The sequence below is a fragment of the Poecilia formosa genome, unplaced genomic scaffold (genome assembly GCF_000485575.1).
Source record: "Poecilia formosa unplaced genomic scaffold, Poecilia_formosa-5.1.2 Scaffold39, whole genome shotgun sequence".
Lineage (NCBI taxonomy): Eukaryota > Metazoa > Chordata > Actinopteri > Cyprinodontiformes > Poeciliidae > Poecilia > Poecilia formosa.
This window is the reverse complement of record NW_006799978.1, coordinates 802,672-924,029: the sequence shown is the minus strand read 5'-3', so window position 1 is coordinate 924,029 and position 121,358 is coordinate 802,672. Positions and strand designations below refer to the sequence as shown.

Here is a 121,358-nt window from a genome sequence, read left to right as displayed (position 1 = left end):
CCATGTATATTCAGCTCCTTCCATCTACCTTTCAACTCTATTCAACTTCCCTGTTCCTGCTGAAGAAACCCAAAATGATTTTTTTCTCATCTTTCTTCCTTTCTCCTTGGCTCTGCATGATGTCTTCCATAAATACCAAACTTGTAGAGCAAAAAATTAAAACCATTACTTCCATTCCACTGTAGAACCATGTGCCACATGCAGTGTGTTGGGCTACAATTCAAAAACTAAGTAAAATACATTGGAGTTTGTGGCTGTGATGTAAACAAATCTCTCACTGCTCAACCAAATAATCCCAAAGGTCAACAGCTCAGCAGGAGACACAAACCTTTAATTTATGCTTAAACTGGGTGGATACACTACTATGAGTCCACATCTTCAAATAAACACAACAAACATATAACCGTATGATGTTTTTATCTTTAAATTGCCATTGCACACAATTCTCAGTTCTCCAGAATTTATGTTCTATTGCAGTTTGGCATTATTTAATAAAAGTGTTTATATAAATTAAAGAATAAGTAATAAAAAAAATCTAAAGAAAACTTTAGCCCACATGACTTTGAGATAAATTACGTATTTTATGGGTGTATTGAATGAGTTTACAGAAAGACTGCACCACATTATTTTCCACTGTTCTTCCTACTACTGGATTATACCTCAGCTGGAGATCAATGGTAAATCATTTATTTACCTTTACTGGAGCACATTTAGGTTCTGTACAGGTTATAAAATACTAAAGAGACTTCTAGATAAAATGCTAGAAAGTAAACATAGGGCACACAGAACTGATTCTTTTGAAATTAAATCTACCAACTCAGTTTATAATGTACCCCCTGGTGTTAAAGTGGCTCTGTGACTCATGTTGCAACAGTTCTTCCTTCATCAGTCATCACATGAACACCGGGAGCATCATGCAGGGCCTTCTGGTATTTTGCCTTGCATTGCTTTTTTCACTGTGATCTCCAGAAGACTCCAGTCAAGTCGATATTAAGTGAATAGTAAGGTTAGCTTTGTCTTTACCCTGCTGGCTTATTGACTCACCTGTCAATACCACTGCAGGCAAAATCTATAAGACCTCCGAATGTTAGCTCAACATTTTTTTGTATGTTCCATGTCTGTACATGGCTTTAAATGTCTTTCAAAATAGTTAAATGAGATGTAATGCTTCACCTCACAGCATGATGTTCATTACCTAATGCTCAGATCCCAACACATATTATTCATCTTTGACAGCTTGAACACTTTGCATAAAGCACACACTCTTAAACACACAGATGGAGCCCCCTCTCTCTGAGGACACACACTGATGTAATGCATTACCTGAGTAGAAACAGCTAACCTTGTTCAAGCTGAGTATACACCAAAACTTCACTGCATCTAAACTAAATCCCTTTCCTGGACCCTCTGTAGAGATATTTCAGTTTCAGTTTTGGCTCCATGTTGGTTTAGTAAATAATGAGAGTATGTAGTGTAAATCTGACCTGTAAATGACTGAAAACCATTGCTCAACTATTTTTTTACATTACAATACAATAAACTAACATTCTGGGAACAAACTGTTCCGCTGCTCAAATGCGTAGAAGCTGCATACAAAAGTCACCTTGCAAGCTACACTTTATCATAAGCCACACATAAGCATGCACATTCAGGGCGTATGAGTAATGAACAACCTTAATAACACCTCCAAGTTTTCCTCTTGTTCTCTCTGCTGGCTGTTTAAATTCACATCCCCCTTTAACGTCTCTCTAATCTGATTACTGCTGGGCTAATGGCTCTCCTTCTGCTCCTCCCAGACGCTCTGCCCAGACCTCAGAAAACACACACAGAGGCAAACAAACCAACACTGGCTGTTCGGGGCGAATGCTGGTGCAGAGACGGTACATCTGCAAAGTAAGGCCGAGGGAAAAGAGCTGAGGGATAGAGAAAATAAAAGAAGTTGGTGTTTATATGCATATGGGTGAGTGTTTCTAGGGGTGAGGAGGGAGACGGGGAGTAGACCAGGAGCATCTCACTCCGAAAGCCTCTCCCTTCACTCTCCCTTTCTCTGCCTCCCCCCTCCCTTTAGCAAATCTATAGGGAGGGAAGGCAGAGACAGGTGCATTTCTCCACAAATTGAGTTAGCCAAGACATGCCACATCCAATTGGACTAAATTGATGTGAGAGTTTGTGATGTCTGCCGTGGGTATTACAGCAAAGGTCAGTGTGCCGAGACAATGACATCAATCTGGTCCACGTGGCCGAGTGCTGGGCCCCCACCAGCCCCGTGATTCAGATGCAAACCTGCAAACACAAGCAGAGGGATGGAGAGGGGCGGGATGAATGCTGATTGCAAACTGGTGGGCATTTTGTGATTGCATTTAAACGGACAATGAACGAGATTTCCACGCCGTCTGAATGACAGGACACATGCCCACCAGATATGAAATTATGACAAAAAAGGTGTCTTCCACAAAAATGTATGATTTAGCTGTGGCTACAACGTAGCTTACCACCATTAGCAGGTTAATGCATCGGTGAATGTAGCGCCCCTGGGCTACATAAAACATTATACAATTTATATATAAAAACAAACTGACATAATGTTTTGCTATAAGAAGTGAAAGCAAAAAATACGGTGAGGTGACGGTCCTCTGTTTTTTGCCATTACTCTTAACTGTATCACTTTTTTAACATTTCTTTTGCAGTTATGTTTAGACTTTTAATAATCTTTTTTGTTTAGAAGTTGTAAAAACATATTAAAAACTGATGACATTATATTAGAATGCCAAACTTGGACATTAACGGATAACACAACAGTTTACCCACAACACAAAAAATGGGTGTTATTGCTGATTGCAGTTCAAATGTTTGTTAATAAAATATTTTCTTTATGACCAGGTATAGAAAGTGAAGAGAAATGTCTAAGAGCAATACCAAACAAACTGGCACTCATGAAGGCCTTTAAAAGCTCTGTGAAGAGCCCAGTTTGTGACAAAAAAGTTCATCAAAACAGCAGGGTTCTGGCTGTGTTCAGGGAGACATCATTTTCTGCTTTGGTTCTGACTTGCATAAATAAGTTTGGCTTATACCCTGGACAACTAAACGCACACATGAATGGTCCCTGTTTCCTAATTTTGATCCATCAGGCAGCGATCCAACAAAAAGTCCTTCTCCAAATTCTTACCATATTCAAGTTTTCTTAAGTTTCTAGCTCAGTGCCTGTCTACTGCTTTAGGAGTTCCCAGACAGTTTGCACCTTTAGCTTCATGGCTTCATCACAGCTGGAGTCCACCAGTTGCCATTAGTGCAACAACAATCTTCAGGCCACTGTTACTGAAAGCCATATCTACTTTAATATTGTATGTGTTTAATTTCACCCGAAAGATGAAAAACTCTCCATGTACTCAAATGAATACCTAAAAAAGTATCTTTTCTTGTTCATTATGTTGCAGGTGCTTCATATGGTTTTATTTTGTCTTATGCTTCTCTTTAACATACATACTTACCTACTAGCTGCATCCAACTATTATCCAATTCTTGTCATGTCTTCTTGTTTCTTTAACTTTGGGATGTTACTCATATACAGGCCGACATCATTGCCAGTTCCTCCAGTGTTATTCAGCTTATGAACACATTCTGCCGATCAATTTCATATCTAACACAAGAGTAGTGGTATTTTAAGGTTACTTTGATTTAACTCTCAGAAAATCCAATATAAACTTCATCAGACTGTCACCTCTGCAGAGCCCTGCACACCCAGATTTCAGGGGCATGGCTTTCATCACACCTTTATTCAGAAAGCCATTTTCTCTATCGCATTAGCTTTATTGCTCCTTTTATGGTTCCCTCTGCCTTCTCGCTGGTGCTCTATATGAGCCCAGGGCTATTGGTTTTCATTGGGACGCTTCTCAGTCTGGACCAGGACCAGGCCGGGCCGATCAGCTTCCCCTGATGACAGTTCCTATGAAATTTATATGAACAGCTGAGTCCAACTCTTGACTTCACAAACTCACTCTCAGTGGAAACTGACACCTGAAACACTAATGTAACAGGAAGATAAACAGTTTTTGTAATTTGTTTATGCATTTTTCCAAATGTCCCAAGTTAAAGATGGCAATTAGACATTTCAGCCAAGCTCAACTTAATAACATGTCCTGTTGAGTGACACAAAAGTTTGCAGATACACATCCGGAGTTTTTGAAAACAAACTAAGCCTGGTTTTCAAGAAATTCACTAATTTCAAAGTAAACAACAATCCAATCTGAACTGATTAGGGATATCATCTGGCTTCTTCAACAAAGTTTCCTGGAACACACGGGATCCAGGAAGGAGGTGCAATTCATCGCCTGGAATCCCAGACCAGAGATTTGTCTGAGAGGCAATTTACTGCCATTTTCTAGGGGGGCTGTGGCCTGATGCATAAACATTGTTCCTAATATGCCAATTCATCATCAAGCAGCTGGGGGATTCTGGGTGTGTTCTGATCAAATTTGCACCCAGCGATGATGAGGGGCGTGTTAGTTTTGCTGCAGAAAAGTGCAGATCCAGCTATTTGTCACGTCAAGCTTCCACAGGGGAGGCAGAGGAGGGATGATGCACGGCATAGAAACGATATAGAACAGAAGCTCAGAGAGGCGCCATCTATTTTCAGGCAGCTAAGACTACTGGCATCATATTTTAACCACTTGACTTCTCTTTCTCCCAGAGCGAGCAATATATGGTCTCATACAAACATTCAGTATTAGAGGACAAAGTCCTACAAGGAATTAAAAAGCTGGGTGTAATTTTACAGTCACTTCTGATATTGAGGTTATTGTCAGTTGTACTTCTGTTGATAAATCAATGATTTTTTTCTTAAGAATCAGTGACTGTCATGATCTGTAACATTTTGGGTTTTTATGTATTCCTACGTTTGCTTTTCTTTTAGCATTTTTCTGTTTTGTTAGTGATAGTTTTATGTGTTCCTGATTTAATCCATACCTTACCTCAGTGCCTTAGCTCCCTGCACTTTGCAACAGTATCTCTCTCATGGGCTCATTAATACACCTGTCATAAGAATCTGACATGGTTCACGTGTGCAAAAACTGCTACATTTGGGTCACCTTTGAATGCAGTGTGAATGTAGTCTAAATGATGCCGGACACCTGGGTTGCATGCGGAGGAAAACAATATTTCGCAGGGACCTTACACACAAATGGAGAAATGTAGCACAGCATAGCATATCATCCACGAAAAACTTCTTACTACAAATAGGTCTTCAAAACTTGACTAGTCACAATCTTAGAATTTTGTAGTTTGATGGGAGATGATGTCATATTGAATTGCTAATAAAAAAAATCCCAAAACATCAGATTAATTTTTGAAAAGCAGATTTAGAAAAAAACTTCTCGAAGTAGCAAAAAAAATAATAAAAGCTTTGACACAGGCATTCAGACAAACCTTTTTGAGCAAACCAATTGATGAGATCATATGCTATTCATGAAATCTCAGGACACCACCTGTGCAGAATAAGAGCTTATCTGAACATCCTGAAAGGACATTTAAAAGGAACATAAATGAAAACAGTTCAGAAAGGTCAAATCTCAGCTGTTTATGTGCACTACATCATATTGGTGGTATAACTCTGACAATATTAATTTGATTTTAGCCACTTGAGTGAAAAAAGACAGCTGTAACTAGTGATACAATATTTCTGGCTTAAAAATTCACTACCAGAAAGCAAGTAATTAAAAACCAATTAATCAGTAAAAAACATAAATAAATTAATAATTGTAAGAAAAATTTTTATTTAATATTTACTTTCTGTGTTAGCCCCTGTTGCCCCCCAGTTGTGTGTCATCACAGTCAAAGGTTGCTACCCATATCAGACACATACAGATCAATTTATATTAAAGATGATAAAGTTTTATTTGCTCAACAAGTCAATGATCCCAAACACAGTGTATCAAAAAAGCAAAGACAAGTTAGTGATTTGATTCTGGGGACACAGAGAAATCTCACACAGGATTAGAGTCGTCATCAAAGTTCACTGATTAATTGAAAATCTGAAAAATACAAAAATGATTGCATCAGGTGCAGGCCTCAGTCAAAATCCCCTGGGAAAACAGTTGCAAATGGTAAATAAAGAAATGGTGGCTTTGTGTTTAGTTACTGTTCACATGTATTGATTTGATCCAGAACACGGAATCTGTCTCATCCGGCTCTGTGGGTCACCATCATCCTTCAGAGCCCAGACAACGCCTTCTGGGAACAGGAAGTGAATCAGTGGACAGACCCACTCTGATAGCTCCCATCTGGCTGTTCTTTAAGACTTCCATCCAATCAAATTAGGTTTGATTGATCAACAAGCTCTGCCATTGGGTGGTGGTCATGGCAATATAATTCACCCTCCGCTGTCAATATAGATAGCTGTTCTTTGGAAGACCAATGACAAAAGGATGAACATAAAATTCAAGAGTTTGCATTCCTTGTCTAGTATGCATCTCAGAATGTTCAGGTTGTTTCTGCTGAGGAGGAAAATCCCAAATTAAAGATGAAAGATTCTGTTGGTTGTTTTCATCTGGAATGGAGCTGGAGCAGAACAAATGTGTCAATGCATGATCCAAAAGAATGACAAAATTTAATTTTTAACATCAGAAAACAACCTAAGACAACATACTGACCAACTAGTGCATGCATCGCATGTTTTATCTGTTCATTCATCCCACAAGTGTAAGAAGAAAAATCCCAAAGTCTAAGTTAATTCTGTGTTATTATGGTTTCCAAACTATGACTGGTGGTTCTAGAATTAAGTAATAAAAGTCATGTTGGAAGTAAATTCTCCAGACAAAGTATAAAAATAAAATAGAAGTTTGTGGAAAGGAGATTAAATAAACATCATAAAAACATTAACTAAAGGAAAATAAAATTTGACATTAGCAATAAAAAACAGCAAATGGATTAGATTTGGAATTGTTTATTAACTTGTTTGCTTTACTTACTGCAGATCAGCCTCACCGAATCCTGCAAATCAAACATTTAAAAAGTAAAACTATTAGGAAACCAGTAATCTATAAAAGACAGACTGAAAGTTTTCTGGTATGTCCATAAACTCCCAGGTGAACCTGAGGAGGAGGCTTGACTCCCAACACCTGTGTGGGCAGGTGAATGATGTTGAAATGCTTCACAAAATATTTGTCATAACTATTTTTTTGTAGGTATTTTCCCTCCAGATATAAATTCAACTTTTCTAATACTATTAAATTAGCATTGTTACATCACCCTCTATTCCCAGTTAACCCCGTGTGTCACTGATAAGTTAATTAACGGCTCTGACATCTCATTTGTATAAGAAACAATATATTTGAGAAGCCCTGTTGTTGGCTCTCATTGGGTCCCCCTCCCCTTTTTGACTATATGGAAATCATAATTCATATGAGCTGCCTGATGGTGTATGCAGATGGAGGCTGCAGGCAAAACAGTTTAATGCGCGGCCACGTGTTCAGTCATAACACAAGTGAGGAATATGAAACTGGGAGAGAAAGGAGGAACCACGAGGCGAGGCAAATTAGCAGCTTTAGAAATTGATAGCAGGTGTTTACATGCGGCATTTTTGCATATTATTATATGGAAGCAGGAGGGGTGTAATAAACATCACAAAGCCTTGTATCATAATCGATATAATACACAATGACCTTGACGTTGCATGATGGATTGGGGGACACGGACTACTGTAATTGCATCCCATCTCCTTCCTTCCTTTACTTCTTCTCTTTGTCCAACCCTTTTTCACGTTTTTTGTCGTAAAACAGCGCTGCGTCGTGCTCTGTGCGCTGCCTCGTCGCCTGCTGCTGAGATCACCATTAATCGCTTAATTCCAGTAAACCTACGTGCGCACAAAGGGCCGCTGTCTTCCCCTTAATGCATGTGTGATTAAGCTTCTGGGCAGGCCACACGGCATTATTAGCCAGCAGGTCCTTGTATAGAGGGCCAAATGCCTTCAGGGGGCCCGAGGGTGGTGTGTGTGTGTGGGGTGGCAGTGGAGGCAAGTTAATGACACTGACCCTCACTTCCCCAACAGCTATTCAATTCAACAATAATAACGGGTCACGCATCTGATTTATGGGGTTGGGGATAATAATTGTCAACTGCTAATGTCGGGGTGGGTGCGGAGAGGGGGGTAGGGGAGTAATGCCAGTGGACTATGCTAAATAAAATATGCTTTGACCCCACTGGGGGTGAAATGCAGAAAAAAAAATGACAGATGATGTTTCAGTCACCCCTTCCTCTCAAAGCTTGTTGCAGCCAAACGGAGTCCAAACCCACAATGCTTCGCTGTTTGTGTGATCTGAAACCTTCAGAGAGAACCCGCAGCCAGGCTCTCAGCCGGCAGCCTCATGGCCTGCATCGCTCCACCCCACCGCCCTGCTCCGCTGCAATAAATTAATAACAACCAAACAATGTGTCGCGGAGAGGCGGATTCGATTACTAAGTTTATTTACAGGGAAAATCTCATGAAGGCCATTGACCACCGTTAAACAGCGCGGGATGAAACGATGACAAGAGCCCCGATAAGAATTTAATTCCATCTCATTTCAGACGATTTTATGAATCAAATTCTTGAACACTGGCAAGAGATTTAATGATCGCATCTTAGCGAAATCTTATTTCAGAAGCGGTCGATGGCATTTCTCTGCGTTAATGTCGACTTAGAGGTTGGAGTAATTTAGTAATTGATTCCTTGCCTGGCTCTCGCTCGTGCCAAGGCCGCGTTAGAGGGTAATATGTTTCCTAATCTTATCCCCCGGAATAAGATTTTTATGTTAATCCGCTGGCTGGTCTCTTGGTCACTCGGGAAGCGCAGATAAAGGCTCGGAGGGGCCGATGAGGCCAGGAGAGACGAGCCGGGCTCTCCAGGAACTGGCTGCAACATCTGGAAGACAGTGGCACGCATTACTGCAGAATAAAAGAACATTATTACACACGATAGACATCTAAAGGCAGGGTAACTTTAATTGACAAGCAAGTGTTTTGCAGGGGAAAAGGAACAGATGCACAGACTTGCACATAGACAATAAATAAATAAAGTAAATGTGATGTTTAGGAATCAGATAAAAAGACAGAAACAGTGAAGACAAAACTAAAACATATAGCCTACATATATAATTCACTAAGATTAAAAATTATTTTAATCAACCAATAAATTTGTTTTTGATCGGAAATGAAACAGGTATTTTTCAAAGGACAGCGAAGTGACGTATTTGCTGACATTACAGCAGTCATCTAAGCAGTATTTTACATGTTTTCATTGATATTTAATTATTTAACTTTGGTGATGAGCTTCAGGCCTTGGAGGTTGGGAGTCCTAATCTTTAGCTTCCTCCACAGAGTTTCTGTTTGATTCAACTCAGAAATCTGGATGAGCTGCTCCAGAAAAATTGCATATTACCGAAGAAACATGATTGTCAAATTAAAAGATTACTTTAAATCTAAATCCACCATGCATATTATTAATTTTAGTTATAACTGGAGCTAAAACATGATAAATATGAATGAGCAAAAAAATAAAATTTGGCCCTAATGGAAAAAAAAAAAAAACTATGAATGACCATGGATATGATTTTAAATCTGGCGGAATAGGATCTGAAGTCCTGGTGTTGGTCAGAACTCTTTCAGAACTGCAGCTGCCTGATTCATTTCATTTAAAGAGAACAAAAAACACCTTTACTGTAATCTGTGAACATTACCAAAATAAATTGCATTCTAACTATGACAGATAAATAGGTTATGGTAGTTTTTAATATGGAGTAGGGTGATTTAGAAATAGGCTTTTTGTGAATATTGGTTTGAGTCCAAAGTTTCTGTTATGTTAAATGTAGATCCTCAAACTTGCATCTTTGGGGCTAAAAACAATTATGTTTGTCTTTTTTGCTTTAGGTTTGATAACATTCTGATAAATCTGCTGACCGTGTGAACATCACTTAGTGACTTCATGGGATTTGTGTAAATCTGTGTCATCAGCATGTAAGGTAGAAAACGCAGTCCTCCATGAGCTGAACTAGAATTGCAACTTTTGCTCAGGATTATCAACATTCCTGTAAAGGTAATATCTTGATGGGATCGGGTGAACTCCCTTAGATATATGAAGTTTATATTAATTTGTTTTATAAACTTAATTTGACTGTATCGTTGTAACACTCGAAATTTCAATCATTGCATTGAGTGGTGCTGATTTTAAAATATAATATGTCTGTCTGGAAAAATGACTTGATATAACATTTGCTATATATATATATACATGTTTAATTTAAATATATAAAGAGAATTCAAATGAATTGAAAAAGAGTGATCTGGGAATGGAGCCTTGAGGAACCCCGCACTTGATTGCCATTTACTCAAAATTATAACTGCAGAATGACACAGTCTGAATAGTTTAAGCACAGTAACAGTCAAGCCCACCCATCTTTCCAGTCTGACAACCAGCATGTTATGATCTTTGTCAAGCGCATGGAGATTCAATAATATCGAAATCGAAGATTTTCATCCATCACTGCTGAGACGCGTCATTAAAACACTTAAAATTAAACTGTGAGTTGAAACCACAAATTTAAATGTTCTCAGAGAGAAGAGAAAAACATTTCTTTGCAGAACAGGTGAATAGTATCTCTGCATTTCTATTTGACGCAATCAGCGCAACAATTTAAGTCAGAAAGAATATGCAACAGATAAAAATGCGCGAAAAATACAGAACAAATGTGACAGAGGCTGCACCATGCAAAGCAAACCCCTCTCTTTCTTTGTGCTGCACATTTTCTTTTTTCCTCTGCAGACACTGGTGGAAGACACCAGTTCCTAATTTAATTTCGTCTCTTCTCCAGATGTCACTTTCCATCTGTGCGGTTGGAAACGCGAAGCGCCTTTTACGCACCAGCCTGGAACACGCTAGTGTCTTCTATTCTTATCAGAAAATGCGTCAATCGACAAAAATTTAATCCGAAAAATATATAACTGCGGTGAAGGAATGCTTTAACTTTTCCGGATGGAACTTATTGAAATGGAATAATCTGCGAGGATCTTATGGCACCTCTGATTTTTCTTTTATGCCGGATACTTTTTCTGCTCCGTCGAATTGAGACATCAGACTAAATCGCCATGAGAGTGTCCCCAAAATGAATTTTTTATTTGCCCCAGAGCCCCTCCCCTGCAACACGCGGCCTTATTAATAACTGCTTTGATAAGCCCGGCATTTCCTCGGGCGACGGAGTGAGACGTTGTAGGTGAAATGTGACAGCAGGACCCTCCCATCTTTCTCCCTCTCTTTATCCTCTTCTGTTCCTTTGCCTTTTCAGGGGAGTGGATCCATCCAATCCATCCGCAGACAATGGCATTTTGTTCCTCTTTTTGTTCCTCCTGTCGACCAGCATTCCTATATTGCTGAGCAACGATAGTGCGCACTAAATGGAGAGGAGTTCCTCCTGCATCCCGGCTATTGTTCGGCACTTGCCAAGGGAACTTAGGGTCTTGCACACATCCCATTTTCTTGATTTATTTAGGTAAAGCTATATAGTTAAATCCAGATAATTACACTTTAATTACCGCTTTACTTGACTTAAAGTGCTATTATGTTACTGTAAATCACTACAAGCAACGCTCCAATGCGCATCTGGATAAAACCACCTATGGCATTTTGCAAAACGACTTGAAATCATGTAAAGAAACTCAGACTCCAGCGTGCCAGATTTCGAATTCAATATTCCAACATCAGAATGGAGTCTGCGGCCTTTCGTCTCACCAGAACCAGTTGATAGAATTAAAAGATGTTGAAACTATAAAAGAAGGGGCGTTTCAATAGCGGGTGGACTCTGGTGGAGGGGACCGGGCTATAGAGCGCAGGAATAAAGAGCGGCCTCAGTGAAAGAAACCGATGGCTAAAAGCTATAATTGTATTTGCCTCGGCGAAATATCAGAAAAGACTTCTCGTTTCTTTGAGCGTTATTAGATTAATTCCCAGAGATGGTTTCTTTTCTCGCTGCCAGACGCGTGGAGGGAGGACGGTGAACCATTTGGCTCTTTGGTTTCAATAATCAAATTAACCATTTGGTACAACTTTTGGGTCCCAGCTCGTGTGCAGAGCGAATAAAGAAGATAAAAAAAGGCATTTACATAATAGGGACGGGGTTGTGTCAGTAAAGAATAAATAGAGACAGAAACACACTGCAAGGTGTCAGCAGTTGGAGAGACACAAATAACTGATGGAAAATGCATGTATTATGGAAGCAAAATAAGTGTTTATATGGAAGCAAGTCCGATCTAATTATATTCTAATAAAAGTTTAACATTCCAGGAAACTAAAATTCTAAAATTTGTAATATGTGTGTCATTTTTTAGATGCTAAAATGTAGAATTTAACCACAGACTCGTTCAAATTTTAATTTTACCTGCAAACCATCAACGTTTTTAATAACAGCAACACATTTCTTTTGGTGACAAAACACAATCAATACTGCGATAAAGTCGGGTAAAATAAAGACTGAGGCGCTTCAGAAAGAAAAATAATCTATAATAATCCTGTAAAACTGAACAGGCAGTGAGACAAACGCGTTTAATATCCACTGTCCAGACTGACACCAAACTCACCTGCTGTAAAATGCATGCTCTCAATCCCCCTAGGATTATTATAACAATATTATAGTCATATTCCAATCAACACACACCAACAGATGAACGCGTTTAGGCACCAAATAACCATTTGCAAAATTAGATTGATGTGCCATAATTACTGTTGCGCCTTTTTTTTGTGTGTACAGATGATTTGGAGGGAAAACATGGAGCCTCGACAAGAAGGACTTGAACTCGATCCAATGAATAAAAATAGGAGGAAAAAGAAGAAGAAGAAACACAGTGTGTGTAAGCGCCATACAAAGCGGTTCACCTTATTACACAAACCGAATTAACCACTCAGCCAATATTGGGAGCCTGAGAGGTCCGATGACTGCCGCGCCAGTTCGTTACTTTCATTACAAAGATGTTATTTGCCAAATAAACGGAATAATGAAAGTAATAAAGAGAATTATAAAGTCATTTGAAACATAGAAAACACACCCGGCACGATTTGATGCTGCAGCAGAGACGGGAGGAGGCCTACGTTTGCAAAAATGGCAAGTTATTAAATAGAATGTAAATGTGTTCATTTTTCATGTTTTATGCCTTTAAATTTACTTCATGAAATTTACGCGATTTAAACAGATAAAAATGGGTTGGAAATCTTTTGTTTTCTATTTTCGTCATAATTTTTTTTTTTTTTATTTATTTGAAGAATTTGACAAGGTACGAGTCACTTAACTGCACCTTCAGAGTTAAAGCCAGATTCTCAAGCAGAGCAAAATAAAAGAAAAATGTCAATATGAAAAAAAATCACTAGTGCATATTTGCTTGTTACATCCTCTTCTTTTGCGCAATGATTGCATTATTATCAAGTGCACTTGAAACGGATCCTTGTGCGTAAAAATAGGTCATTTTACTGGATAAAAATTGACATGTTTTATCGCTTCAGTGCAGAAGATCAGAGGCAGAAACAGCAGGGAAAAAAATGTCGGAGCATACGGACAGAAAGAAGAGGCAGAGTGGGAATACTCTGTGAAATCCTGCCCAAGGTATACGGTCGCTTAAAAGGCTTAAAAGCTTGGAGAAAATTGGATCAGGGAGAATCGTCACCCAACTTTCATTATTTCCAAGTGGTGTGATTGAATTAAAGGGCAAGATGTTGGTTGGAGAGGAGTGGGGTGGATGGGTGGAGGAGGTGGGCGGCGGCGGCGGTGGTGGAGGGCTGCGTAATGGCGTGGTATTAAATTCTAATTAGAGATGCAGGGGATCAATGATAGGGAGGTTGGACAGCCCGGGCCCCCAGTGCCAGCCCAATAGACTGATGAGTTATTGTCATGTAAAAAAGCGCTAGCAATAAGACCAAACGCTTTGCTATTGTCCAAGCGGAAAGAGCCAAGTTTATTATGAGGACTATATGCTCTAGAGACCTCGGGCTAGGCGGCTCTTAGGGGGCTTTTCATAAAACAGGGCTAGGTTCGTATAAAGGAGGCCAGTTTTGGAGCAGGCGCTGAGCAGTGAACATCTACTCACCGTCCAGCCTTCTTCTAAGCAGTCCAAACCAAACAAGTCATCAAACTCAGACCGCGCGTCTTCCTCATTTTGATTTTTTTATTTGTTTTTTTCATTTCAGACCCATTTTTGGGTGCTTCTGTTTGACTTTTTTTTCCCAGGGAAGTGCAGCTTTCAATCTCAACCGAGCCTTCTCAAATGTATAAAATGGAGTATTCTTACCTAAATTCCTCTGCCTACGAGTCATGTATGGCCGGGATGGACACGTCGAGCTTGGCATCGGCCTACGCGGACTTCAGTTCGTGCAGTCAGACGAGCGGCTTCCAGTACAATCCCATCAGGACCACTTTCGGGGCTACCTCCGGCTGTCCTTCCCTAACGCCGGGGTCCTGCAGTCTGGGGACCCTGCGGGATCACCAGAGCAGCCCGTATGCCGCAGGTAAGCAGCAGCGAGCTCCGCAGCCTCAACCTGGTGTATTATAGGACGCCTTGATTGCATTTGAAAATGGAAATGTGTTTAGTATTTACCAAACGAAATTTGCTTACACAAATGAAAGAATTTATCACGTTAGAAGCGATTGCAGGCAAGAGGTAATTCGGTTATGGGGTTATACTATCCCAGTCACACCCAAAACCGCCAACAGAATTATCTTAAGCTGCCAAAATGATAGGCATAATTTATTTACTTTGCGATGAGACATAAAGCTTCGAAAATAATTAGATAACCAAAGACTAAAGCTCATTATTGACACCAAATTGGAGTTACAGTAGCAACAAGCTAGGCGGACGGCAACATTATGACAAGTTTTCAAACAGGAGCCTCAATCTGAGGAGCAACAATTAATTTTACAATTAGCCGCTTCACAGGTCAGCAGTGTTATCAATTCTGATCTAATTCAAAGGTAATCAAATACACGATTTAACTGGAAGCTCCAACTCAGCGTGCGTAACCGGATTTTACACAAAATAACCAAATTTCAATTTACTTCCATTTGACAGCATCACACTTAAACAATCACATTCCCTTTTTACTGAGCGGATAAAACACGTCAACCTTGATATTTCCTTTTGGTTTACAGTTCCCTACAAACTATTCACCGATCATGGTGGGCTGAACGAAAAGAGGAAGCAGAGGCGCATCCGGACTACGTTCACCAGCGCGCAGCTAAAGGAGCTGGAGCGGGTTTTTGCAGAGACTCACTACCCGGACATCTACACCAGAGAGGAGCTGGCACTCAAGATCGATCTGACTGAAGCCAGAGTGCAGGTACAAAACCCCCGCAGTTCAACGGGCGCCCACCGCTGGCGGCTGCCTTTACGTACGATTCATCTAATCATTTTCAAGTAAATAATTAGATAAAAAGCTCGCATCTTTTATTTTACTAATATTGACGCAAACAGCCGCAAGATTATCCAACTCAAATTTTCATATTGCTTGTATCACAACTATTGATAAATTAAATATAAATATAATTTAAATGTTGTGTATGTGGTATAAACTTTTTGAACGTTTTTCCAGGTGTGGTTCCAAAATCGTCGCGCGAAATTCCGCAAGCAGGAGCGCGCAGCTGCAGCTGCCGCAGCGGCTGCCAAGTCCAGTTCCGGGAAGAAGTCCGACTCCAGAGACGAAGACAGTAAAGACACCAAAACCACCGACCCAGACAGCACGGGAGGACCGGGGCCGAACCCGGTTCCCACTTCCAACTGCGGCGGACCGAGCCCCACCGCAGGCCAGGTCAATACCACCGGGAACGGACAGGTGGACCAAGTGAAGACCTCCGTATCCACTGGCATGGGAGTGACGGCACCGAGCCAAGGCTGGGCCGCCGCACCCGGGACCATCACATCCATCCCGGACTCGTTGGGCGGGCCCTTCGCCAGCGTACTGTCGTCTTTGCAAAGACAGAACGGAGCTAAAGCGACACTAGTAAAGACCAGCATGTTCTAATGAAGCTTAGAAAACCCGAGCAGAGTTCTCTGGAGACTGAAAAGCAATCGCCCAACACAGACTGGAGGACAATAAAAAGCAGATAGAAAAAAACAACAAAACAAAACAGATGAATATGGTTATTTTATTTTTACCTCGCGCTTTTCCTTGTGGTCAACATTTTTCCTGTAAAATATCCATCTTGACAAGTCACACTTTCACATTGAGACTAAAGCAAGTTGGGTGAACTGCTACCACCTTCTAGTCAAGTCTCAGAGCTATTTACATACGAAACAGCGAAATGGGCAATTTACTCTCACTTAAAATATAGAACGGCGTCATACCTCACTTTAATTTAGTTTTAGAAAAAAGAAGATGTTGGAGTAAATGACTTGATCAGATGTTTATTTTTGTTCTCACTGTGGGGAAAAAACGAAGGTTGGCACACTGGAAACGCGCAGTGCCATCAGAAAACAAAGGAGCCTCGTTAAATCCCATTCAGTCAGAGTTCAACAGCTGCTTTTGTTGGGTACAGAGGCGCCTGATATGACTGAGGACAACCATCCACCGACGCGCTTTTTTCCTTCCCTCTATACACAGCCAGCTGTGTGGAAACTGCGGTATTTTTTTTTCTTAGGGCTGCAGAGAGTTTAGTTTCTTTAAATTGTCGCTACAAACACACTTATTTCCTCGATATTAAAAAAGGCACAAACTACTGCAATGTTCACCTCAGACAGGAAATCTGTATGTTTTGTGTGTCTTTCTACGGCAGTGTTTTGTGGCTCAAACTGTATAGTGTTATTACGTATTCTTGTCTCTTATAGTTGAACCATAGGCCATATTCCCTCGTAGATCGACCATACAAGTCTTTTTGATGTTTTACTAAAATTCCCTCGGAAGAATTTATTTTGGGTATTAAAAAGGGGGGATGGATGCAGACATTGTATTTATTTCTATATAATTTGCATGTTGTCTTTTTGTCTGGTTTCAAATGATTTTTCTCCCATTTTGTGAGCATTATGTAACATGTTTTTGTCCAGGATCTGAAAGTTATTTATATGTAGGTAATGAATGCTTATATTTAAGAAGGAAATATTTCTACATGTGCACATAGTTTTCAAGGTGTACCATTGAAATGATTGTTGATGATAAAAAAATAATAGTTCAAACTTGCTTTTGTCATTTTTTAAAGAAGTTCAAGAAGCAACCATTATTCTTCACGTCCATACAGATTAACTGGGATTGTAAATCTCATCGCGGTGGTTTAAAAAGGCCGCCGATTTCAGCACCACGGACAGTTCCGGCGCGGTTTATAACTCATTTAGGCCCCATAGATTCTTTAATAATAACCAAACAACCACATCTTTACTCCCCCAAAACAAACAAAACAGCATATGGTTTTCACTTGACAAAACATTGCAGCGGTTCTGTTTCATCAGCTTTGAAGTTTTAACACATCAAAGAGTAGATCAATTTAAAAAACATAAATAAAACAAAGCATACTGGCAATGTTCTTTTTTTAGACGAATTATTATTAGTAATTGTTAAGAAAAATAACAGAAGCAAGACAAAGACAAAGAAAACATAAAACAAATAGTTTATGAAAATCAAAATACGACCAAATAACCAGATAAATAAAAATAGGCAAAATAAAATAATGTAACCTTAAAAAAAACAAACAAGATTTATTTAGTTGGATAAAAATGATATTGTTTACCAAAATCTTTTAACACAGTAAATAATAAGTGAATAAATTACCAAAAGCCACACGCTCCCCATCATTTTTTTCTAGATAGAATTTTTAAGGGAATTGATACAAAATAATAAAAAATTATGTTATTTTAAAATCATCTATATTAAATTGAGAACAAATATTATTGTTGAATCATCCCCAAGCATTAACCACATTTTCTGCAGAATCATTCTACATTTACCTCATAACTAACTGCATGCATTTTGTTTAGATGGTCATTAGGTTTTTGCACAATTTAGAATAACGTAAAATATATATGGAAAGAGGTGATGTGGAAGGATTTGTAGTTTCAACACTGATGCTGCAAAAAGCAAAAAAAAAAAAAAAGAAAAATATTAGACTTTAATTTTCCAGCAAATATGAGGAACGACTTATTCCTACATTTCCAGGACTTTCCAAATGTATATCAGCCACTTGTTTTACAATAAAAAGGAAAGAAAAATATATTTGATTTATAATATTTATTTATAAACATACAGTAATGAAATAATAAATGCCATTGCATTTAAACATCAAATGAAACTATATTCCGAATAGTGTTCAAGGTGAATATTAGACAATAAATACAGTACAGATGCAAAAAGGTTTCCATTCCCCTACTGTTCTGTTAAAACCCTCTGGGAGAGGAGCTCCGACTCAGAGATCCTGCTATAAAAGACTCGTCTTTGATTTACTCATCAGCTAAATGAGGATTAAAAAATAAAAATACAACAGTTGGAAAATAATCCTAAAATACTGCAGATCAGAAAAAGTGAGAGATGACCCCGGAGGTGAAGCCTGTTCAGCACAAGGAAGTTTAGGCTGCTTTACTTTCATACAGCAAATCATTTGGTTTTACGCTTAAACATGCATTTTTTTCCAACACACCCACAACATATAACCAAGCTCTTAGCAAGAGTCCTAAATGTGCAGCTGGCAGGACAGGTCTTTAGTTTTAAACCAACCAAACATTGCACAGGTGCAGCTGCTGCTGGTATGTCTTCATATTACCTCTGCTGATGATGGATGTTTCAGATACAACAGATGTTTATGTTTATGCTTTTTCAGGCGCAAAAATGAACTATACAGCTGAGAAATGACCAAAATAAGCCTGATTCTTACACATCAAATATCACAAACATTCAAAATGAAACCCATATTTGCCCTGCGGTACGGAGAACACACAGCATATTGTGTAACAAAGGTTTTTTCCTTTGTCATTCGCCATTACAGCTTAAAGGGCAATCAGAGGGAGATGATGAAATTGAATATGTTTGTATGAAAATAAACAGCAGTGATTAAGCGGCTAACGGAGGGATGGAGTTTGCTTTTCTGCACTTTCCCACTTTAAATTTGACCAAATCACTTGTCACGAAATGAAAATAGTGCAGAAATAAGACACCATACATCTGGTGCTTTGCTTCCTGCATCATTTCCCGTTCCTAAGGCACATTAAACTGTTGGCTTTACAACCAGACAGACTGCATAAGGAACAATCTGCTGCAACCAAATAGCTCACAACTCGCACTATTGCCTTTAAAATGAGCCCAAATTGCTCTATAGCTTTATATTAGAACTTAATCACATTCTTTACGGAAACAACAGCTTTTATATGACAGTCAAGGGTGAAAAAATATTTACTTTTGTATATTTTATGTTTCTAAATGGTTTCTAAAGGTTTGTTCATAGCTTCATTGTAATTTTGAAATTTACCATGTAAATTCAAATATTATTTACCTGAAGGGAAAAATAGTGTTTATACCTTGAGAAGGATACAGAATGAACCTGATCTCATTTTCTGCCCTCCGACTTAGATTCTTATCCTTTGGAACAACATCAATCTTTAATCTGAAACAGATTGCATCATATTTTTGTGATTTTTTTCCAGTATGAAAAGCGGTCACATTTTTCTCAGTGTGTTCAATGTGGGTTCTTTCCAATATGGCTGCCGCCTTAAAACAAACTCGCTGCATGATGAAGCATGTTTTACGGAAAGACGAGGACAAATTGAATCCAGAATTCACTCATGTACCAGATGACATGAACACAGAGAATATATGTTCTTGTTTTAAACATTCAACAGTTGCCAGATGTCTATTTGGCCCATATGATGCATCTTCGGTGGTCACAGAGCTGCAGAGGAAGCATACATCCCAACAGGCCGCGCAGGACGTGATTGGAGGATAATCAGGTTAAAATGAGAATGAGGCTTTCTTCTGTAAACCTTGTGCTTTTCACTCGAGCGTCACAACGTGGTCGGCTGTCCGGCCGCTTCAGAGAAAAGACAAAAGAAAAGAAACCAACTATTTTAACGAGCAGAAGTTTTTATAAAAGGAATAAAAATGTTAATTTTCCAACAAAAGGTTTTGATTTAATTTTGTCATCTCCTTTCAGGCTTTCTTCTGATGCTTCACCGAGTCTGACTTGCGTTTATTAAAGGGATACTGAGGAGATTTTTTTAATAAAACACTCGTGTCTCACCAGGTTCACAGCATTTAAGTTTTAGAGAATGTCCTGATTTAAAAGTTTTAGAGAGAAACAGAATCAGTTTCCTTTAAAACACTAAATCTATGAACCAGAATTAACATATACACACCAGTTCACAGTGTGTATCCTTTTATTAAGCTTTAACAGAACTTTTAATTTGGGAACCCATATCAGGGCCATAGGCCATGAAGACGGTTAATTTGAATAATATTTTAGGTGGATAAGTAGAAACTGCAGAGTTAAAGGAAAAAAAAAAAAAAACAATAGAAGGAGATAGAAAGAATGTTTGGAAACTTACAGCGGGAACGAATGTAACATTGGTTGCAGTTGAGGAGTCCGTTTCTGATCCGGACGTCTGTCCCCGTGGTTGTGTCACCGAGCTGTCCTTTACACACCCCACACTAACAAAGAGACAGGCGAGGAGAAGACAACAAATATAGTTTATTCATTTATTAATACATTAAGATAAAAACAGTCCATCTCAGTTCTGGAAAACATTAAACTTTCATCTACTGTAGCTCTGGCTGCACCTTGTCCTGCTGGAAGGTGAACCTCCAACACAGTTTCAAGTCTTTTCCAGCTTCTGACAGGTTTTCCTAAAACAACTCTTTACCGTTCAACCCAGATATTTACATTTCTTCACAAAATGGCTGCACTTATACTGAGATTCAAGTCAAATCTGTTTACTACTAAAATGACTCAATTTCATTGACTGTAAAAGCTCGCCACACTATTAGGAAGGTACTGGTTGTCTCACTAAAAGTACACTAATGTTTGAAGTAGAAATGTGACAAAATGTGAAAAAGTTTAGAGTATATGAATAATGTTGTAAGACACTGTGCAGAAACCTTATCTAAATCAACTTCTTTAACTCTATTCATTTGATATTCAGGCTTTTGCTAGTAGAAAACAGAGACGTCTGAATCTGTTACAGTGAATAAACCTTGTGGAGACGAAGAGCAGCTTGTGGACCAACCAACCTTAAAGCAGTGGATGTGGAAGTAGAGGCTGAGAGTCTCTATGATCATGGCTGCTCCCTTCCCCAGAGGCTGACTACAGCTGGAGCACAGCTTCTTCCCACTGACAGACCTACAAAAGGCAGAAGAGACGCAGTTAAGATTTTCTTCAAACCAGCATCCAGAAAAAGAGTCAGTTTGTTCTATTCACTGCCCAAATCCTTTACCTGTGATTAAATTACCACCATTATCCTTCCTTTTCCTAATCTGTGTGCATTTTTTCAATTGAAACCTCATTAAAGCCTAGAAATTCAAACAGATTTGAAAGCTAGAATTTCTCCTGCTATGTTTATGAATCTCCTCAAAATAAACAAAATATTACAGTCATTTTCTTGACATTATTGTTTCAAGTGGGGGAAGAAAAAAAAAAAGAAACTTCTCCTGGACTCAACTGTTCACTGTCTATTTAAAATTCCAGGCAGACTGCAGGGTTGCTGCTGCAGTGCTACATGGCATGAGATGGGTGGAGGAAAGTAAAGGTGGGGTGGGGAGGAAAGCAGAAAATGACAATGCAGAATTGAGCAGCGCCCATCCTCCTGGTCTTGGTGGGCTTTCTGTGCTGCAGTACCTGTTGGGCGGTGGGGGAAATGTGTCTGGTGCTGATGAACATGCTGCCAGGGGCTTTGATGAGCTTCTTACATTATTATCAGTGGGGCTGCACCTGGAAATGGACAGCAACATGCAACATGATGATGGCTCCCAGAAACAGCAACATGATTGGACGACACAGACGGACCACAACCAATCCAAACCACAGACACAAAAAACAGCTTTGGAAGATTCAACGGCACATTTTCGTTTAAATACAACATTTTTTATGTTTTTATAAAACTTGACTTGTCTAAAAATGTTTTCTAAACACTTTCATGACATGCAATGAGTTATTTGTGTGAAGGAGATTCATGGAGTGAAATACAGGCAACAGATGCCACCTGCTGGCCGTTTTTGGTTGCAACACTGGCTCCTTTAAATCAAAAAGGAGGCAATTTCTTAAAACGGAAACAATGTTTATGAAAAATGGAAATGAATGATTAATAAAACTGAATCAAGCTCTTTATTTCTTCTCTCTCTCAAACATTTACACACCTTCGTTCTCCTGCAGGCCGGCTGGTTCTGGTGCTGTCAGGTCCTGTTTGCTTCTTGGGTGGAGTTGAACATTTGGGGGATGTAGGAGGAAGCTTTTGGCCGTTGTGAACACTGTGAGCAAGTCTCTCTGTCTGACTGCTGTTCTGGCTCACCAAGCTGACAGAGGAAGAAAAAAAACAGAAACTTTGATCAAAGAGCCTCATCTCTATTTATGTTCCTCGTCCAAAATAATGTCAAAATCTGGACTTTATGACACAAATAGAATGAATTGGCTCCTAATATTTAGGAAAAAATCTTGAATGTTTTGACTTAAACATGTTTTGAATACAAAGAAAATTCAGATTAAAACGCATTAATCTTCTTGCTAATAAAAATAAAAGCATCTCCATATAAACAAATTCATGGAAAACTTTTAAGACTTAGGAGTGCATGAGTGAAGTAAATAACGACAAATTAACATCAAAGGTCAATTGGAGCAACTCGCTGAGCAAAACCATCAAATTATGACCAGACAGCCGTCTGAGCCACACTGTTGGCTACTTTGAGTCTCGGCTCACCAACCTTCTGCCGGTCTTCATGCTGTCGTCAGCAGTGCTGATGTCACTGGTTCTGTCATTTTCTTTCCTTTTCCACTCTGCACTCTCTGTGCTTCCTCTCTGAATCATAAAACAGCGGATATTTGACCAGGTAAAGTAACTTCTGAGAGTTTATTTCCATACATTTCAATCACTAAACTAGAATAGTTTTAATAGTTTTAGCTCTGGTGCTTAATGTACCATTTTAACTATCTGCAGCATAATCTTGCATTCTTTATCACAAACCAAGACAAAGAAATACATAATTATATAATAGAAGGAAAATGATACATGGTTCTCAAATCTCAAAAGTGTGGCATGCATTTTTATTCAGCGCCTTTGAGTCAATCTGTTGTAGAACCACTTTGTCCTACAATGACATCTGCAAGTCCACTGAGGTAAATCACCTCTTCCTTTTATTTCAGTCATGTGCTACTTTGTGTTAGTCTGTAACAAATTCATAATAAAATACTTTAAGTTTTGCAGTTTTAACTGAAAGAAATAAAAAGTATGTGTACAGATCACATCACAACATGGGACAAACAAAACAGAAAATCCATAAAACATAATGAATAAGTCCCTCACAGACTGCCTCTCCAGTAGCTCCTGTTTTCGTTCCCAATCTGCCAGCGAACGCACAATCGTGTCCTGTGGCTCGGAGGTGGAGGAGAGCCCCCCTCGGCTGGGGGAGGGCAGGGCTGAGGAGCGGGGCGTCAGAGGCATCACAGTCTCCTCCAGTATCCGACGCTCCTGTTGGGAAGGAGAAAATCCCAAACCAAACACTAACATAAACACAGTAGGTTGGTTTATAGATCTGAAATGGCCACACAAACATACAGTTTGTATGCTGTAACATGTGTAACAGCTAATGCATGTGTAAGCACACAAACACACACATGTATGCACACACACCTCCTCATGATACTTCCTCTCCTCCTCTGCCACCTCCCTCTGTGCTTTTTCCCACTCCTCCTTCAGTTTCTCCTGCTCACGCTGGTACTTCTCCTGTCACCATGGCAACAGACACATGACATACAGCAGAGAGCCAAGGTATAGTGAAAAACTGAACTTTGCGCAGGTGGATGTTTGGGCCGAAAAACAGAAAAGATGTGCACAGCTGGCTGGCACAGCCTTCACTTTTAAAAATGTTTCATTTTTAGTTTTCTAAAACTACTGATTGTCTAACCATAAAATAAGGAAATGAATACGACAAAAAAAAAAAAGCTTTAAGCCTGCATTTTTATTTTCTTCACGTAGACATGTGCCTGTTAAGCATCAAATGAAAGATCAAAAAGCAGCAAAAGCCCAGCAGAAAACAGACAATACCAAAGCATGCAGAAGCTGATAAGCACAAAGTTCCTTCACAATTGTCTTTTGAAAACTTGCTTTCTATTTTTCATAATTTTAGACAAAATTGCCAGAAAAGACAAATCATTTTCCTGTTATGCAAATGTGTGCAGGAACCCCAGAGAGTTAGAGGAATTATCGACATTTATAATGGAGTAAGACTGGAGCACAAAGACGAAACAGTGAGGAGGTGGGGAGCACACTGATGTGTCCTCACAAACAACCAGAAAGGAGTGTAATCTGTTTTTAAGACACCGGTGAACACTGTCAGTAACAGACCTCACTCCTTTAAATGTCTAAACATGTGCAGACTACAGATGCCCATTGGCTGAGGAGGGAGAGAGGGACCGGGGCAGCAACAACAGCAGCCACGTTGGACAAACACTCCGCCTTTGTGTTTGCATGAGATGGAGACGGTGATGGAAGAGACCAAAGCACTTCTTCCACTGTGCAAGCTCGCCATCTAGTGGTTCAAGTGAGCATAGGAGCGTTGAGATTTGCTTAATAAAAATATGTCAGGGAGGAAAAAGCAATGAAGTGCAGTTAGTCCTTCTGTGACTGTGCATTAGATGAGTACTGTGATAAATAAACCATCCCAGACAAAAAGATGCTCTAAACAACTGGTTAAATGACTTCTGAGTGGATTCTGTGGGTTTGCCCAAACAAAGTCTGATGAAACTAAACTCACTCTGTTGGTCTGATTCCAGTTATCTAAATTTAATAACTGGGAGAGTTAGATCTAATATTCTCTCATTTACTTTGTATTTGCTTATTTTTCTTCTTTTTTTACTCAAACTGTAAGATACTGAAACTCTACACATTTCCAGACGGGACAGAAAACCTGAGATAAACACTTCCTGCATCTCAGACTCACTGTTGGTGCTATGCTCTGTCTACCAAACTCCATGACAAACAAAGTCTGGCCTTGCACACTCATGCGCCATGCTTTTCCCTGCGTGGTTGCCATGTACCTGCAGCATGCGCTCCTGCTCTTGCTGCCACCTTTCCTGACGCTTTCGCTCCTCATCCGGGTCCCAAGACCAGCGGTCTCCCCGCCTGGCCTTGGCCAACACCGGGACTGACACCTGATAGGCCCACATACGTATACACACAGGTCAACATGCACAGACACACGACAGATACATGCACACATCGATGTCACACATAACCCATTCACAGACCCCGATGTACACACACACATCCACCACAGAAAAAAAGAAAGGAGAAGGGAGGAGACAGAAATATTTGGTCTACCACAACAGCACTACTCCATTGCTAGCCAAAGGACGCCTACTAAGGAGAGAGAAGACAGAGAAAGAGAGCTGGAGGTGAATAAAAAAGGAAAAAGCAGACTCGGCCATCAACTGCAGCATCCTCATCTGGCATGCTACATCAACAGCTCTGAGTGAGCTTCAGTAATTAGCTCAGTACCATTCAGTGCGACAACAACCAAAGGCTAAGCTAAAAATGAGCAAAAAATGGGCATGATCTAAAAAAAAGAAAAGAAAAAAAAAGAAAATGTTGACATTTGCATCACTGTATAGTATGATGGGGCTGCTTTGTTTATGGAAAATTAAGTAAAAGTTTTACGTAGGTTTAGATTTTTGGAGAAGGTTTATCATCTGCTTGACTGTTTATAACTGTTTGTAGTTTGAATCAAAGGTAGAACCAAAATGTTTGATGAAACCACACAAGTTCAACACAGAGGCTGCAGAAACAAACAGCGCAAACATGGGAATAAAAATACCTGATAACATTTAACCATTCACTTCATATACACATGAAGTATTTATAAACAACTTTTTTACCAAAAAAATGTGACGCAGCCAATTTCAAATGTTAAAGATGGTCTTTTCTACATAAAGAAGCCTAATCAAAAGACTAATAATCTTCCAAATCTCTGCACTAGTGTAGCTGCATTAGTCAAATCACTGTTTCTACTAAAACTGCAGCGTTCGGATATCTAGCACAAAGTATCAGGCCTGAAGAGAAGCAATGTGAGAGCTCAGCAAACCAGTTACTCACATTTTCATGTCGATCTTTCTCTGCAGCTTCTGGAAACAAAAGGAACAAATAAAGAAAGTCAATATTCTCGATACAAAGTGATGAGACAGATGTTTACAAAACATCATATTGGGGTGAAAAACAAAAAGATTATGAAAGCAATACATGACTTTTATTAGACTATACATTATGTAATATTGTTTATGTTATGCTTGTTCGTAACCCCAAAATATTTGGATCAGAGCCTAAAAATAAATTCATTTTTAAACCAAAGGAATGCGCCTACACAAAATATAGTTATTATTATTATTCAAAACATCAGATGCCATCCAGGAATTTTATGGGACATGGCTATGGAAAGCAAGAGGGTTATGGAAGATGGCAGATATTTTTTTCTTGCTGAAGGACCCAGTAATTACCACTTAATCTAATTATTCTATGAAAATGAAAGACGTTTCTAAATTTTGCAGTTTGAGAATATTCTTCTGCAATTAAAAATTACATGAATTCAATGTTTTCTTGTCAGGATGAGGTTTGCACGAATTCAGCACTCAGACTTGAACCTGTATGTAGTTCAATGTAGGTGTGATCATACTGTTAAAGCTTATTTAATACAAGTCAGATGCTGCTGGTTTTTGTGGAGAACCCAGTAATAAACACTGGTTTATTACTGTTTTGCTGTCAAAAGCTGGTTATCAGCTGATCAGTCTGATCAACTAGAAGGACACTCAGTAATATGCAAAAGCAGTTCAAACAGAAAGCTTCAAAATGCCTCACTAAGTAAAAGGATGAGGGAAAAGTGTACAGCAGAATGTCAGCGCGGTAAGGAGACCTCCACCAACACAGAGGTTTACCTGGCGGGGCGAAGAACTCCCAGCGTGACTTAGGGTTGCTGGAGGACTGCGGGGACCTGACACTGATTTCAAACTCTACAGCAAAATGATAAAAATACGTGGATGGAAGAAAAACAGGGAATGTGGGAGAGAAGGAAAACAGGGAAGGAAATAATGAGGGATAGGATAGATGTGAAAATCAGGAGCTGAAGCAGACAACCTGAGACTTTAAGTCAAACCGGGGAAAAGTTCTGTATTTTTACTTATATGGTAGATTTAGTAGAACTTTAGTTAGTAATAAATATACTCTTGGTATTAGGATGTATGTTTATTTTTTTTATATATATTTTAGTTGGCTAAAAACAGTTATCTGAATGTTTTGTTTTTAAAAGGCTTTAAAGTGTCCTATTGCTATGGATTAAAATCTGTATACAATTAAGAAGTGACTACAATAGCTTATGATCAGTCATTTTATCTCATGTAAGCAGAAAAAGGGAAGTGGTGAAAAGCTAAAAGAAAAGCAGCGAACAAAACTGACATGATAATCAAACTTAGAATATAAGGAGGGATGGAAAAGAAGCTGCTGACTATGTTTGGACTTCAGGACATGAATTCACCTGATGACGTTTCCCTCAGAGGGTTATGTCCGAGCGATCCGGGTGCAGCCGGACTCGGTGCCGTCTCCACTCCCTGAAAAGACTCCTGACAAGAGGAAACTCTTACCTACAAGCTGGTTTACAATGGTTGGATGACTTCTGGTATAATGGCTGCTGAATTTCTCTTACCGTTGATGTCGGGTCGTTTGGTGTGTTTACCTCACTTGGGAGAATCTGCAGTACGTTCCCTGTGAACTGTTCAGTCTTCTCCAATTTAGCTTCTGGAGGACAATACAAACTAAATTCTAGAAATCATAGTTTTACACACAAAGAAAAATGGCCTATAAACAGGAAGCATGCTAATTATGGCCTCAGTATTTCAGTGTGTTGCTAAGACCTGCAGGTGGCGCTTTGTGAGCTGCAGTAGTTGACTTTTCTTCCTGTTGAGCAGCAGCTTTCTGGCCTCCTGTCTCCACAAAGCTGTCCTCTGGCTGCTTTAGCTCCTGTAATGGTCACAGATGGTTTACTGTCTGGATGAAAGACTGAGTCAGCAGACTGACATTCCTGTAGTGAAGAAGGAAATTGTTGCTGTCTAGAGTTCCAACCAAAACAGTCAGACGCCAGGAATTATTGGGCAAAGTTCCAGGGATGGAACAAGAAAATTAAAGAAATGTAATAGTTATAATAATAACCTCTGGTCTCAAATTAAAAGCATGTCTTTGCAGGAATGTTGTGAGATTTAAAGTGTTTTGTACCAACAGGGCCTGTTTCCATAGAAACTGAACTGATGCAGCACATTTGAGGTTACAAAGGCTCACTGGATTCAACAAGTCAAACTTTCCACCACAGCAAGTTGTTTGACATAACTTAGCTGCCTGCCAATGCTTTCAAAGTAACCTTATTATTTGGTGTATAAATCATAAACATCCTGAATCTGACCTCCGGAAGAGAAGTGGGCCGAGTGGGAGTGGGTGAACCCTCAGAGACTGAGGCTGCCTCCATGCTGCTCTGTCTGCCACTGGTTTTTGTTGACACAGGTCTTCCTCTTTCGGGGGAGGCGGGTGGACTGCGAGCGGGTGAGGCGTCTGATGGGGGGGCATCTGGAGACGCCTGGAACAGAGGAGGGGAGTCCCTTTCTTTGCTCTCCGACTTCATGGAACTGGGATCGTTTCTGATGTCGCCGTTTACTCGTAGCAAACTGTCCGCCTGCATTGCAACAGCACAGAGTTAGCAATAATTCCTACTTATTATGACCATAAACTGTATTGGCTGTGAGGAATCAGATTTGATTTTACTTACTAGTACCTTGCAAATATTTTCCTACTCTTTGGTCTTTTTGTTAGATTTTGTCACATGACAACCACAAACAACCATGTATTTTATTGGGATTTTATGCACCAAAATTAAGTGGAAGGAAAATCATACATTGTTTTAAAAATTGTTTACAAATAAAAATCTGAAAAGTGAGATGCGTTTTTATTTCAGTCACTACTTCACACAGTCACCCTTCGCAGGATGAAGACATGAATAAACTTTGATGTTAACTGTTTTTACAGCCTCTAAATGTTTTTCTTCCATGATTGGCCTTTATTTACCTCCACCAGGGTTACCATGGGGCTCCTGGCTGCTTCTCAGGTAGAGAACCATGTCTCTGAAGAATTCATAGATTGCATCTACTAAGATTAAATCACACGCAGGTGGAATCCATTTGCAAATAGCCGTCTTCTCATCATAGTGGGTCAAACTGGATTTGAATTAGAGTCGACAGAGTAAAGAGGGTTTTACTCACTTTTAAGATTTCTACTTGTGAAAAGTTTTTACAGCTTTCCTTCTATTTCACAATTAACAGTCACAGAATGTTTTTAAGTCACATAAAATCCCAATTAAACAGGTTTAAGTTTGTGATTTTAAAAAAGGCAGAATCTGAAAAAGTTAAAGGACTGATGCATTTTTAGCACTGTATTTTTCTGTTGGCTGAATTTTCACAGCTAAAAATCATCAATTTATGACAAATAAAAAATGTAAATAATTAAAGTCTAAAATCCCTCATTCCTTCTCATTATGAACCTCGCTTCTGTTAGTCATTAGCTGTTCATCTGCTGAAAACACCCTGCTGGCCTCTGCTACAAAGAAGCACTAATATATGTGTGAGGAGCTCCCAGTGAGCGGTAACTTAAGACACGGTGCCGGAGCCGGCTGAATGCAGCCTCTCAGTTGGCCCCCTCTTCCTCCACCTCCTCATCCCTGTCCTTACAGCCTGTGTGGGCACTCATTGTCCGCCGGGAGCCCACTTCACATTGAGAGGGGTCCTACTTGTCAACTTCTTAAGTCAACAGGGAACAGAGGGCTCCATTCAAGATGGGACTCCCGACAAGAAATTCCAGAAAAAGTGCCCTGCTGCATTTGGATCTGGTAATACCTTGCATCTCCCTTTACACCACTCCACAACGCAAGAGCTCATTTTAAATATTCCTTTTGCTCATTTTTTGCCAGAAGAAAGGGAAATGGATCCCTTTAAGGGTGAAATTGGAACATTACATGCTTCTAAACTCAGGGGAGGTTTTTGGTTTTCATACACACCAGTCACTCATCACAATGACAGTTCTGTGACATTATGATGTAAATGTTAAGAGATCTCCAAAGGGAAGAAAAGCAACAACACTTCCAGAATACAGTGGATCATCTAAAGTTTACCCACTAATGAGAAAATGGCAGATTTTTTTTATGATGCAAAATAATCATCAACTAATATAGCAGTTGATTAAACGTTAACAAAAAGGCTTAAACAACAACACACTCAGAAGTAATTTAGCCAAGACTTTACAAAAAATACACACATTTTACATTTATGATAAAAACAAAAACACAGTTCTGTGTAAAGATGCTCTGCCCAGAACTCCACAAGTGGTAGTTTGAGCTTCACCTGGTTCAAATTTAGCAAAACACATCAAATTAACTGAGCTATCCAATTATTAATCAGTTATTCCAAACAATAATCACCAGATCAGCCTTACACTGTGTTGATGCTTGAACACTCGATCACATGTTGAATAAATATGTATTTATTCACATATTTATTCAACATGTGAATAAATACTTCATATGTTGTAGAAGTATTTATTTATTTTTGCTGCAGATGCATCTTCTGCTACACATAATCAGCCTTTTATTAAAGGAAGGTTGTTATTGCATTTTTGCCATAAAGTGTTTGTTTTTTTTTATTAAAAAAAGGAATGGAAATATTTTTACTTGCATAAAGTAATTCTAATATACAGAAAAGACTAATCGGATAAAAAAAAAGTTGGCACATTCTGCAGCCTTAACATTTAACCACTTAATTTTCAGAATAATTGATAGAATAGTCAATTATCATTCATTGCAGTCTTATTATGAAACATTTGTTCTGTACAATTCAGCTGGAATACAAACAAACCTGTTAACACTTTCAGGACTTTTTTTTCATTCCAAAAAATATTTAGCTGAAGTGAGCAGGAGCTATTACACATTAGTTGTGAACAAAAATTTGAAATTATAAATCATAGCCTCAGTTTTTACCTCACAAACACCTATTAATATAGTGTGTAGACTTTTAAAGCCAAATTCACCCTGATCATAGTTCTCCTAATTGAATATTTTTTCAGAGCTTTATCATCATCATTATAAAAATAATTTAGACAAGTTTAAGAGAGGGCAAGATGAATAGTCTGAAAGCAGTAGTTAATTTTTTTTAAAGGTTCATTTAAATGTAACCTTAAACATGTATGCAACTCACATATCCTGTCTCACCTTGCTATTCCATTTTTCATCAGCCGACAGTCGGGGCTGGAAATAAGGCTTTGGTGTCAGCAAAGGCACCGGTTTGGGTGACAGGGCCCGGGTGGACGGTGGTTCAGAAGAGCGGGAGCGGATCTGAGGCCGCTGGTGTGAGCTCGAGTCTTTGGGAAACTCTTCAATCTGCGCCTCCAGCGTGGACGTAAACCGTGGCGCCGGCGCAGATTGCTGCCGCAGGTACCTCAGTGGCCCTTCGGACGGCTCGTCGAAAGGGTCCGGAGTTGTGGGGGAGGAGGAGAGCGAGAGGGAGAAGGGCGAGGTGGGAAAGGAGGGGTCGGCCGACACGCTGCGGTCCAGAAGCTTGGGCAGCTGCAGGCGCTCCAGGATGGCCTCGCTGATGGAGAAACGCTGGGCGTAGCGCTGGAGGATGGCCGACGCCTCCTCTGAAGTTCTGGCTTTCCGGTACGCCTCCCGCAGCTCCTCCTCACGCCGCTCCCTGACAACAGGCAGACATTTTCAAGCTGATTGAAATAAATTTGTCAAAAAACAAACGTCTTTCATTTTACTATCTTCATTTTCTTTACTTGCTATGACCAGCATTAAAGCTGCAGTATGTAACTTTTAAACAAATACTATATTATTTTACATATTTATTAAAACTGTCATTATGTTGTAACAGTTCGGTATGTGACAAATGTTCAATGTAAAAAAAAAAAGTTCATCTGCCTTCTCCCAGTGCCAACTAGAAAGAAACAGGAGACGGGTCTTAGCGCTGTCAATCACCCTCCGTGTAGTGGAGGCTGCAGTTTCTTCCTGATAACAGAATCTGTCGTGAATGCTAAGGCAAGTCAGCATGGTCACTGATGACGGCGGTTTTCCTATAAAGGTAGGCTGTTCCTCAGCCATTAGCACACTGAGCAGTGAGTACATGAGAATGATTGACAACGCCAAGACCCTCCTCTTAGCTCCGATTGGTTGTTTTGTTTGGGAGCAGTGCATTTCTTCAGACAACAATTCAGGGAGGAGGTGATAGATTTATTTTCACAGATTATCTGTCTCATATTATACTTTAACTACATAGTGATGGTTTTAACAAATATGTGACTTTTTTTTAAGTAAAGTTATAAACTGCAGCTTTAAGCCCTTTGACAGTTAATATCTTCATTTATGTTGGTTTTTAGGTGATGGCCTTAAGTCAGATTCACCTGAATGTGTGAAGCCCATATTTCAGTACATGAAAGGTTTTTTCCATATGGATGTGTTGATCACTTTGGTAACTGATTTTGCCAGATAAAGTGTTCAATGTGTTGTGGACGTCACCTACTTGTCCTCCACAATTTCTCTGTAGGTTTTGATGCTTTTTCTTCTTTGAGAGATGCAGCTGTCTCCTGACATCAGTTGCTCCATCATTTTCCTCTCCTCCTCCTTTTTGATCAGATCCTGAGAGACACTCCTCCTCCTACTTTTCCATCGGGCCAGGTCCTGACAGGCACAAAAATAAAAAAGAAATACAGATCAGATGCAACATGCCCAGCAGCTTGAAGGAACAAATATTTCTGCAAACTTGCAGACAAAATAGTGAATAGAGAGGAGACTAATGCATTTACTTCCTGCCAGTGATTCTCGTCTTCTTTTATTCTGTTGTACTGGTTGTGCATCAGTTCATGACGAATGTGACTGTGTGGCTGCAGGATGGCCTCGTTTTCACCACGCATGTCGATCATACTCAAACTCCTAAGTGAGAAGGTAAAACAGAGATGATGCATAATGGAGGAACATGGCTTCAGTATTGTGTAATGTTATGGTTTTATTCAGAAACCAATGAACAGTTGCAGAATTCAGTTTTTTTTAGCTTCATCTGGAAATTTTGAAGTGTTTTTTCACATTATTTTCTATTCAAATCTACAATGTTACCTCATATCTGCCTTTGCGACCCCCAAAACAGGAGCAGCCAAAGTAAAGCAAAGCCAGCCTTCTTTTATAGAACCAAACATTTGTGCTCATTCTTTAACTCATAGCAAAAAGTTGTAGTTTTATAAACTTTCATCTTAAAATAACTTTTCTGAAACCAGCAGCAGAAGGCAAGACATGCAATTGGCTGAAGCACAAGGGATGAGCCAAGTCTGTTCCAAAGCAAAACATGGATCCCAGGCCACAACAGAATGCATATGGTCATTTTTAATCACAGCAAAGCATTTTTACTCTCCAGACTGATTTAGTCCAAAGAGTAAACTTACAGTTTGAAGTTACGATTTGTGATTGAAGTGAAACAATCTGAAGGAACCTAAACTTTACTGACTCTACAAGTTTAGTTCTACTTCAATCAAACAAGCTAAATTATTGTCACCATAATGGTACAGGTTTTTGTCTTTTTGTCTCCATTTTTAAACAGTTAAACTCTGTTTAACAGTAACTCTTTTCTCAGACACAATGTTGCATTTTAACTAGTTTATACAACCCCTTAACCCTCACCCCCGGAAAATGCAATGGAAAAACGGCACATAGGCGTCCAGCTGCATGTTAAGGGGATAATAAACATTAAGAGCTGTTGATTATAGGAAAACAATTTTTGTAATGCTGCATCACAATTCTGCTTAATATACCTCTAAATATCATGATTAATTTTTTCAGTCCAGGTAAGGGTACAAACTTTTGCACAGTCTAGTAATCTAGACCTTTTTATGATAGAATGACAGTCGGGAAAATTTAATTACAATGAATAAATATGTACAAAAATAAGAATCTGTGTTTGATGAGGGATCCAGAGTTATTTTCCCAATAACATCTGGAAGAATGTGTGGAAAGAGTTAAAGTACAATCTGTAAGACTCCAAATGCATGAAGAAAAGGAAGAAAAAAGAAAAAAACACCTCACACAAAACAAAAATCCAATTCTGGCAATAAATGAGAAATGGAATGAGCCACAAACTGGAAACTTTCGAATGTTGAAAATGCAACTTACTGTGGATCATCTGACAAATTATCAGAGTGACTGAAAACACAGTGAGCATGAAAAGACAACACAATGACCAATGAACACAACACTGAAGAAATAAATATTTTCTCATGCAAATATACGGAAAATTAAATGTCTGAGTGTTAAATGACAACAGATGGTAATATTTCAGTTTAAGAAAAAGGAGGATTATATAATGGTTTGTTTGATAAATTATCTTATATTAAAAATATAAACCAAACACAAGAGGGCAGTGTTATTCAACATACAAATAGAATTGCAGCACTGCAAAGCAAAACAAAAAGAGCAAGAAGAAAAGGTGCATTTCGCAAAGAGAAGCTAACTAAGGAAAGCTCATGCGTCTTTAATCATCACGAGCAGCTGAAAAGTTCCTCTCAGTGACCACTTATGAACTCGAGTATAACCATAAAGTTTCTCTCTTCTCTTTCTTCAATGCAGCTGCTGCTGATATGTTGGAGTGGTGTGAAAGAAAGCGTGGCTTGTGGTCAGGGGAAACTAAATTTAGAGCGTAATCTCAAAACCAAACCCAGATTGTTTTCTGCAGCGTCTGTTTACCACATGGTGCAATCCAGAAAAACATCAATCTACCAAAAGATTTTGGTAGGATATCTACCTGGAATATGTCTCAAAATAGTTCCATGCTTATCAATGTGCAAGAAATAAATCAAACAATTTCTTCCCCAATTGGATGCCCTCAAAAAAATAAAAAGGCAGCATCTTTGTTCGCTCCTTTAAGCAAAAAAAATCAAGAAAATTTTAATTTATTTTCATGCATTGCTCGAACATTTAATCATTTAGAACAGCATTTCTAATCCTGGTTTATGTAGATAATATCATGCACTATTTAGGTCATCATCCAGTCAAAGCAGTGCACACCGAGGTCAACATCATGCTGATAGAGATTGCACTCCAGGATCATCGTTCTGACAGATCCCTCAGGTAAAAGGCAAATCAAGGAGTTGGAGCCAAAAGCATCAAAGTTTGATAAAATGACTCGGCTCACGTTGCTGGAAGACTATGGCCCAAACAAGATTTCTCTTCCTTTGCTTCTTCCCCGTCACTCTTTCCCTTCAATCCGCCTGCATCGGTTGCTCCTGCAGCAGCTAAAGTGGTTGCCATGGCAGTGGGCACAGGAAGGAACTCAGAGGAAGCATATTTGGATGAGGTCAGCATTCGACAGGCCCGTTTATCATCTCCATCTGCACCTGCACATCCCGGATCCTCCTGGTCTGTTGCGGTCGGATGTTTCCCAGCACGGCTGGTAGCGCTGGGTGACAGGGCCGCCAAGTACTGGAAGAGTTCCTCTGAGCACGAGCGAGCTGGAATACTGCAGAAAGCAAAGCAAACTGAACCGCTTGGCTGCCTTGTATCTCCCTATATAATCAGACAACATTCCTCTGGAGCAGCCTGAATGTGGAACGGTTGTGAGGTCATAAATCAGAGGAGACGCGGCATGCTAACAGATCTGTTTAGAGCAGCTGGGTGCAAAAACAGCCAAACCCAAAAACGCTTCAAGTCTTTTTATTGTTTTGCCACTGCTTCGTGATCAGCTGCTTTGCTGGTAGATTTTACTGGACTGTAAACTACAGCGTGCAGAGAGAAAGTGGCCAGCTGCTGACAGGGAGAAGAATGGCCTTCAGTCCCAATATGCTCGGGGTCAGGGACGGAAGAGGACCTCATTTCCTCACATCCTGAGGCCAGGTCCACATGTGCAGACTGTTTTTGAGTATGTTTTGATACGTGTACACATGCAGGACAGTTTTGCATGTATGGCCCGTTGTTTAAAACGTGCACACGCGTTTCTTTGATGGTAGTTTTAATGAAGTGATTAAAATTAATCTCCTGGAATGTACACGGAAAATATTTTCTCTTGATTCTTGAAAATGTTATTACCAACACTTGCCCTAAAAACACATTTACATCCACTCCAAACCTTTTCACACTTTGCAACATTGCAGCCCCTCCTGAGTCAATACGGTAAGAACACTGTTGGCTACTGTTACATATATTTTGGGATTTGTCTCTACCACCTTATAGGATATCTACAACCTGAAATTTCAGCTCAGTCTTCCTCTTAAAATAACTCTAGCACCAAAAGATTGGATGGAAAACATCCGTGAACTTCAATTGTCAAGTCTTGCTACTGATTCTGAACGGGATAAATGTATAGACTTTGACTAGGCCATTCCAATGTAGATCTGGCTACATGTTTTAAGTGGAAGGAAATCCCGTGCCTTGAATGTCCTGTGTTTAACTCTATTTGTCTTCCCAATGATCGTGAACAGCTGAATTGTTACTGATAAAGATTTCTTACAGGATGATGCTGCCACCATGTGTCCGCTGCATTTGTACTGAAATGAAATCACAATTCCTAAAGCAATATTGCTATGGATGATATTTATGGATGTCAGAGTTCATATGAATAGCTCACTTTTCTGATTTGTGTTTTTTAAAAGAAAAAAGAAAAATAAATTATGCAAAATTATCCTTACTTTTGACAATTATGCACTACTTTGTGTTGGTCAAATATGTAAAATACCTAAAAAAATGCATTAAAAATTGTGATTGTAAAAAGGCAAAGTGTGAAAAAGTTCAAGTAATATGAAACCATTTTCAATTCATCTACTTTTGGCAAAACTATGAGTGACAAGAAAAGAAAGCAACAAAAATTAAATGAAGGCTTTAAATCTGCTGTGAAACTAAACATGTGATGTTCAAATGTAAATATCTATGCTAAGAGCCTCATGTAGGAGCTTTGTATAAAATCCTTAAAACCTGCAGGGCCTTTGGAAAACACACATTCTTAAAATATTGAGAATCAACCAAAGCCATAACATCTGTGCCAAACTGACGAAAACAAAAGGGAAAATGGGGGATGTGACTCACAATAACAAACCAACAGGACTGAATGAAATGTTGAACTTTCTAGAAAAAAAATACAAAAACACAGGATAAGGCTGGATTATAATATAACCTAAGGCTTAAAATTTAATTTTCAAGAAATAAATACTGCCAATCCTAGAACAAGCAAGAAATGATGAGAACTGAACTAAAAACCACATTGAGCCTTGAATTGATAAGGCTCCTCTTGTTCCTTAAAACTTGAAGTATAATTTACGGCCTCTGGGTGGCCAGCTAGGTGCACACTTAATCTGGTTCAATAAAGGAAAGGCAGTTCAGGACGGTGTGTCCTAACCAGCTTTAAAAGTGCTCAGAGCCTTGTTAGCTTACAGTTAAGCTGTAGAAAAGGAGCGATGGTGTAAAATCTGATCTGATAATTACAGTGCCAAAGTGTAAAAAGGTCGGATTAAAGCACCAGCTGTAAAGTTGGAAGTGTTTTCTAAGGATGAGAACCACTCATTGTTATGTTTATGAATAATGTTGAACATCATTTCAGAAAATGTGGCATCTGCTGACAATTAAAATGAATGGAGGAGAGATATTCAGATGGAAAGAAACTGAGACGGTTAAGACGATACTCAGCTGAAATAAACAGTTGCTTGAACCAAAATCTTTCACATGGTGGAATGGATAATTCTCCGAACAGAACCAAATTTTCGGAGAGAACTGAGAGACTGTATAAGACTATTTATTTCTCAGAAAATATTAGAAACAACAACTCAATAAGAGATTTATAGGGAACACTTATTTGAATCCTGTTTAGTAAAGGGAAGTTGGACATGGAATTTGACCTTTGCTCAGAGTTGACCTTCAGCTGAGTGATGGTGTCTCTGGGAGGCTCGCTGCTTCTCCTTATTCCCACAGCATGGATATTAAAGCAAGGTGAGAAGACCTTCAGCTTTTCCTCCTTCTCCTCCTCTTCACCTTTACTCTCGCTCTTCTGAATCTGTGACTCGATGATTGGGGAGGGAGAAGGGCTGAGGGACTCTCCAAGTGGGAGTACTAAAACAGGGACTCCATTTGTACTGTTACACCATTAACCCCACACAGAGGAAAAACCAGGAGCACATAATCAGGTTGGAGGAAAATTGGTGACATGGGGAGGATTATGGTATGATGATCACAACATGTGAAAGCACACATGAAAAATTAAAGGCAGCAAAAGACAAGAGGAGGTAAAACATGAAAGGAAAAATTATTTAATGCACAGTTTTGAGACCACACAATTTGATTAAAAAGAACAAAACAAAAAAAAACATTTTAGCAGCAAACAATGAGTGATGATGGAAACCAGAACAACGTGGAAGACTAATTATAAAACCGAGAGGCTTTGAATTAATTATCTGTAATTCACATCTTAATAAAACTAAAGTGATAGATGTAAGTTCAGTCAACCTCTGAAGTGGTAGCACATACAGACATTATAGTTAGTAAAGAGAAAAATGTGAAAGAATTTAGTGAGCAAGCAGAAATGTAAAACTTGTGATGAAAAGTATGAACATTGCTCTCGCTGGCGTTAACATGCCATACCAATATATATCCAATAAGCCCTTCAGAGGTGAGCAGCATGGTTCAATGAGGGCCAATGAAAACACACATCTGGCCTCCATCAGCCACTCCCGTCAGAACAATATGAGACGGAGAAAAATAATCAGCGGCTAAAAAGTTTCATACCAGAAATGTGCACATTGACACACGGTGTCCGATCCAAATCTAAGACCAAAGTTTTACTCCTGTTTATTTTAGCTCCAACTACTCCAACTCATATTTTGATGATTTATATTTATAAGTGCACCACATTAAATTAAAATAATTAAACTAAACAAACAAGAGTATCAATGAAAGTGATATTTTTCATCTGTTTATTTTAACCTTTTCTTTTCATCATTTTGTGACTCACCTGCAGGGCCTGCCTCCCCCTACAGGTGATGTAGCGGTACTCCAGCTCTTGTGACCTCCCTCCTCCTTTTCGTTCTTCTTCTTGCGAAGTGGTGCCGGCACGTATCCACTCTGGTTGCTCCTGTTGGGGAGGTACTGGTTGAAAGGCATGGCGGTGCGCAGCTCAGTGACTGATGTCCGCCGCGCCAACATGTCGTCCTTGTGGAGGTCCGGCATCTTCCTGTTAGGGGTGCCGTCGGACTCTGAGTCACTGCCGCGGCCTAAGGTGAGCCAAAGAGGTGCAAAAATATTTTTATTAGTGTTATATAATGATAATCTCTCTTATTGTGAAAAATACTGGTCATTCTACTTCATTTATCTTCACTCAGAAAGTAGCTGTTCACTGCTGAATCAGGATTTAATCTAATTTTCGGAGACTAGCAAATGAAAAGATTTTTATTTTCACGGAACGGAAGAGAAGTAAAGGTGAGGGACATATTTCTTTCAGTTTGGAGAACTTTTTTTCATGCCTCAGCAGACATCAGACTGAAAGGCTGATGATTCAGCAGAGTTACAAAACGCCTGAAGGCTGATTCCCATTATCCTTATGCAATGAAGAGCTGGAAACTATAATTACAAGGAAATTAATGGAAAAAATGCATTACTGAATCAGATATTTAAATTAATAACAGATTGCCTTCATCATCATTGTTATTTTGCAGTATAATTTTAACAGTTAACCTGTTTAAAGCACCTTGTAAAAGACTTCATATCCTATGAACTTGTTCACATTTTGTCGTGTTACATTAAAACATTTACTAGTCAGCTTGTCAGAACTAATGTTAATAAAAATCTTTGAAGGGTGGAAGGTCACGTCCCAGCAGACCAAACTTTACAGCCAGAGCTGCGATGAAACGGTTCAAATGAAATAATATGTGTTGGAATGGACCAGTCCAAGTCCATACCCAAATTCAGATGAGAATCTAAAGCAAGACTTGATTTTTTCTTTTTTCTGACCTAATCTTTTTAGCCTGGTAAAAAAGGCAAGTATTTCTAACCATTTCTATTCTGTAGATAAGAGTAGATACTAGACCCCCAAAATCATCTTAGCTATAGATTCCAAGGGGTTTTTAATTAGTGCAACTAAATAAAATAATTCATTTTTTTTTCTGATTTTTTTTTTTACAAAACCAAACAAAAAATAATCAACCAATGCTACTTTATGTTAGTCTATCACAAAAAATAGACTAACTGTAATATGATTAAAACATCATATTCAGACTTTTCTTGATACATACTTTTTATCTATATAATTTAATTCAGATAGAGTAATGCATTTCTAGGTCTTGTTTAATTTAGGTATCTTGTAAACGGTCATTGATGAGGATAACTGGGAGCAGAGCGAAGGGGGGAAAAACAAAGGTATGAAATTATTTTAAGACACTTGTAATTGATGAGCCTCATGGCAGATGTCTGAAAACCATTTCTTTAAATCTACAGATTATAGTCTTCAGTTCCTAAACGTCATGAGCCTTACAGCAATCTTACCGTGTTATAAAATACAATGCATTCCATCCACTGAGCATCAATCAAACCCAAACAGGCTGATGGGTTGCGTTTATGAAACAAAGACAGTAACATAAATCATTACTAAATTAACATTGTACAGCTTACGACATTTTAGCCTAGAGTATGCAAGATTTTACTCTGGATGCCAATTTGTCTCCATTTCACAGTTTAAACCCACTTCAGGGTCTTTAATGTTGTTCTCAACACCTGGCTCTGCAGAAGTGCACTGCTCACGGACTTTCCCTAATGTGTGGGGTAAATTCCTCCACAATATGTCCTAATTCAATCCTCTAATAATACACAGAGGAGAGGAATGAAAATCACGTTCTTTGAAACAGTCACATGTCTAATTCCAGTAATTTACTCCTGGCATACCAGTAGGTTCCTCTTTGATTTGTTCATTTATTTTGAAAACCTCTCCAGTAAATTAGTAGTGTAAAATGGATACCGGTGGATCAGCTGAGACAAACTTGTGCCACTGTCTCTTCACTTGTAGCGCTCCTGTGCTCAGACTGTGAGCTGTGACTCGGTGTAAACATTTCCTAACTATAAACACAAAACTTTCAATCAGATTTGAATCATAAAACAGTCCTTCATTTCTGATCAGAAACATATGGAAGCAGCCATGTCTGTTAGCGGAAATAAACGTCACATTACAGTTGTGAAAAGTTCTGGTCTGAAACAGATGAAGCTCCAACCAAAAAGCCCTGGAGATATCCACACTTCCAACTGTGAAGGATTTGGTTATGACTTTTAACCCATCAATAGGAAACATGAGTGTCCCTTTCATCCATGTAAATCCATCTTTAAGGAGCAACATATGTTTTCATGGGATGATGTGCTCTCTGCAGATGTGGTAACACTGAGGCTTGAGGGAAAATGTTTCATGTGTCAGTGCTATACTGTACCAGATTACAAACATCATCTACAAACTCCCACAAAAGAGTAGAGGGGTGCAGTGTGTTAAATACAGCAACTGAAATGATGGAAAGTCCACAAGTAAAGAGTTATAGAACTTTCCACAGCTAAGACCGATGATGTGGAATGAATTGATTCCAGTTATTCACTTTGAGCTGCTATTATATGGGTTATAATGGCAGCCGAAAATTGGTACTATCCGTTTCCTGTTATGTAACACGTAATAAACTGACCATTTTAGTAAGAGTGAAAAACTCTGTATTCAGAAATATGCACAAATATAAAATACAATGTAACCAGGGATCAAATCTTTTCTGAAATACCCGTTTTTCAGATTTTAAATATTTGTTCAGAGGATAAGGTTTAATTGCTTAACTGAATCGATTTTCTATGATCAATATGAGGGAATTAGCTAAAACTGTATTATGCGAGCTCCCCAAAGGCAGCCTCATGTATCAGAGTTGTATCAACATCCAAAGTTGGCAGAGACAAAACCATGTTGCCAATATTGAATTTCATTCAAAGGATGAATTAAACTCTTCCATCTGTCCCCTGGTTACTCAGGGTGAAGTCAATTTTCATTGATGAAAAAAGCAAGAACTTTGTCTGAAGGTCACGGCAGGAAAACCTGGCACGTTTGTATGGATGTTGGTAAATGGATGCATTTGTTCACAGTGTGAGTCAAGATTTCATGCATTTGGGTGATCACAGATATAAGCTTCTCTTTGTTGTTTTTTTTGTATTCAATCACATCTACATTTTTGAAGATTTGTGTTTTAATGAACATACATTTTTTGATAAAATACACCCAGCAATACCTATTACACAGCTCTAACTAGGTAAAGTAATGCCATATAGTTTTTCAGGGATAAATTCTGCTTCCCTGTACTTCATCACCTATTACAAAGTTTTTAAACTCTGGTGTTAAAGAATATGAATACAAGATGCTTGACAGAATAACAAATCACCTTGAGCTTCATGCTCAGAGAAATTGATTAGAAGAAACTGTTGCAGTAAGATCTGTTAGATAAATCTTCAGGGCAGTTTGGGTTTACTGCAGCAACCTAACAGGATGAAAACATGATCTCTCAGACTGATTAAGGATTTCTGTTTGTCATTTTTTTGCCTTTAAATTTGTGAGACTACAAACCTCCTATTTTTTTTTTTTATTTGATGGAGACCGTGTGTATTTTTATTTATTTTTTTAGTTAAACTTATCAACAAGTAAGGCAGATTTAGAGAACTACAGTCTGATAGCTCTTCCCAGAAGGAGAAACAAACAGGACGCTAAGTGTTGCTCTGAATTGTCTCTCATGCAATTTGGCAATAGAAATAACATCATGACGACTACTGCAGGCTTTTATAAGCTGCTGTTAAACTTTAAAAGGCACTACTTAAACAGTGTAGCAGTGAACAGCAGTTAGCTGCAGCAGATGGTTAAGTTTGGCATCATAAAAACCTGAAGAACTTTCCAACACATTTTGTAATTTCAGCAAAAACAATAAAAACTGCTTTGACGTTTGGGTTGCTACGTGCTACATATACAAGTATTTGCCCCCTTATATATTTTTGCTTTTTGCCCCAGAAGAGGAGATGAGGAAGACTTGGCTCCTGCAGTAGTGCCCAGACAGATTCCACTATGAATATTAAAACATTTTAGGGTATATTTTGAGTCTAAAAATGCTTAGAGAGATGCATTTTTATATCTCAAATACTGATATATTTTACCTTTTCACTACAATAGCTAGTAGCTAGTGGGGTTACGCTGTGGTCCATGGCCCGCCAGAGTACCAGTGGTTCATTGTATGCAAACATTCTGAACAAAGAGAGATGGATGATATCCTACCATCACTGCTGCCGCGTGGGACCAGGACATCCGGCGACGGAGTCTGTTGCGAGCGCGAGCCGAAGGAGTCCAGGCTGTCGAATGAATCTTCGCGTCCGTGGCGTGGCGGGGAGAGCGAGTCACTGCGTTCAGAGTCCCAGCAGTCGATGTAGCCACTGTCCCGAATGCTGCGTTGAGGACTTTCTGCCGCCTCTGCCTCCTACATTATGAGGAAATAGGAAAAACACAATCAGACTTTTTGGTTTCTAAAATGTGAACTAAAGAAAAGGGTGAAACAAATATAATTTAATCCAATTTATTAAAAGAAATCCAGCGTCTAAATGTTACACTTTAGACTTTGAAACCTCTCAGATAATTCCACAGTCCTCCCACATCTGTTTAGTCAACAACCTTTCCAAAATATCCTCATTATCTTCTGCCTACATCCTTTCTCATTACTCTCTCTTCGCCTTAGTGACCTTCCCCTTTTTCTGCTGACAGCTGAAATGTGTCTTTGGTACTAGTGGAAGGTGGAGAAAGACCTTTCCTGTCAACCAAATGACTTCCTTTTCCTGACCCCATAACACTTTGCTATAGCTTCTCCAGCCTTGCATAAATCTCTGTATTGAACGTTCCACAGTGGGTGGGAATTGTGTTTGACAGTGACATATTCGTTATTTGTTTTGGTCATATAAGAATGACCAGGGATATAAAGGCTTCCTTCCTTCTGGTGCAGTCAGATTCACCTGGTTCAGGCTTTTCACTCAGCTTTAATAAATAAAGGAAGCATTGAGTATAATGTGTTGCCAATCAGAAGTGAATAAATTTTGCAGTTTTATGGAACTCCCCTGTTATTCCAGTATTTTATTTATTGGAAAAAAAGGTTTTGTTTTGTCCATATGCCACATATGAACATCTGGTAAACTAATTCTCCTGACTTGGCAGTAATTCATCTGTTTAATAGACAGAGAAATGATGTGACAATGTGGAAGAAATTTCAGGCAGGGTGACATCATGGGTATGAATGATTGTCACAGGAAGATTTGCAAAACCAATTCTAATATCACTCCGTCCTTCTGGACAGCAACAGCAGGATTTCCAGAGGAATCTAGTTTATGAAGGTCATGACTGGACCTCAGGTGGTTGATGCTGTCATCTCTCTGAGATCACTTCTCAAATATTTCCTGACATCAAGAGGTCCAAAAACATTCCTTTACTGAATCCTGAACCAAGTGACACAGCAGAGACTGTTTGTGTCTCATTTCTGGCCATACTGGTTAGAAGTAAACTTCCTCATACTGAGATTATCAACATATTAATATAATAAAATACTAAAAACATTATGGTTCATTAAAATACGACTTTAAAGACCTTTCGCATTTGTGACAGCAAGCCCTCAAACTCTTTTAGGTCCAGCGTGGGCCCGTTGTAGGAGGTGCAGCTGTTGGCAGCGCGACCGAGCCAGTAGATGGTGATTAAAACCTGCAGGGGAGAAATGGATCAAATTATCACAAAACTCAAGTGACATCTGGTTTGTTGGGATAATGGTAAGCATGGAACAAACAGATTTATATGCCTGATCAAACCAACAAAGCTTTCAATGCTCTCCTCTTAGCAGATATCAAATGAATCAGATATATTTACGTCCAGTATACTATAAATGATTAAAAGAATATTATTTTGGTGTGCCAAAATAATACCTATGCCACCAACATAAGTAGTAGTTTATGCTTAATTCATACAAAGCATGTTATGAATTTCTCAAGAGTTTATAGTGAGTGCTATTTTAATTAATCAAAAATATTATTTTTATGATTTAACTTATTTTGTGCTTAAATTATCAAACTTATGGTCTTAGTTCTTGACCATAAGGAAATTCTAATTTCATTGGGAACATGGAGCATCATAGCTGAATCCAACATGTTTCAGGGTGGGTGGATAGAGCTTCTTGTCTCACAATTTGCTGCCAGTGAGTCTTTTCTGGCTTTTCAAACTTAAAGAATACCCTGTGGAAAAATATCATCACTCTCTCAAAGTTAGAAAAGTCTAAAATTATTAAAAAAAAAAAAAGATTAACAATCACTAAGCAGTGCAGGAAATTTGGGTGTAGGCGTGCCTTGAAAGACAATCCTTTATGATATGATTTTCATAGTGGGTGGGAGGTTTGCTGCCTACACAAGGAAGTGCAGAATGGTTTACAATCATCAACATTATATAACATGCAAGTTACATTTCAAAAAATTTAAGTGCAGCTTTTACAAATAAAAAAAAAAAGTACAGTACTTTGTAAAAAAAACATGTTTTAGATGTGGTCTCAAGTATACTAGATGAAAGATTTCTGTTTGTAGTCTTGGTCCCTAGCGCCAGCGAACAGGGATTCACTGTCGATTTGGTAAAATGATCAACAAACGCACTGTTTCAGCAGTTCAGGTAAGTCACACACAGCTCTATGACTCGTATACTGACCTTTGAATTGGCCACTGTGATTTATTGAATAAATTATTGGGTCAGTTTTGCCTCTCTTTGACTACAGAAACATTACAGAACAAGTAGCTGGACTACTCTGCTGTTTAGTTGGACCATTTGCAACCCAATGATCCAGGGATCCACTGAGTGTGAAAGAGGAAACAAAGCAGAAGTCATTGGAAGTTTCTTTGCAGTCAGCTTAATGTGTAAAATGCAGAATGTACAGACTGAGGCTGACATCACACAGGGCTGCACCTTTAGCACTGTTGGCGGGGTGATTCCAGCTATATTTACAGTGTCCATGTCAACCTGTACTCCACAGGGACAGCTTTGATAAGAAGGCTCAGCCAGGCTTAATGTGGTAATTGCAGTGGCACCGTCAATGTAAACAGCTTCTGCCATTCAAATACACAGAGAGGACAAGCAAAGGGTTGGGCCTGCTGATCAGAGGGAAGCATGACGCCAAATGAGTCGCTTGCTGTGATCCTGAGTGAACTTTAAATGCAATGAGTTCTTTATTTTGAGTAACAGGTCAGAAGTACTTAGTGGAGAACATACCATTTGTAAATTAACTAATTAAAAGCTTAAGAAGTGATATTTTTTTAAATCTTATTTTTTGTGATCATCTCCATGAAGTTCAATATTTCTCTAGGCTAATGACAGAACTTTTAAGTCTCTCTGTAGAGTGCCAGTCTGAAAGGTCTCAAATCTTCTGATTTAGGAACTCAAATTGGGGCAGGAGTCAATAATACCACTGAGTTCTATGGTGGATGTGTTTTGCACCAGTTCAACAGATTGGTTTCCCAAAACGTCTTTGATGACTTTTGACTGCTGTTCTGATTTATTTTCATTCACTTTATACATTTATCAATTTTGGTAGTGAATTTCATCATCTACCCCAGAGGTTCCCAAACTGTGGGGCGCGCCCCCTTGGGGAGGTGCGGTGCCATTGCACGGGGGGCGCAGAAAGCCGTCTGGATGAAAGAAAAACAAAACAAAAAAACAAAACATGAACGCTGTATATGCTGGATTTTTACCTTAGAATGGCCAACTCTGTTATTCCTATGTTAATTTGATACAGTAGCGGCTTCCACACTTCCCATATTTGTGTCCTCTGTCACTTTTATTAGTAGTTAAAACTGTTTAATCCGTTGTTAACATGTTGTAACCTGTTTTTCCGAGCCACATTTAACACAACATGAGCACTACGACACTCGCGCTGGGTTTACACCTGTGAAGGAGACCTGCTGCTGCTGTGCGGAGCTACGCAGGTGTGTTAGAATCACGGCAGCAAACCAGCAAAACGCAAAGAGCTTTTCACAGTTTTTCCCCCAAACTAACAGCCTGAGTTCAGTGATGCTGTTGGATGCAGGTGAAGTTAGCTAAAAGATGAATAGCTAATATCAATACATCACCTTAAGCTTAACAAGTAGCCTGTAGGCTACCGATGTTGGTGTCTATGTCCAGCTATGTACATTTATTTTGCCCCCCAAAAAAGTTAGACAGGGAGTCTCTAACTTTTTAAGTCTCTAAGAATCCCCCCCCACACACACACGCCGTTCAACCAGACAGCATAGGGCACGGGGGGGAGGGGCAGAAAATGTTTGGAAACCGCTGGGGGGGCCCAGGAGAAAAAGTTTGGGAACCACTGATCTACCCATCTACCATAAGCTAAAAGCCTGAAACCAACAGAAAAAGAAAACTTGTGAGAAGCGATGACCTTTAAACCTTATCACAAGCATCATGTAGCTCAGCAAAGTACAGCACTCCAGTGTCACCAGCATAATGGGCAAATCTCCAGTGAATGTAGGTCGCAACCAAATGTGTTCCACATGTTCACTATTGAGCTCTAAATAGATCCACATTGATCCCAAATACAAAACCATAGTGAAAAGCATCATATGTCTGTTCTAGCACCATTTACACAAGAAACACCAAACCAACGAGCTGACAACTGTCAAACCAAAACTCCAACATCAGCGCTGAGAAGCACCAGGTGAAAGGAAACATTTGTTTAAAACGAGTCAGTGGAGTTTTGAGTGGCAGCAAAATCAACAAGAGGCCTCAGAGAGAGAAGTGTGTCACACTTACTTTACCTCATCAGTTTCAGCAGCTGTCTGCTGTGACATATGGCCTGTCAACGAGGATCTAGTGGAAAGATACGGTCGCCAAGCACCAAAAAACAAAAATAAAATCAACTGGGATGTGAACAACTATTCACATGAGTACTTATGTTTTAACCCACACTAAGTGTGGTTTCCAATACAAAGAAACAAAAAACGCTCCACTGGCTGTTCACATCTTCTCCTGCTTAACAAGCACATAACCAATGCAGTGATATTCCACTCCTCCAGGCAGACTCTTTTCAACATAACATCAAATCTGTTTGCTAAACAGCTTTATGACCACATCAGCAGATTCTTCTCACAGCAGATTCTTCACCTCTTAATATTTGATGCGCTGCAGAGACAGCCCCTGTCCAATCCTAGTCCTCAGTCTTCAGTGTGCAAGGCAAATCCACAGTGGACGTCACACAAGCAGATCCGAGCTAAAGCATCATCGACTGGCAATTTGAGAATCATTTCCTCTGCAGCTGTAAATGCTGGCTAACACAGCAGAGACTCAATGTGTTTAGTCAGCTAAATGAGCCAGCAGGAGAGGTGAGCTCTGCAATGTCACACATATGAACTTGCTCAGTGCACACCAGCATCACAGAGAGAGTGAAGGGACGGAGAACGAGTGGAACTGCTCCGACTGCAGAGTGGGCAGGGCTAGCACAGCACCTTCTGCTTCTTAAAGAGCCATTAAAAAAAAAGAAGAGCGAGAGCTATGTTGGAGCAGATAATAAAGAAAGTAAGGTTACTAAAATCCCATTTCTGCAGGAGAGAAATGTTTTCTGACAACACAGATAGTAACTCCATGAAATTTAACAAACCTAATTAGACTCAACAGAAAAGGAAGATGGAAACAAAGTCACAGCAGTCCAAACAGACAGTGTGTCAAAATACTGGTTTCAAAACCAATCATGCATTTAGCTCACAAACAAATTACAACAATCTAATCCAATGGCAACACTTACATTCTTGAGCCTTCGGCTGCAGTCGCTTCCCCTGGAGAAAAAGACAGAGATGTGTGAGGAATTGGAATACAGGTTGCACAGATTTCAGGGAAGACTAATGTACTAGAACCGTTACTTCACCTTTTACTCAGCAGTTTCAGAGTATTTGTTTTTCAGTTTTAATCAGCAAGTGTGAAATAATAGACATACACTCAGATAAATTGCTAATGATCAGAATCAGATTGTTTTCAGCTTGATCAGCCCTGTAGTGAACAAGAATGCCTCACATTAGTCATTTACCTCCAGGAAATACTTTTCTCTAAGTCAGCCAAATGTCCTTGTTAGACTTTAGGTTAAGTGAAGAAAAAAAAAACTTCAAATGTGCAGAAAATCTCTTCTTTGTTGAATGTACAAAAATTTTCTACCTGTAAAAAGGTCAAACATTAATCTAGGTTGATTTTAATAGCTTGGTATACTGGCTAAATTTTAATTAATTAATGAACCTTACTTTAACTCCACTGAATGGCTGAAAAATCTTTTTTGATCAGTGAATTTATCGTACATAAGCTCTATGACGTGATACTGACAAATCTTTTCAGTTGGGACACCAGTGCTGAGGGAAGAAAACAACATTTACTTATTTCATTATTATGAGCAAGACATTCAGCAGATGACAGGAAAAAGAAATGCAACATTCAGCATCCTGAATGGCACTGGTGTTGCACTGATTAATTCAACTACATGTTAAAGCTTCCAACTTGCTTCCAAGTTTAAAATAATTTTTATGTATTATTTAATAAAAACTTTAACAAAGTATTGAACTGGAACTTGGTATCGGCTCATGTCTTAAATGAGTTTGATCAGTATTAGAGTTAAATATCATCTGTATCAGGACAGCCCTACTAAAAATACTAAAGACATTTTTCATATTTTACCAAACATTTCAGTTATCTTTATATCATGCCAAATGAAATGGATGCAATAAAAAAGAAACTATTGAAAATGATAAATTTTAAGGTTTTATTGTAATTTCTCCACAATTAACATTTTTCAAAATTTATGTTTTTGTTTGTTGTTGCAACACATGAATAACTGCAACACATAAAATAATAAATGTGCACAAGTTACAAAAGGTTAAGAAATTGCAGAAGACAGATTCATTTCATGCTTGAGGTTTAAGAAGTAAACCATAACTTTAAGGATGAATACTGGGTTGCAGTAATATAACCAAATTCCTACATTATGAGTATGTTTCTAAGGAGGCTCCAGGTCAAACTCACTCAGCAGGTAACTGACACCTAAATAGCAGGTATTCGAGTTTCCCAGAGACCAGAGAAACAAACAGTGAGATTGAAGGTGAGGAAGAAGAAGTAGCTGCAGGGGATGATCCATAAACACTTCTTCTTTTGTTCATCCTGGTTCTCTGTCAGTCTAACAGATGAAGACAAGCTGCTTTTTCTCTGCCATCACTCAGATGATGCACAAATAATTCACATTCCACAAGACATTAGCTCACATAGAGGCTACAGTTAAAGAATACATCCGTTACATTACGTCCCTTTTAACCCGTCAGTCAGGGATTTTATGGAGAAGTGTCAAAGTTGAACAAGGTTTCAGAGATGTGGAGTTTTTAATTTCCCTTTGTTTTTTGTTTTTATTAAAAAGGCAAACAAATCTTTATGTACATAATTTTTATCTTTAAGCACATTTTTACCATGCATCCAAATGTGTTTAAAAGACTTTTAAAATACATTTGGTGAATTACTTTTTTCAGTTAGGTGTTTGTAAATTAATAAGATGTGATCTATAAGAGAATTAATAAAAATATTCACACATAAGGGTAACATATTTTGTACATTTTACACACTTCATGTTCTGAGATGAGCTTGGACAACCAGTTCTTAGATCAAACGTCTTTTTACAGAAGAGTAAATTCCTCCTCAGTGAAGCAGTGCGTCTCCTGTCACTGAAGGACAAGAAAACAGCATCCTGAACAGCACAGGGTTACATAACCACTGGAAAAAGCACAGGGTCACTGGAACAATGACACCTCAGTTTCCTCTCAGATCCAACTTAATGCTGCAGACTTCCATTGTCTTTTTGGTTTTGTTTAAAGAAAGACAGAAAGAATAAATAAACCAGCCACAAACAACCATACTCACAGAAAGAAACACCCACCCAAGAAAGAGGGCGTGAAGGAACCTAACGAACAAATCTTACTTGGATTTTACTAGCTTTGCATACCCAGGTTGAGTGCCTTTCAGCTGCAGCTAACAAGAGGTACTTTACTCACAAATATGCAGACAACTCTCAAAAAGATAAATCTATCAATTCTAAACAAGACCCTATAAAAGTAAAAGAATGAGGTCTGATTTCAAATCAGAATTTACTATATATAATTCTATATGAAATAAGTTTGTTTAGAAAATGTGCAAAGTAATGTGTAAAGTAAAAATAAAGAGTTATTAATTTTTATGCTATTGATAAAATACAAACTGACAAATAATGGATTGTTACATCCATGTGGATGTAAATATCTCCAAATAATGAAAAAACAGACATTTACAAACATGTTTCATTGTAAAACCTATGTAAACATTAGTTTCTACACATACAGAGATCCCCTCGTCCTGACAGAATCCCTAAAGCAGCTGCTCCCGACTACAGCTAAGATTAGCACTTATCCTCTCATCTGACTTGCAGAAGCAGCTTCCTAAGTCCTTCTGTGAATGAAACCCTGTTAAACACATTTAGCATCAGAACAGAGCATGCCAAGCACACCGAGAGACACCTGCACATTCACACAAACACTTACACTGCATGTATAAACCATAACATGCACTTGGTTTTGTTACCAAGCAACAAAGCAGGAGTCATGGCTGAGTGAGTGATGCAAAGCCTTTTGTTGTACGTTGACAGAGACCAGTTGTGTCAAACAGACATGCCATTGTTTCTGCATCGACAGGCTTGTCCAAACTTCCTTTCACTGTCATTTACTAATTTATGTTGCTGTGAACTGCATGATTGTCTAATGGGGGCTGACTGACAGCACGAGACGGGGAAAAAAAAGCACAATCAGTGTTTAACAAAAGCTTTCTGTTGACATACAGCTGAAGTGCTCCGTGGCCTTCAGTCTGTATAAAGCTGAATAAAATAGATAACTCATTCCATATTTAATAGCCACAACAGAAACTATTCCTGTATCTATGACGCATTGATTTCTCAGCTTGTGACCTGAACTGGCTCATTTTCAATTTGACCAGCTGCGACTGCTTACTGCCATATTGGAAAATCAGATTTTGCTGCAATAAAGTGAGTGTGAGCACAAAATACAGTCAGCAGAGATCCAAAGTCAGAAAGTTCTAGTTGCTTTTTAAAAAAATATTCAAGATAAAACTGAATTATTGAATTTTTCCTCATAAATAATTCCACAGTTTGTGGTTATAAAGTTTGCCTCTGTGAGAAGCAACCCTGTCTGATAAATTCCAGTTTGTGTGAGTTTTACAACACACAAACTTTTAAAATGACACAAAGAAGAAAATATAAATTACTGGTTTGGAGAGAATCAACCAGGCTCCGCAAAGCATAATTTCATTAGATGCTGACCGTACGTTTGGCTGTAACAAACAAGATGGAGAGGTTGCAAACAAGCATGGATGACACATCTCACAAATCTGAGAGAGGCCACCCTTCCCAGCTGCAGGTTTAGACTTTCAGCAATTTCTGAGTTTTGTGCCTCAGTAGACTCACACAGATTCACCAATGGATGAGAAAGTATGATAGAGTGCTTCCATCTTTCCTTCAGCGCATTAACTCTTCTACGGAGAGCCAAAAAACTACTATATGCAAGCGTACTAATATTTTTTGCAACACTGAGGAACAATGGAAGTCTGTAGCTTTAAGTCACACATGAGAAGAAACTGAGGTGCCATTTCCACTGGTTTATAGTAAGACATAGAATTTCCAGGTGGAAATTTTATTTACACTTGTACAAAAGTAACTACTGTGCACATGCATCATCGTTTTTTTTTGTTTTTTTTTGCTAGATTAGAGACAGAAGTTTAAAATTGCAGTCAATATTTGACCCCAGAGTTCATACAGTCCTCTGGAGATTCTGTAAAAATTTTCAAACATAACCTGAAAGCATGGAAGAGTAACCACACATCTCAGAATCAGAGGACATTTGAGGTAAAGATCAAAGGTTCGGCCAATTAGGACATATCCAAACATTTATTCCATGATCTCAACTCATTTCCTGTTAAAGAAACAGACACATTTGTTGGCATCCCAGGTAAAGACGTGTGAAAATTTAAGATGAAATTGTTTTGTTGCATTTAAAAGTCGAAAGCTTAAAAGCATTTAAAAGTTCTGTTGCAATTAAAAGTTGAAACATCTTTTAATTTCTATTATATTAAACAGATTAATTATTATACAAAAAATAATTATGTTATGAAAATCACTGGTGGAAGAATTACTTGTATCTCTGCAGTTTAAGCTTTGCACAACACGTATTGTTGAACTGGCCATCTGTTTTGATCCTTATGCTGCTGGAAGATCCAGTGATGCCTCATTCGGAGTTTCCTGGCAGAGGCCACCAGATGTTTATTTAAAATCTTCCAGTATTGCAGAGATCCATGACGCCTTGCATTTTACCATTGCTCCCAGGCCTTTGAAAGACAAACGCCCTCGCAGCATCACAGATTCTTTTTCATACATTTATCCATTGTTGCACATATGATTTGATGTGAAACAAATATTGTTGCTGGAAAGCTCAATCATAGTCTAATTCAGAGGTTCCCAAACTGTGGGAGAGCCGGAAAGCCGACTGGATGAAAAAAACAAACAAACAAAAACAAAACATGAACACTGTATGCGCTGGGTTTTTACCTTAGAATGGCCAACTCTCTGTTATTCCTATGTCAATTTGATACAGTAGAGGCTTCCACACTTCCCATATCTGTGTCCTCTGTCACTTTTATCAGCAGTTAAAACCGTTTAATCCATTGTTAACGTGTCGTAACCTGTTTTTCCAAGCCGCCTTTAAACGCAACATGAGCGCTACAATGCTTGTGCTGGGTTTACACCGTGCGGCAGTGAAGGAGACCTGCTGCTGCTGGGCGGAGCTACGTAGGTTTGTTAGAATCACGGCAGCAAACCAGCAAAACGCAAAGACCTTTTCACAGTTTTCCCCCAAGCTAACCGACTGAGTTGAGTAAAGCTGTTGGATGCAGATAATGTTAGCTAAAGGATGACTAGCTAATATCAATACAGCACCTTAAGCTTAACAAGTACCTTGTAGGCTACCAATGTTGTTGTCTATGTCCAGCTTCGTAAATTCATTTTGCTCCCCCAAAAAGTTAGAGACAGGGATTCTCTAAGAATCCTCTTCTTTGAGTCTTACCTGGCAGCAGGACGTGTGGATGTGTCCTGCAGGTCTCCTGGGTCAAACAGCTGTGAGCCTTTAAGTCCCAACTCCTCACAGCCTCGAAGAAAAACACTCAGGTTGTCCTGTGCAGAAAGGAAACAAACGGCAGGTCAAAAATAAAAGGATGCAATTAACCAGTCTGTCTTAGTAATAACAATAAACTGCAATATTCAAGAGTAGCTCATGACTGTGATCGAGTCATTATTAGTATTTCCTGTACATAAATACATGAAAAAGCTTTTTGAGCTTTCAGGCCAGCCAGACAAGTTTAACATCAAAGTTATGTTAAAAATCTGAAGTTTTCTGCATCCTTAAGCCAAACAAGCCACCCGTCTCTGGTTAGAATGAAAATATGAATACCTGTTGAATGAAAGGTTATATGCCCAAGTTGGGAACATCTTTTTTTAGATTCCACCAACTTTCATTCTTCAGCTTCTGATCTGAGAAAAATATTTTCACCCTTATAACCCGTCATCATGCCCCCCTTTCTCATTGGTCATTCCTTTCCTCCATTGCTTAGATTTCACTCTGCCCCGATCGCTGCAGTCCTTCGCTCTTCTCCTGTGTATGCTCTGACAATGTCTTTGTTGGATGCAACCTGAGTCAAGTTCTCTCATGTTCCCAGGTTCTCCCCCCCTCTCTTGCCAGCTCTCTTTGTGCTTCTTTCAGAGGGCTACAACTGAAGCCCTTCCCTCTCTTTCCCTCTAAGGGTGTCACCATTTCCTCTTCACCTCGGTTGTCCTAAGCCCCATTTCCCTCTTATATGATCATATTTATATCCAACATGAGGTTATTCATGTTATATATGAAAAAGTGGATCTAAGTGCACCCTTTGGGATTTGCAGCAAAACTTTGAGCAAATGGATATTTTAGTTTTCTACACTTGCATGGCTGCAAACATAAGCACAGCATGGAAAACACTTGTTCTCACGGTCCTTTTGCACTTGGAGCAAAACATTGCCTCCAAACCCACCCTGCAGCTTCCTGTGTTTTTGGGACGGGGCCATCTGTGCTCTCCTGGTGGGGGGACCCCACCCACAGATTGATACACACACATATCTCTCCACAAAAAGGCTCAGCAGTTTCTTCAACCAGTTTAACTTCAGAAAGGGAACACTAACGCTGGGATCAACTGCACCGCATACAAAATTATTTTTTTTTTTTAGAGTATCAGCACATCCATCATCCTTCTCTGTTGGTTTCAAGTCCTTTTAATCAGATGCCACAGAAATGTTGGAGTAACCAGTTTTCTCCTGCTGCATGTAGAGTTGTGCATGTGCCCTTCCCCCACCTGTTGCCACACACTGTCAATCAGCTGGTTGAATAAGGCTGTTAAACTTTTCCTTACCTTGCACGACAGACAAATGTAACCAAAATAAATAAATCCATTAAGTCATTATGAAAATATCCCTTTGCAATTTTTTTAACATATTGACATAAATCTTCAGTTTATTCCACTTTCAATAAGGAGTTTGGAGTTTTTAACATGAACAAATTCTCTGCCAGAAAGTAAGATCAACAATGATCTCTGATCTACATACCAGGGGTCACTGGGTGTAGAAATAACAAAATCAGACAGTATCAAGTGACAAAGCACCAAACTGCAAAAAATGATGGGCCCCTATGTGAGCTGGGTGTTCTGTAATACAGGAGGCAGGAAACTGGGCGTTTACCCACACAGATGAGTGACAGCTGAATATGTTTGTAGAAAGACTGTAATGTCAAAGGTCAACAAAAAGTTTTGGTTACTTCAGTCAAAAAAAATAATTAACCTTAAAAAAATCAGCAGAACTCAAACAATATGGTAACATAATGGAAACCAAGTCAGACTTCCTGTATAGCAAAATGACACACCACATAATTTAAGATTATTATTTATAGGCCTGGCAGAAAGCAAAATAATTTCAGATGAACCAAGAAGTTTGTTTCTGGCAGGCAATGAGACGGGCTTCTCTCAAAAGATAACAAACCAACGTAATTAAAGCATCAAATATAATTTATAAAGCAAACAAAGGAAATTGTTCCAAAACAAAAGATAAAATAAAGCAAGGCATCAAATGCTCAATTCCAATAGTGCTTGTCAGGAAAAAAAAAAGCATTGTTTCAAACACGTTAAACATTTTAAAACTAAATGAGCGAAAACTTCATCTTCACGCAGCAAACTCTGAAAAACAGATAATCTCAAGATACTAAAGGAGTGCACATTTTTTATAGGTATTTTTGGCCTTATTGACCTTTATTTCACAGTAGATTGATAGGAGGCCTGTGAACATGGGTCTCGCGCTCTACCCACTGCGCCCCAAGAAGCACACGTTTTTAATAAAAATCAAATTAGCTGGAATTTAAAACTGATCTTGCCATTTGAATCATTATTGTTAAAATACCAGCTTTAAATGATCTGCATAACTGGCAAGGAATGCTTTTTGAAAATGAGAAGGGGATCCCTCGCTGAAATGTCTATTTACACTGAAAAACACAAGAGAATTCATAGTAGGCTGGAAACAGCCACTGCAGTCACAGAGGTCAAACTGCCAAAGCTATGAGGTGGTTGTTCTAATTACAAAACTGTCTAAACCCCACAGAGACTCATTTTCCCATTAGTCTCCAAACAGGAAGAGGAAGGGGGGAGGGCTGTGTTTTATTATGATGGGGCAGATAACAGCAAACTCCTTGTTTATGCGTTTCTCACCTCTATAATCACAGCCAAGACAAAGGAGAAAAGTGTGCAAAAGCAACAGAATTATGAAACTCAGAGAGAATAAAGGGACCCATTGTTCAGACATAAAAAGCCCCTGAAGGTGTAGGGTTCTTATAACATTACTTTTTATGTCAAATTACTTATGTAAACATGTCTTTCCAGTAGATTGTTTATTGTCCCTTTGGGCCAATTAGTAATGGTTAATTCCTGTTTTTCTGGTCTTGTAATTGTGTAGTCAACTACTGTAAATGATTGGATGTTTTCTTTGTAATGTTGTTTTATGCTTCAGTGATTTGTGCTTCAGATACATTATATTTAAAAAAGATGCATTTAACAAAATACAATGATCAGAATAACTTTAAATGTTATTTAAGAGTTAATAAAAACGATGAAGCAAAACCGTGGGGAACCACAAAAGCTACCAACAAAAACGAAAACAAAATAAAAAAATAACATAAAAAACAAACCACAAAAACACACAAACACCCAAAACTCATAAACGAATAAGCGATTGTTCCTAATTTCAAACATTACTCACTTCAGAATAGAGTGCATCATAAAGTACTGCATGTGAAAATCCAGAAAAGACTCGCTGGCAGCAACTTAGACAAGAAGCTCCATCCACCCACCCTGGACATGTTGGATTCAGCCATGATTCTCCACGTTCTAAAATAAATTAAGGTTTAGCATAGAACTAATAGTTTCTAATTACGATACCTCACTTTAAATCCTGACAAATTCAACAACCCTTATATGTGAGTTGCAAAGGTTTTGATCAAACTTCATTGACAATATTTCATTTCTTACTCCATAATATTGAAAATCACATTGGACATTAGTGTTTGGAAGAATTAAAACAATATTGCAAGATATTGCTACAGTTCATTGATCTGCATTTGCCCAGAAAATTCAGCTTGATGTCAAACTGGGAACCCTCCATATCACGTACCTACATGGCAAACTCTAAAGGCCAGAGTTAGCATGCTAACTGTAAAATTTTATGACAGGATAATAAGAAAAAAGAAACACTGAACAAGTGTGGCCTGATTGAAAGAAGAAGCCTCATTTTCCTAAAAGAAAAGAATAGAACTAAAAAATAAAAATGCTTTATAGTAACACCTAGAAGCATACTTGAGGTTTGCAGCCAAAGGACAAGGCCTCCCTTGCAGTCATTGAGTCGAAAGAAAACTCCTCCATATACACGTGTCTTATAGGATAAAGACATATGTAAGATCCATCTGACTGCTACATCTTGGAACAATTGCACCATCTGTATGACAATGATCTTAAACACTCTAGCAAATTGAAAGTGAAGGGCTGAAAAAAGAAAGAACCAAAAGGTTCAATCAAACTCCAGGCCTCAGCCTGACTAAAATACTGAGGCAAAACCTGAAGAAATCTGTTTATACTAATGCAATAATGTAAAGAGTTGTGGTCCAAATTTGATCCATGTTGATTTGAAAGAGTAAAAATGTTTCATGGAAAAGAAAGAATTTATTTTCCACTTGATTCTGAAGACAATCATGATTACCATGGTTTAAAATCATGTTTTGGAGTCTTTTGATTCAGTGAAAGAAATTAAGGCTAGATATGAGATCCTCCATTCTGAACTGTGGTTAGAGGTCAGATTAGTAAAAACTAACTCTTACAATTTACTTGAAAGCAACCCTTGGTATCTCTTTAAAAGTAAAGGCAGGAATTTAAAAGTGAATAAAGAGTGAGTTGAGCTCCCATGCTATCAACTTTCTTAGTCTCGGTTTATTTGTGAGCGCCGGTCTTGAATGGCTGCTTCATTCAAATCAAGGTCATAGGTCGTAATGAAAGAACTCCACTGTATTTGACTAGACTCAGCTGAAAACTATCAGGGCTGAGATGTTCTTCAAGTCACAAGCTCTCATTCAAAGACTCAAACTGAGAATTCCTCAGAGAAACCAGAGCAACCACAGACAACAGCATGTAATATTCATATTTCTGAAAAAGAAACTTCTCTCAGATCTAGAATGAAAAAGGTATTCCGGTTACATAAAGACAGTGTAAAACTGGGAGACAGAGCTTGTTACAAACTGATGTATTGATCCAGGTTGTTAGCAGACAGGATGTTTATTGATAATCTGATTTAGTGAAGGACTTTCTGAATGAGGATTTGCTGTCACGCATGACTGGATGTATTTTCTGTCATCAGACGGAGCCTGACATCATTCACCTGCAGGTATTTGTAATTTGAAGCTTACTGCACTCCTGGTAGCTTAAGATGCAACTCCTTTTGAAGCCAGTGATTCACTTTGCAATGCTTCAAAAGTAGACAAACATGCATCATTTTTCAATCTCAGCCCTTCACGATACAGCATGAAACGACACAGAGAGCTTAAACTATGTTTGCATGTTACCTAGAGGTTTGAATTAGTTTCTCTTGAAAAATACTGATGTCTATTTGTATACTGTGAATACAGAGATATGTCCATCAGGTAACATCATTAACATTGTTTACAGAAAAATTGTTTTCAATTTGTGACATACTGTGCAGCTCTTGCATGTCTAATGCTGAGAATTTTCGTACGTTTTCAAATTTAATGAAAATACGTAAATAACGGATTTACATAAAAGGTTGAAAATTAAAACAATTTTATTTATGATTAATCAGATTATGCATAACTCTTGGCAGGTACAGCATGTTCTGAAAAAAACTGGAAGCTGAAAATAAACGAAATTTGTTTCAAAAAAGTATTAAAGGGTTTTCACGCATTTACAGTGTAAATGCATACATGCATTTACAGTTGAATAATGCAAAATATATGTGACACTGAAGTAGAAAGCACATTTTGAAATTATTCATTTTGGTTTCAGTTTTGTACACTACAAAAACCTCACATTTTGGCAGGGGTTTGTTGACTTTTATTCAATCCATTGTACCAAACAGCCATACAAATCCTAAAATCTCACCATTGTACCCAGTCACAAAATATATTTTGCACGTTCTTGACATGATATAATATGATGACAGGATACAGAAAATCTTACCTTTAGACAACCAACTATTGGAGATTATATTAAAGAAACAGAAGCAGAAAAGGAGGGCTTACATTAAAAAGATGACAAATAGCTACCAGAAGTATGGGAAACATGCAGGCATGCCCAGAGGTTGTTCTAAGTTCATGCTGACAGGCTGTAAATTTGAATATAAAAGAGAAGAACTTACCAGGCCAGCTATTGGTGTTGGCAGTCGGTTAATTTTCTTTACCAAGCCAGGTCTAATGGAGCTCAGTAACCTCATGAAAAGAACAAAAATACAAAGTAATCAATAAGGATCTTCAAGTGAGTTTAGAGAAAAGCAGAATCCCAACTTGAAACAGGAGCTGATAGCAAGTTGTGATTAAATGCTCAAATGTTGAGAACAAAGAGTCTGTGCAAACAACCTCAAGGCCTCATAGTGCCTTCTTGAAGGTTAATAAAGATAAAGGCCCTAAATCAGAGAACTGGGTCTGCGCTTCTCCTTTTAACCTTTGAACTTAGTGGATTAAGAAGGTCAAACTCATAAAACTGTTGTAAAATTTGAACTCTGACTGCCATACGTTTTAAAAAGGTACAGATGTTCCTAAGTGGGAACAGATCGTTTACCCCCTTTGGTTACCACGCCACGAAATAATTTCAAACTCCAACATGTTCACAATCAGACATAACTTAGACAAAAGTGTTTTGAGGAAATACAGTTATTTTCTTCCATAAAGGAGCTCAGGCTGCAGATAGTTACCAAATAAAAAAGGAATACTAGACATTACAATTTGTTAATTAAATCTATTCAAGGGTGTTTGATAATTACAAATACTGGCATACATCAAGATAGAGGATGTTGTTTTAAACCCAATGTGTCCAATGTTGCATTATAACAAGACTGTTGGGTTTTCTTGAGCTTTTCTAACAGAACAAATGTCAGACAGCAGAACAAAATGTACATGTACAGTTATAATGCTTTGCAAAAATATTCACTCTGCTTGAACTTTTTCCTGTAAATTTTAGCAGAATTTTATGTAAAAGGCCAACATACAGTGAAGAATAGTTATGAAGCAGAAGGGAAAGTATATATAGATTATGAGAATGTTTTACAAACGCAAATCTGAAAGGTGACTTTGTGAACCAACTTTCACTCCAGTCACAGTTACAGTCTTTCAGGTACATCTGACAGGTTTAGGTTTGAACATCTCTGAAATTAACATTTTCACCAAATCTTTGTCAAATAGCTCACTTCTCAAGTGTGAGATTTTAGGGTCAACTTTGACTGGGCCATTCTAACACAAGCATGCATTCATCTGAAGTATTCCATAGCAACTTTGGCTCCATGTTTAAATCATAGCTAGGCAGTTCTGTCTAAGTAGGTTTGCACTTGTGATACTGTTTCATTTCCTTTTCAAGCTGTGATTACACACCAACTTGTTTATGTCCATCATCCATCCCTCCATGGTCTATACCTGCTAATCCTTACAGCGTTCCTGATCTATATCCAGCTGTGATCGGGCGAGAGACGGGCTACACCCTGGACAGGTCACCAGTCCATCACAGGGCAACACAAACACACACGGGACAAACAGCCATGCACACACAGATTCATATCTAAGTGGGGATTTAGACCTAACAGTCATGCTTTTGCACTGTGGTAGGAAGTGCAATGGTGGATAGCATATATTTTGTACCACAGTGATGTAAATGCAGAAGGTAATATTTTTTATTTTTTTTTTGCAATCTCTCATCACACGAGAAGCAATCTTTTCTCTGGGGCAAACTACAGTACATTCCTAGTATCCATGAAGAAGCAGCTGTACAGTTCCGGCTCTCCCTCCCTGTCTTATATTTCAACTTTTGTGTCTGTTTTCATCAGAGGAAGCACTGTAATGACCCTTCCTTGTGAAGGGAAAACCCCTCTCCTGGTTACACAGTATTAGGTATCAGCGGACCTGAGATGCCGACCGCATTCCAGCAGTCAATATGAGAAACAGTACCATACAGTGCCTGTATAGCATCCTCTGGATGTTTTCCCCTTTTAATTTCTTTTACAAATCAATCATAAGCAATGAAATACAGGGGGGAAGGAGAGAGGTGGCTTAACCTAAAAATAAAATAAAATAAAAAAATTTTAATATCAAAATAACAAGTAAAAGTACTAAACATAAAACCTGGGCCATTCCAGATTCTGGTGTCTTTATGCTATAATCACTGCACTCAGCTGACCTCCATTCCACTCATTCTGAGACTATAAGCACCAATTGCCTGAACTTCTATTGAATTATGTCAGTGACTTTAAAATGGCATTAATATGCAACCATGTATTATTAATATTTTCATTTAATTGTAGCTACTTTCTTGAAATCAGTTTTACTTTGACATTAAAGGGGATTTTAGTACAGAAAACTTGATCAAGTAGGTCAAATCTCATTACAGATATATCTGAAAAGCAATAAAAGTGTAAAACATCTATGGGGTGAATACTTCTTATAGGAACTGTAATTTACTTCTCATTCTCTTAGCCTAAAACGTGTTCTTACTCCAGTTAGAGATTTCCTGCTGGTTTGTTCATTTCTAAAAATAATTTTGAAGTAACAGTAGAAGTAGGATGTTTCTGTACTCTATGAATGCTGTGTAGGTGTGTAGATAAGAAAACTGGCTGATAATAATTACAACAATATCTCTACTCCAAAAAAGATTGTTTGGGATAAAAATGTGCCTCATAAAAACCATTTAAAAAATGCATTTAAAAAAATACACAAATAAACCAATGCTGGCAGATTCCGTATTACATAAAGTATTGGGATCTACAAAAAGCATTTGGAAATCGTAGCAGTGTTTATTCACCTCAACATAAAATTACATTATCAATAAACACAGATAACCAACAGTTCAAACATCCAAAACTGTCACCCAAACAATACATCAAGCAAATGTGGAGTACAACATTATTGCACTGTTTAACATTTTTAAAAACAATATGGAAAATTGTGCATTTCTGCAACATTTATAAAACATCATAGCTTAATTAATTAGTTTTCAAAGACAAACATCAGATTAACTTTATGCAAAAAAGCAACTGTAATGTTTAATGTCCTTTTCATGGTGAACCAGTGTTGCTGACAGATGTGTAGTTGGGAGCTATTGTAAAAAGAACTGAAATGAGTTCAGTCATAACTTTCAAACTTAGCCGTTTCGGTAAATCTCCAGGAGGAAGTGAAACTTGAGGGTCCTTGAGCTGCAGCATCCAGATAACTGTGTACCAGTGTCTTAAACTCTAAAACCTCAGGTTACTTCTCTGTGAACTAGTGAGAAAAAAAAAAAACAGGAGGCTGGGGCCGACCTCTAGCACCACAAAAACAGAGATGTTTGCCATTGAAGAGCAAACATTTTCATGTGACTGGTTTTCAATATCTGTACTCCGATGCGACCAACCAAGTCAATTCAGAAACAACCTACACCTTCTTTTAGAACCCTACAACCATTTCTGTATATTTTGTAAGAACATGAATAATTGGAACCACAATAAAAAACAAACAAACAAACAAAACCCATTATAAGCTCAATAATCAATGAGTCATATAAAAAAAAAGTTGTGTGAAGGTAGCTTTACACAACTTGACACAGTGACCTGATGTCAATGGGCAGTGAAGAGTCATGCATTAGTGTTATTGTTTTCCCCATTGTCAGTTATCTTTGAAAGTTAATTAAGCTCCTCCTGCAATTCTGCAAAGTAATTCATAGTAACTAAACTAACAGTCATGTTTTTGAACTGTGGGGGGAAGCCGGAGTACCCAGAGTGGGCTCAGGCATGTACAGGGAGAAGACCCCAGCCTGTGATTCAAACTCAGGACTTTCTTGCTGGAAGGAAACAGAGGCAACAACTGTGACACTGTACATCTCCACTCAAAGTCAATTTAGCCTAATTTTTTGAAAACTGGATGCACATTTTTATAAAATGAGGAGAAAACAAAATATAGCAGAGATTTAAAAAATATATTGATAAGGTGGGGTCCACAAATGGCTAACAATTAAACTAGACGTTTCTCACTGACATATGTTGAAGACAGAAAAAGGACAAAAAGAAATAGTCATAATTAGCATATTTAGATACAGAGCTAAACAAATGCAGGAAAAACTTACTCGCACAGCAGAATCCCGTTCTCCAAACCTCCTCGGAAATCCTTGTCACCAAAGCACCGTCCAGTCGCAGCCTACAGATTGAACAACAGTGGTGAGTCACTCAATTATAACACCAAAAGGGCTGCAGATCATTCCAGGTTCACAGTGTGAACACTAGACACATGGCCTGTCAGAAAAAAACAAAACAAGAGCTGCAACTTTTCTCCTCACATCTTCATCCCTACCAGAAAATCTGAGAATGGCTTGGACATGAGCACAAACACAACAGTTGTATGTCACGTCCCCCTCCAGTGTAACAGCTCTAAACAGTAACAAGCTTGACATAAGCTGCATCATCCTCACCAAATGGCTGCGGCGGGCTAATGTTTTGTGACAGAGGATTTGTCGGTTAATAGAGGCTCAGACCATCCGAGACGAAGTCGGTCTATGAGCGTTTTCTGACAACTGATCATGAGGCATGGCTATGTGCAAAACACATGTTTATTTGTTAAAGAAAGTCTTTTAACGAACTGCTTTTCTTCAGTATCCAATTTAAACTGTTGGAGTCTTCCCCTTCTCCCCCCAGAACATAAAACGTTTCTCCGGTGTGATTGAACGTTTCATGAATGGTTCTTGCGTCTAACATGAACTCAAGCATCTTTAGAGGAAAAGTAAACAACATAATGAAAAGATGGGGCATGCGCCAAAAAATGTGCTGTCGAATGACTTCCATGGCCAGTCTCTTTTAAGATCCATTTATTCTGCATGAAAAGAAGAGACCCCTTTCGGTTTGCTGCTAAGGAAGCCAAAACAATTACAAGATTAAATTTCCTGAGTGCTTCTTTTACATTTATTTACACAGCTGTGGGAAGAGTGCAGACTTGTAGAGTATGGTCGAGTGCTTTTGTCAGGTTTTTGGGTCTCCGTGGATTCAGGAGGGGCCACAAACGAAACAGACGGCTGTGTGACACCGAGTAGGGCCAAAGGTAGGCCCTAAATCTATAACAGACGCCATATTTGGTGTTTATTTGTCCTTGTGTTAAACCACTCCTGAAACAGAGAAAATGTCTGAAGTATCTTATTTGGGTTCAGAGGAAAAATAATTAGACTGTAGCTCATTTGTTCCAGTTTGGGATATGAGTGTATCCAATATCTAAAAAATAGTGTGATAATGACTGAAGACTTATTCTAAATGAACACCAATGTACCCAAACATAAAATATGACTTAAATTTTAATACAAAAAATTATGTTATTAGATCCTGACAGGATAATACGAGACAATCTGAAAGAAATGAGCTCCTCCATGCGGTCCTACTGCCATCTGCAGAGATACACCGCTCCCAGTAAGGTTATACATTATACTGTCAGGACATAATGACAGTTTTAATAGATATGTAAAATAATTTGTATAAAAATGAGCTATTGCAGCTTTAAATCAAAATTAGCCTCAGGACTACTTCCTAAAAGAGGTGATAAAGAATTTGTCTGATATTTGTCTGATTCTAAAATAAAATCAAACATAAAGAAAGCAACACAATGGTACCAGCAATAATTTAAAAAATGTTTTTTTGTACATCAGATTCCTGAACGGAGGGACGAATCCAGAGCTGGAAAAGTCTGGATCTGAACGTGAAGCCGGGTCATACGAGGCTATTTAATTAAAAAGAGGAATGTGTTGCTTTTGTCGTTTTCAGTGGAATGTCGCTCACATTGTTTCACAAACAATCACATAAATCTCCCTGGCTTTGTTTTCCACCTATTCACTTCCTTCCCTTAGGGAAACCTTCATGTCTAGACCAAAGTCCTTCTTATAAAGCAGCGATTCCTTCCACTCTGGCATTCGCAAGGAAATGAAAGCTCTGCTGATTTAGGAAAACACAAACAATCTTTGCAGAACTTAGCTTTTGGCAAATCCAGTTTCCCTAGGAGGGTTTCTGATTCGGAACATCTTTTTATAAAATATAAATCACAAAACAGACACTTGAAAGGAATTTTTATGTGGAGAGTCTCCTCTACAGTTGGTTCGTATCTGTCAGAGATTCCCAATTGTCTTTGCTGGAAGGATGTCAAGAAAAAATAAAATGCAACACAACTCATTCAATCAATATAACAATATCAAAGAGTTTTCTGTTGAATAGCCACAGAGTTCATGGCTGTCTCAGTGCTCGCTCCCAGTCTGAAACAGATTACTACATTCCTTTGATTATGATGACCATTCAATGAAAACAGACAGAAGTAACCTGAGAAACCCAGAACTTTACAGCTACCTAAACCAAATTAGACACCTCTCAGAATGGCCGGGATTCCTTGACATGGGGAATGAAAACACTAGTTACGTCAAGGCCCCTGAGGCCAGGCCTTTTGCAGATCTGACGTTGTAAGCCTAAAGGTTGTTGGACATAAACAGAAACATGCTCTCAACCCCACAAGCCTGGTTTCCAGCACCATGCCTGCTCTGAATCTGTATGCCTGCTTTGCAGTCAAAAGCATTCTGCATTAAAGCCCAACAAGTTAAGTGTATTGCATAATCCAACAAAGCACGCACAAGTCACAGAACGCACGTAAACACATCCTCTGGCCAGCAGCCAATAATCTTGTTAATTCATCTTGGCAAGAGCTGGAACTGTGAAAGCTTCTGGTTCTAAGAAACAAAACAAAGACAAGAGAGTCCAGCCTGCTAACAGAGGACACAAAGCTGATAAAATGAGCAGCAGGGTGAGACACAAACAGCTCTCTGGCTTTATGATGATGCTTTATGACATCCAGCGTTTTATTCCAGAAACAAACTTTCTATTGCTTTCATTACCAGAAACCAAAACATTTTGTGGCACAGAACTAAAAATAAATACGATACATTTTCAGATGCATCACCGAGTCAGATCAGAGGGTTTGCATGAGTGGTCCCTATGACGGAGCATTAGAGGGGATCCAGTCAACACTTAGACCTCCAACGAGGTCAACCACAGGTCAGGAGTGGTATCTGCCTACAATCAGTCATCTGGACCTTTTCTCAAGCTGTCACCACTGCCACCCCTGTGGGGGTCCTTCATGGAAGCATTGGAGTCCTCAGATTTCTACTATCTGAAAAGGGAATGGCAGCGAGAAATTGGCGAGTCGAGGTCCTGGACTGAGCCGTCTACAGATTTAACCAGTAACATCTTTACAAAGGTGATCTTGCTTAAAATGGTTTGAGATTTGATTTTTGGTTTAGTTTTAAGGTTAGCATGACTAAATTTAACTAAATCACAGCAGCAAACTGAAAGTATGCCACTAATTATTGGTTTTAATAAATGGTTATCTGGTTGAATCAGACTTTTTTGTCCATACAACTGCCACTCACTGCATACTTTCTCTTTTTTGGCTCATACAGTTAATCTAATAGACGACTATGGATGGAAATCACAGTTGGTCAGCGGTTTCTAATGACTTCTGATTTAAGTCACTTAAATTCCTCTCTTTCTCATTCTCATTCTCAGTTTATACTTTACCAAGTTACCTAGATGCCTAAATGTATTGCTGTCATGTGACTGGTTACTGACTAACAATTGAAAAGTTGTACCAAATAAAGTGCCTGAAGTCAGCAGAACAGACCTCAAAGAGAACTGGAATCAGTGATTTCAGGTTAAGATTAATTCTTGTTGGGTTCTCCCTGAGAAAACAGTCTCCTACCAACTTTTACAACCACTACACAAAACATAAAATGTGTGTCTGTAAGGCAAAATTACTTGTAATTTTTTTTTTCTCGAGTTAAAAGAGATTTTCTGATTATGCCTGCTGAATTATTTTGGTACTAAAATCACCAGCTTCTTCTGCACACAGATTGCTGAAGATGACCGTTCACACACACACACCGACTTGCAAAAAATTAATAGACCCCCAACGGACCACACAAAAAGCAAGTGCTTAATCATTCAATACAGCCATTTTTGTCAGCATGTTTTCTTTTAGGCAGGATACAAGATGGATGACTTTAAAGGCAGCATGTGAACTTCTGAAACCGTGAGACACGCTGAGACCAAATAAAGGCTCACTGCTCAGGCCAGAGAAAGTGAACAAAAGTGAACTGGGATACAGGGATCATCATATGTAAGAGAGGTTTATCTAATGTAATCACCATAGCATTAGATAGTGGAATTATCACTGGGCTGTGACAGACTAATCCTAGAGGAAGACAATGAATTTTGATGCATCTAAACCTACTTGATGACAGAAGAGAATTTAGGCCTAACCTGCCTTAACGAGCTCCTGTTTTAATGGATTATATCAGCTGTCATCTTGAAAGACCACCACGAAGTGCAAGAAAAACAGTCATCAAAAGAAAAGATCTAAATTAACCATTCAGTATCCAGCTACACAGTATTATATAATTTTTAACATAAAACATAAGAAAATATGTTTGGGACAGTTATAAAAGACTTTTGTAAAGGATTGATGGACAAGTTAGCATGTGCCAATCACGCCAAGCAAGCAGCAGCCATTATTGTTATGTGCAGAACAACAAATAATTATCTAATTATTAGTAAAATAATGATATACAGTAACTTCTAGCTGTAAGCCTACTTCTGGGTGTTTTGCATTCTTAATGATTTATGTAGCCAAATTGTCGTACTAAAGTTTTTGCAGATACCTTCTCCTGCTGCAACCACTGCTTACGTTCTTGGAGTGGTGTGGGGATAGATGACAGCAATAACAAAAATATATAATTAGTAATGAGTCACATTATTGATCAGATTTGAATCAGCATGTTTAAATACAATGAAAGCAAGAATGTTAACTTGGACCATATTCTGTCAGTTTAGTGATATTTCCACAGATATAGTTTTGATTGGTCTCCAAAATAACGCAGAGTACAAATCTGTCCGAAACTCGACCATCAAAAGGAGGCGAGACCAAGGCTGGTGTACTACTGTAGCACTACTGAACGCTGACAGGCATCACAAAACATCGCATTTTAATAGGAGTGTGTACACTTTGAAAGCTTCTGTAAATGAAATATATTCTTAGGGTTATTAAAAACAGAAAGGCTCAATAAAAGTTTTGTTATCTAGGAGTTTACACCCCATAAAAAAAGTTTACAGCAACACTGGAATCTGTTCTGTATTTTGGAGAATAAAAAGTAAATTTATTTCTGCTTCAAAAAACATCAACTTGCTTTCATGTATTAAGAAACACAAACACATTCATCTTTCTGCTGTCACTGTCTCATTTTTACCAGAAAAGCACAAATGTTCCCAGGCACACAGTGGATCCTGTGAGAGTCAGCTGGCGTGGGAAACCTTACACAAGCCCCGATTAGTCATGAATTTCTCCTACTCAGCAAGACACACTGATTTCATCGCAGTATTTACGGTTCAGTTGTCAGCAGACGTTTGCAGTAAAAATACATATTCAAACACAGTTATAATCAGCAATAAAATTATTATCACATAATAATAATAAAGTAATGGTCAGGCATATTCCGGCCTCCAGAGTTCTGTGACCACTGGTCTGTGATCAGCAACAACAGGAAAATGTTTTCTTATGGTGTTTTTGGTGTCACACATCTGTCTCTGGAATCAGTCCATCTCTCAAAAGGAACATATTGATTAGATTTCCAATATATGGAGAAAATATAGAGACCCCATGGAAGCTCAACTCAGTTTTACTCTCTGATGTTTAAAGGAACGTCACTTGGAGCCAGGAAGACGTTTCCTGGCTCCAACTCCTGGTTCTGAACTTAACTTCATGTCTTTTTAATAAAACTACAGATAATTTGCAGTTTCTGCATGTGGATCCAAACGATGTTATAACACTGTTCTCTATGAGCATAAAAAGCAGGCTCATGTTTTATTGCTTGTGATTTTTATCACATGTAGTCCTTGAAGACTTAACATGTCTACCACACACTCCTACATCACCCACATGCTAGACTGTGCCATTTGTCCTCCGCCTCACTCACTGGTGTTATGTAGCTATTAGGCCGTGGGTAAGAACAGCTTGGGCATTCAGAAACAACAGCCCAGCAGTAAATTCAAATTAAAATGGAGTTTCTAACTTTGTGAAACAAGAACTGGTTTTTACTTAAAGACCTATAACATACATCCATAGCAAACACCTGGCATCTCATCAGAAGAGGCTGCTCCCTCTTACAAATCTGTTTTCCTTGGAGTCTAAAATGCCTGAATTCCAAAACCCAGCTCCTTTTTTATCCCTTCCCTTCTCTTTTACTTCTGATAAGCTCTGGTGATTGAACAAGACAAATTTCCTGTGACTGACATGGACTTGCCCTCAGCTAAATGTCAGTTTTCCAGCCAGTCCGTCCCGTTTACATCCTGATTAGAAGGTGGAACAATGTTTTTGTTGTGGATTAACTCTAAGTCTCCATTGGTGCCGTTCTCTGCCACCACCTTTCCTTCCAACATTTTACCCCCGTGGATTGACATCTTGGGGCATGAAGGACAAAGGAGGGGCTTCCCGGTTTTAGATTAGGCAGGAAGTTGTCAGGGAAAATTTAAATACATTATTACAGAGGACCAACCTTGTTTTCCGCTTGTGAATCAAAACTCATTTTTAAGGGTGCAGGGGCAAAGCGCAACCCACGTATTGAGGCCTTGGTCCTCGTGGAGGTGGTCGCAGGTTCGATTCCCGGCCTGGTGACATTTGTTGCAATGTCTTCCCCCTATTTCCTGTCAAACTACTTTCAAATAAAGGCCACTAGAGCCAACAAAACCTTTAAAAAAACGACTCATGTTTAATACCCACCAATTTTTTAGCTATTTGTAAAAATTCTGAAAGCTATCTGTTGTGCCAAACGTGGTGATTTATCGCACAAAATTCAAAACTGGTAGATGGTCGGGGTCTACCAGCTATTTTTGTATTCATACCAAAAACAGCTTCAGTCTGGTATGCAAATGATTACAGACTTGTTTTCTACCTGAAAAGAAGTGTACAATGCAACATTTTGTAGTCCCACTTTAGAAAGTGAGAACAAAAACAAAGCAGGGAGGACGCCCAGCTATCACTAAACTCTATTTGGGAACATTAAGATTCTCATACAGCTACACCAAGGGAAAAAAGTGATCTGAATTATTTTTCCCAAAGCAATAAGCTTGCTCTGAACTGAATTACTCACTAGAAACAAGTTCAGGTGGAAAGTAAAGGTCACTGGTACTGGAGAAAAATAAGTTTATGACCAAAAGACTTCCTGTAATATCCAATAAGCCAAAACTCTGTACATTTTATAAAATGCAAGTGGGAGGAATCCCCTTGATGAACGGGGATTTTCCCCAATAGCTGCTGTGCAGAGTTCAGGTATAATTGGTACTTTAGGTTGTCAAAATACCAACGCAACTCCACATAGATTTAAACAAGGTTCATTCTCAAATATGGGCACAGTTTGATTTAAAACATTTGTTTTCAAGTTGTTGTATTATTGTATAATCTATTTAGCTATCTATCCAGGCAGTGGGTACACCTGCTCATACTACTATATTCATTGGGGAAAAAAAAAAACTCCAGTGAAATCTCCAGTCAGTTCTATACTTTTCACATTTTTAAGTTTTAGATCAGTTTTTCAATTCCAGTCATCAGGGGTTTCTGCCTTGCATATTTTAGTTGTGTCTGTGTTCCAGAACATCTGATTCAAGTGATTGCATGACCTCCTCTGCATGTCATCAAGTGCTGCAGAAGCCTCTTAATCACCCACTTATTCAGGTCAGGTGTGTGGGAGAAAGAAAATGCCTAAAACATGTACAGGTCCGTGAAGACTGGAACACTGTTTATACCATAATAAAATCTAATTTTAAAAAATGACAAGAATTCTTTGTTTACTGCTGTGACTTTAGAACCCGGATACCAACTGAGCCGTGGTTTTAATGTACACCTCTAGAAGATGGATGGAGGTAAATAAAGGACAATCCTCCAGGAAAACCCGCTAGAACCTGTTCCACTGTAATTTTAGTTGACAAAATGTGAAAAACCAGTGAAGCTGTCAGTCAGCCGTCTATTCTGACTAAACTTGGGAAGTCTACCTTCTCCTTGCTAAAGAAAGTGTACAAACCTATTTGGGAATTTTTCTGGCAATGAAAAAACACATTAATGTATCAAAGAAAGAAATAGAGAACTATAGTCAGATTGTAAATGTTACTTCACAAAGCAGAGTGGCAGACAAACAAATGTGCATATTAAGTATTTTAAGTAGTGGTATAAAAGCTTTATTTTGCTCATTTTGTTGATTTTTGTTTTAAAAATATCTCAGCTTTATTTATCATGATTTTATAACAGTTGGGAGTCTCACTTGGGTTCTTTAATTGTCATTCCTGTGCATTAGCACCTTTACTAGAACCACTGCAATAGTTATACTTTTATTAATATTTTAACAAGAACCAGATATTCACCTTGCTCCTTAACCCTTGTGCGTCCGAGGACTGAGGCAAACGTGGAGGACAGAGGCAAATGATACAAGTTTTACGTGTGTGGGGTCAGTTGGACCCCATTTGTAAACACAAGGGTTAAAACGACAGTAAGCAGATGCAACAATGTAAGAAATACACACTGACCAACTCATGGAGTCCACAGAAAAGCACAACTTCACCATTTCTCTCATACCTGACGGGATTTTAGAGACAAGCTCTCCAAGAACCCGGATAGGAAACAAAGATCCTCGATGTCGACACTGGTTCTCTGAGCTAAGCTGCTTAAGCAGCTGGGCTTTTCCATGTGTTTCCCCTAGTCTCCAATATCCTGCCAGCTACAGCTTTCCTGACGCACAAAACAACAACTACCCAGTGGTCACACAAGGAGTGAAGTCAAACTCTGACAGACAAGCGGGCGCCCTCATGTTGACCTGGTCCATACACAGCTCATTGGCAGTATTAACCTGTTTAATGAAGGCCCAGTCCTGGGTTGGCCTAATACAAATATATGGCTGAGCTGGGTTTTAAGATCAACCTCTGATACTGTGCTGCTTAGAAACATCTCCAGTTTGATCTGTCATGTTAATGTCAGAGGCCATCATGACCTTTTTTTTTTTTTCCTTTAAGCCTTATATTGCAGACAAGATCTTAAAGTAACTGGACACAGTCAGCATCAGTAGGAGTCTTCTTTGGGCTCAGGATCAGCCTGAGTCTTCACAGACAGACTGTTGGATTTATGAAGTGCATGTGAATGTTTTCAGGATCACTTGACTTTTCTGCCAATTCAAGATCTTTAAGAACTTTAAAATGACTGTCTTAGTATGACCAATCTCTACAGCGACGGAACGTTGCAACAGGCCTCATTTTTGTCCCTCTGCCACATTCAGATGTGTAAAAAAAACAAACAAAAAAAAAACACTTTGCTTTTGCCACCATGCGGTCATTAGAGTGTGGAAGCAATTTGCTGACAGAACATGACAAGAAACTCATATTTAAACCCATATTTGGTTTTAAACTTTGATGAAGTGATGAAAATGCAATTTCAAAGAACTTGCCTACTCTGTTGTTTTGTCTCTTGCTCTCACTTCTTTGTCTTGTATTTTTAAGCTATACTAGGAACCTGGGAATGATCCAGGTTCAGAATAGAGTAATTGTAGTAAAAATGTGTTGACTTGAAATTTCTTCCTGGGTATTAAAAGTTGGATTTGGAGTTTATTCACAAGTGGCACAATGCTCAGAACAGTATCCTGGCAACAGACCCTGGATGTTTATTAAAAACAGCAATGACAGAAATTAGATTCCTTTCTATGCTGTCAATTTCAGAGAGCCAGGCAAGAACACAAGCCAAAACAAACCAAACCCCCCAATCTGTCAGCGTGAAAAAATTCTTTTCTTCCCTGTCTGCATGTTCTTACATGCTCTTTCTTCGTATCCTCACAAAGCTTTGTCCTCAGGTCTCATCAGGAGTTTCACTGACATTCTTTGTCAACAGTAACATCAAAACAGGGCATTATTCAGGTTATTACAACAGATTTTAATCCAATTTGGACATTTAAGGCAATTCTGTCCAATAGAAAACAGTAAAAAAGTCTACAACTTGGTCTCATCAACACAATGAATTTAACAGGACTGAGCATTCCTAAAAACACATTCAAGCTCTGGAACGTACATATTTCAGACAAACAACAGTTTACATGGACTGAATAGTCTGTTTTGAGTTGAATGCAAAAAAATGGCTGTTAGCAAAGACATGACACAAGGATGCTGAGAGGTTTCTAATAAACTTCAAAACACATTTTCCTAACTTCCATCCATCCATCCATCCATTTTCTGAACACCCTTGTCCCTCAGTGGGGTCGGGAGGGGTGCTGGTGCCTATCTCCAGCTAACGTTCCGGGCGAGAGGCGGGGTACATCCTGGACAGGTCGCCAGTCTGTCGCAGCATTTTCCTAACTTGTCTTTTGCATCTAGATGTGATACTTATTTATAACTTGGGCCTTTCTTCCTTGAATGAGTGACAGGTTTGTGTTATATGGCCTCAAACATTACTGCTACCCAAGGCCTACTCTTTTAATATTAATATTCTTCTTAACTGCTGTGATTAAATACTAGTTTATGCAGATAATATCAAGGAAAAACCATAGAAAGAATAAAATAGAGCACCCTTAGCATTTAGTCCATCAATGTGAAATGTTAAATGGCCTACCAAAGTTAAACTGCTTCCAGTATTCAACAAACAAGCTTCCTAAATTGCAGGGCTGGCAGTGAACCAGCTCTGAAGGAGCCTGAGGAGACCTCTGCCTGCTGCTGCTACACACAGCCTGACCTTCTGCAGCTCCAGAGAACAGGACTTCTACTGTCCAAGTCAGACTTCTGCCTTTTAAAAGAAGCTTTTATCCTCTTCACTTTAATGTAGCTTACGCAAACCTGAGTGCCGAAAAACCTTTCAAGCAGCAAATCTGAATGCAATGCTCTACGAAGCAGCTTTAAAGATCAGAAAAGAAGATCTTATCAGAGCATTAATAGCTTCATAGATTTTAAAACGGAAATGTAGATCCACTTCTGTTACAACAACCTGATACTATCTGACCACTTCTTTAAGCCAGATCATGAAGATGCACAGACAAATATTAAGCATTAAAGTAAGAACTACTTAAATGTGGAAAATAAGTCAAATGTAGGAAAAATTCCAGCATTAAAATGCATGCCCACCGAGATAGAAAAGAAAAATAGTATTTCCAATAAAGAATGGACATATTGATTGTGAAACATGAATATTGGCAAAAATCTAAATTGAACAATTTTCACTGCGTAAAATTCTAGATTTGTTTACATTTCTTCAATATAGTCAAATTGGTCAGCAAAGACAGTAAAAACGATGCATTTTGTAAACCAGTCATTTCCTTACCAAAACAAAACATGAAAGCAGGAAGTGCATAAGGGGGAAATATTATAGTAAAGTTTTTACCTCTTTCCCCTCCTTTTCATTCATGACACAGATGCATGGATGTTTTTATTTTGGTATAATTTTATTCATGCCATTTCAAGATAAGGTGAAAAGGATCAGATAAAACTTTCTTTTATCTGATCCTTTTATAAAAGATGCCATCTGCCTGCATTAATAAAAAAAACAAGTATATGTATATTTTGTCATCATGCAAGTGTTGGTCATCTGAGGCACGGTTGTGTCACTTCCCAGGGTCTGATGGCTGCACACATTGTTAATGAGGTGAAGCCAGTATTCGTGTGTGAGAGAGTGCATGTGTGTGTGCTGGTGTCTGAATGGGATGAGGACTAGGGGGTTTTAGGAATGTTGGACCCAGTGGGCAAAGAGTAATGTGTATGACACACTGTGTGAGGAACAATGAAAGCAATCCCACTCAGTTCAAAAAGCTCCCATTCATAGCAAACCTGAGTCATCTAAACCTCTCTGATTCAAAAAGACGACCTGCTACTTTAGCTTTTTGTTTCAGCAACAAACAACCAGAAAAGACTTATCTGGATGAAAACCACTGTCCCTAAAATGCCCATTATTTATGTTGTTCCTACAAGATTTCTCTGAACATACAATCTGTAAAAGAAATTACTTCTACATGAAGACAATGAAAACAAACATAAGTGCTGTTGTAACTATTCCAGGCCTGCAAGTGGTGCTATAACTCTGTCATGAAAAAGTACTAAAAACAGAGAAGGAGGCATGGAGTGTCTGCATAAAGCTTTCAAGTCGGGCAAAGACAGGGGTCCTCAAATCCAGGCCTCAAAGGCTGGTTTCTGCAGCATTAAGGTGTATCAATGATCCAATAGACCTGAAGCTAATAGCCGAATTATCTCCTCAGCATGCAGTCAAGTTCTCCAGAGTCCTGTAAATGACCTGATTATTTAACTCAAAATAAAACAAAGTACTTAATATAAACCATTTATATAACAACTCCAAATGTTCAGTTTTTAAGATCTCTAGGTTTTAAGTAACTCCTGTGTCACTTTCAACTTTTGCCAACATTGTGTGTTGTGTAAGAACAACAATCTGAAATGTATTCAGGGAATGGGTGGGAAGGATAGATTTTCAAGATCTGTAACCACTAGAGACATGTTATGTTTCTGTTTTTTTCAGTCAGTTGTAATACAGCCAATATTCTGATAAAAGCTGGTGTGTCTCTTAAACAATTCTCACGTTACAGCTTTATGACTGTCAGTCAAGTTTCACTCCCTCGGCAGTCAGAAAGAGTCCAGCTCCCCAGAGTGCCGGCTTAGAAAACTAGGAAACCAGCTCATCCTGCATGACCTAATTAGAAACATCCCCTGGATGGTGATGAAACATCAGTCACTGCTTTTTCCCTCAGAAGGTCCCATTTAGCTGCTGTTAAAAGCTTCATACACCTCAGGATAGAGGGAGGTTTCAGAACAACACCTACTGCAATGGCTTTAAGTTTATAGCAAGGGTACAGCTGCATAAGATTATTTCATAACAACAACAGAGGAGTTGTTGCACATTTGCAAAGGTCTAATTATGGTTTCTAAACTGACCTGTATACAAAATGTAGGAGTCCATACAGGAATGCATAAATCATGAATTAAATCAGAGGCAGGCATGTGACCACCCAGCTTGTAAATGAGGACAATCAATAGTTTTGGCAGATTACAAGACGAGTGACGTAGAGCAACAAGGCTTGCATAACCTGCACATATTCCTGGCTCACTGTTGATTTGCGGCTCCTGTTTAATTAAATAGAAGCGGGGCGTTCAACTAGAACGTAAACACTTCTCCTCTGTAGTGTGTTCAAAGGAACAACTCAAAACAGCTCCAGAGGCTCTACTTTTCCTGTCAAAAGTAAGAAGGCCAGTAAATAACAAGAAGAAAACATGAATAGCTTTGCTATAAAAATGCTTTTAATCAGCTTTGTTTTCCTTCAAGAGAATAGTGGTGATTTCTCCAACTCTGCTTACAAAGACAGATAAATAAGGTTTTTCTTGCTCCTTAGCTTTTGTGTTCCCATTAAAGCCTAAAAAAATGACTGTTCTGTAACTCAAGCAGGTCGAATTTCAACCAACTTTTGGCACTGGTGAAAACAAAGAAGCAAGCAGATTTAGGTTTCAGGTAAAAAAAAAAATGCATGTTTACATAATTCTAACTATACTTAAAACCTGTGAAAGTCATTGATAAAGAGTTGGTTCTGTATTTCTGAAGTGAGGTTTTGGTGTAAAGGTATGATGAGTTAACGTCTTAACTGCACTATGTAGCTTTTGGTGTGCTCAGCTAGTGTTAGTCTGCTAATTCTATTTTATGAACGCTTAAACATGTTCTTGTACTACATGCATTTACATAATAGCACACATTAGCAATTAACTTAATTGAGCCACCAAGTTGTCAACCACACCTTTTGACAGAGATGTGTATATTCTTCTGTTTAAAGTTACATTTGACTTGTTAACCAGGAATGTTACAGAACTGAAGTTAATTAAGGATGTATAACAATAACCACAAACTGAAATCGGCATTAAATTAATGTGGATCATTTCAAAACTCAACTTGCTTCTTTATTCTATCTCTGTTTAGATGGCTTCATTGCAAAGCACTTTGGGTTCTTCAAAATAAAAGCACTTCCTGCTTAATTCATCAAGAATTTTGACATTGCCATGTGGTAACCCATTTAATAAATAAAGTAATAAAAAGCCAAAAATGTCCCTCTTGTATTAATAACTATTTCCGGAAGTTTTTTTTTTTTTTTTTCAATGTCTTTAGGCTTAAAAGATCAAAGCCTAACACTAGACACTTTATGTGTTGTCACCTATCAGTTTATTCTCAGGGTGACCCTTTTATTAGATTTACCTCTAAGCGTGCTAAGTAACAACCCTACCTAACAGCTTCCCTGCAGAGAATGACTGTGCAGCCTGGCACACGGCCGGCTGCCTCTCTTTTAGATGGCACTGTGTGTGCGCATGTGTGAGTGCTGCAACACAGTTTGAATGCTAGCCTGCTTTAATCTCTCTTGTTGAAAGCTTTCTCTTTCAGAGCATGAACACACACACACACACACACACACACACACACACAGAGCAGTTGAACAAGATGACTCTGTTCACCTTGTCACAGGCAGACTTCAGACATCAGGCAGGAGACACACACTCTCAGGCGTACCCACAGACACAAAGAGAAACAGTGAGCAGATGACATGCTGGGTGGGTTGTGTTCTTCACAGGCATTTCAAAATTTAATTTATCTTCTTTCTTTTTTACTTTTTTAATTTGGTCATGCCTTGGTGGCATCAAGGAAAGAATTAGGAGGAAAATCAATCTGCCATAATAGAAACCTGATATAAGTACGCAAAGATTTATAAACTTTTAACTTCAGACATCTGGAGTGTACAGAGAGAAAGATCCTACACCATTTCTAAATTTCTGCAGAGCATCAAGAATAGTCTCTCTGGCATTCTTCTCTTCAACCAATAGCCTTCATATGATGTATGTTTTGGAACTGGGGAAGTCTGACAAACATAAAAAGGAAGGTATAAATAAAACAAAAATGTTTAGTTTTATTTATTTAGAAGATATTTTAAGAGGAATTGTGACACTTGTTTTATTAAAGACAAATTTTCTTGACCTTCTATTTTTTGTCACTTCAATCCAAATTGGATATGTGTACTTATTAGTAGGATAATGCTACTGCAATCAATAAAATAGTTTAAAGCTTTTTAAACATCTTTACAAAATGTGACATCTAATGTGGCCAGAACAAATCATTTGAAATATAAAAAACAACCTTTTCCAAAAATACATTGTCCAAGTTGTGATGAGAATAACTGAATAGCGCTGCTGTCACCAAGTGCAGCAACCACCTCCTTTAAATATATTTGGTTGTGAAATGAAGAACCTGTAGATGTCACCAGATAAGGTCAACCTTCCTGATTCACATGATCATCCTCCTTCCGTCAGACAAACAGAGCTTTAAAACATCCACATTGCTTCTACTGAACATGAACAGCAACCATTCAACTCTCTGCTTTATCTGNAAGTTTTTGCAGATACCTTCTCCTGCTGCAACCACTGCTCACGTTCTTGGAGTGGTGTGGGGATAGATGACAGCAATAACAAAAATATATAATTAGTAATGAGTCACATTATTGATCAGATTTGAATCAGCATGTTTAAATACAATGAAAGCAAGAATGTTAACTTGGACCATATTCTGTCAGTTTAGTGATATTTCCACAGATATAGTTTTGATTGGTCTCCAAAATAACGCAGAGTACAAATCTGGTTGAGTCCGAAACTCGACCATCAAAAGGAGGCGAGACCAAGGCTGGTGTACTACTGTAGCACTACTGAACGCTGACAGGCATCACAAAACATCGCATTTTAATAGGAGTGTGTACACTTTGAAAGCTTCTGTAAATGAAAGATATTCTTAGGGTTATTAAAAACAGAAAGGCTCAATAAAAGTTTTGTTATCTAGGAGTTTACACCCCATAAAAAAAGTTTACAGCAACACTGGAATCTGTTCTGTATTTTGGAGAATAAAAAGTAAATTTATTTCTGCTTCAAAAAACATCAACTTGCTTTCATGTATTAAGAAACACAAACACATTCATCTTTCTGCTGTCACCATCTCATTTTTACCAGAAAAGCACAAATGTTCCCAGGCACACAGTGGATCCTGTGAGAGTCAGCTGGCGTGGGAAACCTTACACAAGCCCCGATTAGTCATGAATTTCTCCTACTCAGCAAGACACACTGATTTCATCGCAGTATTTACGGTTCAGTTGTCAGCAGACGTTTGCAGTAAAAATACATATTCAAACACAGTTATAATCAGCAATAAAATTATTATCACATAATAATAATAAAGTAATGGTCAGGCATATTCCGGCCTCCAGAGTTCTGTGACCACTGGTCTGTGATCAGCAACAACAGGAAAATGTTTTCTTATGGTGTTTTTGGTGTCACACATCTGTCTCTGGAATCAGTCCATCTCTCAAAAGGAACATATTGATTAGATTTCCAATATATGGAGAAAATATAGAGACCCCATGGAAGCTCAACTCAGTTTTACTCTCTGATGTTTAAAGGAACGTCACTTGGAGCCAGGAAGACGTTTCCAAAAGTAGGTTCTGAACTTAACTTCATGTCTTTTTAATAAAACTACAGATAATTTGCAGTTTCTGCATGTGGATCCAAACGATGTTATAACACTGTTCTCTATGAGCATAAAAAGCAGGCTCATGTTTTATTGCTTGTGATTTTTATCACATGTAGTCCTTGAAGACTTAACATGTCTACCACACACTCCTACATCACCCACATGCTAAACTGTGCCATTTGTCCTCCGCCTCACTCACTGGTGTTATGTAGCTATTAGGCCGTGGGTAAGAACAGCTTGGGCATTCAGAAACAACAGCCCAGCAGTAAATTCAAATTAAAATGGAGTTTCTAACTTTGTGAAACAAGAACTGGTTTTTACTTAAAGACCTATAACATACATCCATAGCAAACACCTGGCATCTCATCAGAAGAGGCTGCTCCCTCTTACAAATCTGTTTTCCTTGGAGTCTAAAATGCCTGAATTCCAAAACCCAGCTCCTTTTTTATCCCTTCCCTTCTCTTTTACTTCTGATAAGCTCTGGTGATTGAACAAGACAAATTTCCTGTGACTGACATGGACTTGCCCTCAGCTAAATGTGAGCTTTCCAGCCAGTCCGTCCCGTTTACATCCTGATTAGAAGGTGGAACAATGTTTTTGTTGTGGATTAACTCTAAGTCTCCATTGGTGCCGTTCTCTGCCACCACCTTTCCTTCCAACATTTTACCCCCGTGGATTGACATCTTGGGGCATGAAGGACAAAGGAGGGGCTTCCCGGTTTTAGATTAGGCAGGAAGTTGTCAGGGAAAATTTAAATACATTATTACAGAGGACCAACCTTGTTTTCCGCTTGTGAATCAAAACTCATTTTTAAGGGTGCAGGGGCAAAGCGCAACCCACGTATTGAGGCCTTGGTCCTCGTGGAGGTGGTCGCAGGTTCGATTCCCGGCCTGGTGACATTTGTTGCAATGTCTTCCCCCTATTTCCTGTCAAACTACTTTCAAATAAAGGCCACTAGAGCCAACAAAACCTTTAAAAAAACGACTCATGTTTAATACCCACCAATTTTTTAGCTATTTGTAAAAATTCTGAAAGCTATCTGTTGTGCCAAACGTGGTGATTTATCGCACAAAATTCAAAACTGGTAGATGGTCGGGGTCTACCAGCTATTTTTGTATTCATACCAAAAACAGCTTCAGTCTGGTATGCAAATGATTACAGACTTGTTTTCTACCTGAAAAGAAGTGTACAATGCAACATTTTGTAGTCCCACTTTAGAAAGTGAGAACAAAAACAAAGCAGGGAGGACGCCCAGCTATCACTAAACTCTATTTGGGAACATTAAGATTCTCATACAGCTACACCAAGGGAAAAAAGTGATCTGAATTATTTTTCCCAAAGCAATAAGCTTGCTCTGAACTGAATTACTCACTAGAAACAAGTTCAGGTGGAAAGTAAAGGTCACTGGTACTGGAGAAAAATAAGTTTATGACCAAAAGACTTCCTGTAATATCCAATAAGCCAAAACTCTGTACATTTTATAAAATGCAAGTGGGAGGAATCCCCTTGATGAACGGGGATTTTCCCCAATAGCTGCTGTGCAGAGTTCAGGTATAATTGGTACTTTAGGTTGTCAAAATACCAACGCAACTCCACATAGATTTAAACAAGGTTCATTCTCAAATATGGGCACAGTTTGATTTAAAACATTTGTTTTCAAGTTGTTGTATTATTGTATAATCTATTTAGCTATCTATCCAGGCAGTGGGTACACCTGCTCATACTACTATATTCATTGGGGAAAAAAAAAAACTCCAGTGAAATCTCCAGTCAGTTCTATACTTTTCACATTTTTAAGTTTTAGATCAGTTTTTCAATTCCAGTCATCAGGGGTTTCTGCCTTGCATATTTTAGTTGTGTCTGTGTTCCAGAACATCTGATTCAAGTGATTGCATGACCTCCTCTGCATGTCATCAAGTGCTGCAGAAGCCTCTTAATCACCCACTTATTCAGGTCAGGTGTGTGGGAGAAAGAAAATGCCTAAAACATGTACAGGTCCGTGAAGACTGGAACACTGTTTATACCATAATAAAATCTAATTTTAAAAAATGACAAGAATTCTTTGTTTACTGCTGTGACTTTAGAACCCGGATACCAACTGAGCCGTGGTTTTAATGTACACCTCTAGAAGATGGATGGAGGTAAATAAAGGACAATCCTCCAGGAAAACCCGCTAGAACCTGTTCCACTGTAATTTTAGTTGACAAAATGTGAAAAACCAGTGAAGCTGTCAGTCAGCCGTCTATTCTGACTAAACTTGGGAAGTCTACCTTCTCCTTGCTAAAGAAAGTGTACAAACCTATTTGGGAATTTTTCTGGCAATGAAAAAACACATTAATGTATCAAAGAAAGAAATAGAGAACTATAGTCAGATTGTAAATGTTACTTCACAAAGCAGAGTGGCAGACAAACAAATGTGCATATTAAGTATTTTAAGTAGTGGTATAAAAGCTTTATTTTGCTCATTTTGTTGATTTTTGTTTTAAAAATATCTCAGCTTTATTTATCATGATTTTATAACAGTTGGGAGTCTCACTTGGGTTCTTTAATTGTCATTCCTGTGCATTAGCACCTTTACTAGAACCACTGCAATAGTTATACTTTTATTAATATTTTAACAAGAACCAGATATTCACCTTGCTCCTTAACCCTTGTGCGTCCGAGGACTGAGGCAAACGTGGAGGACAGAGGCAAATGATACAAGTTTTACGTGTGTGGGGTCAGTTGGACCCCATTTGTAAACACAAGGGTTAAAACGACAGTAAGCAGATGCAACAATGTAAGAAATACACACTGACCAACTCATGGAGTCCACAGAAAAGCACAACTTCACCATTTCTCTCATACCTGACGGGATTTTAGAGACAAGCTCTCCAAGAACCCGGATAGGAAACAAAGATCCTCGATGTCGACACTGGTTCTCTGAGCTAAGCTGCTTAAGCAGCTGGGCTTTTCCATGTGTTTCCCCTAGTCTCCAATATCCTGCCAGCTACAGCTTTCCTGACGCACAAAACAACAACTACCCAGTGGTCACACAAGGAGTGAAGTCAAACTCTGACAGACAAGCGGGCGCCCTCATGTTGACCTGGTCCATACACAGCTCATTGGCAGTATTAACCTGTTTAATGAAGGCCCAGTCCTGGGTTGGCCTAATACAAATATATGGCTGAGCTGGGTTTTAAGATCAACCTCTGATACTGTGCTGCTTAGAAACATCTCCAGTTTGATCTGTCATGTTAATGTCAGAGGCCATCATGACCTTTTTTTTTTTTTCCTTTAAGCCTTATATTGCAGACAAGATCTTAAAGTAACTGGACACAGTCAGCATCAGTAGGAGTCTTCTTTGGGCTCAGGATCAGCCTGAGTCTTCACAGACAGACTGTTGGATTTATGAAGTGCATGTGAATGTTTTCAGGATCACTTGACTTTTCTGCCAATTCAAGATCTTTAAGAACTTTAAAATGACTGTCTTAGTATGACCAATCTCTACAGCGACGGAACGTTGCAACAGGCCTCATTTTTGTCCCTCTGCCACATTCAGATGTGTAAAAAAAACAAACAAAAAAAAAACACTTTGCTTTTGCCACCATGCGGTCATTAGAGTGTGGAAGCAATTTGCTGACAGAACATGACAAGAAACTCATATTTAAACCCATATTTGGTTTTAAACTTTGATGAAGTGATGAAAATGCAATTTCAAAGAACTTGCCTACTCTGTTGTTTTGTCTCTTGCTCTCACTTCTTTGTCTTGTATTTTTAAGCTATACTAGGAACCTGGGAATGATCCAGGTTCAGAATAGAGTAATTGTAGTAAAAATGTGTTGACTTGAAATTTCTTCCTGGGTATTAAAAGTTGGATTTGGAGTTTATTCACAAGTGGCACAATGCTCAGAACAGTATCCTGGCAACAGACCCTGGATGTTTATTAAAAACAGCAATGACAGAAATTAGATTCCTTTCTATGCTGTCAATTTCAGAGAGCCAGGCAAGAACACAAGCCAAAACAAACCAAACCCCCCAATCTGTCAGCGTGAAAAAATTCTTTTCTTCCCTGTCTGCATGTTCTTACATGCTCTTTCTTCGTATCCTCACAAAGCTTTGTCCTCAGGTCTCATCAGGAGTTTCACTGACATTCTTTGTCAACAGTAACATCAAAACAGGGCATTATTCAGGTTATTACAACAGATTTTAATCCAATTTGGACATTTAAGGCAATTCTGTCCAATAGAAAACAGTAAAAAAGTCTACAACTTGGTCTCATCAACACAATGAATTTAACAGGACTGAGCATTCCTAAAAACACATTCAAGCTCTGGAACGTACATATTTCAGACAAACAACAGTTTACATGGACTGAATAGTCTGTTTTGAGTTGAATGCAAAAAAATGGCTGTTAGCAAAGACATGACACAAGGATGCTGAGAGGTTTCTAATAAACTTCAAAACACATTTTCCTAACTTCCATCCATCCATCCATCCATTTTCTGAACACCCTTGTCCCTCAGTGGGGTCGGGAGGGGTGCTGGTGCCTATCTCCAGCTAACGTTCCGGGCGAGAGGCGGGGTACATCCTGGACAGGTCGCCAGTCTGTCGCAGCATTTTCCTAACTTGTCTTTTGCATCTAGATGTGATACTTATTTATAACTTGGGCCTTTCTTCCTTGAATGAGTGACAGGTTTGTGTTATATGGCCTCAAACATTACTGCTACCCAAGGCCTACTCTTTTAATATTAATATTCTTCTTAACTGCTGTGATTAAATACTAGTTTATGCAGATAATATCAAGGAAAAACCATAGAAAGAATAAAATAGAGCACCCTTAGCATTTAGTCCATCAATGTGAAATGTTAAATGGCCTACCAAAGTTAAACTGCTTCCAGTATTCAACAAACAAGCTTCCTAAATTGCAGGGCTGGCAGTGAACCAGCTCTGAAGGAGCCTGAGGAGACCTCTGCCTGCTGCTGCTACACACAGCCTGACCTTCTGCAGCTCCAGAGAACAGGACTTCTACTGTCCAAGTCAGACTTCTGCCTTTTAAAAGAAGCTTTTATCCTCTTCACTTTAATGTAGCTTACGCAAACCTGAGTGCCGAAAAACCTTTCAAGCAGCAAATCTGAATGCAATGCTCTACGAAGCAGCTTTAAAGATCAGAAAAGAAGATCTTATCAGAGCATTAATAGCTTCATAGATTTTAAAACGGAAATGTAGATCCACTTCTGTTACAACAACCTGATACTATCTGACCACTTCTTTAAGCCAGATCATGAAGATGCACAGACAAATATTAAGCATTAAAGTAAGAACTACTTAAATGTGGAAAATAAGTCAAATGTAGGAAAAATTCCAGCATTAAAATGCATGCCCACCGAGATAGAAAAGAAAAATAGTATTTCCAATAAAGAATGGACATATTGATTGTGAAACATGAATATTGGCAAAAATCTAAATTGAACAATTTTCACTGCGTAAAATTCTAGATTTGTTTACATTTCTTCAATATAGTCAAATTGGTCAGCAAAGACAGTAAAAACGATGCATTTTGTAAACCAGTCATTTCCTTACCAAAACAAAACATGAAAGCAGGAAGTGCATAAGGGGGAAATATTATAGTAAAGTTTTTACCTCTTTCCCCTCCTTTTCATTCATGACACAGATGCATGGATGTTTTTATTTTGGTATAATTTTATTCATGCCATTTCAAGATAAGGTGAAAAGGATCAGATAAAACTTTCTTTTATCTGATCCTTTTATAAAAGATGCCATCTGCCTGCATTAATAAAAAAAACAAGTATATGTATATTTTGTCATCATGCAAGTGTTGGTCATCTGAGGCACGGTTGTGTCACTTCCCAGGGTCTGATGGCTGCACACATTGTTAATGAGGTGAAGCCAGTATTCGTGTGTGAGAGAGTGCATGTGTGTGTGCTGGTGTCTGAATGGGATGAGGACTAGGGGGTTTTAGGAATGTTGGACCCAGTGGGCAAAGAGTAATGTGTATGACACACTGTGTGAGGAACAATGAAAGCAATCCCACTCAGTTCAAAAAGCTCCCATTCATAGCAAACCTGAGTCATCTAAACCTCTCTGATTCAAAAAGACGACCTGCTACTTTAGCTTTTTGTTTCAGCAACAAACAACCAGAAAAGACTTATCTGGATGAAAACCACTGTCCCTAAAATGCCCATTATTTATGTTGTTCCTACAAGATTTCTCTGAACATACAATCTGTAAAAGAAATTACTTCTACATGAAGACAATGAAAACAAACATAAGTGCTGTTGTAACTATTCCAGGCCTGCAAGTGGTGCTATAACTCTGTCATGAAAAAGTACTAAAAACAGAGAAGGAGGCATGGAGTGTCTGCATAAAGCTTTCAAGTCGGGCAAAGACAGGGGTCCTCAAATCCAGGCCTCAAAGGCTGGTTTCTGCAGCATTAAGGTGTATCAATGATCCAATAGACCTGAAGCTAATAGCCGAATTATCTCCTCAGCATGCAGTCAAGTTCTCCAGAGTCCTGTAAATGACCTGATTATTTAACTCAAAATAAAACAAAGTACTTAATATAAACCATTTATATAACAACTCCAAATGTTCAGTTTTTAAGATCTCTAGGTTTTAAGTAACTCCTGTGTCACTTTCAACTTTTGCCAACATTGTGTGTTGTGTAAGAACAACAATCTGAAATGTATTCAGGGAATGGGTGGGAAGGATAGATTTTCAAGATCTGTAACCACTAGAGACATGTTATGTTTCTGTTTTTTTCAGTCAGTTGTAATACAGCCAATATTCTGATAAAAGCTGGTGTGTCTCTTAAACAATTCTCACGTTACAGCTTTATGACTGTCAGTCAAGTTTCACTCCCTCGGCAGTCAGAAAGAGTCCAGCTCCCCAGAGTGCCGGCTTAGAAAACTAGGAAACCAGCTCATCCTGCATGACCTAATTAGAAACATCCCCTGGATGGTGATGAAACATCAGTCACTGCTTTTTCCCTCAGAAGGTCCCATTTAGCTGCTGTTAAAAGCTTCATACACCTCAGGATAGAGGGAGGTTTCAGAACAACACCTACTGCAATGGCTTTAAGTTTATAGCAAGGGTACAGCTGCATAAGATTATTTCATAACAACAACAGAGGAGTTGTTGCACATTTGCAAAGGTCTAATTATGGTTTCTAAACTGACCTGTATACAAAATGTAGGAGTCCATACAGGAATGCATAAATCATGAATTAAATCAGAGGCAGGCATGTGACCACCCAGCTTGTAAATGAGGACAATCAATAGTTTTGGCAGATTACAAGACGAGTGACGTAGAGCAACAAGGCTTGCATAACCTGCACATATTCCTGGCTCACTGTTGATTTGCGGCTCCTGTTTAATTAAATAGAAGCGGGGCGTTCAACTAGAACGTAAACACTTCTCCTCTGTAGTGTGTTCAAAGGAACAACTCAAAACAGCTCCAGAGGCTCTACTTTTCCTGTCAAAAGTAAGAAGGCCAGTAAATAACAAGAAGAAAACATGAATAGCTTTGCTATAAAAATGCTTTTAATCAGCTTTGTTTTCCTTCAAGAGAATAGTGGTGATTTCTCCAACTCTGCTTACAAAGACAGATAAATAAGGTTTTTCTTGCTCCTTAGCTTTTGTGTTCCCATTAAAGCCTAAAAAAATGACTGTTCTGTAACTCAAGCAGGTCGAATTTCAACCAACTTTTGGCACTGGTGAAAACAAAGAAGCAAGCAGATTTAGGTTTCAGGTAAAAAAAAAAATGCATGTTTACATAATTCTAACTATACTTAAAACCTGTGAAAGTCATTGATAAAGAGTTGGTTCTGTATTTCTGAAGTGAGGTTTTGGTGTAAAGGTATGATGAGTTAACGTCTTAACTGCACTATGTAGCTTTTGGTGTGCTCAGCTAGTGTTAGTCTGCTAATTCTATTTTATGAACGCTTAAACATGTTCTTGTACTACATGCATTTACATAATAGCACACATTAGCAATTAACTTAATTGAGCCACCAAGTTGTCAACCACACCTTTTGACAGAGATGTGTATATTCTTCTGTTTAAAGTTACATTTGACTTGTTAACCAGGAATGTTACAGAACTGAAGTTAATTAAGGATGTATAACAATAACCACAAACTGAAATCAGCATTAAATTAATGTGGATCATTTCAAAACTCAACTTGCTTCTTTATTCTATCTCTGTTTAGATGGCTTCATTGCAAAGCACTTTGGGTTCTTCAAAATAAAAGCACTTCCTGCTTAATTCATCAAGAATTTTGACATTGCCATGTGGTAACCCATTTAATAAATAAAGTAATAAAAAGCCAAAAATGTCCCTCTTGTATTAATAACTATTTCCGGAAGTTTTTTTTTTTTTTTTTCAATGTCTTTAGGCTTAAAAGATCAAAGCCTAACACTAGACACTTTATGTGTTGTCACCTATCAGTTTATTCTCAGGGTGACCCTTTTATTAGATTTACCTCTAAGCGTGCTAAGTAACAACCCTACCTAACAGCTTCCCTGCAGAGAATGACTGTGCAGCCTGGCACACGGCCGGCTGCCTCTCTTTTAGATGGCACTGTGTGTACATGTGTGAGTGCTGCAACACAGTTTGAATGCTAGCCTGCTTTAATCTCTCTTGTTGAAAGCTTTCTCTTTCAGAGCATGAACACACACACACACACACACACACACACACACACAGAGCAGTTGAACAAGATGACTCTGTTCACCTTGTCACAGGCAGACTTCAGACATCAGGCAGGAGACACACACTCTCAGGCGTACCCACAGACACAAAGAGAAACAGTGAGCAGATGACATGCTGGGTGGGTTGTGTTCTTCACAGGCATTTCAAAATTTAATTTATCTTCTTTCTTTTTTACTTTTTTAATTTGGTCATGCCTTGGTGGCATCAAGGAAAGAATTAGGAGGAAAATCAATCTGCCATAATAGAAACCTGATATAAGTACGCAAAGATTTATAAACTTTTAACTTCAGACATCTGGTGTGTACAGAGAGAAAGATCCTACACCATTTCTAAATTTCTGCAGAGCATCAAGAATAGTCTCTCTGGCATTCTTCTCTTCAACCAATAGCCTTCATATGATGTATGTTTTGGAACTGGGGAAGTCTGACAAACATAAAAAGGAAGGTATAAATAAAACAAAAATGTTTAGTTTTATTTATTTAGTAGATATTTTAAGAGGAATTGTGACACTTGTTTTATTAAAGACAAATTTTCTTAACCTTCTATTTTTTTGTCACTTCGATCCAAGTTGGATATGTGTACTTATTAGTAGGATAATGCTACTGCAATCAATAAAATAGTTTAAAGCTTTTTAAACATCTTTACAAAATGTGACATCTAATGTGGCCAGAACAAATCATTTGAAATATAAAAAACAACCTTTTCCAAAAATACATTGTCCAAGTTGTGATGAGAATAACTGAATAGTGCTGCTGTCACCAAGTGCAGCAACCACCTCCTTTAAATATATTTGGTTGTGAAATGAAGAACCTGTAGATGTCACCAGATAAGGTCAACCTTCCTGATTCACATGATCATCCTCCTCCCGTCAGACAGACAGAGCTTTAAAACATCCACATTGCTTCTACTGAACATGAACAGCAACCATTCAACTCTCTGCTTTATCTGGAGGCTCCTCAAGAACACGTCACTAAACAAATCAGCTTCAGGTAGAACAAACATCATCCTTACCAACTTCTAAAATGAGGCAATGCTTCACTGGTTTACCAATTACTGGCATCAAAATGTCACTGAATCAACAGGAGCTAGATAAGCATTATTAAAAATGCATTCAAAGTAACATTTTCACACAAATCTAAAATCATACTGCACAACTATTTTCAGTTTTGCACTTTATTTAGAAGCATTTAATCCACTGAAATATACTGAGATACATGAAAAGCATTACTTTTTTTGCATCCAATACGATAAGGCCAAGAGATCTTTACATTTGATTTAAAATGTTAAATTATTAAATTACATGCAGAAAGAAATTTAAATCTGCTGTTTTGATTATTTTAAGAAGTGATAAAATAATCACTTCTTAATCAAATAATAATCAAATGAGGACATCTATTTGTGTCCTCATTTTTCAAACATTAGCTGAACAAGGACTAGAAAGAGCCTTTTTACTGGTTCCCATAAACTACCAAAAAGAAGTCGAATGAAAGGGGTGAAAAGGTCAAACATTGATTTGCATTTGATTTGTGAGCTGAGTGAGAATATTTGCAAATGTTGATTTCAAACTTGCACTCAGACGCTTCAGAGGAGCAAAAAGCCACAAAACAAAAGCAGACAATTAAAGAAAGCAATCCTCATTATAGACAAGGAAAATCCGAAGCCCTCAACAACATAAGGCTATGAAACAAACCATTAAATGTACATGACTTATATTGAAATCTACAATCAAAAATATATATCACACCCAGAAAAATATATGACGGGATATAGTTGCCAGAAAAATAATCACTATCTGTGAGTGGTCATAATGGTATGTCTAACCAGTAAATCTCCCTGCACTGTGTTCCTGTACACAAATTCAGAAGGAAATGGTTTCTAAAGAAGAAATAATGCTACACCAAAGTAGCTCTCTGCCAGTGGTTCTTAACTCTGTCTTTTACAACCAGTGCAAAATGAGCTCTAACACAAGATCTGGTTTAGTACTTGCAGTTAAAAGTTGATCTTTCAAACACGTTTCCTCAGTGTTGCCATTTTCACTAATTCAACTGTGTCCAGACAGCAGGTATTTGCAACACAACTTGAAAAGTTTGACAGGTTCTTACTGAGCAGAGGGCAGGAATTTGCATATGTGAGTCGGTGATTGCCACAGAATTAACTTTCATCTGTCACTTTCACAGGTCTATTTGAGCTGCACGACACTTAACAAGACAAAAAAAATAAAAATAAATCACATTTCTCAAATGACCAGCCCTTCAGCTCACACTACATCATTATTAGTCATAGCTCAGCTGTGCAGAATAAACATTATGCATTAGAAAAAAAAATTTAACTAAATTCTTGAGTTACTTTTCTCCAATTCAATGACTCATAATAGTTGCTTAAAGAACCACATTTTAGGAAATGACAACAACTAACTGCTAGCTCAGATCTTCAACAGAGTTCATGTCTGGTTTGTGTTAATGTGTACTCAAAGATGCAAAGTCCTGCCCTCTGCTCTCTGTTATCATTGAAAAAAAATGACACTACTGACAGGCTAAACATCTGGAATTTTGTTCTTAAATTTTATGTTTCAATTGTTGGCCTTCAACACTGTTTTTCTTTAATCTGATTTTAAATCAAATATTGCAGTTCTGAAAACAGGAAAGAAAATGCTACCTTAAACAACAACATGAAAAACACTAAAAAATGGATGATTAAATTAGCGAGCACAAAAACTATGCACATCCTGATTTCATAAATCATGGTAGTAAAGATAGGGATGTCTTTGTACATCATGGGTCTAAACCTCATAAGAGCACTAAGTGATGAATGGAACATCTTTCAAGTGGCCTAAATCCTTCTCAGACTGACACTTCCTTCTAAAATTACATTCTTCAACAACTTGTAGTCATAGCAATGCAGCCCAAACTGCCAAGAAAGCTCAACCCTTAGCATTACGGTCCATTCTGTAGGATGAAATTACAAAGAACCTAAACTGCAAATGATATCATGCAGCAGGTCGTAACTAAACACAGACAGAGTAATTGCAGATGTTTGTTGAGCTCAAATAAATCATTTAACCAACTGCAACAATGAGGGCAAATTGGTGGAAATCTTATGTTAAAGTAGATTGCAAGATTTTTGCTTACATAAGTTCATAAACAAACCAAGTAGATATGCTCAAGATTTTATGCTTTTCGAGACCGACCTCTGCTCAAAGAAACAACGTCCTGAACAACAAAGAACTCTAATTACAGCTTAAGAGCCGGTCAATTATAATGAATTAAAAATGTTACTGAAGTGTACACTTGAACATAAAAGATACCTTATCAAGCTGACCAGTAAAAATATTCTTTTACATCTCACAAGAAACAGTTTGTGTGAGTCAACAACGAAGACTAAACACAGTGTGGACGGCAGCCTTGGTAAACAACCATGCATCATGGTCCGCCTTCTCTGACATCCCTCCATCTGGGCTCCTCTTCGTTTCCATAGAAAAAAAGTAATGGTGAATTCCTTTAATTTATTCCACTAGAGGAAAATGTTTAACTTAAAAAAAAAAAACAAGACCTTAAATGGTGTCTTTCACAAAGCCCTCAGAGAATTTCAGTTAAATAAAACCCAGTTATTAAAGATGAATGATTGAAATTTTAATTTCCGATTTGTGTAAAGCTTTGAGTTGCAACCTGGTAGTTTTTAGAGTAGTACATTCACTGACTGAAGAAAGGTCAAATTTTTGAGTTTTTGATGGTTCAGTCAGTGGTGAGTGCAGATAAAACTTATTACAAGAATTCTTTAAAATTTGTTAAAAATTTTAAAGAGTGTTTTAGAGGTGTGCAGAAAATATAAATGCTTCTAAAAGCAATTCGGACAAAAGTATCCAAGTATACTTTTGAATAGTTTTTAAAAGAAGAATATGTTTAGAAATCTTTAGTGCATATGAATTGCCTGAAAGCATGCAAATGCCAAGTAGAGAGTTCACCTAATCCACTTTAGATTATGGTGTTAGCAGAAGTTGATTATTTATATACACATCCATCATCATGCCGAGTTATTCAGGTTTCCCCTTTGCTCCAGAAGGGTGTGCTCTTTTTGCCAGCACTCATCCTGTTTTGCACAGACTGTGCCAGAGCTGTTGCCAGATCCTGTGACAGAAAAAAGCAACCTAATACAAAACAAAAGACTGAATCAAAATCCATTATCAAAGAGCAACAATTATTTAGCCAAAGGCATGGATCAGGAAGCAGCAAATTGGAGTTTCAACAGGTGACATGAAATCCTTTGTAGGATTTCACAAGGCAGTAAAAATGCATAGAAGTATAATCCAAGACTAGAAAAATGTACGCATCTTATTTTCATATTCAACCTTTTTTCCCCACATCAGTGTATGTCATAATTGGGTTTATGATAGCAGAAAGTCTAACTATACATGGTAATATAAACACTGACCTGTCTGCTGAGATCAGAGACATTGGCATGTCAAGATTATCACTTTTCTGTTCAGGTATCTTTATATTATTCCAAAATTTCCAAAAGTGTTTTTACTTGGTAAGAAGAAGGACACCCAACACGCTCACACATGCTCAGGAGAAGAAACGTGCCAAGAAACCTTGTTTAGACTAGAATGTGTTGGAGAACAGAGCCAACAAACAAACCAATCCAGACAGTTTTCACCTTGCTGATCCTGCATTAAGACTAAAATCTTTTCACTTTGTAATCACTCAAACTCATGTTTGAAAGCTATCTGAACAAACAAAATTAACAGACTGAGTAATCCCATTTTGGGCAAGATTTTTCAGTTTAAAGCTAAATGAACAGACACTTTTAACCCCCAACAGTAATCAAGCTGCCAGGAAAAAAATGACTTAATTTCTGGGGCTTCAGTTCAGTTTAGATTTTGGATTAGATAAGGTTACATAATTTCCATTTTTTTCTTATTCTAATAATTCTAGTTGCTCGTTTTGCAATAAATTTGTCTTCAGCTCAGGGAAAACTGTACAACTGTTGAAATTATGCAACCCGTCATTTGTTATAATTTCACATGATTCTGTCACAGGCAGAATTGTCCTAAACTCCCAATTAGAGAAAAGCCAATTCATCAAACTACTGAGACACTTCAGAGAAAAGAAGACACAATAAGGCGATTTCATCAGGTTTCTGTTTCTGTTCAAGCAAAATGCCCCATGGCTGTACGACACAAATCATTCAACCTAACCAACTGGGGGCTTCTGCTCTCATCAAAGGGCCAGTCAGTCTCCTCTGAAGTTCAGAGGAACTTAAGCACCATCATTAGAGAGGGTTGTGAGTGTGAAGAAGCACCCATCAAAGACGTAATAATTGCAGGTGTCAATGCTTCACTGCAGTTCTGGATTGTTCCAAAGAATGCTGCTGGATGCCTTTTGTCTGGTAGTTGTAGCTGAGGAATATTTTACACGACTAGTTTGTCATTTCAATACGATAATTATTTTCAAACATAACATTTTCATTGAATTATGGCCTTCTGTCTAATAATGTGTTAGCTACCCTTTTGCTACCTTTGACGCAAGGCCTCCACCAGGCCCCAGAAGGTGTGCTGTAGTTTCAGCACCAACATGTTAGCAGAACTTTCATGTCATGCAAGTTGCGAGGCTCAGGAACTTCAACTCCACGTTAACGCCTCATATTTATTGTTGTGCTGCTTAAACTATTCCTGAACTATTCTTGCTTTGTAGCAGGGAGCATTATTGTGCTGAAAGAGGTCACAGCCATCAGGGAATACTGTTTCCCAGGGTGTACGCAGTATGCAACAATACTGATGGTGGGACGTGTCAAAATAACACCCACATGGATGGCAGATGTCCAGGATTTCCCAGCCCAAGATTGGCCGATTGGCCATCACAGTGTCTCTACTTTCTTGTCATCTTCCCATGGTGTATCCTTCATGGTCCCATTTGTTCCCAAGTAAACAAGGTATCTAGCCATCAAACAAGTTTAAAAGAAAATGTATTTAGTCAGACCAAGCCGTTCCTCCACTGCTTCCTAGTGCAGTTTTGATGTCTGCGCGTCCATTATTAGGGTTTTCAGAGGTGGACAGGAGTCAGCATCGGCACTCTGACTGGCCTTTAGCTATGCAGGCCCAAATGTAATGCACTGTAACACCTCAGTAAATTCAGCCATAGTAGTTCATCTATTGGACTGGACCACAGGCCAGTCTTCACTCCTTCATTAGTAAAGCTCAGTCACCCATGGCCTGTTGCCTGTTCACTGCTCCTGCTTTGGACCATGTTTGATAGCTACTGACCACAACAGATCAAGAACAAACATCTGTGCAAAATTACTTTCACGACTCATCCTCGCAAGATACATCCCGGTAGATCATGGCAAGCCCTTTGACTGCCACAGCTTTACTTCAATTGACACACAACCCACAGCTGAAGCAAGAATCAGTTCAAGATTCAACCATGGTGAGACCACCAGGACATCATCTAACCACACAGGGATCTCTGTGTGGTTAGATGATGAATGGCAGGTTTTAAATTATTCTCACCTGCCAAAACAAAATAAGTAAAAGCTGATCCATGTAAGGGGAAAAAAGAAGTCAGTCTAATTAGGTTTGGCATGAACTAGCTCCAAAATGGCTTTAGGAAGTAATCATGCATGTCTCCCTCAGTCAAGTCTGCACCATGTGAGCAAAAATTCAAATTGTGATAAAATGAAAGTTAGCTTCAACCTCAACAAACTGCTGAGAAGATACACATGCCAGACTCAACTGTTTTCTATTGTTTCATTTGTCTTTGACAATAAATGTCAAACTGGGGAAACTGCTGGCATAACCTCTTGCATCAGGTGCTGACATTATACCTAGCGCAGCAGTTGAATATAACTGGATGTTGACTGAAGCTTTGTGTTTAGGTTCAGTCAGGAGCGAGTGACTGTCAACTGGTGTGTGGGGATAATGAAGTCAGATCCCAAGGGAGAAAGCTGAGAGGAGAACAACAAAAAAGCACTGCCACTGCTCTGCTCTCAGCCTCGTGAATTCTAGGTCAGTGGTGGCTTTTTAAAGATGTGACATGGTCCTCTGAGGAGTTTGGAGCTGCTAAATAGGCCTGCAAAGGCGCCTGACACTTTTATCTGTCTTTTTAATATAGATAACATGGTGTGTTGTGAGCGTATTAAAATATCAAAATAAGAAATATGGAACAGAGATGCACCAGTCAGCCAGCAGTGAATGGCACATATGCTTTGTTGCATTTGGGGATAAGTTTGTAATTATTTTTTTTCTGTTGGATTCAGAACCATTACATCTTTTAAGAAACTTGGAGAATATTTGTCACAAACAAATATATGTTGTTTGTGACAACATACATTGTTGTCACAAACAACAAACAAAAATTCCTTAAACAATTTTTTTAAGGAATTGTTTTATTCCTTATAAAAACTGGAATCTGTTAAAATCAGAATTAGCTAATCAAACCTCTAAGAAAGCCAGAAATGATAAAAAAAAGTGCATTCTGGCATAGAAAAAGCTATATATTTTCCCTTGGCAGGTGGCTCAGGTATGTCTCCTTCAAAGACATACTCCAACCTCACTAAGTTGGACAGCAGCTAACAGGTTCTGCTGGGCAACCCTGAAGACCACATGAACAGAGAACATCAGGTACGGTCCAAGACGGTCAAAAGTTTTATGCCACAGGGTAAGGAGATCTCCACTATTCCAAATCAAAATGTTTCCATTTTAATAATACAAAAAATAAGTGAAGTGAAAATCATGAAGCAGTTATCAGTCAGCTGTGATTTAACAAGATGACAGCTGAAAGCAGGATAGCAAACTAAAATGCAATGGAGGCTGACAAGTGTCATGATTGAAATTCTCCCTGAACAAAACCTCACTTGTGTGTGATTATTGTTGACTGGGCTTGCAATGGGGCAAAAATCCATTCCACATGATGCATTCATTGTTTTCAGCCAAACACGCACCAGGTCACTTTAAACAGCCACTGTACAACAGCAAGCCTGTCCTGCAAATTTGAGGAGGGCCTGGACAAAAATAACTGAAACTGTTCCTTTATGATTGGTGTTATTCAGGTTTTGTTTAAAGAGGAAAAGTTAGGATTTAGATGATGCATTCAGCTACAATGAACCTGCATAAGAATTTTTTGGAAACGTATTTCTTATTTCAACAGGTGAAGAAACAATAAAATAAAGTGCACTTTAAACAGGAGGCTACATAGAACCAACTAAAGGCCACGCTACATCAACAAACACCTGCGCTTATAGGAAGCAGGATCTGATGAGGTGATTCAGCATTCGGGTTTTTGAACTCACCTCTATCCATTTCTGAGCCTCCAGAAACGCAGAGTCGGCGGCCGACTCCGACCCAGGGTGATGCTGATGAGACTGTCCAAGGTCTGCAACCGGACTGGCCATGGACGAAGGACTTGGCTCTTCTCTTTAAGTATGAACGCCCTACAGAAAATTGTGCAAAAGCCGCGATATTCCTCCGAAATGAGTGGAGAGCCGCGTCAGTGTTCCAGTTTCCCTCCGTCGTAGCTGTAGATGTTCCAGCAGCAGCAGCACCGGCGGCCAGGCAAACGAACCAGTTTGTGCACTCCACAGAGTCGCTCTTGCTAGAGTGTTTGCAGCGTTAAGTTAGACGTAGTTATCTACAGAACCGAGGCTTGAAGCCTTCACAATAAAGCTACCTTGCAGACAGACTCTGTGAAAATATATTGGATCAGCAGAAGGATGAAAAACAGAGATAAAACTGTCCATACTTAACAACATTTTCGTTCACTTTTGTAGCATTTGCAGACATTTTCAAACTGTTAGCGAAGTTGGGAGGGGAAGTTTTCGCTTTAGCTTGTTCGTGAGATGCTTTAATGCGTGCTCTTATTTTTGTAGAAACCAACTTCCGGTTTTAATCTAGCTGTTTTCCGTTCACTTGACGGTAGTTTAAAACTCGCACACCGCAGTATTGCTCCAACGGTCCAAAATACACACAGCAGCGCCGCTCCACCGGCAGCCAATGAGGGCAGCAGCACGCTGGGGATCACACACCCACTTTCACATGTGGGGCAAAAAGCACAAGAGGGATCTCACTGATTTAGAGCAAAGGTTTCAAACCTGAAATTTATAATCAACTAATGGAATTGACACAATGATCCACATTTATTGCCTAAATAGTTTAAAAATAAAGATTTATGTATAAAAAAAAATCTAACTCTTCCAATTACATACAAACCACAACTGCAATACACATAAGTATTTGTTACTAAACAATCATAAAAATCCACAAAAAAGATATATAGTACAGACCAAAAGTTTGGACACACCTACTCATTCAATGAGTTTCCTTTATTTTCATGACTACATGACTATTGTCATTGTAGATTTACACTGAAGGCATCAAAACTATGAATTAACACATGTGAAAATATGTACTAAACAAAAAAGTGTAAAACAACTGAAAATACGCCTTATATTCTAGTTTCTCCAAAGTAGCAACCTTTTGTTGTGATTATTGCTTCGCACACACTTTGCATTCTTTTGATGAGTTTCAAGAGGTAGTCACCTGAAATAGTTTTCACTTCACAGGTGTGCCCTGTCAGGTTAATGGATGTCTTGCCTTATAAATGGGGTTGGGACCATCAGTTGTGTTGTGCAGAAGTCAGGTGGACACACAGCTGATACTCCTACTGAATAGAGTGTTAGAATGTGTATTATGGCAAGACAAAAGCAGCTAAGTAAAGAAAAACGAGTGGCCATCATTACTTTAAGAAATGAAGGTCCGTCAGTCCGAAAAATTGGGAAAACTTTGAAAGTGTCCCTAAGTGCAGTCGCAAAAACCATCAAGCGCTACAAAAAAACTGGCTCACATGAGGACCGCCCCAGAAAAGGAAGAGTCAGCGAACCCATCATTTGGTTTGCTGCGGAGGATAAGTTCATCCGAGTCACCAGCCTCAGAAATCGCAGGTTATCAGCAGCTCAGATCAGAGACCAGGTCAATGCCACACAGAGTTCTAGCAGCAGACACATCTCTCTGCAACAACTGTTAAGAGGAGACTGTGTGAATCAGGCCTTCATGGTAGAATCGCTGCTAGGAAACCACTGATAAGGACAGGAAACAAGCAGAAGAGACTTGTTTGGGCTAAAGAACACAAGGAATGGACATTAGACCAGTGGAAATCTGTGCTTTGGTCTGATGAGTCCAAATTTGTGATCTTTGGTTCCAACCACCGTGTCTGTGTGAGACGCAGAAAAGGTGAATGGATGGACTCTACATGCCTGGTTCCCACCGTGAAGCATGGAGGAGGAGGTGTGATGGTGTGGGGGTGCTTTGCTGGTGACACTGCTGGGGATTTATTCAAAATTGAAGGCATACTGAACCAGCATGGCTACCACAGCATCTTGCAGCGGCATGCTATTCCATCCAGTTTGCGTTTAATTGGACCATCATTTATTTTTCAACAGGACAATGACCCCAAACACACCTCCAGGCTGTGGAAGGGCTATTTGACCAAGAAGGAGAGTGATGGGGTGCTGCGCCAGATGACCTGGCCTCCACAGTCACCAGACCTGAACCCAATCGAGATGGTTTGGGGTGAGCTGGACCGCAGAATGAAGGCAAAAGGGCCAACAAGTGCTAAGCATCTCTGGGAACTCCTTCAAGACTATTGGAAGACCATTTCAGGTGACTACCTCTTGAAGCTCATCAAGAGAATGACAAGAGTGTGTGAAGCAGTAATCAAAGCAAAAGGTGGCTACTTTGAAGAACCTAGAATATAAGACGTATTTTCAGTTGTTTCACACATTCTATTTTTTTTAAGTGATCAAGTTCTTATATGAAAAGATCGTTTGTCTTTGCTCTGAATTACAGAAGTACAGCAGGATCTAGTCACAGTTGAGGCTTAATTAGGCCACATCAAATAATCCAGTTTTAGTTTGTGACATATTGCGGATCTCTACTGACATCTTGTGGAAATATGCAGCAGTACAGAAAACGAGTCAGCAGGAAGTATTCCTCCTTCTCTTCCGTTTCTATGGATTCTGCATCCTGGATACCATAAACAATGACGGTTTCTCTTCCTTTCTCATGTGAATGCGGAGAAAAACTGAAGTTTGACCAACAGAATGCGGCTTATTTCGCCATTTTGCTTAATTTTGGTCTTTTTACAAACTATTTTTCCATAAATAAGATAAAAGAAAAAAAAAAAAACGATCTTGATTAATTTTAAATTTAAATTCAAAAATCTTTATTTATCCAATAGGAAAATTAGTTTTATAACCAACATGAACTACATATTGACAAATCTGAGGCACATTTTTTATTCTAACAATTTTTTATTCTAATAATTTTTTATTATTAGAGGTAAACCAGGAGATAATTTTTTAGATGTTAATTATGTTGATATTTAAAACTAATACATTGTTGTTCATTTACCACAAAGCATGGTTCACCCACTTGTATTCAAAAGTTGTGCATTTTGTCTACAAAATTGTTTTTTATTCCCAATAAAATGTTTCAAGTTCAACCAATAACTCCTAGGGAGAAAACCATAGGAAAATATGTTATAATATTAAAATGTGGATGTGATGTTATTTTTGCAATGTACTGTATGACTGTAATGAATAGGACAGCTCTGAAATAAATACTGATGATTAGGTGAATGCAAGATATATTATTGATACTCATATGAATGAAAAATAATAATATATAATGGTACACTAGATGGCACTCTTTGCATTCATTATTTTCATTCCCTTTTAGATATTTAAAACACATCCATGTTTTCCCACAGAGGAGATTCTAAATTAGGCCTATGTTGGTGTTTACTGTTAAGATGTTTTAAATAAAAGCACACAACTAGAGAGAAATTTCTCACATTGCAATGGTCTTTCAGAGATTTTCAATTAAGACTGGGAAGAGCCCTTGTTAAAAAAAAAAAAAACAAAAAAAAAAAAAAAAAAACTTGCATTTTGATATGCTCAAACATTTTATTTCATGGTTTATGAAATAAAATGTAGAAATTGTACAAATTTACCCTGTTTATTCCATTTAATCTGAAAGATCTGATAGAACAGAAAAAAACGCAGCATTAAGAATGCAAACATATCTATACACAGAAAACTGGAAAATATCTCATAAAATCAGACACCAATTACTGTGGATGCCTCAGTAAAACAAGTCTTTGATGCATCATTACTAGTAGTCTCTTCATGAACCACCAGCTGCTTATTTAAACTTGCTAAGTTAAAAAAAAAAATCCAGAAAATACAGGCTTACATTTAGGATATTTCTGGCTTCTGGTATGGTTTATGCTAAAGCTACAGTTATGCATGTTCTGACATGTCTTATTCAAATTAAAGACAATTAAGACAAAAAGGTAAACCCAGACAGAACAGATTATCTCCATTTACGTGACAATGGATGGATGTCTACACCCACTTGTTCTTGTAGGATTATGGGGAGGCTGGTGCGTATCTCCAGTGGTAGTTGGGCGAAAGCAGAAAGCAAAGTATCTTACAGTCATGTTTTGGACAGTGGGAGAAAGCCAGATAACCCACGCATGCGCAGGGCAGGGAGAACGCGGGAGAACATACTCGTTGCCGAAAACCAGCGGTTGTTTGAAAGCAATGTGCCGGGAGACGGTCATTCTCTCTTGGCTTAACGAGCCGCTCCGCCCGGTCACCTGACGAGCGGATAAGTCCGATCACGTTTGTAATTAAGCCATATTTTTAATAAACCGAGCACATAATTCAGGTTTACACAACTAATTTATCGCCTAATAACATTGTAAAAGTTATTTTATTTTCCAAAAAGCATATTATACCCACTTTATTAATAGCTCTGCTCACTCTCCTCCGCCATTACTGCTGGTGTTCGAACACGTAGACATAATAGAAGACATAATATATTATGTCTATGTTCGAACACGTCGCCTCAGACCGCTGAGGATGCGCGCGCATATTGCACCAAGCTAGTGAAGTAAGCCCGCGAAAATCAGGAGACAAACCGTCAACTATCTTTTCTTTTTAAACTAAATCGATTTTTAAAATTTTGACTATGTTAAGCTACAAACAAATATGATTGAGGTTATATTAAACAATTGAATTTAATTTACTTGACAATGTGTGCCCTACTCCTTCCCCTTCGTCTTTTTTAAAAACAGCCAGGTTGTAGCAACACCAAAGCTCTTTGTCAGAGCAGCCTACCGTAATAAACATTTTAAATAACCATTAAAAATAAATATCAAACATGTTCTAAATACATTCCATTTATTAACAAAATCCTATTCACATTGAAACTTTATCTTCTTTTACTTACCAAGTCTTATTTCAAAGTAGAGGAGAAGTCCGATATGCAACGTTCACAGTCTTGTTGAAAATGGAGGCTTGTGAAGAGCGATGTGGCTTCTTCCAAGTTTCGTCTTTTACCCAACCAATTGGGTAAATCTACCCAACCCCTGACCCAGCAGAAGTATTCAAGCTGTTTTTGGACAGTGGGAGGAAGCCAGAGTACCCAGAGATAACCCATGCATGTGCACTGCAGTGAGAACGCTGGAGAACATGCTATGTCACATCATACACTCTCCAACATGCAGCCCCTAATTTTAGCGATACCTTCCATTTTGGAGATGTTCTCATTAAGCATTTGCATGTCTGTTAATGTTATGTTTTTGATGCAATCACAAAGATGCGGTGTTAGTAGCAGTTTTGATGCATTTAAGCTGTATTTGACTTTGTAAATAACATATTATTAATGAAGTAGCTAATTTCTGCTTGCATTTACCTTGTATACCAACAGAAAAGGTGCATTGACTTTCATTTGGTTGACTGTGTTCTTGTTTATTCTGTTTAGCTGTGACAAATTGGTGAACAAATACATAATGGTTTGTTTTTACAAGCAGGCATTTAAAAACACTCACAGCACAATAATCATGTCTGCACCAAGTGATTACTCATTAGCCTGCAGCCTCTCAGCAAAGAGAGTCTGAACTTCTTACAGCAGTCTCAGAGCAGAGATGGGAGGAATTTCTCAGCTGTCAGAAGTGATTTAACATTTCCTTACCCTTCTGTGAGGGTATTACTGTACACACTGCTGTACAGCCAGATGTAAACACCATGCTCTGTGACCATGCCAACCTTTGGCCCTTCCTCCACCTTCACTCAGCATAAAAAGATAAATTTTTAATGGTTTCAATTTTCTGGCTTCTCTTTTAGCAGGTTGTGAACTGCAGTGTTTGCTGTAGAGACTGCAGAACGGATGTAAACACAGCTTTCAATTGCAATTATAAATCAAACTTGTAAAAGAGTTATGCTCTCCTGTCCTTGAGCTCTCTGCACAAAGGCTCAGCCTCCTCACCCAAAACACCCCGTGCTGTGCCAGGAAGTTTTGGCTGAGGGATAAATTCTGTATAAGACAGAAACTTTTGTGGCAACTTTGAAAGTTGGGCAGAGGTTGTTGTGCTCACTTGTACTGTGCTTGTTTCCTTGGTTGATCCCCCTAACACCCCCTCAAAAAAAAACAGGAAATGAGAAGATCTGCACTTCTATATATTTAGAATTATACAAAGAATATTGGAAAGATGAGGGCAGGAGATGTGCAGGATCTTTTTGATGTGAATATTTTAATAGTTTCATGGATAGCAGCATGCACTCCACAGTAAACAGCTATGGAACAGCTTGTTGATATGTGTGGGTGTTACTTCCATGTAACCCACTTCATTGGACTCTTCATTGGAACTATCATGCCATACACTACTTAGACCTTAAAAATCATTAAGCTCCAGCTCATATCAGAAATCTGATTGTTTCATATGTCCCTGACAGAGCACTTTGCTGTTACTACAAGTTTGTTGGTGGTCTAGAGCAGTGGTCCCCAACCCCTGGTCCGTGGACCGGTACCGGTCCGAGGACCAATTGGTACCGGGCCGCGCAAGAAATAATTGAATATTTCCGTTTTATGTATTATTTGAGTCTGGAGGATCTTTTATTTTGAAAATCCTTTAACCGGATTCTCTCAGTTACTTGCGCGCCAACACTGAGCCCACAAGCAGCAAAATGAGTAAGAAACGGATCAGATGTCTTTGGAAAGTTTCTTTGCAAAGGGGAAAAGGCCCAGAGAAGAGACAGGAGGATGGATTTATCCCGGACCGGTAGGTGAGTCCCACATTACAAGCCGCTCTGTGTAACATGCGGCGACCGGCTGCTAATGAGGCAATGAAGCTTCAAACTGCTTCGCCACGTAAAGACCAAGTACGCTGTGGATATAAGCAACACTTCAGGTGTCATTGTCTCCTATCACTCCCTGATGGGACCGTTTTGTTGCAGAGAAACAAGCTCAGGGCTCCCATTAGTCATTATCGTGAGTTAAAATTTTCACGAAAGTAAAATGCTCGTTTTTGTGGCGCATCTGTATCTTATTTTGAAGGGATATGTAAACGTTACCATAGCGACCAGAGTCAGAGAGCGTTTGGGCAGTGGTCGAGAGGAGATGAGTAGATCTTGTGAGTCTTAAGTCTGGTTTAGACGGCAAGATTTAAGGATTGCCGGCCGATTCTCCAAACCTCTGTGACCACAGAGCTGATAAAAGTACAACAGGTTCGATCGGTTCGTGTCTCCAGCCACAAGGCAGGATACACAGGCTTAGGCTGCTGGCGACAAACTGACAATTTTTCCTCATAAAGTAACTGGCTGGATATTTCAACACTACTCTTGAGAGAATGGGGAGAACTCATATCTGTCTGTTACTGCTATGCTTTTGAAAACAATCTGCAAATATCGTTATTGGTGGGGAATTTTGGTGGGGAATATTGTAGAGGCTATTCCAGAACCTTGTCTTCTCCTTTTCAAGACTAGTTTTGATGTATGTTTGGGATGACTTTCTTTCTGGAGAATCTAGTTGTATCTAAGTTTCATTTAAATCAAACTATTATCAAAAACTGGAAATAAAAAAACAACATACAAATCAAAAGTTGTTTAAGGATAAATAAAGACTATCATTGAGCTTCTGGAATTGAACCCAAATAAAATAATATTTGGACGCTGTTTAAAAGTCGGATCAGTGCCAGAATATCAACTAGTTTAAATGGCATCAATCATCACTAAGTCTGACTAAGTCTGACTCAGTGGTTAGAGTCAGACTTATGTCTTTTCCATGTTGTTAGCATAGTTGTAGATGCAATGCTGAGTAAATAAAACCAATCTAGTAGTAAGAATACCATCTCCAGACATTATTTTTTTCAGCAAAGTTAGATAAAAAAAATAAAACCATTCCTAAGGGATATCTAAATCAAACATAAGTTGAAATGTATGCATGAAATTTTGAAAACATTCTACTGGTCAGACAGTTATTGTTTCTGTTTTCATGAAAGTTGTTAAGCCCTGAAAAAAGGACAAATTGAATTTATCCTCAGAGACCCAAAGCTGATTACATTCATGATGAGTGTATATAAACTTTCTACTGCCACTGCATGTATAGTAGCTGCTTGAACACTTGATTACTCTAAAGTTATATGTATATTAAAACCACGTTTAGTTTCAGTCAGAGGAAAAATTAACCCTCATGCTAATAGTTCATCAGGCTGTTGTTGATCCATCAATCTTCTATATTTGATAGCTGTGATATCCTGTGGTATTTTAGTCCTGCTCATCACATCAGCCCAGATACAAACCATGCTTCACTCTTTTCAAGGTGCTGCAACAGTTCTGTGTTCACCTATAACCTCTCTTTTTCACAATATTTTATTTTTTTTGCATACACGTGACTGCTGCTCTCCGAAAAGTCCCTGTAATTTTTAATTAAGAGTTTATTGTTTGGTGTAGTTTTCTTGCATTAGGGAGCACCATGACTACTCAATTACACCTTAATGAACCTTTCATTTCCTATAACAATTCAAGGTATTTAATTGCTGAGAGTCTCCCACCTGCATTCGCAAACCCTGTTTTCAATTTGAAAAAGTTAAAAGTAAAATCCCACTGGTCACTAATTGTCAAATGTTCTAAAAAATTCTCTGCAGGCTGGAAAACATTTATTCAAGCAATGTTTGTTTTTTTGTTGCTGTGGAACACAACTTGGAGAACTTTCTTAGACAAAAGTAAAATGAGTTTCATTTAATCCAAAGTAAGATTCAAGAGATCAGTGACCTCTTTCTGTTGAAAAATTAAATCACTGAGGTTCTTTCTTAATCCTTGTAAGGATCTAAGAGAGTGAAGAGACACTACCAGCCTCCTCTAACCCAGACTTCAACCTACACACAAACAGCACACAGATATGCATCCGTACACACTCCTCCTACCCTGTGGAGAGACAGAAGATTGAGAGAAACCTCCCACCATGGGGCGTCTTAAGAGTGCTAAAGCCTCTCAGAATGTACTCTCCCTGCATCAGGTTTAAAAGACCTCCCATACTTGAGATTTTTGTTCTCAAAGAAATATCTGCTTCCATTCCACATCTCAGCATCATTTCAGACTACAAAAGCAACAATTATGTTTTTCAGCATTCAGACATATTCACTAAAATTGTCTCTATTTAATATTATTTAACATGGACGTTTTTCAATTAAAACACATTACACATTAAAAACTGTATATTATCCCTAAATCCATGCTGAATAAACACTAATTACTAATTGTTAAATGTCTAAATGCAAAAGTATTTAATTAACTATCATGAGGACATCACTGTCCTCATGGACCCTTTGACTGACAAGTAAGCATTTGGGGGGTGACAGTTAAGGGATTAAAACAAGACAAAGATAGTAATTAAGTTAGAAAAGCTTGCTTTAGCTCCTCACTTTTCCAGTGGAGAACCACTGATGTTTAGGGGATTTCAGTCTTGCTGCTGCTTACTGCTTAATTCTCCAGATGTTCAGCTGGAGGCATTTTCTCCACATATCATGACACCAGGCTCTTTGCCTAATCCATGCATTCTATTTTATTATGGCTTGTGTCCAGCATCACTTAACAATAATGTTAGAATCATGAGTGGCCACAAAGTTGAAGATGTACACAGAGAGTACAGAAGTGCACCAAACACTCATCCTTGAGGTGTTGTCATGTGTTGTCATGAGCATAAATGCTCTTCATGTGTTTTTTGACAACTGCTTTTCTACATTTATTTTAAACTGGGTGATATTTGGACATTGGCGTGACAGCATATTGACACAACATTCAAGCAATTTGGAATAAAGCCATTGTTTATTCTATGATTGAAAAACAAAGTGAAAACATTTTGGTGTTAGAAAAGAACAATTAATTAAAAAATAAGGTTAATGAAAAAATGGAAAAATAATTAAATACAAAGATGGAACAAGTTCAATTGGTCCAAAAAAATCTTTATTGACCAAACATCTTATTATTATTGACCTTTGTTGTATTATTCAAGCAGAGGCAGATTGGGTGCTTGTACTCAGTGTGTGAACTTGTAGGCCAATCAATGCATGTGCCTGAGTGTTCATTCTTCTGTTTACTATAGACTGAACCTGAATGTTTTATTAATGGATCAATTGTGTTTCAGCATCATCAACCTTTTTAAGTCGAGTGAAGGCATATCGATTTGAACACATAATGCACCCCAAAAGGTGAGATAGTTGGAGAAATGTGAGTTCAATGATCAATAAGTTAGCCAAGAAAAAAGATGAATGGCCACTGAAAAGTTTAAGCTGATTGTGGAAAGTGTGGGGAAATGCAGCCATTTTTAAAACGACAAAATCAGCAATTATTACCACACCATAAAAAGAGCTGAAGAATTTAAACTACAATGCTGAAGTAGTCCTTATTGAAAATGTGAAGCTTAACATTAAGCTTTTGAACTGCTGTTATGAGTTAAAATGATGTATTCAAAACCAGTTTCTGTGGCTCCTGTGAAATCTATTTTTGTTCAGACATTAATAAGATAATAATAATGAGATGTAATGCACAGAACATGTCAAATTTGACCTTTCACCTACAATAACTGCATTCCTCCAAATAATTTCAATTTGTTCTTTCTCAACATGTTAATGTGAACCAAATCCATTCATTTCCTCCAGAGGTGTTTTCTATGTAAGCGATGCCATAAATGCAGCATCTGACTGTAGTTCAACAATGATATTAATTTAGCAACCAGCACAGGGCAACGTTATTGCTAACAAATTCAAATCTTGTTAACCAGAACAATGCAAAGTATTTCTCTTCTCATGACTACAGTTTTTGCTTTCTCTTTAACCATGACCACATCTATATAGTTAATTTTATTAAAAAGCAGATCTTGGTGCACCCAAGAATGCTTTTAAATTACTTATTAAAATACAGCAAGTGTTTTAAGGAAAAAGTAACCCAAATACTACTCTTATTGCTAATAATGAAAACATCTTTTATTATCTAAAAAAACACACACACACAGATTCTTTTGTCCAAAAGTATTTATGTCTTAGCAGTTTTGGCCAACATTACACTACTGCTCTGATTATTATTCAGCCACAATGGCTGTTGATTACTGAAGGTTGTTCATGAAATAATTGTCTGAAAATACTTGAAAAAGTCAAATTGAGGTTTGGTTTTAAGTGTTTGAATTCCAGTTTTCTCCTTCATTTCCCTCCCTCATGTTAGTACTAATCTCTTAATTTAAACTCTTGAAGAATCTAAGATTTGGGTCGATTTTGCTCAGATTCTTAATGAAGCAGCTTTGGTTAGGTTTGCTTGTGTAGTTGTCTTTTTCATTAAATTATTAGTAAGTTTAGTTTGATTAAGAGGAGTATTTAGTTTTTTACAATTTTTTTCCTCTTGATTTGTTTATGAGGCACTTTTCCATATTACACTTTAAGTAAATCCCTTTGAATTTTTCAGTTTCACAGAAATGTAAATATCAGCAGCCTTTGATGTTCTGGTCACTGCAAATGTTGGAGTCAGCTCTAATTTCTAAACTGCAGCAGATGTAGCTCATGAACACATTTTAAATTGGCTTCCATTTAAGTCACAGGGTGCAGATGGAAATTATGCAGTATGAGGCTACGATTGGCTGATTGATCAAAACAAAGTAACTGAAATTGTTTCAAAGGACATTGCTAAAAAGTTCTTTGAGTTTGTTTACTGGCAGGTTCCAGCAATGTTGAGGTTTACAGCAGAGCAGTGAAGTCAACAGTGTGCAGTTACCATATAATGGGAGTTCTGATTTCTCTAAATGTGGCACATGGCAAAGAAAATACCCAGAAAATAAAACCACAGATGTTCCAGCGTTCCCCCAAAAGAGCAGGCCATAATGACCTTCTTTCAAAATTGAGAGTAATTCCAACAAACTGCCATCGGTGAAGCAGAAACAGCGATGGAGTCACAGAGTTTATTTCCCATGAGTCTATTACTGTTGAAGCAGCCATATATATATTAGGCCTTGAAGCAGAAAAAAGTAGCATGTGATCAAGGAGGTTTTCACCAGAGCTGTAGCACTATGGCACAATATGAAATTTAAATTGTATTATTATTATTATTTTTTTATTTCTGATCAGCACACTGGAATGGAGGCAATTTCTATGAATCCCTGCTGGCACAAACTCACTTCCAGACCTCTGGAGATTTCCTCTGTCCAGCCTTTTTACTGGGGTCTAATTTCAGCTGAGACTCCCTTCAACCTGCCTGCTAATGGTTGCTGTGAATATCTAATGTGATGCATTGCCGTGGTCGTTTTCATTTTATCTGAGAACAAGTATTCCTTTAGTCCCTTGTGCAGAGTGCTAGCTTAGAGGCTAACATGGGACAGGGAGGCAGAATTCCTCCCTGTCCAAATGCACTTTTCATTAGGAAACAAAATGGTTCGGGTCACAGAAGCAGCACAGATGATCAAATCTCACACAATGGAGCTGCTGGCTCTCTTCCAGGTTTTTGTTTACTGATGTGAGTTCAGGGTTGTTGAATTGTGTGATTGTGTATTTGTGGCTCAAATTTTCAATGGAGGAGGGGTGATCTGAAGCATTAAGCATATTACTGAGAAAAGTAACCCTCTGCAGGGCAACAACAAATGCAAATTTCTGAAGATCACATTCAAATTCACCTCTTTCCTTGTGCTACCAGCATATTGGAAGTAGATTGCCTCTAGAGGTTTTTATGTTGTTCATTAGCATAGAAAATTACAACTTGTTTCAATACTTTTGGTGTAGAATAGGGTTTTTCTGCTTTGTGTCTTTTGGTAGCTTTATTTCCATTCCAGAGCGATTGTTGCTACTAGGAAATAGCTCTGCACATTTTCAGAACCTGAGCTCACAAAATGCAAGACACAAATCTGACTTCTTAAACACCATAAACACATAGAGGAAGCAGAAAAGTAGCGGATTTGCATGGTGGCCGTTGGGGTTCGGTTGGTATGAAGATGGTTTTGTAATAGGCACTGTTGACACTCTGATCTCCCGGTTGTAAGGGGGGAGGGGAATTGAGAACCAGAGGGGCAGGGACTGGGAGGATAAATTGTCAATTGATTACCAATATAAATGAACTACAGAAAACAGACAAAAAATAAAACGTTAGCAAAAGAAAAATCTAAACTATCTAGTATTATTAAACTCTGAGCAGGTCTTATGGGGAAATGTTCTGGTGTTTTTCACTCTAAGAAGAGTTGAAAGGCCAATTCTAAACATTTTGCTAATCATTCTTCCACAGTCAAAAAGATTTTTCATATTCATGACAGTTGCAAATGTTTCTAGGACTGGGTGCCCCAGCATGGCACAATCTGGTCAGACCATCTTTGGACAAATTGCAGCCGATTCAAGACCCTGAGTTTTACATTAAAAGCCAGAATCTGTGACAGCTCAGTTGGAAAAAGGGGCAGTAGTGCTTAAATTAACAAAATGAGATCTGAACAAACTACAGATTTATGGAACAATGTACAACAGAAATAGACCTTCCATTTAAGTCACAGGGTGCAGACTGAAATTATGCAGTATGAGGCTACGATTGGCTGATTGATCAAAACAAAGTAACTGAAATTGTTTCAAAGGACATTGCTAAAAAAAGGACATTACTGCTACCAACACACAATGTTCACACACAACAATTCACCTTTATGTTTGTATATAATCATGACCTTGCTGAGAAGTTAGAACAAAATAACACATGACACAAAGGTCCTAATATGAGAAGTGAAAGTAAGTTAAATAATTTGTCTGCCTGAGTAGGGAATGTATATGTAAGAGTAATTTGCAAGCAAAATGAATAACAAAACAGAAAATGTCAGCAGGCCTGTGCAAGAGAGCAGAGAGGTTAGTTTGTAGCGAAGCTTTTAATAACTGAGGAGCTCCCTGAGTTCCCAGGTGTTCCATATAACAATAATCAAAGTGTTTACTGAACCCACACAGATTTATTTATGTTCTTTGATGGAATAACACAGAAGCACATGATGCAAATGTAGCAGTAGGTTATAAAGCATAGTGAATAAATCTGGGGTGAAGCTGCCCATTTGTCCTCAGTACAAAACACAGCAGAGGAAATTCCAGAAGAGTTAGGTTTAAACACAAACCCAGAAGGTACACCAGATATATTTCCATCTATCATAAATCATTAAAGCATTTGTTGTGACTGGGAAGAGTCATCCTTTGAACTTATTTTGCCGAACTTCTAAATGTGAGAGGATGTAAATGTGACAATAGACTGCTATTTACATACAGTGTCAACACACAACAATTCACCATGGACTTTATGTTTGTATGAGCTTGGAACAAATATTAATTGCATTCAAATTGTGAATTATGTGTTATATGTATATAGATTCATTTCTATATTTGTTAATGGCCCATTTTTGCTTTGCATTACATCTAATGAAAAATAATTTATTTATTCAAGACACCATCTAGACTCTAGCTTGAATTGTAAATATGGATAAATGTTAAATTAGAGCAGCAATGTATTCAAAGTCACCATGAATCTGCTCTCTCTTCCTACTCCTGCCTTGTTGCATAACCAAATTTTCTTTAAAAGACTGAAGTAGAACCTGCTCTTTCTATTGTTTAATGACTTTTAGTACTCGTTGCCATGGTAAATAAATATAAATCAGTATTGTGCTAATGATTAGTTAGGCCTCTGAACACACTCTAAAATTAGCTTCTTTAAGATTAGTGAACTTAATGACGTAAGCCTTTCTGAAACTTTAAACTCAGCTTCTTCAACTCAAAGCTCAGAGTTTGTTCTCAACCTACGCGATTATATTTCCATTTCTTATCTGGAACCAGTTTAGCTTTCCATGACCTACATCACATCCAATTAAATTTTAACTCCCTCTGTTTCTTTTTTTTTTTTTTTTTTTTTTTGCAAAAATCATATTATTTATTGCATTATCCCTGCAAACATTTGGCCAAATCACCTGCAGTACCAGCAGCGTAGAAAACAGGACAAATTAAAAACAGTAATTTTCACTAATATGATTAGAAATAAAAAATGTTTAAGAACTGAATCTACATGGCGTTCATGGATTCAGTAGTAAATATTGGCTTTGAACACAACTGTGGGTTCATCTATTCAAACCCTGTCAAAACAAATAGTGGGAAGAAACTGTAGTTCACGTTATTCAGATGCTATTTTTTTCCTAATAGTTGAGACTGCTCTTTTACAGTTACAGCTAACTTCAGAGTTTCAGACACATTTGAGTCATAACTTTTTGACTGGCTGTTCTCCTCCATAGGAGCCGCCTCTAGCTCCAGGTGAAAGCAGTTTGTCTCTCCAGCACAGAACAGATGCCAGAAAAAAAGACTGTTTATTTTTACAAAAATTGATTTCTAATGATAGAAGCACAACTAACTACGGCTAAGCAAGTTCTAGTTAACCCTCCTTTCTGATTTATTAAGATTTTAATCATTTGTCCAGTTTTTTGTTTTTGTGATTTAAAAAAATTCCCCTCCTGATACAATTCATCAAGAACATGCTTTGTCTTCTTTTTAAAAAGTCAGACCTGCCAACAGCAGTTAAAAACAGAATAGATTTTCTACATTTTTTGTGTCCCACAAAGTAAAAGGTTATTATACTGCCATTTTCAGTCTCGTCTTTAATCAAGTAGATATGGACATACAAAAAGAAATCTTTTACTGAACTGTTAGAGGCTTTACAATTTCAAATTTGTTATTAGTAAATGCCAAACAAAGTCCGATCTGTAGTAATAGGATATAAAACACAGCATTTAGTAATACTATGGGTAATTATTTATTTGTAATTACTTTTTCTGTAAGTGTTTTATAGCTAAAAGTGAGAGAAAAAGTGTAGCTACAAAACATAATTTTGCAATTGAGTTACTGTGGTTTTGTGTCATAGTTCAGCCTTTCTGTGTTTAATAAAACAGCCCTGACTGATGCTCACACCGACCTTTTTAGCAGAGGTTGCTGCTATAACTGGGCGTCTCCATGCACCCGCATCAAATATGAGTGTATTCCATGGTAGCTATGAGCCTCTAGTTGCTCCTCGTTGTGTAGTGGATTGTTTATTAGTTGCTCTGTATTGAGAATCACACGGTACTCTACCTTCATGAGTAAAATGTAGGGCATGACCTTGTTTTTCATACTGGTCTCATCGTCACACATTATCATATGTTATGAAGCTATTTCTGACAAGTGCAGGCACCGTTAAAATATGCGGACGCTCAGGAGGACAGGATACACTCTAATTAGACCAATCTGCATGCACGCTGTGTGTTTTGTGCAGTTACAGTTGTTAGATTTAAGATGCAAATTGAATCCCACAAAGAGTCACCTCACGAACCCTCCTAATGCAAGCTTTGATTGCGCTTCAGTTGTCCTAAAAAGTGATTTGAAAGCTCCTCTGTCTGCATTAAATCTCCATAATGAAGCAAGACGAAAATGCCACAGCCATTAGCATATGAGTTATCATTTGTAATTTTTTAAAGGCAGAAGCTCATTATGCTGAAGCCTGTGAGGAGGAGGGGATTGCTCATAAGATAAAGTATCATATTCCTTCAAACACTGAAAACAATACTGGTTGTTTACTCAAATTGGTGCATTGCACAGTAGATTAAGTTAACTAACTCATGAAAAATGGCAGATTATGACCTGGAAACAAACCAGGCCTATATTTATTATTGTCATAACACCATGTTTCTTATAGTAGACTGACACATAAATAATAAGGAAGGTCCTCTATTCATGGGATGTATATTTGTAACTGTAAGAGTCAAGGAAGAAACAACCAAAAATATGAGACTAAAGAATGAAAAAGAGACAAAATGACTGGCACCCTATCAAGAGAACATATTTCAAGCTCAGCACGTTTAAATGCGTGAAAACAAGTTGGCTTTCCGGCTAAATAAAGAAACCTAACAATCAGACAAGCAGACACTCTCAGCTGAACATTCCCTCTACTTACTTTTTCAAGTTTTCTTTTTCTCTTCTTCTCTTCGTCCCTGTGCTCTGGCTACAAACATCAGGCAGTAGCAACAGCTGACCTTAAGGGTCTTGCCTCTTGACAATGCACTGTGTTTGTCTCTGTGTTATTCTATAAATACGAGATAAGGGCCGTGCCTGATCCCATATGTGGTTGTGTGTGTTAATTGAGACCCCAGCACCGGTGACCCGCTGTATGCCCATGCTCCCTGGACTGCCGCCCATCACTCATGTGGGGTAATTGGTACCAGTGTAGCAGCAGAAAAATAACATCTGACAGAACAGAATAACTCCGACTGACAGGACTGTTAAGAAAGCTTTTTGTAAAAGAGAAAAAGAAATAAAATGTTACTTTCAGATTGACATGGGTTGTTTATTTTAAGCTTTCTGTCATGTTAACTATATTATTATGTAAATACATTAATCTCCTCTGACTTTTCAGTTTGTCACTATAATGGACAGTCCAAATACTGATGTAACTTAACTGAATAAATGTGTAAATCACAAAGGTCAAGTTAAACTGAAATTATCAAATTGTTGTATATATTTTAAATCTAAAATTAAAACTGAATTACAGTCATTCAGTGTCTGAAGTGCAACAATGTTGTCAACTGCTAATATTATTGGTGAATATTACCTTTGGCATAAAAGGTGCTATGCTGGGTGCTAAACTTTTCATATTATGTGTCATTTTTACTAAACATTATGTTTGAAACCATTACCATTAAAGTAATGGTTTCATTTAAACAGAGACTCAACCCCTGATTGAGTGTGCAATAACTGATGGATGACACTAAAGTACAGAAAAATAAAATATCTACTAAACAGTGCATTAAATGTCAGTCTTATGATGAAATTGAAATTGTGCATGAAACCAGATTTTTGGGAGAGATAATTGATGGTAATTATCACCATAAAAAGTCAAAACATGGAATGGTTTTGAAAAGTTCATTTGTTTCAGTAATTTTATCCTCTAAGTGAAACATGTGTTATAGATAATTTTACACAGACAGTTAATACAAGCACAACATTCAAGATTATAATACTACATCTGAGCAGTAAAAAATACATGTTCCTGCTCAAACTATTTTATTTGTGCAGTACATTTCTTTAGCAACAATGCAGGTGGTTATTTTCAAAATGTCTTTGTAATCTGACAAATGAACCTGAACAGAAAGCATATTCTGATTCACTGAATATGTCTGTATGTTGATGGGCAGAACATAAAACAGGTCAATGTGATAATAACACTGACTGAAATTACTTTCTCTTCTGACTCAAATCATTTATTTTAACCACTGTTAACAGTTATAAATATACTTTTTTCATAAAATTGTATGTGAACCAGAGCTGTACACATATATAAACAAGAAACTAGAATTAGACTGTGCACATTATCAGCATTTGCAGGATCTAAATATACACAGCGACAATAAAAGAGACTGCAGCTTTTGTTTTATAGACAGTATTCAAATAAGACATTAAAATAATAATCAACTCTAACAAAGCCCTGAAGGTACATTTGTGTATAAAAACGTGATCCTTTCTGGCACCAAGCAGATAATGGATGTCAGCATGGGATTAAAACTTCTTTGTACAGTGCATTTAAAAAAACACAATAGACCAAAGGACTTTGGATTTTTCCAACCCCCCCCAAAAAATAAATTTAAATAAATTCATCCACCATCCATTCTCTTGTTTACTTCAAATATTAATTAATCTGTTCTAAATATTTTAGTGTAGACCTCCAACTGCCTTTGACTGAGAATTACCTTTTTCAAAAGCTGTGGGTGAATTCAGTTTCATTCTTCCAGAATGCCATTTCCTCCCATGGAAGAGGTGACACAATAAGCAGCCCCATTTTTTCACCCTTTTAAATGGGTTGGGGGATGAAGAGGTGGAGGGTGTCAGTGCATGTGCGTGCAGAGAGAGATGGGGGTGTATTACCCCCAGGGGAGGGCAGCACAGATCCGAGGGAACAAAAATGCATCCATATTTGGCAAGGTTTTTGTCTCCTCTGACAGCTGAGTGTGGTGAGGGCTCGTAAAGTAATGAATTGGATTAAAATGTGAGTGTAAGAAAGCACAGGAAGCAGGGGAAAATTTCTCTGTAAGAGGGGTTGTTGAGGTTATTGGTGGTGTGCTTGTAAATGCCCCAGTTCAACACCAGGGTGAATCAAAATAAACACCCAAGGAGACACATAAAAAAACAGTCTCTCCATATCCTCATTAAATGGTCTTGGAAAATAATTGGCTCTTAAATGCTGTCAGCGCTTCCCTTGTTGTTTCCTATTGAGGAACATGCGAGAAGGAAATAAATTCCCTCCCTAATGAGTAAAAATTAGGCTGGTTCTACACTAAATCAAGTTAAACATGAGCAAACCCCCATCACATTCAGCCTGCTGAGCTGATTAAAACACCTGATATCAAACTGTACGGCGCACAGACATAATTTAATGTTGCCTAGTTCATATTCCATTACTGTACGCTCTTTCAACATAACCTTCTATCTCAGTGAATCCCATTGATTGATGCACTTCAAGGTATAAATCTTCTGATGTGAAAACAGCCGTAATTTTGATTTGCATTTTATTGAGCTTTAGATTTCTCTGGGATAATGATGAGCCGTGGAGGCAGCATTAATGGGGTTAACGTTGACCAGCACTGGGCACGCTCTTTGTTTTTGCAGCTCTATCTGCTGGTTGCTTTTCATAAATTTCCTACCCACGAGTTTAGTGAAAGATAAGAAAGTGTGCAGCTGACAGAAATAACAAAAAGACTTAACATAAATTTCTGTTTGAATCTATCATGACTTTATTGCTGGTGATTCTGACATCATAAATATGTATTTAAGCTTCATTTAATCAGGTTAGTCCTACTGAGATCAGAAATCCCTTTTACAAGTGAGACCTGGCAAAGACAGCAGCACTAATTACAATTTGCTCAGAGGAAAAATATGCACATTGTAAAAATGATATTGCTATATTTTTAACCCCATAAAATGTAACGCAGGTGTGAAATCGAAGCCTAGATTGCAAGTTTTTCCAGATACGAGGTGCTGAAAATGTAAAAGATTTATTGCAGTTGAGTTCATACTTTGGAATCAACAAATTGCAGAACATCCATAGATCTAAGATTGTAATTTCCACTTTCCTAGTTAAGACAGGATGCATAAGAAGGAGAGATACCCAGGTTAGTTTTATAAATAATATCATACCAATGACTGAGTTGTACTCTATGTAAAGATGTCCAGAGTGCACAGTGATGCAGAGATGAAGGAGACCACAGGAGGTACTAAATCTCACTGTACCATGGTATGTGAAAACAATGGAGCGACATGCTCATATTCTAAAATCTGCATAGTTCAATATAAAAAGAAGAAAAAAAGCTTTTATTCATGTCTACGCAGGTTTAAATGTTAGCAAACTCATAAATTATTGAGCTTCAAAAGCACAAAATTATTTGAAATGTTCACAGATTGCAATTTCAACAACTTTGTTTCTGAAAGGAAAGGCTCAAGAGACAGTAAGACAATATCAAAAGAGAAACAAATGTGGAAAAAAAATATTTTAGATCTTATTTGACAATAGCATGTTAGAAATTATTAATACTCTTTACAAAAATCAATGGAAAAAGCTTTGTTGGCATTTCAGCTTTTTACATTTTTTTTCCACAAGCATTTTAACAATTTATCTTTGTTTATCTGTTCCAAGTCTTTGAGATTGGATGTTCTATTCACCATAACCCTAATCATTTGCTCTCCCCACAGATTCTGTCAGATTGATGACTGAATCAATCTGACAGAATCTATTTCTCCTGGATAAGCACTTGATGGATTAAACCTTCTGCAAAATGACAAATGTGTTCTTTTCCATGACTATTGAATATTTATTTCTTTTATTTTGTGAAAATACTTTTAATTTCATCTGTTTTCCCTTGCCTTAAAGGTCACTAGTTTATCATCTCTTTTTGTATCTTCAAATACCCTTTTTTGCTCTTTTCTTTTTCAAGGTACCGTTTGTAGCATCAAAAAATGAAACGAATTTTACATTACAGTGACAAAGCAAAGTTCACCCTTAGAGTGTTTATAGGATTCTAGGAGAATAACAGCTCAGCACAACTAATCAATTGTTCCTGATTGATTGATCAAACTCTTATATAGCTATTTCCACTAGCTTGAATTTTGGAAGTTTATAAGTCTAGCACATATACACTCCGTGTGTTAACATAATGTCAATGTCAGTAGTGATCCTTGAGAAGTTATAATCAATGGTTATCAATCAGGGAATGGTTGTAGATTTATGTTCAAACAACCTGAAGTCTATCACTCTGCCCTGAGAAAGTCTCGTTTTAAGACCTCCGCCTATTTCAAAGCAACATAAGTCCCATTAAGTTCATCCCAAACTAAAATGATCAATCTGTATAATACCCACAAGCTCCATCTTATGTTAAATGTTTAAGTTTGTGAGTGGAGAAATGGAAAAAGACTGAAGAAGTATGTTCTGTATAAGCCTTTATACAGAACCTATGGCACGATGACTGTCTGTAAAGTTGCATTTGTGTAAACTACAAAACGTCTCATTCAAAATCCTACAGACAGATGAGAACAAAGAGCATATTGAAGTAATCAAACAAAGCATATCAGCATAAACACCTGATAAAAAATAAGGTGACACAGGCATAATGATATGAGCTGGTTTTGCAGTTATAGGGCCAGACAACTATCAAGTTACAAAGTTCCACAAGAATTAACAAATATTATGGAGTCAAACCAAAGTGAGACATTAGTAGGACAATGATCTCTAACAAACCAGTAGATCTTCTGCCAAATGGCTGTAAAAGACAAGAATAAACACAATGCAATGGCTCATCCAAAGTCCAAACGTCATATTGATTGTGTGGTAAATTTTATCCATGACTGCAAAAGAAACAAATCCCTCATTAATTACTGCCTGATACAAGCAACTAATGTGAGACTGGAGAATGTGAGAGTCTTTTCTGCCAAGCAAATCTAAAATGTAAGTGTCTGTCTTAGGTTTTAGAATATAGGCACTGATGACCAAGATGAAACTCTGAATATTTAAAGCAGTATACAGTGCATCCGTAATCCACAATGCTGCACTTCTTCCATATTTTGTTCCGTTTCAGCCTTTTTCCAAATTGTATTAAATTTATCTTTTTCTTTAAAAGTCTACACACAAAGGCTCCTTAATAATAATGTGAATACTTATGTAAATGTGATTTTTTTTTTTTTAATAATTCTGCAAAAGACCACCATATGAGGAAATTGCAATTTGGGATAAAGCTGAAAGGTAACGAAATGTGGAAAAAGTGAAGTGCTGTGAATACTTTCCTCATGCCCTGTATATCTGAGAGGCCAGGAAACTTTCTAAGCCATTATACAGAACCTTGAAAAATAGAAGTCCTTGTTGTCTTCATCTGTTAAATAAAATATTACCTTCAGTCATAATTTAGGAGAAGCATTGAATACAACATTGTAAGCAGCAATGAATTATGTGGAAGCTGTTTTCATAATATACAGGAATGAATGGCAGCTAACAGCCTCTTGCTCAGGCAGGAAACACTTCAGGGTTACAACATAAATTACAATGCGGAAGAAAAATATTTATATTCCCCTTTAGAGTAATCCATAACTACCATAAATCAAATCCCATATGCTTCACTAGAATGTAGGAACACTATTTTAAAATCAAATTCAAAAATACTTTATCAATTCCAAAGTGAAATTAGATGTTATTGTAACTCATATTATCCAAAGTGACAGGCCAGAGTTTCTACTATAAATTTTATAAATTTTATAAATTTACACACAGTTTAGGTCTCTTAGGATGAAAGTCTGTCTGTGCTCTGATTACCTTTATGCAAGTCCTGCAAAGACAAATCAAAAATCAATATTAATTTGACACCAGGGGCTGTAAACAGTTGGATAGAGCTGAGGTCTGAGTCTACGATGCATTTTACAAGATCTGATCATTTCTACTGACAAGCAGTCTTCTTCAGCTTTTAATTTTTCGGCTTGTCAGCTCACATGTTATCATTTCTCACTGTGTTGAAGTGTAAGACGTTATCTACTCTATTTATCACATCTTTTTATTTTTTATTTAATTTATTTTTTACATTTTTTTAACAGATGATCTGCTCCTGAACTACTCAAACCATGAAGCAGGATGTGTTACTATGACAACTGGAATTAGCTGCAGGAAAACTGAATATTAAACAGAGCAAGCCATCTCTCCCATAGTCTGTTATTTATAAAACTAGCATTTTTGTTGGAACATAAAAAGCTTACCTCCAGGATGGACCTTACCACAGGGGTCGCATTTCATTGGCTAATGCCCATTTCACGTCACTGCGCAGCTACCACTTGCGCGACCGTCTTACAAACACAAGCTACAGTAGTTAACACATGCTAATGTACATTGTGGACTAGCAGACCGGCAGAAAGTTTTTGCGTCAGGACTCGAAAAAGAATGGTTCTCCACTGTCAGTGGGGAATCTGTACAGGCGATGTCAGGTA

General features: G+C 38.2%; 2 protein-coding genes across 9 annotated transcripts; one reads left to right on the top strand and one right to left on the bottom strand.

Annotated features, from left to right (window-relative positions):
• Positions 1 to 13,773: 13,773 nt before the first annotated feature.
• On the top strand, positions 13,774 to 17,474 carry phox2bb (paired like homeobox 2Bb). Its single transcript, XM_007550992.2, has 3 exons — positions 13,774 to 14,512; positions 15,153 to 15,340; positions 15,593 to 17,474. The coding sequence occupies exons 1-3, from the start codon at positions 14,272 to 14,274 to the stop codon at positions 16,019 to 16,021; spliced, it is 858 nt and encodes a 285-aa protein (XP_007551054.1). The 5' UTR covers positions 13,774 to 14,271; the 3' UTR covers positions 16,022 to 17,474.
• A 721-nt stretch (positions 17,475 to 18,195) lies between these two features.
• Positions 18,196 to 98,310, bottom strand: LOC103137307 (LIM and calponin homology domains-containing protein 1). 8 transcript variants are annotated; one of them, XM_016670915.1, is made up of 27 exons: positions 97,801 to 98,310; positions 64,299 to 64,369; positions 60,358 to 60,427; positions 54,440 to 54,546; positions 49,060 to 49,090; positions 44,886 to 44,996; positions 43,536 to 43,734; positions 39,225 to 39,483; positions 38,116 to 38,349; positions 33,055 to 33,181; positions 32,772 to 32,929; positions 31,463 to 31,943; positions 28,616 to 28,882; positions 28,074 to 28,179; positions 27,866 to 27,957; positions 27,698 to 27,782; positions 27,102 to 27,176; positions 26,269 to 26,297; positions 25,215 to 25,328; positions 23,809 to 23,901; positions 23,482 to 23,646; positions 22,883 to 22,977; positions 22,322 to 22,477; positions 21,804 to 21,896; positions 21,200 to 21,308; positions 20,518 to 20,620; positions 18,196 to 20,003 (listed from the first exon to the last, which is right to left on the bottom strand). In XM_016670915.1, the coding sequence occupies exons 1-27, from the start codon at positions 97,900 to 97,902 to the stop codon at positions 19,978 to 19,980; spliced, it is 3,558 nt and encodes a 1,185-aa protein (XP_016526401.1). In that variant the 5' UTR covers positions 97,903 to 98,310; the 3' UTR covers positions 18,196 to 19,977. The 8 variants fall into 8 exon arrangements, with proteins under 8 accessions (XP_016526401.1, XP_016526402.1, XP_016526403.1 ...); XM_016670916.1 differs by lacking the exon at positions 27,102 to 27,176; XM_016670917.1 differs by lacking the exon at positions 21,804 to 21,896 and having other exon boundaries at positions 97,801 to 98,309.
• Between the last annotated feature and the right edge of the window lie 23,048 nt (positions 98,311 to 121,358).

Coding starts and splice junctions, on each gene's coding strand:
- LOC103137307 (XM_016670915.1), bottom strand. CDS start 97,902: ATGGCCAGTCCGGTTGCAGACCTTGGACAGTCTCATCAGCATCACCCT. Junction 23,902..25,214: donor AGCAGGAGCGCATGCTGCAG/GTACATGGCAAC, acceptor CCATGGTGACAG/GAGAAGTACCAGCGTGAGCA. Junction 21,897..22,321: donor CGGCCTGCAGGAGAACGAAG/GTGTGTAAATGT, acceptor GTCCATTTCCAG/GTGCAGCCCCACTGATAATA.
- phox2bb (XM_007550992.2), top strand. CDS start 14,272: ATGTATAAAATGGAGTATTCTTACCTAAATTCCTCTGCCTACGAGTCA. Junction 14,513..15,152: donor GAGCAGCCCGTATGCCGCAG/GTAAGCAGCAGC, acceptor TTTGGTTTACAG/TTCCCTACAAACTATTCACC. Junction 15,341..15,592: donor TGACTGAAGCCAGAGTGCAG/GTACAAAACCCC, acceptor ACGTTTTTCCAG/GTGTGGTTCCAAAATCGTCG.